Source organism: Centroberyx affinis, unplaced genomic scaffold (assembly GCF_046629955.1).
Source record: "Centroberyx affinis isolate AG114_WGS23_722 - 3 ecotype Tasmania unplaced genomic scaffold, CSIRO-AGI_Caff_v1 ptg001641l_1, whole genome shotgun sequence".
Lineage (NCBI taxonomy): Eukaryota > Metazoa > Chordata > Actinopteri > Beryciformes > Berycidae > Centroberyx > Centroberyx affinis.
The window spans coordinates 92,370-236,548 of NW_027280075.1; the positions used below are offsets into that span (position 1 = coordinate 92,370).

At 42.6% G+C, this 144,179-nt stretch overlaps 6 protein-coding genes across 9 annotated transcripts; 4 read left to right on the forward strand and 2 right to left on the reverse strand.

Annotated features, from left to right (window-relative positions):
* Positions 1–32,166: 32,166 nt before the first annotated feature.
* On the forward strand, positions 32,167–57,784 carry mxd4 (MAX dimerization protein 4). The gene is made up of 6 exons (XM_071528247.1): positions 32,167–32,376; positions 33,021–33,120; positions 37,058–37,087; positions 49,338–49,452; positions 51,128–51,290; positions 52,870–57,784. The coding sequence occupies exons 1-6, from the start codon at positions 32,313–32,315 to the stop codon at positions 53,019–53,021; spliced, it is 624 nt and encodes a 207-aa protein (XP_071384348.1). The 5' UTR covers positions 32,167–32,312; the 3' UTR covers positions 53,022–57,784.
* Positions 57,785–58,121: 337 nt separating this feature from the next.
* On the reverse strand, positions 58,122–70,516 carry LOC139651353 (PRELI domain-containing protein 1, mitochondrial-like). Its single transcript, XM_071528241.1, has 6 exons — positions 70,430–70,516; positions 69,465–69,671; positions 68,069–68,294; positions 65,776–65,889; positions 65,001–65,079; positions 58,122–59,584 (listed from the first exon to the last, which is right to left on the reverse strand). Exons 2-6 carry the CDS (start codon positions 69,554–69,556, stop codon positions 59,442–59,444), a joined length of 654 nt encoding a protein of 217 aa, XP_071384342.1. The 5' UTR covers positions 69,557–69,671; positions 70,430–70,516; the 3' UTR covers positions 58,122–59,441.
* A 2,757-nt stretch (positions 70,517–73,273) lies between these two features.
* Positions 73,274–75,746, forward strand: ndufb6 (NADH:ubiquinone oxidoreductase subunit B). Of its 3 annotated transcripts, XM_071528248.1 has the most exons (4): positions 73,274–73,525; positions 74,342–74,434; positions 75,044–75,088; positions 75,602–75,746. In XM_071528248.1, exons 1-4 carry the CDS (start codon positions 73,346–73,348, stop codon positions 75,665–75,667), a joined length of 384 nt encoding a protein of 127 aa, XP_071384349.1. In that variant the 5' UTR covers positions 73,274–73,345; the 3' UTR covers positions 75,668–75,746. The 3 variants fall into 3 exon arrangements, with proteins under 3 accessions (XP_071384349.1, XP_071384351.1, XP_071384352.1); XM_071528250.1 differs by lacking the exon at positions 75,044–75,088; XM_071528251.1 differs by lacking the exon at positions 74,342–74,434.
* Positions 75,747–77,096: 1,350 nt separating this feature from the next.
* toporsa (topoisomerase I binding, arginine/serine-rich a) lies at positions 77,097–81,780 on the forward strand. 2 transcript variants are annotated; one of them, XM_071528244.1, is made up of 2 exons: positions 77,097–77,245; positions 78,697–81,780. In XM_071528244.1, exon 2 carries the CDS (start codon positions 78,700–78,702, stop codon positions 81,337–81,339), a length of 2,640 nt encoding a protein of 879 aa, XP_071384345.1. In that variant the 5' UTR covers positions 77,097–77,245; positions 78,697–78,699; the 3' UTR covers positions 81,340–81,780. The 2 variants fall into 2 exon arrangements, with proteins under 2 accessions (XP_071384345.1, XP_071384346.1); XM_071528245.1 differs by lacking the exon at positions 77,097–77,245 and adding an exon at positions 77,520–77,620.
* A 2,449-nt stretch (positions 81,781–84,229) lies between these two features.
* mtap (methylthioadenosine phosphorylase) lies at positions 84,230–101,540 on the forward strand. Its single transcript, XM_071528242.1, has 8 exons — positions 84,230–84,344; positions 85,850–85,936; positions 86,108–86,166; positions 86,422–86,589; positions 93,183–93,285; positions 94,595–94,834; positions 99,015–99,137; positions 100,239–101,540. The coding sequence occupies exons 1-8, from the start codon at positions 84,321–84,323 to the stop codon at positions 100,275–100,277; spliced, it is 843 nt and encodes a 280-aa protein (XP_071384343.1). The 5' UTR covers positions 84,230–84,320; the 3' UTR covers positions 100,278–101,540.
* An 803-nt stretch (positions 101,541–102,343) lies between these two features.
* On the reverse strand, positions 102,344–105,856 carry cdkn2a/b (cyclin-dependent kinase inhibitor 2A/B (p15, inhibits CDK4)). Its single transcript, XM_071528246.1, has 2 exons — positions 105,539–105,856; positions 102,344–104,379 (listed from the first exon to the last, which is right to left on the reverse strand). The coding sequence occupies exons 1-2, from the start codon at positions 105,665–105,667 to the stop codon at positions 104,128–104,130; spliced, it is 381 nt and encodes a 126-aa protein (XP_071384347.1). The 5' UTR covers positions 105,668–105,856; the 3' UTR covers positions 102,344–104,127.
* Positions 105,857–144,179: the final 38,323 nt, after the last annotated feature.

Consider the following 144,179-nt stretch of genomic DNA (forward strand, 5'->3'; position numbering starts at 1 on the left):
CCAACTCTCTCTCATACTCTCTTATTATTAGTAATAATAGCAGCATTATTATATTTTATTTCATGTTTTACTTTTATAGAGACAATGCACATTAATCAGCATTCCTGTAGGCCTAACTGTGCCAGTGTTAGCTAACTGGTTAGTTTTCGCTTTCCCTGAGCATAATGTTAAATAGCCATTAAAAACAATAAAAACAGACTATCATATTAGTATGGAAATTATTAATATCTGTTCTACCCTAAAGAAAAATCACTCTAATATTCCTGTAACATGTCTTTAGGGACAAGTTTTATCGCAATATTTGTTTAGTAGGCTGTATCCTTTGAAAATTTATCATGGGATTTCTGCTGGGTTTTGTGTGTGTGTGTGTGTGTGTGTGTGTGTGTCCATGCAGGGGTGTTTTGTTGTGAGTGACTGTGCCTCAGAACATGGAGACAGCTTGGGTTTCGTCAGGGTCAGGGGTCAAAACAGTGACCCATACAGTCCTATAACCTCCTTAGACCTTGAGGATTAGCAGCACAGACCCTGGTCCAGTCTGGACGTGTGTTGTTGTTGTGACCCAGGCTACCACTTACTCTGATAGAAATGTTACTCCAGCTCACTCGTATGTCTTCGATATTATGTAGAATTTATCCCAAATATGTATTTGAAGACACAAGGCATCTGTTAAGTTTTCCATAAGTGTTTATTGTTTCTGGATTATGAGGTCCAGTCCTATATGATGTCTGCCAGATTGGCCCTAAAATTATGGTAATTTCCAGCACTGATGCTGTTTATGAGGATTTGCTGCATAGCAATAATGCAAGTGGCCACTGGATGGATGGAAAACTGTTGCTGGTTTTACAGATGTTTGGGTTTCCACCTGAATCCATCATGGAGCAGCATCTCATCAGCCTTCTCCAGTTTAAAAAAATGTGTGTTGGTGTCAGATGAAGATATGGCCATACCCCACTATAGACCCATGTGAAATTTGATTATTTCAAAATGTTCTTGGTGAGTATGTCCTGTGGACGTAGCAAAGAGGTAGACAAAAAACACATTTAAATTTGTCTTTCACCGAGAAAATATACTACACATTTCGGTCGTCCAGATTCACACCACCAGATGGTGTTGAAAGCCTGTACCACTGTGTTTGGTAATGGGTGATCAGTGATCAATTGCCCTTGGTATTACCAATATCAGCCAACTATCCCTTCATTCCATTATAATGGCTACAGATTTAGAAACTTCACTTGAATGTTGGGGGTTTTCCATTCTTTTCCTCTGGGGTTTTCTCTACTGCATGAAAGTTGGACCACAGTAACATACCAGCCTTGTGCTAACTATTTCTCTTGGAACAGTAAAATGTTCCTGGTGAGTTGAATCATGAGATTCATGTCAAGGTCAGATAATGTCTGGGTATGACAGTTCTCGATACACGCATGTATGACTGTAGCCTACGTACCAGAGCCAGTGTGGAAGACTGCTGATAGAATGACTCAGATGTTCTCAAATATTGTGATTGTCATTGCGAATACAAAGTGCAGTCAGTTGGATGTTGACACTGATTTCAACTCATTTTTTTAATATGGTTTACTCTGAAAAAAATAACATGAAGCTTTCAGAGTGACCCCAGCCTAATGATTCATTCTGAGTCTCGGTAACACAAACTCATGAGTAGGTGTGTTGATCTCATTCGCTGCCTAAAAATTTGAGTTTCAAAGCAGAATATTGCTTGAGTCTCAGGCAACTAGGTATGTATAATGCCAATAGTTTGTAATTGTAAAATAAATACACATTTTTCTATACAAAAACATAGACATTTAACTGTGTAGCACTTGGTAACATTTATTTTGACACAAAATCCACAGTTTTTGTTGAATAAAGTGAGGCAGATGTCCATGTACAACATGGTAGAAAACCAACGAACAACAATGAAAGATTGTGAAAAGAAATAAAAAAATGGCAAAATTGAACCGAATACAACTAAGCATTCTGAAAAAGCACCAAGTTATGCAACCAAACAAGTACTTAAAAGATGTGAGAGCATCTCATTGTGAGGATTTACATCAGAATATGCATCAGAAATTACTATGCCATACACAAGGATACAAAATGAATGTGATATTCATTATGAGATAATCTTAAAAATGTTTGGATATTAATATTGACAAATATCATCATGTTAACAAATACCAACAACAATCAACTTTGGCCTCATAATAAGCTTCAATGATTTAACAGCACAACAATACGGTTGACGATAACTCTCTCACACATGCGTACTACACAGATAAGAGCTGCAATTAGAATTGTACAATAAGATACCCTCAAAGAACACCATATGTTGTAATAATATTCATCTGAACTACTCCACTTACAATCACATATAGATACTGCTATAGATTCTGCTGTCTTTCAACGGCCGGTGCAGGAGTAAAAGGAGAACATTTTGTTTCCTGGGAGACAAACAGTCTTGAGCTATCCTGAATCAACAGTGTTTGATATTCTTTTTTTTTTTCCTCGCAAAGTAGTTCAACCAAACCGATGTGGGCTCTATCTCTGTTTTTGAATTCTTCAATTCATCTCTTGGCATTACAAAATAAAGTCAGTACAAATATAGAGTAAATACTATCTTGATAAGGAGAAGTAAACAGTCCTTTGCAGTCATAACTCAGCGAGGTAACAGTCTTATATCGGGCCTTGGCCTATAATGGAAATGAAGGCGGAGATTGGGCGTATACACACTAGTTGCTGACAAGGCAAGGGAGATTAAATTAGTTCCACGCACTGAACTAAGACCAGTTTGGCTTCTGATCCTCACAAGGTGAAATCAGAGTTGGGGTAAGACCAGATAATCTGAGTTTGCACTTAGGAGCAACCTTGAGCCTGAAAGGCATTTAAAATGCTGTGTTGTGTACAATCAAGGGCCTCTGCCCAGCACAGGTTATGGATCAGTATTAAGAGGTAAAAGTCATTTTCACAACGTGTCATTTCCTATCAACCAGCGTTAACTAGAATAAGGAAAAAGTGTGAATACTATGCTATTGCTAAATACTATTTTTGCAAGTCTCACATGTACTACGTACTGTGTATATTTTATAAAGAGACTGCTTAAGTACTGCTAGAAAATGTTTTCCCATTTGGTATACAACTATACACAACTGACAGAAAACACACACATAGCAGCAGTAAACGATAGAATGCCTAACAGAAAATATATTTTCATCTAGGCACAATATACTTCAATAGAGAACTAATGAGATAGAGAACTAATATCTCAATAGAGAACTAATGAGAAAATGATGAGTCTGTCTATTCTTTAGCCAAAAAGTGTACAGTAGCCTACAGGCTTTTTGCTGATATGTTCAGAGTATACAGTTTCCTTCCAGTCGTACTCTACTGAACTCTACTGAGAAGTCTCAGTCAGAATACTCTGTCACCTTTAAAAGACGTCACTGCACAAGACCTCTGAATGTAAAATCTGGTCAGAGGATGTCAAAGTGACATTCATAACCAAACCAAACTGCAACACACACCTGCTTGCACACCCTAGACACACCCACACACACACACACACACACCCACACACAATCTGTCTTTGACAAATAAAGATATCATAAAGATGAACCGAGGCAACACTTTCTGTCCACCTAATTATAAATGAGCTGAAGGCTCGGGCTTTAGGCATTAGGCAATTTGTCAATACCTTTGAAAGCTTGCACAGGCTTTGCACTGAGCCAAGGAAACAAGGAAGTCCTCGTAGCAACAGTCTCTATCAAGTGGCCTCTGCTCAGTGAATAACGGAGACGCTACCTTTGTCTTACAATAATTACAAGAGAAAAAGCGAGACAAACATTTAAAATTAGATTTGAGACATTCTCTCTTTCTTAACCTTGTTCTATGCCTCAGTACATTTTGTACTGAGGAGGTAAAAGTTTGTTTGAGCCAATTTGCTGCATGAGAATTAATGAGCAGATACTACAGTATGTGTGTTCTATGCCCAGCAAGTACTGAGACCAGAAGTGAGGCAGAGAACACTCTGCAGTGATGGATACTGTACAATTGGGCGTAGATTGGTAGATTATTTCACATACAAAAACAGAATGAACCATAATACACAATATCTTAGAGAAAACAGTCCATCTCTAAGTGACCACATGTGGAGCCACAATAATAATCACATAGGACTGAAGAAAACATTGTCATGGCTCTCATTTTAAACCTTCACTTCATACACTTGCACATTTAATATCAGACGATAGCAGAACTGGACCCAGACAGACATTACAATGGGCACTTCATTTCAAATGATATCTTCTTTGTATGCTTTTTTCGGTCAAAGCCCACACCTGACGGATTGCGCTGCCTTCCTGCGGTTTCTGAAGCTTTTCCAGAGGTTTCTGTTAAGCGTCATGCTATACTCGTAAGTTCTTCGTAAACAATTTGGGTTTTGTTGCGATGCATAACCTTTACATTCAATATCAGTGATGAGGATTAGGCTTGAAGTTCCTGCCTCATAAAAACTCAACAGTCCATCATAGAAGGAATCAGATTTAGACCGTGCTGCAAAAGGGCAACAAAGAACCCTAGCACATGTTAAAATACTTCAAATCCAAAGTCAGTCTTTAATGATACAATAAATTCATTTAACAGCCTGGAACAACAATGGATAATCATAAATACCATCATAAAGCTTTGTCACCCACACACAAATTTCATCAGTTTGCATTCCCTCTCATTGAGGGAGAAACAGAAGACACAACGTATAAAAAACACACCCTTTGAATCATATAGTCATATAGTTGTTTTTTTCTCATTGATGCTTTCATTATTGCCTCTGACAGACAGAGGGGACTAAGCTGGTGAAAGCAAAAATACACCCAACAGCAGAATTCACACGTTATTACCGTGATCTTGGACCGTCCGCTCAATATTTGTGACCGCAAACTCTTTCCAAAAGTTAGAATCAATCCAGAGAACAAGACTCTAATAACGTGATGTGATCAAGAGACACTTTCTGGAGCTGCTCCTTTGACAATGAATTGATCACTAACTTTACTTTACTTTAATATACTCATAGAATTTTTTTTTTCCTTTAAGATTTTACAGTAAAGGGAGCAGTGACAACGATTCTAACAATATTAACTGTTACAGTCCACAAAATACAGTCTCTTCAGTGGAGCAACTCAAGAAAATGTGACTTGATAACACACTCTCTTGTTCATGTTTATAGACATTGATTAAACTGTCTGAGATGATAGGAGTAATATGAGGTCTCATTCCAAAATGCTATATAGCCATTATAAAAAAAAGTGTTACCTCATAAAGAGAGATGAAGAGCAAAATAAAAGCGGGATGTTGGGATGTTGACACTGTGCCAAAGACACAGCTGGGTTAGGTAAGCGCGTGTGTGTGTGTGCGTGTGTGTGTGTGTGTCTGTGTATATGAGTGTGTGCACTTGCAAGCTGACTTCACTTGAAGCTGTTGCTTCTTACAGTGACTTCAGCAAGAGAAGGAGAGGAGGGAGACAGAGAGAGCCAGAGCGATCCATGAGCATTTTCATCACTCTGGTCTTTAGAGAAATAAATCTGCCTTCTCCCAAACCAGGAACAGAACGAACTAACAACCACAAAATCAAAGACTTTGAGTTGTGTTCTCTTGGAGTTCCTAATTTGAATTAGAATTATGCAGAAAACAACAAGAGGATCTACATATTTCCCCCCTTGCTAGAAACTATACATACAACCAGCCAGGCTTCTGTTAGGTGTTATGGGTGTTCACCTGCTAGTCTTGATCCACAGAGGATGCGATTAAGCAACCGTAAACACCTCCATTCTGACTTATACTCAGCTGAGATTTTGGTCGCTTCCCGACGACATCTCATTGGTTCACGAGGATTCCACAGTGATGATGGCCTCGCCTGCCTTCGGGACGGCGGCGGCGGACGAGGAGACGTGACCACGTGGCGCGGCGCGGTCCTCCGGGAGCTGGGACTGGACGGCGGCCTGCGCTCGGAGGGAGCAGTCCACGCTGTCGTGCAGCAAGTCCACCCCCTCCCCGTCCCCGACCGCCCCTTTTCCCCCATTACCCGAGTGCCCCTTCTGCAGTTCCTCTCCCTCCTGTTCCTCTCTCTTCACGTGGCAGCGACACACCTCGATGCCCGAGTCGCCCGTCAGCCGGCGATGGCGGAAATGGTCCTCCTCGTCTTCTTCTTCCTCCTCTTCTTCTTCTTCTTCCCCCTCGTCCTCCCTTTTCTCCTCGTTGCGGTTGCGGTGCTCAAATACGTCCACGTTGGAGGAGAAGAGAGCCTGTTTAGGGGGAGACGGAGTGGGCCTGGGAGACGGCCTTCGATCGCAGGGGGAGGCCCCTTCCTCTTTCTGGACAGCCATGGCGCCGAGCGGGTCGGACAGAATGCGAGGACGGACTTGAGCGGAAGGGAGGGAAGGGGAGAGGATCAGGGGAGAGAGCGTCAGGCGAGGAGGGTGCAGAGGACGGGAGGGATTAAGAGAGTGTAAAGGAAGAGAGAGGGACGGAGCGGAAGGCGAGACTCCTTCGCTGCCATTAGAAGAGCGTCTCGGTACGGGGATGACATCTGGAGCGGCAGCTGGAATGAGATCAGGTGGAACTTGGACCGCAGGAGGCGGCGGGGAGGGAGTGGGTGTGAAGGCGGCCCCGTCTAAAGAAGTCCCAACCCGTGGTAGGACAGCCCGGTCGCCCCCCGCCTCACTCGGGGTGGAGAGACGGCTGCTGTCGTACGTCTCGTCCGTCACCTGGACGGAGAAGGAGGTGCTGGAGGGGGAGGTGAGGGAGCAGGACTCGCAGGAGCAGCTGGTGTAGTTGTCGGAGCTCTGGGAGGAGGTGAGGCCACTGGGACCCGGGCCGGGGCCCAGATAGGGGGGGCAGGGGTGGTGGTGGTGGTGATGGGGGTAGGAGGAGCTAGGACCCCCCATGGCACCTCCCTGCAGGGCGAAGACAGAGCTGTAAGGCGGAGGAGGGGTGCTGGGCTGGGCCGCCACCTCCTCGTAGGATGGCAGCTTGAAGGAAGCCAGGAAACCTACGGCGCAAGAAATCAGCTCAGAGGTGGAGTCTGTTTGAATTCAGATGCTGGATTCCACTGAATCCATTGTACTCAAGATGCACTATAGTGACAGTCAAATTATGCTATTTGGCTAGCATTATGTCTTGCACTCAACTGTGTTTTTACCGGACAGCTTGATACAAACATCCAGGGTGTCTCTAAGTTTCAAATTAAATTTTTAATGCCAGTTGCAATTGAAATAAACCTAGTGCTAGTAAACAGTGCACCAAGTAAACCAGAACATGTTTGTAAGATCTCTAAAATGAATTGAATTTGAGACAAGAAATGTTGTACTTAAATGTATTAAATTCCTTATAAGGCCTTGAGTTGAGATAATATGATTAGAGAGTATTATTTATTAACTTAGACAGTTGTAAAGTAGAGAGAGACTTTTTCAGGGCCTGCAGACATCCTGAAGTGAGAACTAGGAACTAGGACTTTTTTTTCAGAAATTGAAAAACATTTGAAATACAAAACACTCTTTCAATATGTTCAAACATAAATGAAGGACTATCTGGAGTGATGTAAACATACTGAGGTCCAGCATTGAGGCAGGGTAGTTGCAGGCCCCGTTGTAGGCGATCAGGTTGATCTCCCTCTGTCTCTGCTGCTGCTGGATCCGCAGCTTGGCCCGGCGGTGGCGGTAGGCACAGAAACAGCTGAAGAGGATCAGCACCGTCCACAGCAGCCAGAACCCTGCAGAAAACACAGGAAACACAACAGGAACCCAACTTTCAACATTATAAAGGAAACAACATGCTTGTTTTGGTCATGCATTGCTTTCTACTTCCTTCTGAATTAGATATCTGAATAGGATAGGGTAGGATAGGATAGGAACTTGCAAATTGTGCCAATGAATACAAGCACTTACTAAACATCTTCTGTGTGGATGTCCAGTACTGTGGCCCGAACTTTTATCTGATCATGTGAAATAACCAAAAGAATCTCTGGCTGCAGTTACACTTGTCATTTCAAAGTGATTTTTGAGATCTAATTCTAAAGATCAGATATTGTTAGATCACATGGCATGCATGAAATGAAATTGTGTGGCTGTATTAATTTATTTGTGTAAATATAAATAAATAAATATGTATCTGTGTCTGTGTTTTTCCTGCTCTGATTCTCCATCTCTTTACATAGCTTGTATGCGTATTGTGGCTGGATTGCGTCCAGACAAAGTAGAATTCTGATCACAATGCGAGCCACGCTATTTCCATTGCTGGTTTTGTGCATCTGATAGCAATGCAAGCAAAATAGTATTTTTGTGTATCCAGGCCTGCTACTTAATGCATCCTGGAGTGACTGGATGAAAGGATGAAAGTCACAGTGAAATGACAAGTATAGCCATAGCCTCTGGACCCTGTCTACAGTGACACAGTGGAGAGAAACCCGATCAGTTGACTCACACCAGAGTTCATAATAGTAGGTACAGCAGCCGGTCTCGCCGCAGCAGTGGCCTGTTTCACACAGGTAACCTGGGTTGTTGTTTACTCCAGGACAGTACTTGGGGCTGACTATAGGCTGGCTGCCAGAGCCCCCATGGTACTTCACCACCTAGTGGACAAAACACCACATTACAATATAATCACACTACAACGTTAGGAGTGATTTATTGAAGAAAGTTGCTGTTTCCCTTTGACAGTTGAGAGCATGTTTTATGGCAGCTATACCTTAAAGTGAAATGAAACAAATCTCACACCTTATTAACTGTGCCCATGTCAGCGTCCTTCTGAGAAACTGTCACCTAAAATGAGAAATGAAAAGACCTCTATGAATTTTACAGTTACATCTTAGTCATTAGGGAGTCATTGCAAGCAAGTGAAGACAGTGAAAATTGAAACCCACTTATTACATTTATTTGACGGATAATAAAAAAACAGAAAGCATCTACGCCTGGGGAGAAGGGACTAGATGAGCTCAGGCACTTAATGCAAAACCATAAACCATAATAATGTGAGGAGAGGTTGCTAGGTCTATTATGTGCATTACTAACGCACCGCACAGGAGAATGATCTGTGCTCACAAATTATGATGTTTTACCAAAGCAGCCGATGTGGTTTCCAGTCAACGAGTTAAAACTTTACATTATCCGGTGGTGTGAAATGTTTGGCTGTGTGTAAAGATTGAGCTCCCTACCGTAGAAGCCTCGGTCCCGTCCAGCCCCTGCAGGGACATGGTCATCTGGCAGACAAGAGACAAGCAAGAGTTAATACATCTGACATTTGGGAGGGGGGGTGGGGGGGTAAAGGTCATGGTCAATACCAGAGAGAGAGCGAGCAACAGACAGAGAGGGAGATGGAGCGGTAAAGTGGAGAGAGAAGTGAGACTATAGAAATGGAAATAAACAAAATGCCATCACCACCAATTTTAACTGTCAAGGACGTATGCTTGAAGAATGCTTGAGCAACAAATTCTACTTCCTCCTTTTTGAATTACACTGAAACTATTTTCCATCAGGATATTTACTGCCAGACACTTATTTCAAAAACATGTTTTTGTCGTCTCCTATTCAGATTTGCATGCTGTCGACTCGTACTCCTAATCAGGCGTGTCAAAAGGTCATCACAGGCCCATTCTCCAGTCTGTAGACAGTGTTCCTCTACTCCTGGCTCTTCAAGGAGACTGAGAGGTCAACGACTTTTTAACAAAACCTATTTCTCCTCTGTGGGTTTTTAGAGAGACGCAGACAGACAGCACAAAAACCCAGACACTCCACCGCCAAAAGCTTGTGCTCTCTCTCTCTGCCTCTCTCTTTCACACACACACACACAAAATATACATTGCTCAAATTTCCTTCCGCATGCTAATTTTAGGCTAATTTTGACAAGTGCCAACCAACAACCATCACACAGGCCTACCTATAAAGATCAATGCCAGCACTCACACATTAGTGACTGACCATAACGACTAGAAGAGAGCCACTGCTGTCCAAATATCTGCAGTGGCAATCAGTACTGTATGCATGTTAACGCCCCCCAAATACCATTCCCCCGTTGTACCGATTTCACCTCAAACTTCAGTGTCAGTCACGCCTGTGTAAATGTCACACTGGCCCGCTGCGAGTAAAAAGAAAATGCCTATCTCTGTGCTGCCGGGGCAGGGGCCGCAGTCAGAGACAATACCGGCATGGAGACTGTGGGGCTTACTGCCTTATTTTACACTGGGCCTGCAGCCATGCAAATCACCGCTCTTTTGTTAAACTCTGGCTGGTGGCTATGTAGTCGGCATGGGGAGCTACGCCGCCACGAGACTGCAGCGTGTACACACATGCACACACACACATACAGGTTCATAATCACAACAGCTACTGCCTCTTTACAAACTAACAAATAAAGCCATTACTATTATACTAAAATGAGCATAGCTTTGAGTCATTCTACACACCGCTCAATGTGATCGTAGTAGCAGTAATAACAGCGTTTGTTAGTTAACCTACAGACCCTTATATTTAGCATATTCCTGACATAGCAGTGCATAGAATACACCTCTTCAGAGCACCCAGTGTATCCACATGTTTATTAGTATTGCATAACATAACATTACATGATATTATAGCTGAAAAGCAATCTCCAGCCCAGGAGACAAGGGCTCCAGATGCAGCAGGGCACTGCAGCATGCAGGGCATGGGACAGGCACCTTACTCTCCTGCCAAAAATTGATCTGGTGGCAGGCAGCAATGTGTGGCCAGGAACACATGAGCTATACAGGCAGGGAGTCCTGCGTCATCAAAACCAGGCATACTAACAATCAACTGATTGCTTCAACAATCAAGATGATTTAATGTTTGTTTTGTTGACTTTTTAATGTGATTACTACTGATTCTAGCTAAATGAAGGGATTGTGTTTGCTGTGCATTTGTTTCTAAGGGGAGTCGAGTTCTGTGAATATTGTGCAACAACAAAATTTAACAGGTGTATGATAATTATGCTGTATATCAAACTGTCACATACAACTTCCAGTCAGTCATTTGCATGAATACAATTCTACATAGTTATGAAAGTCATACAGTAATATGGAGGGGAAATCTCCCACATCATTGATGTAGTTGAGCTTCCTGTGGTAAGCCCATCACACAGCTTTGTACATGTATTCGGGTGTGAAGGGATCATTCAGGCTCTCCCAGAGACCACCGACAAACCACAGACCATTTCTACTTGTGGGGCCCAACCAAAAGCCTCCAAAGCAACATACTTCTTCACTTCCTGCATCTGAAATGTGTGGAAGCTTGCTTCTCTATACGTGCCATTTTGTGTGTGCAGCATGTGTCTGTGGGAGGTCAGTGTCAGTAGAGGAAAGGTGAGAGGAGTGATCTTTTTCACATCTTGTGTAATCCAAGCCTGCAGCCAAACTGACCAGGGCAGGGAGGGCCTTAAAAGGGTCAGCCTCAGTTTGAGTCTTTCTCCACCTACTACGCGATTTGGGAAAATGCATGGGGATGGGGTGGGTGATTGGGAAAGGTTGCAGCATGTATGATGACATTCAAAATTCTATAAACCACTAAAGCGACACTATTCAGGCCAAAGTTGGTGACAGTAAGCAAGAAAACTGCAAAAGTCATTATGTGATGTATGGCTAAGATTATGACTAGGATGGATCATAAAGTTGCCAAGCGCATTAACTTACAGCTGCAAAAAGTGAGTTTAAGGTTTCACATTATGTTACTCCTGTAATACTGAAGCAAACTGTTGTCCTTATGGGGGGGGAGACTGTAGGGTCGCTGTCAGATTGAATTAGAGGAAAGAAACCGCTTTTCTCTCCGCACAACATATCACCTATTAGTGTCAGATGATGTGTGCTGAATGCAGTTTTACATGTCATGCTGACTGCCTGCACACAGAGGTCTCCTTGATTATCCATCACTCGCAGTGTAGAAGTGGAATCCAACTAAGCGTGAAACACATTTCTAGACATATAGTTTTCATTGTGCAGCAAATACAACTGTATAAGGTCAAATGACGGTTATCCCACTTTCAGCAGACTTGTTACAGTACCGTATGTTATACTGTACCATCATCCTGAGTGTTTGGCCAGCAGGGACGACCTACAGATTTCTGAATCAGCAGTATAGTAGCCTATACTCTTCTGCTGGACAAGCAACTGTAAATTACTTTTATTACCAGTCTCTGGCAGTAAAAGCTCTTTTAATTATGGCTGCGTAAATTAGGGTTAATTCCTTGGTGCATTACAGCAATTTTTCTACAAGGAGCAGAGGGAAGAGGGAATCAACTTAACATGGAAGTGCAGTTTCTGCAACACACTGTCAACAAGTAGGCTAGCCCTAACGAAAAATCACTGTAATATTCCTATAGGGACTGATAGAGAGTCTGTGGTACTCAATAGTGAGTTTATAGTGACCTATCGTAATTAATATGGTATTTATCTTTCTATAATCTTCCTATGATAGTCCTATAGGGACTTAAAGTTTTTCTCTTATAGCCTATTTTTATAGTCTAAATTGTATTATCGAATGACTATAGGCCTACATGTTTTCCGTATGGGACAGAAAACCGCATACTCTATTGACCACAACAAATTCAACAGAAACCATAGCTGCCTGACTTTCATACTGGATTGAAAACATTTGCTGCAGTGTATTCGAAATGCACGCTGCTGTCGCGATAAATGTGTCCAACATACAACGACTCAAAGCGAAAATGCAAAAATCCTTCATTTTAAAATAGATGACAACAGTACGAATTTAACAGCAAGGGGAGTAAGACCTCGCAATTAGGCTGCTGTTTGTCAACAACACAGGCCACGGAAAGCATGTTGCCCCTGCAGAATAGCTGAAGCCCAGCTGTTGACAGCAGCAGTGTGTACAGTATCACAGAAAAGGTATGCGTTCATATTGCCGTACCTCCTCAGCCTTCAGCCCGAGGCAGAATGTCAACGTTTTCTCTGGATCCATGGCGCGAGCCGGACGCGGACACAAAACACAAAATAAAAACAAACAAAAAAACAAAAATGTAGGAGTGGGATGTTAGTCTGCTAAGCCCCCATCTCTCTCCCACTCCACAGACACGGCCTCCCCATCCGCCATTCCCCGGACGCCCCTCCCAGACTCCGCTACACACTAGGGTACCAGGACCTGCCCCAACGTATGGCACAGCTTATATGGATGGGACCGGGAACTATGCGCGTGTAAACGAGTCGGTCGTCGACTGGGGTTTGCCGTAGCAGTGATATAAGATGTTTCACTCTTTGTTTTCCCAGATAGGGTCGGAGCTGTGCATGATGTCATGCTTTTCCAGCCCCCAAACTACTTGGAGAGGAGCGCTGCGCCTTTGATTGGACGGAGCTCCCAGCAACAGCCGCAGAGAGGCTGCGAGAGCGGATCACTCTCTCTCTCGTCGGGCTTATAGTCCGTTGTGTCGCGCATGACAGCTAGTACCTGTTAGCTGTTCTCTGTAAATTACGACGTTGTAATATAAATGTTTAACCAATGAAAATTATTAAATGTTATTTTCCGCCTAGCAATATAGTTCTTCAAAGTAGCTAAAACAACCTGTTTGCTGTAGGCTAGTGATTTTCGGTTAGCGCACTAATATTTGAATTAACCTGTCAGGTATTTCTCCACGGCTTCGTGCTCAGCCAATCAGAAACGAGGACCCGAACTACCCGCTTTACAACTGAATTTATTGTGTTTTGGATCAGCAAACTGTCCTTCAAGTGGTAGGCTATTTTATTATGAAGGGGCCAAGTGTAGATGTCCATTTCACATATACTTCAGAATAATATGTTAAGAGATATGTTTCAGATTATACAAAAATGTCTAAAATATTTGTACGCTACATGTAGGCTAGATGACATTAATTCAAAATATATTTTGAGCAGGCAAAGTATAGGCAATTTTGGAAATTGGCCTACTTCAGATAGGCTACAGTAGCCTATATCTGAAGTAGACCTAGAGGAAATTGTATTTAAAGTATCCAAAATATATTTTAAATGCCAAATTTGGTATGTTTAGAAATATATTCTGAAGTGTATGTGAAATGTATTTTTTTTTCAGTATGGGGAGAGAATGGTGTGAGAGAATTATCTCTTCTCATGCGACAATATTGACTGTCCTGCGTCTTGATCCATATCAGCCAATAATCCTTCATTAGACTTTCACTGGAACAAAATGTAAATTGATTTCCAACTGAGACTAATCCACCAGGGTAGACAGAAGACCTGGGTCAGCACAACTCCTGCAGAGCACATCAAGTATCATTAACACTCTAGCCTACCTTTATGTCTGTTCTTCACAAGAGGGCAGTAGACTACAAACTATGGCTTATTTTGGGTCATTTTTCCCAAGGCTATGAAGTTGACTTTAATCAGTGACCCGGGGCAGTTGAAAAATAAAGCCCCGGCTCAGACTTGGGTGAGGAAGTTATACAGTCAAACGAATGCTAATGAAAACACACTTCATAAAAGACTCATTCATCACTTTAATAGAAGTCTGCTTGTCCATCATAAAACACACCCCATCTCTCTCTCCCTCTCTGTATGTATGAGTGTGTGTGTGGTGTGTATGTGTGTATGTATGCGTGTGTGTGTGTTTGAGCCGCTGACACAATGTTACATAGGGAACAAGGAAAACACTGCCCCGCCTATTTTTTCTCCCGTGTTTCATGCCTGTGGTTGAAAAGTGGGTTCAAGTTCAAAAGAAGCTTTATAGGTAGCTCCTGCTTACTATTTTTGGTTGTGAATATGAGCGTAAACCCATTATGCCATCAAGATGAAAGGCACCAATAATGAAGAGGGTAACGCCCATGGGTGTTAACAGAAACTAAACAGTCTAAATGGAGCCCATTGAAATTTTTCTCTAATAGCTCTGTTCGTGCCATGTCAATGAGCCACATGCAGGCAGGTATTTACAATAAGCGTCTTTAATATGTCTACTCGCTGTTCGTAGTAACTGGCCCAAAACTGTTGGCATGTTCTGCCCTCATGGCTCAAAGTTAAAGGCCCGATCCTTAATCCAAATGTGAGCAAGAGAGGCCCGACTGCAGGAAGCCAAATCTGTTGAAACAAAGTCTGAAAGTAGTTCTATATCATGCTTCCAAATCTAGTCTGGTCTAAAAGTGTAATTTCTATTTTTATTATTTATTAACACTGGAATAATATCGATCAGTGTTCTCATGATGGAGAGGGATGAATGAGATATGAAAACCTTTGATCCTTTGATTATCCGTATGTAAACTTAAGGAAACAAGAAGATGTTTTTGTCAACTCAAACTTGTTTGCACACCCACATGGTGACACAGTGTGACAAAATGCACTTCCTGTGACCTATCTCAACACACACACTTGCACGTGCACTCGCTCACACACACACAAAGAAACCTCTAATAACTATCCATTGGCGAGTGAAGCTATGTCTGTATTTTCTGACTGATAATTCATTTAGAATTCATATACAGAAACAGACTGCCGTGATAAACAGATTACTAAAAAACAATTATTCATTAATTTTAAAGAAACGTTGATATTTGATATAAACCTAAACTTAGAATGGTCTTATTCAGAACCATATGTCACGCAAAACTTGTCCAGCAGCCAAAGATCTCTCTGTGCAAAATGAAGGTCTTGTACCGTACTATCACCTGTAGCAATGGGAAGATTCAGCTGTACACAAGAAGATGACAGAACTGTCTGCCATGTGATTTTGAAGAAATTCAAAATGAAACTCATTTTATGTTTTATTGTCCTTCATGTGATGTGTTTATTAGTGTTTATTATGATGCGTTTATTATGATGCATTTATTAGGCTATTACGTGGCCTTGCAGAGCACACTTCTCTCTCTCTCTCTCTCTCTCCCTCTCTCTCCCTCTCTCTCTCTGACTCAGGGTGAATGGCAGCAGTGGCAACGGGTTCAGCAGAAAGCTGGCTGGCTAGCTCACATGTCAGAGCCATCACCCCTCTCTTTCCACAGCAGGGGAGTGGCTCCAGAACAGCTACACATCCACATCTATCCACAAACACACGAAACAAAAGGGATGACAGACATATTTCTCCAAACTGCTCAGACACAAGTGTGTGGGTTTAAAGTGACGGTTTAGGGGAGACTCAGATCAAAGGTCTATTGGCACTAAATCCTGAGTCCAGCAGGGGCATGCGAGGTTACAACCACTGAACCATTTCTTGGCACAGGATGATTTGTTACTATTCTCTAGAAAGCAGTCAGTGTTAAGAATTAGTTTTGGGAATCTCACATATGTGGAATCATAAATTACTGCATCCTGTAAAATCCTGATGTAATTTTACGTTTTTAGTCATGAAATTCAAACTTTTCAGCCAACATATAACAATGTTCTTTATGAATTTATAGATATATAACCCTTTTGAAATACAATTATTACAAGTATTATTGTACTGCCAGTGATGTGGAAGTGAATTTTGATTGCTCCAAACCATGGTGCAAGTTGCATGGGTCCTGCCTTTATTAAAGATATGCTGTGGTGCACTAAAGAGGCCTATTGCTTGTGAGGATGTGTGTTTGTGTGTGTGAGAGAGAGAGAGAGAGAGAGAGAGGGAGAAAGATAGACTGACAGAGAGGCTTACAGTATATGGATTTATGACTTATGACGTACTGTAATGAGAGCTTTGACAGCCCTCTGACTATCAGGACAATGTTCACCCAGAATGACCTTTCCCAGGACGACCAGGCTGTTCTGGTCTCTGTACAGCAATACCTCCCCCTTTGTCCTCACCTGCTGGTAAAACTTCACTTGCACAACCACGTATCATAAATGCATACACACAAATCCACTTTCCATATGAATGTGCTGACATTCGCTTTACGCACTACGACAGCACACTCAGTGGACGTCCCATGACAGCATGGAGAATGACAAAACACAGGTTGTTTTGTGAGAGATTAGATGCAGACAGGGCCAAGACTCAAGAGCTGAAGTTCATACTGTAGACTTTGACACTGTCCTCAGAAATAAAGCCCTTATATGACAGTAAGGAATGTTTCCTGTGGCTATGCGGTCGCTATGTTATTTTGAAACCTGTCCGTCAAATGATAGTCACAAGTCTTGCCAATGATGTCACTCTGGAGAGTAGATAAGGAAAAAGCACAAGGCGTGCAACTACAAACTTCCTTTTTCTTTCTAAATGACCAACAAGAAGACCATGAAGCAACAACCAAGGCTTAATGGGCTAATGCTGTGAAATGCAAAGAGGTCTGGTGCAGCAAAACAACATGCATCTGCCTGCACTCACCACATTCACAAGTCACATCCTGTGCCTCATGTATATGACATTTAAAAATGCCACTCTATATGACAGCAGAGTGCAGGATAGGTCCCTGAGCCCCAGTGAAGGAAGGAGCTAAGCTCCAGAGTGATGCATCCTCTCTGGGGCCACATCGACAGAGGCCCCTAGAAAGGGATATGGTGCCTTCAGGGTCGTCCGCAACAAGCTGAGACAGGGCCTCTGCAGCAGGACACAGGACACATGTTTCTCAGAGAGGCCCAGACAGAGATCACCTGATAGAACTCAATCAATACTGGAGTTTCCCTTACAAATAAGTCATATGAAAAAACCGATATGTGAACTCAAAGCACATGTGCTTTTTCGATACATGCTGGTTTTCAGACTGTAAATGAAATGTGAAATTTCCCATTTCCCATGTGAAAATGATGAATATATAATAATACATAATAATTTTTACCTGTGAATTATCTCCTTGCATGTGAAATTAAGCTTCCACATGTCGTCAGATGTAATGGCAAGTGAAAATGTGAAAAAAAAATCACATGTAGAAAAAAAACTCTAAAATACTCACCTATGAATTGAAATCTTAACATCTGAAGTAAAAACTGTCACATATGATGACAGAATACATGGGAAAAAAAACGTTCGCATATGAAAACCAACATGTGCATTTTGAATTTACATGTGGGTTTTTCACATGTGACATTTTTGTGAGTTATCATTCCTAAACAAGCAAAATCTAACTCAGCGTCTTTCATTCTTATTTTTCTATTTTGGCCGTTGAGTAGAAAGCCTGTTAGCTGTCCCCACAATGAGCATTTATGCATCATCACCCCGTCCCATTGATCACGCACCTGTGACACTAATACAGACAGACCTAGAGTAGGGAAAGTCCCCTAGAAGATCATACAGTAGCCAACAGTCATTGGTTGAGACAGAGCTAGTCAGCGGGGCAGCAGCAGCGTCTCGAGGTCTCCAGGCCTGTTTGTTTGAAGTGTGACTACAGCGCGTTATCAGCAGCATTGTAAATCAGCTGTACTTGTGCCAATATAACGCAGCTGTCAAACAGCACAGTAAAGGGACAGACACACAAAACTATGCCTCCAATGTTTGTCGAAAGATCACAGGCCTAATCTGGGCACAAATATTTGTGTACAGTGTTCCAACCACCATAAACCGATGACTCGCAAAACCATGCGCTGAAAAACACATTACATAGCAATACAACGCTGCATCACATTACACAGATGTGGAGCAAGTAACGCAGCCATTGCTAATATACTGTGGCACACTTCAGCACTTCATGATGCATCCTGGGTAGGTCATGTGAGACATCATGCGATTTGTAGTGGGATACTTCTGCTGATGCATGTCCAGTGGTATTTGGCTGCCGCAGTTTCATTAATGTGAGTCATTATGTGTGGGGAGGAGAGCACACCCAGAACCTGCTAAACACTGAGCTGGTGGAGGATCTGCTGTTGTGGCATAAACCTCAACGCACAACTCGCACAGACTCACAAACAGCTGCCTTTTCTAATGTTCCCTTTTTTTCCACCCTGCTTTTTTTTTATTAATGAAAGTATTGTTTCCACATGATTCCTCCCTAGCTTCAAGAGGAGACGAACACTGGTTACATACAGGGAGAGAAGACATGTGACCAACTGTTTTGCACCGCTGCTCTCCTGTCTCTCTCTTTGACACTGGATTAAAATAACAGACCCCCCGTCACCCCACCCCAACCCACCTCCCACACACCCACACACACACACGCACACACACACACGCGCACACACACGCACACACACACACACAGTCTGGAACCACAGGCCAAACAGAGGTTTCATGACAAGTCCTGACAAGTTAACTTAATGAGGGTAGTAGAGACCTAGACACACACACACACACACACACACACACACACACACACACACACACACACAAGCATTTACTGTCAAACATGAGTGAAACAACCATTGAGAAGTCTTGCATCAGCTTACCTCACTCTGCCTCCTGAAATCCGTAGCTTACCTTCGGAGTATCACAGCCCAAACTAACAAAATAATGTATAAACCAAATTCCCTTTTTTTTTTTTTGATATTTCCATTCACTTCAGGTAATTAAGGGTTAGAGCTTGGACACATATGAGACCAAGTTCTTGTGAGTTCTCATTTGTAATGGAACATGAAGAACAATCAGAGATAATGCATTAAAAACATTTTCAAAAATGTCAAAAAGCTCACCTTAGTTGAAAACAATAAAAGAAACCAGCGACAGTGGTGAATAACGACTTTCTGGGTTGCAAACTTCAACAGGTTGGTTTGGAAACAACACTTTCAGAGATTCATAACAATTAAACCTCATTAAAGGCCATTTTTCTCTGAAATCAAATCACATTTTGCTATAGGTTGCAGCAAAGATCTTCTCTATACCCTATATATCCTTGTCTACTGAGTGATGTCTGATGTAAAGGTATTTTCTTCCTGGTGGTGCATATAGAGGTGCATATAGAGCGATAAGGTTGGTGAGTTGACTCCACTATTGTAATAAATCAGAGTTATAATGGGATTTATATTGCCTTCTGCAGCCACTCCTTCAGTTTTAATCTATTTTTGATACACTTGCGCACATGCACACAGAGCAGTAACACAAACAAACAGCAACTGTCAGTGGTCCACCCTATTCACTGGGGAACACACTGCATATGAAGTGAACTCTGGAAAAACAGCATCTGATAGAGAGGGAGGAGTTGCAACCCACCACTGGAGCACATTCAATTCTTCTACCCGTCCCGAATGAATTATCCAAGGGAGGGTCAGGCATGGGCCCATGGTTAATTGAGACAAGATTCTGGCTAGGCCGGCAGAGATCTTGGACGCCATTGATTTATAACGGAATAAAGAATGGGGGCAGGGAGCCGAGGGAACCAAATATGCAAAGAGAGGGAGAGAGTGAAGGTAGGGAGGCAGAAAAACAGAGAACAGCAGAGAATGATAACAAAGTTGTAGAACAAGAGGGAATAGAAAAAAAAAAAAGTTTGAAAAAGAGAGAGGCTATTGAGGCCCTCCATATCAGCACATCCCTCCGCCCTCCCTCCCTCCCTCTCTCCCTCCCTCCCCAGGACCATGATGGCTTTCTTTCAGTGTTTGGTGCTGCTGACACAAGGCCTTTGTCTCAGTCCAGCACAAAACAAGAGGAACCCAGAGGAGCTTCAGGAACAAGCAAAGCCCGCCGCTCAGCACTCGCAGGAGAGTTTCAGCGAGTTTCACCACCCCGCACACGGATCAGCAGAGCGGTGCAAGACTGTGTGTCACAAGAAGAAAAGCTGGTTCCCATTGCATAACTGAAATGTGTCTGTTTCCCCGTCTGCTTCCCGTGCTTGGGTGATGCGACACTGGTTCAAAGAGCGGACTAAAAACAGCTACAGAATGAGGCCCGACTACTACAGCGGCTCTTTGATAGATAACACACCACTGCAGCACATGACAGACCCAGAGCAGCTTGAGACAGCAGTCATGAAAAAATAAACATGAAGGTTTCCTTGCTCTGACAGAACAGACAGAACTTGCTTGCTTTACATGCTTTACAAATACATGCAAGTGTTTGATTTTTGGTTTGCAAAAGAGTATCATGCAGTCATAGTTCAAATCATCTCTGTCACAGTCAGGGTTTCCAAACACAAACTGATAGATTTATGGCAAGAAGCTGTCAATATTGTGTCTGCAAAGAAAAGGACTGACTGATGTTGAAACACACCCTCTTGTCCTATACTGCAAACAGCTTTTGAGGTTTGCACAGTTTTCTGTGTCACACCTGCCTTGGGTGAAACAAGATGAAAGCTCGCCCATGAGGAGACAACCTTTGCAATCATGGTTAATTTGTTATTCACTCTCTCTCTGACTCATAATAAAACATCTCTGAAGTGATCTGGTCTCTCGGCTCACCAGTCCTGCCCCCCCCCCCCCCCCCCCTCCCTGTAGATTTGTGGCTGCACAACATTTCAATCCAGATGAATTCTTGAGTTGTGAGTGAAAAGCTGGCCTGAGTCTGCCAACGCCTCTCGCACTTTTCCCTTCTCCCTCGCTCTCTGTTTTGTTTCTTTTTTCCTTTTTTTCTGGAGTCCTGAGACACAGTGACCCACTTCCAGTTCCTTCCTCTGCCTCTCTCTGCAGCAGAGTGTGTGTGTAAATGTTAAAGCTAACGGTTTTTGTTTTTGCTCCAGAAGCCCCCCTCTTCTCTCTCTCTCTCTCTCTCTTTCTCTCTCTCTCCTCCAGTTCTCCCATACAACACAGCCCACCCCCACTCTGTCTGCACGGCCCAGCGAAGTGTCCCGTTTGGGAGTATCGGACTGGATAGGGATCTTTGCCATTGAGTCATTACCAGTGGGACCCCTGGCACTCTGCTGTACCCCTCCTCTGCATGCAAGGAATGCTAGAAGCACTTTGCTGCTTTAATGAAAGTGGACATTCGTTCAGATGCAGACAGCAGAACATTATGAAAGTTTGATAGACAGCAGGGTGTTGACAAAGAAAAGCAATATTTGAAAAATGAGGATTTTCCAAGCGTAACACAAAGACCATCCAGAGGACTAGAAAATTGATGGTCAGGAGCTTTTATGAGTTTCTTTCCCCCCTCTTTCTTTTTTAGGTGTGCACAGCTGCACTGCTGGGCTATGGAAACATTTGCAGGCACGCAAAGAGCTGGCTGTCTGACACACTCTGTCATTTAACATGCATGCACACCTTGCCGCCTGTGTTCCTAGGTCCTACACATTCCATGCTTACATAAAACTTTCTTTCCTTCTTCATGTTTTTTTTCCTCTGTTTCTTTTACCCCTCTTAACTCCAGCCTCTCCTCTGTCTTGTTTTTCTCCCTAGTTCCCTCTACCTTCCCCCATGGCTGAGTCTGGCAGGGCCACGGGTTCAAAGACGTGCAAGCAGCAGAATGTAGGTCAGCCATCGGTGCTGAGTTACCGATTAGAAACAGCTGTGCGTTTGTGGGCCATTCTCTCTGTCTGCCCAGGCCGGCAGCCATCCCTAAGCAGCGCTGAGATAACTTTACTGCTGGTGTTCAAACGCCCCCTGCTCCAAAACTCCCGCACTCCACTTTCCTCCCCTGAAAATGATGAATCAGGGAGATAGCATGCGAGCTGTGGTCAGCTGTTATGAACCCTGCATTGTGTGTACACAGCTTTGAATGCTAACAAAAATATCCTGTGAATCATTCTCATCAGAGGTGCTGTCCCACTGCTCTCCCTGTACGCCGAATATATCGAATAGCGCTCTCTTGTCTTTTCCTCTCCCGATGCACAGCGTTTCCTCTCTTGTTGCTCTTTCAGTTCCTTCATAAAAACACCCCTGGAGGTTCATTGCCCTCCTTTTTTTTCCAAGCCCTTAAAAACAGCCAGGCATATCTGTGGTTGTGCCTATTGTTTCAAATGAAAACATTGCTCAACTGCAGAATGTGTTTCCCCTCCTGCCACTCTGGACAATGGCTGATGTTTAGCATAAATTAACCAGTGAATGCCCGGGCCGAGTCGGAGCTGCGGTGGGCCTGAAGGTGACACCGCTACTAGCATGTCTGGATTAGGCCTTCCTGCCCCTCATCGCCCAATGCTGGCTCTCTTACCTTACACACGCATCCACACACGCACACACACACACACACACACACACCACCTGGGGGTAATTACCTGTCAAGGCCCAAGGGGACGGCACCTGTCAAGGGCCTCTGGTGCGTGGAGAGAAGAAAGATGACTCACTTTGCGGGGAGAGAGGAGCTCCTTGTCTATAAATCTTCACATTCAATACTCTCTTGGCTCCAGCACTCACATATGGATGCAAACACATACACACGGCAACCCCCAACCCCCCCCCTCCTCTCCCCAAAACCCAGAGACAAACCCGCACAAGTGAGAAACACACATGTCCTCTGCTTTCTCTTCAGTCGCACAAGGAGAGGGAGCGTTCCTGTCAGCGAAGCAGTGGGAAGGGAGCCGGGATGACTCTTCACAGTCCAGACCCTCAGCACCGCACCCTGCACTGCCAGCTCAGCACCGGATGTGAGCCAAACCCTGTACCTTGCAGCTGTGGGCCTAAAATGCCAGATGGGCAAAATAATGCACCGGCACACACACACACACACACACACACTGTACACTCACAAGCATGCACGCGCACACAAAGTCCACAAACAAAGGCTCACATGCAAACACCCAGCCTGGCAAAACACACACGTCATGTGTCTGACCCCATGAGATGCTAATAATTACAAGGGTGTGTTGTCACTGGCATTTGTCGCTGCCACGCCCCTTGATCACTTATGAGCTGCTAGGTGATGAAAAGCTTGAGTGAGGCGTTTCAGCGACACAGGTCAAATGGTGTAAACATTCAGCGCACACACACACACATACACGTATATTCACACACGCCAGATGCCCAAAACAAAGGCAGATGGCGGTGCACAGGCGCAAGTTCTTTCCAGTGCTTGGGAGTATATGTTAAACCGCTAAAATAGAGGGAAGTGAGCCCCTGTTGCTCAGTTTCCTCGCTGACAGTCTATGAAATGAATGCATGGAAACGCACAGTGAACAAGTTGCAAAGGTCAGAAGCAATGGCACACCAGGGATTTGTAAATCTAGGCATCCTGACAAGGGTTCTCAGTGGGATCAAACTGTTGTAAAAGGGGCGGGGGGGGGGTTATTACTGATTCTCGTCCGACCAACAGAGCGCTTTTAATTTGTAATATTCACCCATTATCAGGAGAGAGTCCGTTCCATTGGTGGGTGGTCTGTCACCTTCCTTCTCAGTCCCCGACACCCACCCGCAAGTGGAGATAGGCCTGGTTTGCATATTTATAGGGAGGATGTTTGTTGTTGGAGACCTGCTGTTTGGGTGTATGAATTAGCTTAAGTTCGCCAGTTGCTATGGTCACGGATATGGTTGTTTTATTTGAGCCCGTTCAGCCTCTCTCTCACACACACGCACACACACACACACACACACACTCTAACTAAAAAAGCCATACAGCTTTAGAAACTCAAGGAAGCCTAAGGGGGGCAGGGATGTGTGAGTGTGTGTGTGTGTGTGTGTGTGTGTGCGTGTGTGTTTCAAGTGTGTTCAGCTTGTGTAGTGTGATTTTTTTCTTGGGTTCCTGTCCTAGCTTAACCAGCGCCACCATAAAGCTTGAAAAACTGAGCAGAAAACAGAATATTGTTTACAGGCTGAAGCAGAACCACAGGTGACGTCACAGTCCGGGGACACATGGCAGGATGGGAAGACAGGAAAACAAACAAAAACATATTATCGCTGTCATGGGAAAGCTTTGTATCTCCAAAATGTCAACTTTTCAAGAACTAAGAAAAACAGCCTTGTTTTTAGCTCGATGACAAGGCATTTTTGAGTTTGTCTAATGTGGTTTTGAAAGGGTTTCTTCAGCCCAAGAGGTCGAAGAGTTTTCAATTGATGTGAAGACATGAAAATCACCAAAACTGGAGTTATGAGGGTTTCACACCAGAGAGATGCATTAGATAAGCTCTAAATAGCAGTTAGCAATTCGCAGCTGGTTTATGGTGTTTCCAGAATAACCCTATTGCTGAGTCAATCCACCAGCAGCTCTGGTGTGTCTTTTGTATCATGTGGGTGTCAGTGGTTTTCTTACAGTAAATTTCCTCTGTTTCCCATGTCCTCAACTACAGTTGCATTCGGCTACAGCCGAATGCAACAGCCCTGTGCGCTCATGCCTTAACGCTGCTTGAGGTCCTGGAGGTCCCATGGAGGACATATGCCGCAGCAACATGGTGCGGTCATGTGGGCCCGAGCAGAGGAGGGGCGGTCGCTCCAACGCAGCACCCAGGCCGGGACAGCAGAGGAACGGAGGGACCCGGGGGTCTGGAGGGAGTCCAGGCGAACAGACTCCCTCCATCTGAAACAGCTCTCGCTCTTCCTCACTCCATTAGGGGCCATTTACATCAACAGACAGAGCGCGGTACAGGTGCTGCCGGTAGTGGCGTGCGAATAGAGGTGGGGCGGCGAGGCTGAAACGGTGTTACGGCGCTGGATCCCCGTCTGGTTCGCCTTTTACCCTCTGCTGCGGGAACAGCCGTTGGCTCTGTGGGCAGAGCGGCATCAAGGGAGAAAGCAAGACAGAGGAGGGGGGACACAGATGGGAGAGAGCGTGGGAGGGAGCAGGGGGAGGAAAGAGTCTTCTGGATGGTCCACACACACACACACACACACACACACACGCACCCAAGTTTCACTGATAAAACATGTCTAGAGAGATGGGGTTTTTTTGATAGCCAGTATGTGCAAAACAAAGCTTCAGTGTTCCATACAGTTATAGATATCTTTCCTTGAAAACAACCAAACTTACATCGAATCAAAGCCTGAATGTAATAATATCTCCAACACGTACTCATTACAATGAAACACCCATGTGTTGTTGGCTATATTAAAAACCTCTCAAATAGATGTGACAGCCAGAATGTGAAGGCTGATAGGACGAATGTTATCTTTAAAATCCCTAAAAAGCAGATGGTCTTCTATAGTCTATATCAGACACTGACACGGTTCAATTGTCGTTGCAAACATAAGCATGAAGACGAAGAAGTGTGATAATTCTGGAAGGAAGATGTCTGCACTGGATGTATGTGTGTGTGTGTTTGTGTCTGTGTGTGTGTGTGTGTATCTGTGTGTGTGGGAGGGCTGCCCTGTTTTTTTCATCTGTGTGATATTCTGGCTGAAAGAAAGAAATGTAAGCCCACGGACTGAGGTTTGAAGCCGAGCTGCATCAAAGGCTGCAAGTCAGGTTTCAGATCTGGTCCCAGGCTCAGAGAAGTTTCATTATGTGCCACACACTGCCAACTGTGCGATGAGAGCGCTCAGGCCTTGAAATCAAAATAATATGATGCAAACATTCCCTCTGTTCTCTATCACAGAAGAATATCAAAACACACAAATCTACAAATATTTTCACATGGTTTGCTTGGTGCAACAGCAACCTGAGAGTTGTTTTTATTTGAACAGCGTAATAAGGCAGAAATGTGCCAAACACAGATTCACGCAATTGGTTGTGTGAGTTACATTAGCGCTACGTCACGTACCGCTTTCCACCTCTGTGTGCATGTGCGTAGGTGTGTGTGTGTGTGTGTGTGTGTGTGTGTGTGTCAGCCTCTATCCTGCACACGCCCCACCTCACCCATTTCCAGACAGTTAACTCTTTGGTTTTTCAGTCAGCGATGACACACAGGATGCTCCTGAAAACGCAGCGGGGGAGGGATGGATGATGACATGTGACCTGTACTGTAATTTTAGTGACTAAGCCATTCGTGTTAGTGTCTACTATATGCAACCCGTGTGGAGTATTGCATCAAGCTGATGCGGAGACACTGAATGGAAAATTGTTAACAGCAGGTGTGAAGTCAAGGGAGCTGTTTAAGGCGCACATGCAGAAACACCCTCTTGTCATGGGACACAATTAGCTTACTGAGCATGAGATCTTGGCTGAGCCCAATCAAGCTTTCACTCTGGCTCAATAAAGGGAATGACATTGTTATATAGGAGTGTAGTCATGCTAATACGCTGTGACCTTTGTCCAGTACAGGCTTGAACGTGGGATTTCTGATCTTAGCCCTTTAATGGGCTTTTATGCTATCAGATGAGGGTTTTAGCATCTATTTAAACCCCCACAAAGCCTGTGTGGCTTGATATGTGTTAAAAAAAGAAACCTTTACTTCCTTAACAATAATCTAGTCCAGGGCCTGTTGATGGAAAATGCAGAATGTGTCTGTGGACTTTTGCCCTCTCTGCACACACTGTAGTGGAGCAGGATTAACAGGCCTAATCCTGATTACATGTGGAACCAAAGTGGTGCTAGGCGGGCTACAGTAACCAAGAGACCTTTGGCCTAAAGGATGGAGTGGAGGGTCGGGGGTGGGGGTGGGGGTGTGTGTGTGTGTGTGTGGGGGGGCTTGGTCACTCGCACATAGGAAGAAACAATCACCGTCAATAAGATAAACAATTCCCAACCCTCTCTCTCCTCGTCTCTTGTTAGCTTTTTTGATTGATGATCACGCTGAGCCACACTTGCAGGAAATGCTCCATCATGTTCAACACCGCTGTAACTGAGCTGCTGTTTTCATTGTCAGAGTTTTCCTCAAGCCTAAACCCTAACAGTGTCAGGGTTCACCAGGACGGGGAATACTATATAACCATGAGGCTGAGCATGGAAGTTCAGCAAGCGGACCTTACTGGGTAAAATCCTCCAGTAAGGTCTGTCACACTTTGCATATTAGATAACAGAGAATAATATTACAGTTAACAAGGTTCTCCCAGACTTGCACCCTGGCAACCCTCCAGGTCAGAGACTGTGCTGGCTCCAGTGCCACAGCCCATTTAACACTGAAAACAAGTTTTATGAGCCACAAACATGACTGTAAATGCAATGAGAGTGAGGAGTCCCATCTGACAAGAACCAGGTCCCAGCCACATATTGAAAGCATTTTGGTTATATCCCGAAAACATCACTTTGATTGGGGGATTATCACTTTGAGGCTCCCTCCCTCAGTTGAGGAATCGCAAAACACATGTTGCTGATACTTTGTTCCTCAAGTGTCAAGTTTAAAAATGAAAATAGGTTGATGCAGGGGAACTGGTTTAGTCAATCAAATCTAATGTTTTCATTTCAGGAAATGTGATACAATTCCTTTTATTTCACTTGACCATGCTATATGGTTGAATTGAACAAGGAAGAGTATACTTTTCACCTTCCTAGTTTGACCGTTAAAAACAAAGTGTGTCTTGGTGTTCTCAGTGATTGCTCTTGGAAGTCTTCCTTGGATTTGCTGCCCAGGCATTGGTGTGCCATGTATTACATCTGATCCCAAGACAAACAGTCCACCCACTGATAGATACACAAGTAAACAAGAGGAAAAGGAAATGAGAAGATTATGAGATGGATATTGTAGCGGCTTAATCGACCACACTATGGAGGCCAATAGTTTCATTTGACTGTGAATGTGTGAAACGTCCTTGAAAATGAAGGTTTCTCAAAGCAAATTATATTTTATGCTCACAATTTTGCAAACATTCAAGTACAATTGAAAGGCTGCACCCAGCAAAATGCAGTGCGGGGTAGTAATTACCCTACTATGACTCATTATAGCCAAGTCTTGTTACTTAAAATTAGAAAGTAGTTAATACAAACTGAAATCAGTAATCCTAACAATGCACTAATAAATATATTATGGAACGTCCAAACTATAGCTTTTCCTTATACAAGGACCTACATTTCTAGAGGAGTCATAATGTTCTTATTTACTGTGCAAATTTGGTCCTTCATGGCCTGTAGCACAACGCATGGCGTCAGTCTGAGCATGGCTGGTTGCTTGTTGGGTCAGGAGGATCGAGATGTTTAGGTAAGATGGAGCGATAGAGGGAGGAAAACAAAGAGAGAAGAGAGAGAAGCAGCCAGTTGGCTGACAGGCCCGAGGCCATGAGCAATAAAAGGCCTGAGCCACTATGATCAGAGAGCATGCAGATGATAACTCTATAAATAGCAACATGCAGCAGGAGGGACAAAGGCTATTTCCTTCAAAATGGTGCAAAAGGGTGGTTGATTTTCTGCGTTGTCGTTAGCACTTTACAACATACCACTTTTGGACTAATGATCACTGCATTTCTTTTCCCATTTTGATCTAAAGACATAAAACACAAGGTATGATTGCTAAACATACATTGCCAGGAGGGTTTGTGCACAATAACATAAAGAATTTAGTACTTCAATATTTTGCCAGAGATGGGAAATTTAACAATGACAAAGCAACAATAAATCAATTATTGTAACCAAACATTTGTCTTTGATCTTTTTTGGTGCACAGACAAAACTCCCCAGATGTATATTTTACAATGATGCCTTTTTGATTTGAAAATAAATTGTATGCATGATTAGTGTTCCAAAGAGTGCTATCAGCTAAACACGCATTTTACAAAATTAGATGTTGTTTTGCACGTCATCCAGTCTATTACATTCTGTTCGAACTGCAGGCCTGTTTGGTTCCTTAGTGTCTGCTTGATCAGCATTCTTTAACCATACCAACCCCTCTTAGCGGTGTTCTTGGCTAAATTTGCCACTGTAACTGAGATGTTTGTCAAACCGAATAATTGCAGCTAATGGCAAACACCAAAAAGCCACAACATCTTTTTATCCAAGTTCAATTTATCTTCTGACGAGAGCGAAGGAGAAAGCAGGACTTCTAAAACTGTGCAGGTAACGGGGCGATAAACTTATACTGTTCATGTGCGTGCACTGCTGCATGTTCCCTTTCCGTAAGGCACCAAGAGTCCTTGCAAGTTTGAGGCCAACTTTCTTGCAGGTATTTGCTTTATTGCATTCATCTCCACTGAGGTCAAGATTATGCTCACACAACAAAACTTAAAGAGACAAATCCCCAGTGTCAGACAACATAAAACACTATAAAATGAGCTGCAGATGAACAGAGTTCAGTGGCTCGGTGCAGTGATATCACTTCATAGTGTGACGGCCTACAGTGATAAGAAGTGTACAAATTGCATAACTTTTCTGTTATTACCCCAGAAATAGTCCTGAAGTGTGGCCCAAATAGAGATCAGACCTGACCAGAGAAAAAGCAGCCGCTTAGCTGTTGTGAAACAGATGAACTGTATGTGTGACTGTTCTATATTCTCACTATGACTGTACAGAGGCTGCAAAGAAGAGCGCAGCGAGGCTAATTTGGTCTCCGTTCACTGCACTATCGCCCCATATCACCATAAAGCGGGTACAAATGAACGAGGATAGCAAATGATATTCTGTTTTGAAAAGCCATCAAACCTCATAAATAAACCATCATATTCCATTCAGCTTAAGGAGTGACACAAGAAAAAGAAAATATCCGCCCTCTTCTATTTTGTATATTGTGGATTAAAATTGCATGGGAAGAGAGATCATTAATAGTTTCATTGGCAAGCTGCCTCGCCTCATACATGGATATTAACAAACAGGACACAAAAGGCAGCTAATACAACACAGCAGCCGTCCACATCACCCTGGCCTTTGCACCTGTCTGCATGATGGGAATATTGAGTGTTTTTATCATAGCAGGTAATATTAACCTGGACGGGAGTTAACTCTGTTCAGATAGCAATTTAAAATAAAGTCATGCATGCAAAACGCAGATAGTCAAAACCCAGGAAATAAAAACTCTTTCATAAAGTCATAGAGTTTCATTTGCAACTGAATGTGGTTTCTGCATTGGCTTCTGATCGGTCTGGTTAACAAATAGTGATCACAGTTTTCCTAACTGTCAAATCATCCTCATTCATCTGTACCATGAATTTTCAGTGTTGTATTGAGAGCTTGGTTTATTTACTTGACATGCATAAATAACTTTGATGCACAAACAACGGGGAGTATTTCTGATTCAGACTCCTCACAACAGGCCGTAAGCCTTTACAAATACATCTGGTGATCAGTATCATCAGCCTGAACCATCAGAGTTTCATCATGATGTGTATATATTTCATTTTGTTATCTTTGGTGTATTTCCCATTGTGTTGGTTTGGCTGCTAGCGGCCGGGTTATGCCAGTTTCACACCTTTTTTTCTGAATAGTTTCCCTGCAAACTTCTTCACATTTACAACAGCAGCCTGATAAGAATAGGTTTAACTAAAAAAATGTCTAAAACTTTGTGAAACCTTGCAATATTTGAGAAAACAGGCGGCAGCACAGGCCCCACTCTGTGGGGATACTGTGTGACACTCATTACCAGCTCTACAACAAAAACAAAATGTGTGGTTGTGGTTCTCATGATCTTTTATTTCACCATTCATACTAAGTCACTTCCTTCACATAACACCTTTGTGATTTCTTCAGAGTCTGATGGCACAGATATATCTAATATCTCTGCTAGTAATATAAACTGCCTGTTTTCTATGACCAGTGAAACCTACTGTGCATTCATACCCTGCACTCTTGCTGACAGATTCATGGCTCTTACATTTCTCTATCAATGTTGACACCTTGCTCATTCCTACAATTTAACAGCTGTGAGAATTAAGCAAGGCCTTGGTTCTGATGGGTTTTCCCCTCTAACGTTGCCCTACAGTGAATCAAGAGCCAAAGCTACTGCCTCTGCCACCTGTTTGCCTTACAAATGCTATTCAAATTGAAGCTGATTATTTAAACTTTTCCAAGAAAGTGTGTGTTCTGCAACTTGACCTTTTTACTATATGTTCCTCAACATCATATAACACTGTAGCTCATTTTAGACTGTCTGGTCTCATAAACCAATTAATAATTGGTAATAATAATTGACATTTCAAACAGGAATATTACTCTGGAAATCTAGGCTTATGAGAAAACATTTCCTGGATGTTCATAAGTCTTACAGGATGACTCGGGCAGGAAATGAGCACAAAATGCAACCCCGGGTATTTCTGCCTCGCCTCGTCTGTTCTGCAACGGGCTCAACACTTCTCGGGAATAAGTGATGACTGTCGAGTCCACGAGCGCGAGCGCTGAACGTGATTTACCTCACGATCCGAATACTTTGCGGGAGTTATCAAATCTGGCAACCCAAACAACAGCCAAGTTCAACGTAAGAGGCACGCCCGTCAACACGTCTCTGTGCCAATCAGCAGCTGCTTTTCTGGGTGTCAAACCAATGAGCTACGAAGAGGGCGGGGCTTGCATGCTGTTGCTAGGGTAGGGCCGTGATGGCTTCTGCGCTGCACAGCCAATCAAGACGCACCTCGCCGCTACACCGCCTGATTGTTGGCTGAGACAGGCGCTGACGGACCGCCCACAGGCTTTTCTCATTGGACAAAACAGCGATCACTCAATTCCTGAGTTTTAGTTATGTGCTGTTGATATTACTGTAGTTTGGAGTCACCAAGACTCAGAACTGAATATAGACGCACATATCGGTCTAAACCAGTTTTAATTTTCATTCCATTACAGCGTTATTTTATGACTTGTACATTTGTGTAAATAGATTTTTTTTTCTATTTTTTATAACAAGACAACAAGATGGAACTTAATTCTCTTTTAATTCTGCTGGAGGCTGCAGAGTACTTGGAAAGAAGAGACAGAGGTATTTCACGCCAGATTGCCAAGTTGACAGGCTTTCTGATCATATTTTTTCATAATTAGAGAATCGAAACTGTAAATGTTGTACCCGGTGTAAAGTTTTAACGGGCTCTGCCATAGTGCAGATATGATGTCACTTTATAGACAATGGGACACTAGGCGATGGATGCAAACTGGACTCACCAGCCATAAAATGTCACAGAAAAAAACTTAAGTTGTCAGCTATTATTTGAAGTATCGTATCTGTAGCTGTATCATTTCTAAGGAAGGCATAAACAGAATGAAGTGTTTTTCTACTTGCCCTATGGAAACGAGTAAAGCCATCTGCTGTTTACTAGAGTGACATTGAAAATATTACCCATCATCATAATGACAGATACTCATAAATGATCATGTAACATTAACAATTGATCTAGCTAGGGTATCTGGCTTTACTCAAGCCTAGTCTATATTGGGAGCGATTACACTGATGATTGACCGATCACGTATTTTTCTCCCGTAATGACACACATGACATTTGACAGTTATCGTGTTTTACCATTCGCCAAATGCCTGATTCACAGCTGTAGCCTATATATTTCCCTGCAAACACTACAAGAAATTAACACTCATTTCTTTTTCTTTTTTTTTTGTTTGCTTTGTCAATAGAGGCAGAACACGGCTATGCGTCTGTTTTACCGTACAATAGCGACTTTTCCAGAAAGAAAACGAAAGCCTCGCCAATTTCCAGAAAAACTCAGAACAATAGGTAAATATAATTCTTCTTCTTATCGCCATTGCCCGGCATAGACATGGCTACAGCTGAACAGAGCCTGTTTTTTTCCCCCACCGCCACCCCATTCATGCACCCTGCCATCTTTCTGCTGGGCTTGGCTCTGTTTTGGTCTCTTATAAACACTGCCACGCGTACACTGTCAACTCTGCTGCTCCCACTCTCTCTTTCAGACACCTAACCCTCCCCGCCGTGAAAAACAGCCTGCATGCTGCTCTCTTTACATGCCGCCATTCTCACGCACTTATTCCCACCATTGGAAAAAAGAACTTTGAAATGTCTTTGTGTGTGTGCGTGTGTGTGTGCGTGTGTGTGTGTGTCTGCAGCGCCAGCGTCTTGCCTGACTTTAAAAGTATACCGTGACAGTTTAAAGTCGGGAGCCCCCCTGATAGACCCAGTTTAGACCACAGACCCCTATTTCATGCAGGTTTTCACCTAGCGACCCCCCATCTGAGAGTCTTGTTGTTTGTCTGTCTCGTGCAGGTGAGGAGACAGTACAGAGAGTGAAACCTCTAATCATATAGTCCTTGGTTTTCACTCTCTGTCAGCGAAACCGTATAACGAATGAAATTAAACTGTCCCTCGCGTTGTTTTGGACCCCCTGGAACTCCCTTACTGATCCCTTGAGGTCCCCAGGACCTTAGCTTGGGAACCACCGTCCTTTACAGTGTTTGTCACATCCAGACAAGGAGGCTACAACGCAAATTGTTAGACTTGTAAGTGGGACAGGCCAGTGTTTTGCACAGAAATGCTTGAGGGGAAAGAAGGTGTAGCTGCAGTAGCCTATCACATATCTACTAGTTAAGGTTGTTTTTTTTTCATGCTGTTGTTTTTGCCAGAAACATTTACATGATATATCATGCTCAGTCACTCCTTGTGCCCAGCTCCATTTCCAAGCATGTCAACAACAAAAATTAAATATATTCCTATAGTATATGTTTAGGGACACACAGTGTGTAATTCCTGCAGAGGCTTATAGTTTTGCTGTGACATTTGTATAGTGTCCTTCTAAAATGTACTAAATTGTTACTGTAGTTTGGTTTCACAGATGAGAATGCAGCCCCTTCCACATTCCTTTGATACTATCATTGATAGGCTGACAGAACTGTTTGTGTGTGTGTGTGTGTGTGTGTGTGTGTGTGTGTGTATGTGTGTGTGTGTAGGGAGGGGTGTATGGGGATGTGGCAGGTGGGTGTGGTGGCTGACAGAGACCTTAACATTCATTGCCCTACAGACCAAACCCCTGGGCTTTATGGAAGGTCTGTGGGCCTTAACCTGGCTGATCTGGATTTCCCTCCTTTTTCTTTTCTTTTTTCTTTTTTTCACTAACGTCCCATTACAGTGCAGTAGCCTACAGATTCCCCCTATTCGCTCTATACTCTCCTATACTCGCAGGCGCAGAACATCAGCAGGAAAACGTAAGGATACTGTAGAGTACGCTGAAATAAAAACTGATGTTCTTTAACTGGAACAGCAATGCTATTTTCAGTTAAACAGAATTTAGCTGTTACTTATAAACTTATAAACATATATACAGTGCTTTGCTTTGTAGAGTCCAAAACTGACTTAACATTTGATATGATGATCCAATCTGCAAATTAAATTGGAAAATATGTTTTGATTATGTTGCAATATGTAGGGCATGTGAAAGAGAGCGGTTGGCAGCCTGTTTCTGCAGACAGAGAGAAGAAACCCTGGTGGAGTTTCCTTGTTTACTGGTCGGCTGTTGTTAAAGCAGAACTCCTCTGAAAGACTTCGCTCTGTTAAAAAGCGCAGCCAGTGTCAGCCAGTGAGACCTGGAATTGTATTAACAACGGTTATTACACGCTCACCTCTCTGGCACAGCAAATATGACATTAGAAAAACAAATAACTTATACAACACTTTTTTGTGTCCCCTGAAATCCTTTGTGCTTTGCAGAGAGTGTGTGACGAAGACGTCATGCATGGGGAAACGTAGATGTCATGAGGAAGAAGCTCTGCCAGTTTTCATCCATTACACCCCATATAAAAGTTGATGTAAGGGTAATTTCCAGCCCACTGCTGTCCTGACTTTGCACAGTTTTACAGCCTCTGATCATCAATACTCAGTTTATGACTTGAGGCCACTGAGTCATTTGCATGACACACCGACCCTTTACATAACATGTAAAGATGTGTGCATTAATCTGCTGTTATTACAGGTCTGTGCGCAGGTCCTTCCTGCACGAGCTGTCGTACAATTTCCTGGTCGAGCCCTATGCTTTGCCTGTGACGTTTCCCCAATTTGGGCATGTTTGACTGGGACAACTTCCTTCCTGATGCAGCTAGATAAAGCGCTTCTCGTCTGCTTTGTCGGCCTTTTAAAAAGGGGAGTTGCCAGGTTGCGTCGGGCCACTGGTCCACGCAAAGTCCCACGGTCCTTCTGGGTCGATTTGGTGCAGATGCGGCGTGATCTAGATGCACTGATGATGCCGACTCGGGGTAGCGGTCTTCGCCTCCTCCGCCGTTAACTGTGACCCTTTTCGTGCAGCTTTTTCGAGCTGCGGTCCAGAAGCCTCAGCCTCCTCGGCACAGCTGTGGGAACCGCTGCTTCGCGAGCACAAGGGCTCTCAAAGACGGGGAAAATCTGAAAAGGGTTGTTGTCAGTCTGGCCCTTTGTTGTTTCTGTTTTGGTTTTTATTGCCTTGGTATCCATGACGGTCTCAGTGTCTGACATGAACAGAGGGTTTGTTCAGATGGACTGCGGTGCCCTCGCTGCTCCCAGTCGCAGATCATAATAGGCCTCTCCTCGGAAAAGCCCACGTGCTGCGGAATTCTGCAGCGTCGAGGCCTCCAGACGTCTGAGTGTGTTTTTACTCATGTCAGTGCTGCTGTTCACTCAGCATGCAGCAACAACAGCAGTGCGCGCGTGCTGTTTGTGTGTGTGTGTGTGTGTAAGGGAGGGGGGGGGTTTAGTGTCACGTATCCTGCTCTCTCTGTGGGCCATTTTTGCCCTCTGTTGACAGCACTCTGGCAGATGTCACACAGACACGTCCACGGAAAGGGATTTTGTTTTGCACCCTTATTCAGAGTTTTGAGTAAAAATACATGAGATGAGCAGCACTGTCAGGTTACAATAGAACGCGAATGGTCCCTCTGTTTTGTATTTATTTCGGGAAACGTATCAACCTCTGTGATATATTTTAGTCCATGCGACGAGGTCGGCAGAGTGATGCAGGCCCGTGTCGTCAGTATTTTTCTTAAGCGCTGCCAAGCATGTGTTTCCTGGCAAAAAATAATCACTCTCCATTTTTGCACAGTTGTCATGTAAACCTCTTGGACAGAGAGTCTGTGTCTCTGTTGCTCTCTCTCCACTAGGACGAGATCAACCTTCTGCATGCAAATCAACACTGCAGTCTTTGACATTTTGGGATGCACTAGAATCCTATCAAGTGCGTATTTGTGTTGTTTTCACCGTGAAGCTGCGTTTCAGCAATTAACCAGTGAATATGCAGTAATAACCGAGATTGAGGCGGTCGTGGAGTGTTTTAATAAGGCAGGGCTTTACAGGCGAGACTGTACTGTTAAAGTATTCAAAGCCCCAGAGCCACCTATAGCTGAAGGAAAGGGAATACGGGGAAAAGAATTGGGCCCTCCTTTGATCTCTCAACACACTTTTTCCCCCTCCAATACAAATGTCATTCAGCTCTACTGCTTCCTGGCATATCCTTCCATACTTTTCGCTTTCATCTGTCCTGCATTTAAACCAAAACACTCACTAACCAAGCCATTCACCTTGGGGATTTTTCGGTGCATCTCACCCTCACTTTCACTTTGTATTCCTCTCCAGTTCCTCTTGCCATGTGCTAGGAAGGCCGTGTCGTCGTTTGACAGTATCTCAGCACTTGTTGCCCTGGCACTCATCCATGTCTTTTGTTTATTTGCCCTTTCAGGTCGTCGCACAACGAGCTGGAGAAACACAGGTAAGGAGACAGCCGAGGTGCTTTGACCCAGTTTATTTGTTTCCCTGCCCATCTCTTGTATCTTGTCTTGTTGGTGTGCGTGTCTCGCCCCGCACAGTGACTGGGACTCTGACTCCCTAATGTACTAGGTGAAGGGGTGACGGCTGCAGGTAAACGATATATTCCTCTAAATCAAAAGCGCCAGAACCGCAGTCCGCACCGAGTTTGCCGTCAAAGTGTTTCCTCAATCTCATTTTAGAGCCAGAGATTTGATCAATGAATTCCTCGTGTTTGAAAACAGATGAAAAGCTGATTTCAAAGAGTGCCTTCATGTTGATTAGATCTGTCTCCATTTCATGGATGAAACTCGTTACCTTGTATGGCGAGGGAATCCTGTCAGTAATGTGATAATCCTGCACAGACTGACGGCGGGGATGGAGGGGGGTGGGGAGGGGTGGGGGGTTTGGCGAATCTGGCCTCGCGTGTCACTTCTCCTCACTGAGAAGCCCACAGTACCCACGCCCAGTGCTTCCACGCTGCTCCCAGCATGCACCTTGCTCACACTCGCCAGAGCTCGCAAACACAGTTTTTTCCCTCCCTCCGGGGTACAGCAGCGCTCAGCCAGCGGTGATGTGATACCCTCGCTCATTAAAGGCGCAGACGTCTGTTTTGACTCCGCCAAACAGGCAAGTGACATCACAGATCCAAAGGGGTCTCCAGTCAGGAAGCAGGGCCCCGCTTTGAATCCGCCGCCTTTGTACAACAAAGCCTTGTTTCTTAAGAGAAGAGGGTTTGGTGGAAGTAGAAAAAAACGGTTTGTGAATTATTTTTGGTACTTCTTCGCTTCATGGTCGGCCCCCCTCTCTCACTCCAACTGCTCTCACTGATTCTTAAAAAAAAATGTCCGCCGGAGAGGATTTAGGAAACGGCTGATGTGGCTGTCAGCGCGTTAGTCGGGCCTGGAATGGGTGTGTGTATGTGTGCGTGACACACTGTCACTCACGTTGAGAGCTTTGGGTTTGCCAGTCACATGCCTGGGAGTGAGTAATCGACATCTGTAGTGCAGTGAAGAACAAGTAAAGACATATCCCTCCCTGACCTGACGGAGGAGCTGACGCTGATTATGCCGCGGCTGTTGAGACACAAGTGTTACCTCATGTCCGCTGGGTGTGGTTACCAACGTAATGACGTCCAGTCACACTGAGAAATGCAAGTGCCGGTAAAGTGTTCCATAATCACCTTGCTCACTTCCCGTGTAATCACCATGACCACAAAGAGGTTATTTTTTGACATAGCGTAACTTACAGTATTGTGATGTTAGAAAAAAAGCTGCTACTTCTCCTTCTGGCCCACTGATTTATGGCTGCAGCTGTAAGAGCATAAATAAATAAATTCAGATTCAAAAACAGAGCGCTGCTGTTCCATGGTGGGTCAAATGCAGGGTAGTTTGAATATTCTGCAACATCACGCATTTCCCATGCCACAGTGCACCATAGGGGACAAACCCTGGCTGACAAAATGAATCATTATTTCAGTTTTAAGAGATAATTTAGACCTGTCATATTCTTCCTTGTTTCTTTCCATGACTGTTTTGTTGCCCATCTAGGGGAGAGTAGGCCGTACCTGTCTGTAATGACAGGCCCTGCAGTATCTTTGCGATCCATTGCAACATAATGCCTGCTGATTTAATCCCTGTCTGGACCTGTGTCCTCAAATTACACGGTTATTATTGTAGCATACAGGTGTTAAAGGTTGAGATGGTGAGGTTTCCAGGTTTTAGCACGAATACCAATTCATGTCCTGGTCGCCTTTGCAGCGTGGGTAGTTAATTGTTGTACTGTGTGTGTGTGTGTGTGTGTGTGTGTGTGTGTGCAGTGTATTATGCCTTGTTCCTGTTACTGATATGCTACTCATGAGAAAGCCAGCAGTTTATTTTTGAATCCGTCTTTAGCTAAGGAACGTTGCAGATGCTTGATTAATCCAACGTTTTCAATTCCCCGGGGTTGAACTCAGTCTGCTGCTGATCCCCGCCTGCATGCGATGCAAGAAAACCAAGAGTCCTCAGCTGTCCCGGTTCAACCAGTTTAATGAGTGTATGCCCAGTTCAGAGCATAGCATCCACTCAGAGCTTCAGCCCTCGTTAATCTGCAGCAGGCCCAGTATCAGTTCCAAAAGCTCAACCTCCCTCACGCCCTCAGACGCCACTCTGGGGAGGCGCTGCTTTTTTTAGCCCTGAGTCACCCTCTTTGTTTGGTCATGTGTTGTTTTGGTTGGTTCACGCTGGTACAGCACAGACTGCCCACAGCCATCCTTGTAAGTTCACGAGGTAGCCAAGGTGCCGCTTGATTTTCTTCCCTGGTTTAGACCCGGGGGCAATGCAGCATTTATTGTGAATACTTGAAACAGCGTAGGGAGTGGTTCATCTATTTGATGTTGCACAATCCTCTCCACTTTCAAGGGAGTGCAAGTGTCAGGGAGGATAAAGCAAGCAATCTCAAGTACTCAAAATATTTGTGACTGCATCTGTCAAGTTTTCCCTGTTTCTCCATTCCCAGGCTGCATGGCTACTGGTCATGCTGGGTGTCTCTCAGTAGCTCGTGCGACCGACTGCTGTCTTGGCTGCTATACAGGATTGGCCATGTTGGTGTCCTGTTATCAGAATGAGGCATCTGGATGGGTGACAGCAGCGTGACCACGGGGTCGTCTGTCCCGACGCAACCTGGTTATCTGCTGGAGACTGTGTGCAGCCATGACAGCGCTGTGCAGACCGTCTCTAGAGTGACTCTGCTGTTTTTTTGGGTTTTTTTCCCTTCTCATTACATTCACCAGAGTGTCACAGGCCTCCGCTGCTGAGAATCAGCATGACATTTCTCTGAAACCACATGCTACGTGGTTGGTCTTCAATGGCATCGCTTCCTTCCCATTTCTGACTTCAACCGCTCTTGATCACGCTTATGACGACTTGTCCATGCCACCAGTTTCCTTTTCTGGCAACACCGTATACGAAACTACAGTTGTGTTTTTTTTTCCCCATTATCACACCTGTTTACTGGAAATCTGAACCCAGCCTCATAGGGTTGAGTATCTGGTATGTTTGCTTTCCTCAATTGAGAAAGGATTTACAAACCTATTTTTATCTCTCTAGCCACAGACGCCACCCATGCCAGCCCGGTGTTCTTGGTTTCATTTCTGAGATCACAGATAATTACGGTCATCGGAGTGTTTTGAAAGGACGGCTTCCAAAAAAATTGCATCCAAGAAATGTCTTCATCAATCTCTCATAAGCTAGTTTGTTGTGATAGTGAACATATAAAGCTATGGAGCATAGTTGTGCCTTGTGTGTTAGATTGCCCAGTCAGAACATTCTGGCAGCCAGAAATGAAAGTATTTTTTTGACAGAATTGAAAAGAACAAAAAATCCCTGCAAATATCACACAGAGATTTAATAACAAAACATGCAAGTGTACATTCAAACTTACAAAAGGTGTTTGAGATTAAAATGAAAACTATGGTTTATATCTCCAACAGATCCCAGTGCAGATAATGTACAGCAACTGTGCAACACCTATTTAAATTCACATGCACTTCATGGACATGGGAGCAGGCCCTTGGGTTTGTCACGGTCTAATCTTCTCTCTAATTAAATGTATTATCCCGGGGTCCTGTACTCCCTACTGTGATGAATGACTTATTTGGCTTTGAGAAACTCTTCCCCCCCTGCCCCGAGTGAAGCTCTCCTCTCTGTGTGCGGAGGCCGGGCCGGGCAGCGGCAGCACCTCGCTGAGCTCTATGAGTTATGGCAGTGGGACGGGGGGTGGGGTGGTGGGGGGGGTGACCTGTTACTTCACCTCCCTGCCTCCTCGTCTTTGTCTCCCTCTTTCTCCAGAGACCACATCTGTTTTTTTTCTGTTATCTTTTTTTCTCTCCTGATTTTGGCTCTCCCTCTTGCCCCCTGAAAGTATCTGAGTCAGCAGAAACCTGAGGAAATGAGGAGGAGGAGAGCAGAGCACTCCCCCCCCCTTCTCACAGAAGGGCCTTTTTCACTCCTTGCTGGTTGTTCTGCCAAAACTCGTTTTTGCCCCCTTTCTCCTCTGTTGAGGTATGGGGCTTCTTTTGTGACTGCAAATTCCTGGCTTGCCCCAAAACGTTCTGTTTGCTTCAGACGGAGACGGACAATGTTATATGAAAGATAACATAATGGGCCGGTTTATCTTCTGGCTTTTCTTATGTAAGCGTAAGCTGCACAACCATTATGGATGCAGCTCAGGTTAAGGTCATATGTCTTTATCCTACTTTTAAAAACCACAAAGTTCATTCACGGCAGTATATAAGTGGAATGAACAATTTGAAGAGTTTTATGACATTTACGCCTCTTACTGCCAGCTGTATAGGCCAGGTGTGACAAGTTTCTTTATCTTCTTTCCAAATCTAGTGATCTAGTGTATTGTGGCGTTCACATGCTGCCGTGCCTGCACATGGCTTTTGCACTTACCTTGTTCACAAGACACTCCACATGTCTGCGGTGACTTATGAGTCATGGATTGTTTCATATGGGCGGCTTACATTTCAGACTAATGATCTATTGTATGTGGTCCCATGTAGGCCGTGTAAGTAATTTGTTTTAAATGTATGAATGCACACATGAAACAGGTGAATGTGCACTTACAGTTAGAAGTGATACAGTAATACAAACAGTTACTGAAGTTGGCAGATATTGGCTACGGACAATCTGAAGTGAAACTGCAGTGCTGAAAAGCAGAAGCTGTAAGGGGACAAAGAGTATGAAATAGGCTACAGCTGGACTGTAGAAAGGGTCACAGAGAGAGGTCACTTGTGGAATTTCTCTGCTCCGAGGTCAGTGGGTGTTGAGAGCTGTTTGGCTCAGACAGGTCAAGCCCGGCCGTGGTCCCAGACCGGCCGCTCATATGGTATCTATTGAAGACTGTGTGTTTGCATAATCGTCATGGCTGCACATGGTGTGTGTACTGAATAAATGTTGTGTCTTTGGGTGTGTGTGTATGCTCATGTATGTGGAGATGTTTGAGTGTGTGACTCTGCACAGTGCAGGCCTACATCTCAGTGAGAACATTCCCTCCTCCGTCTCAGGTGCCGCTGCTGCAGGGCACTGCGCACCACTTTTCTGTGTCAGTAAATCATGTTCGCTGCCGCAAAGCAGCTGATGCCATAAAAATACCTAAAAACATAGGACACATTCTAACACAAACTGCACAGATACCTTTGGAAGTGTGCAAGGGCCAAGAAAAATAATAGATTGAACAGAAAAGGAGGAGAGCCGGGAGGGAACGGGTGAAGAAAGACAGGACGAGGCAATGACCGTGCCATGGTTGTGGCCTCAGCGCCGTGCGCCTGTGGAGGAGGTGGAGAAATTCTTCAGCATTGCTGGAGGGAGGGACGGGGCGGCTGTGTAGGACGTGGCTGCTCTGTGTGCCGAGCAAGCAGCCTGAAAATCAGGTCAGCGGAGCACGCACACATACGCTGGAATGTTGAGTTAAGTAAGAGAGGCGGTTTAGGGGGAGAGCGTGTGGGTGGATGGGGGTCACAAAAGCAGCATGCCGTTTATTACTAGAATGCTCTGCAGCCACATCGCCATTCGCTGCTGCTTGCATTTTTGGCAAGCATGCAGTCACAAGTGAATATTTGATGGCTGTTATTGTGCATTGATACTGTATATCAAACTCAGTAAGAGTTGTTGGTCGGTTCTGCTTTCCTTTCTCCTTTATTCAATCTAGTTTATTTATTGTATACTGTAAAATCTCCTTTAGGAATAAATACCTTTAGTGCCAGCATGGAAGCTTCTCCCATGCCATACCTCGTGTTAATCATTGACAAGGATTCAGTATGAAACCAGAGCTGCCCTATTTTACCAGGTCCCCATGTCAGGGGAATGTGTTTATTGAGCTTGCTGAACTTGTCTCTGCTAGTCTGTCCAACATTTGCAGATGTAGATTTCAATTTACTCCTTATTTACCAAAGACATACATGCAGTGGAGGGCAGTTAATGGTCAGGACTGTCATTTTCACATTGTGTTGAAACAACACAACTACACCAGGGAAACCTTTCCTTATTCCCTCTCATTCTCCTCTTTAAATTGCATTCAACATCTGTTTTTCAGTTAACGCAGATGTAGGCTGACTACGTCGAGGGAAGAATTTTGTAATGATCCGTGCCTATTTTTTGCTCAGGGGATTGTTTCAGTTTTGGAAAAAATCAAATGAATCTAATTCCAAGGCATTCCCCTAACACGCCCAATGGAAATTCCAGTTTGCTATGTGGAAATACTACCAAGGAGTGAACAACAAACCACTTCATTTGGTTGTTTCCTGTTGTTTAATCACCGCTGAAGTATGCAGCTTTTTGTTTTGCTTTAGCAGCCTAATCCTACAAGTAGCGAGGAGACTACGCCCCTCCCTCCCTCCGTCTACAATGTTGTTGTGGTATACTGATCCAAGTTTCTGTTTGCAGCTTGCGTGTGAGAGCAGAGTCATGTGAGACCGAGCTCCTTGTTCCTGCCGTCAGGAGAATGTGTTTATGGGGGACTTGTATCCGTCTGTCTCGCCTCACAGTTGTCACTGCACACAAATGCTGCCAGTGGGTGTGGCATCCTCGATGACAGAAAACAAATACAGTTTGTCCCAGACGAGTGACATTTCGTATCAGCATGATAACAGTCTCTCACGTCCCTCCATCTCTCTCTGTTCTCTCGCTCGTCTCGGTGGCGTGGGCAGCGTGTCATACCACTCTTCCAGTTTCACATGAGCTGGTTCAGCGCCTTCTTATTTTTCTGCCCTCGTGTTTTTACAAGACGGCACATCAGATATCCCCTCTCTTCTTAAATGTAAACATGTGCAGGGCAGGGCTAGAGGGTGACAGGGAGACTGATGAGGGACTGCTGAAAGGCCTTGTGTGTGTGTGTGTGTGTGTGTTGTGTTTGTCTGCTGGCCCCGGGCAGGGTCTCCGTCCCCCCCCCCTCCCTCCGTTCCTCTTGCCCCACTTCAAGCTTCCCTCCATCTGCCTTGTATTCTCCAGGAACCTGCCAGCCAGATGTGGAGCCACTCCACTGGCAACCCCAAATTCCACCACCTCACCATGGTGATACACACACGCAACACAGCCCCCACTTTCACTTCACGTAACAGAGTGGGGCTGTAAACAGACGACCCGGGCCAAATGTAGATATTTTTTTCTTAGGCTTCAGTGTACAATCGGTTTCCCACAAGTTTGGACCAACATTGAAGGACTGATGCTTTAAGAAGAGTTTTGTTTCAAAATGAATGAAAAGGTGATATTACATTTATTGATTGATAGCACAACATAAACAAACAATATGGTACTTTTTAAGGGATAGTAGGGAACTTAAGTCCATGTTTGACAAAATGATAACACTTGTTGAGAACACTAACAGACTGGATCCCCTTTATTTTAGAGACATTGAATGATGACCATCCAAATGCATCAATAGCATTTTGGAATTAAATCCTTCAAATATTCTTTGGATGACCTGCCGGGTTCATCATTTGAGTTGGCAAAGAGGGCTGGATGTGCTGACATTATCTTGAAGTGCCAGAATCCCTGCCTAAAGCTGTTTGTATAGACTAGGCAATGCTTTTCTCTGTTTTCCATGCCTATGTCTTATGGGCTGGAGTCAAAACAAGACCAGGGGCATGGCATGTTTTTTTCCTCTATCCAAAGGTGACTAACCACATTAGCTCCGGGAGTGAGAAGAAACATTGCAGTGGTGTTTCTGATGACCTCTGACCCTAGTTTAGCGGGCTTGGCTCTGCGCCAGACGAGCCACTCTGTCCTGTGCATATGGGCCAAGGAATGCACTCGGTTGCAGCAAGCTCATTAAACAGCGCAGTGAGTGAAGGGTGAAGGCCCTGTGTTTGCACTGGTTCTCCTTCTCAGGCCCTGCCGCTCTTTGTGTGCTCATGTAGTCCTGGTCCCAGTGTGCTGGGAGGCACTGGGTCCTGGGTGACGCTGTCAAGGCCTGTCACTAGGCCAGTGTGTGAACCAGTCCGTTGAAGACCCTGTAAAACTGGCTGTGGTCTTTCACCCCTTTCCTCCTCTGGTGCAGCATACATTAATATGCTCCATTATGCATCAATCACACACAAGAGGTGCAGCTGGCCTTTGCCTTTAGGAAATCCCTCATTTCTCTTGCAGCAAAACAAGATAATTCATGGTTGTTCTCCTTCCAATGCCCAAAGTGTGAGCAGATCTGTGGGAACAGTCTAGTCTATACCCAGTAACCTTGGAGCACAAGTCAGCAGTTTGAATATCTTGTTCCAGTTTCAGCGAGATGCAGTTTTTCTGAGGAAAAAGTTGCCTTTCCTCAGTCATTACTTTGTTTTGGCACTGGGCCCCTAACAGAGAGGGGAGAAGGGGGGAAGGGAGGGGCAGAGATCAGACACAAACCATCCCGTGGTATTTTGCACGTGAGAATGGTCAGGTGGTCATTTCCTTCTGGACATGACTCCACTACAAATAGAGCACTACAAAGAGCAATTTTACTGCCTTTATTCTGTTATTTAATCCTCAAATGTAGAGCAGTTATAGCCCAATTAAATTTTATTTTATAGAGTTGAGTCACAAAAGCTTACAATTCTACAATTGAATGATGATGTTCTAAAATTGATTTGGGCATATGTAAGTGCTCTTGTTTGCTTGCTAAAATGAGAGAAACAACATTGAATTGTAACAGTTTCAGAATGGGATCATTGGGTTTTTTCAAATATTGTATCCCACCATTATTGCCTGCATTTTACAATGAAATCTTGACTTTTACAGTATGTGTCTGAAATTGGTTTGACACCCACGACTGAGTACAACAACAGGAATCTCTTTTAGCCTTGTTCTTGAATACAAACGCCTATGTGGCACCACACCAATATTGCCACACTATGACACTATTCATGACAAGAATATTAAAGACTGCTCTATTTTCAACCCAGACAAATTGGAAAATTTGTGATTGATTCAGAACCATGTGGATCAGGAACAGTGTGGACCGTCTCCCTTCTTTCAAGTACACAGTATTCCTGTCCCGTCCGGTGCCGCGCTTTGCATAGCTGTTTCAGGCGATCTGATAAACATTGCGTGACCAGGGCTTTGGCTCAGGAATAACAAACGTGAGCGAGGGAGGGTCTGCCCTGCTCCAGGTCCGCTGCGCTCTTGAGGAAAAATAGCGAGTGTGTCTCGCGGCGGGAGAGCACGTGCTGCTGGGAGGGAGCTGTCAGGGACACACTGCCAGGTTTCTAGAGCGAGGCGTTTAACCAGGCAGGAGAACAACAGGTCCAGTCTTATTGATATGCATCAGGCGGATGAAGCGTTTGTTAGACAGTCACAATTACAGTTGAAGAAAGGATAGGTTAAGAAAGCCTATCTTAATGCCATCGCATTAAGTACATGGGTCGTGAGGTGCGAGGCTCTGCCAAGACCTGCTGAAACTTTAGTGACAAGAAATGGACTGGAGTGAATTGTTGCCAACACTAAGAGGGTGAGCTAGTTTGATTTGAAGCTAAAAGGTGGAGGAGTTAGGATGTAGAGACAGGAATGCACCAATTTAGAAGCAGTATTACTGTTACTTTACCTAGAAATGCCAAATAATGCAGACATTCATTTTATTTTTAAACTCTCAATGCTGTGGTGAATGTAGGCCTACATCTATGCCCATTTCTATCCTATGTGTGCTGGCTAAATGTGCGTTTAACATACAGGTGGGGACTCTGATGAATAAATAAGTAAAAAATCCAGAGTTATAGGGGGAGGTGGGTAGCCAGGCAGGGTATTTTGGGGAACGCCTTGTTTTTGTTTTTCATCACAAGAGAGGGAGAGAGAGAGAGAGAGAGAGGGGTGCAAGATGGTCGCCCATTGGCTCAAGTTACCCTTGGATGATGTGTATGGAGCGCTGCCTGGTGCAGCTGAGCACACTGTGCTCAAAGAGCCCTTTTTTCAACCAAGGGGAAAGTCATCCACTCGATCGGACCCCACTCCCTTCCAAAAAACACCCCCCCCCCCCCCGTCCCCACAGACCCCTAGCTCCTTCCTGCCCGCTTCCCCCTGGCCCGTGTCCAACTGCTTCATGTGGCTGGGACTGGGGCAGGTTGGAGGTGGGCCCCCACCCCTGTCCTCAGAAGACACTTGTTCTCCAGCGGGGTGAGGGTGTGTTGGTGTTGGCAGGGTGGAGTAGAGGGTTGGAGGGGGGTTCAGAGGAGGAGGGGGGGTGGATCGCCCCCTGGGAGAAGTGGGAATAAAGGACTGGAGCACTTTCACACGCCCCTCTTTGGGAATGCCTGCCCGCACCTGTAGAGAGGTGGAAAGGGCTTGAAGTTTGTTTTCTTTTTTAGGTAAAATCCTGTGCATTTTTTCCATAGCTTCAATTAAATCCCCCAAAATGAAAGATGTGATTATAATTGAGGGCAGTGGATAATTATTTTTGGTCCCTGAGAGAAGATGTCTTCTCCTGTCTGGCTGCCCACAGGCCATCTCCGGGCTTGGCTGACCTCTAAAGGAAACAGACGGGGCTGGTGAGAGGGTCTCACTTTCCCTGAAAACACAGGCGACGCCCTTCCGTAAAAAACGAAACAGGGAAAAGGCTTGTATGTGTGTACTATAGTCTCATGTGTGCTCGCGCTGCAGCCAGCCCCGGAGAGCTTCATTTCTGTGATTAGGTTGTTTTGTGATTGCAGCGATGGCCAGTGGAGGCCTTGTATTGTTGAAGTTTGTTTACCGTTCAGCTGGAGTTAGCCAAGGGAACGGGAGGAAAGGGGGAAGGCTAGCTTGGAACAAAGAAATGCTTCATGCACTAGCTTGACTAATGGAGGATTGAAAGGCCTTTATGAACAAATTTGAATGGACCAAGGAGAGAAAGGGAGGTAATCTACTGATATAAATTTTGCGAATAAAAGTAGTCCATTGAAATCATATACAATATCCGCAAGAAGTCATTGTATGTCCACACAGAGATGAACTTGAGCTTTGTCATTGCTATCAGTGAATTGAACGCCCAAGTGCTGGATGTAGCTAGCTGTTTACTTGTGGATCCGGGGTTGTTGGCCTTTTGGGCTTTGGCATGGATGCAGGGTTTTCTGGGCCCGTGGTTTCTGTCTTGACTCCAGTCAACAGAGCGACAACAGCAGATGATGAACTGCCATGGCCGTCATTTTGGTCTGCGATGACTTTGGCCCGCGATGACTGCGGGTTAAGGATTCTCCCTTACATTAGTGGTCGCCGTTTCTCACTGAAATCATACACAAGGCCTGTGGGAAGTCAACCGAACAGCAGAGATGGAGGGTGGATGGCGGTGCTGCATTAATATCGAGGTCAGTGTGTCATACTATGGCACCCTGCATATGGATTTAGCTGCAGGCGGGTGCGTTGGATGCATGCGTGTGTATTGGAAAAGATCAAACAACCAAAACCTGATTCCGCAGCCAGCGAAACAAAAAACTGTCAGGCCTAGATAAATATCATTATCCCTCAAATCTGTTTGCTATACTATATATGTTGGTCTGTACAGATCTATTCTAAAGGGAGTGTCTGCTGTGTGTGTGCATACGACAGCATACCTTCTCACATTACCAGAGCTTTATCTTCATCCATGACTGGTCCTAAATGGCCGGCCTGTACTCTGCCGGTGCAGCTTGTCACTGGGAGGACGTTTGATGTTTGACTAGCCTTTCCAGTCGCCCTTTCAAATTCGTCCTCGGCTGTCCTGTTAGCGCCATGAAACCAGTCTCTTTCTGTACAATTATATAATATGACAGAAAGCGCACTACCAGAGCTGCCTCTGCTCTCTGCGAGTGTGCGTGTGTGACCTTTGAGCGCGAGCGAATATGTGTGTTACACGTGGGTGTTCAATGAGGATAGGATAGCCCATGTTGATGAGGCAAGATGTAAATGTTGGGGCGCTTACATAACATGCTGTACTCTGCCTTTTGTCATGCATGAGTGGGTTTTGCATTGCAGATGGACAAGGATGTGATCCCACATAGGGATTTGAAAGTGGTTTGCCGGGGGGCCTCCGCGAGCCTCGAGCATGTTTAGCGAGACCCTGCTCCCCACTCGACCCTTTGAACAGACTTCTCATGGTCAAGCCCACAACCAGAACTGAAACCAAACCCGCAGCATCTGCAGCATCAACCCAATCACATCCAGCATATATCAGTAGTCAGTCTGCTAGTGTAGGTGCCTTCCCACTCTTCTGCTGGTGGATGTTTGCTGACTCACCCTGTGCTTGTGTGTTTGCAGACGTGCCAAACTGAGGCTGTACTTGGAGCAGCTGAAGAAGCTGGTGCCTTTGGGTCCAGACAGCACTAGACACACCACACTGAGCCTGCTGAAAAGGGCCAAGATGCACATCAAGGTACTGCAAAACACAGGACTTCCTCAGCGTTGTTAAAAATGCCACTGAACCATGCCACATTCACACATTGTTTATTTGGTTTCTGTTACAACCTAATTGTTCGTATCAGTTTGGATAAGTTGGCTTTTCCAGAACCGTGACCCCTAAACCATCCACTAATATGTAGCCTAGGGTAATACTACTGACCAAGTGCTTGTAGATTCCTCCAAGCCTAGCTGAGCTCCTCAGGAAGTATGTGGAACTGGTCTTCCCTCCGCTGCCAAGCACAAGCTCCATCTCTCTTGTTTCTTTTTGATCTCTGTTCCTCTCCCTCGCTCTCTTCCAGTGGCATAATGTTCTCTAATCTTTCAATCGGAGCTGTTAGAGGCTGGCGTGCGAGAGGAACCATTTCCAAGACTGAGAGAAAAAACGCTCATGCTCAAACAAATGATAAGTCAACAAAGTGAAATATGGAACAGAGGGGGGGCAGCACATTTGGCTGATCTTCAGATATGTGGTAGGAGATAATTGGATTTGGGGTTTGCTTTAGGCCACCTCCTCCTCTATGGTTCATTAACTGTTGCAGCTCATGTCGACCAAGTGACACGTGAGATACTGTCGAGAAAAAGTATGCAGCAGGGCCGTTAAAAAAAAAGAAAAGAAGATCTTACTTCAAACCTTGAAGGAAGGGCTTATGAGCTTAGAACAAGGATGTCAGCGCGATATCATTTAGCTTTCTGATGCTTTCACACATAATGAATGTTAACTTTGTCTTGCAAAAGATGAAATGTAAATGCGGTAGAGTTTAGGACATTCTGTACTGCTGTTGCTGCATACAGGCAGCTGAGACAGTGTGGTCGGTGGAAAATCCAGACGTAGCGCGTTTTAACCCTTCATTTCCTGTTTATCATACATATCCTCCACTCAGACAGTCGACACTAATTCTTGTTATTGTGGTGTTTCTTCTTTTATCACATCCCCGGGGGCCTTGGGTATTAGACTTTGCATTGATTCGCCACTAAAAACCTTTGTATGCAAAAAAAAAAAAGGTTGCAAACCCATTCTCATGTTGAGTATGCTTTTCATAAATGTCACTTTGTGGGGAAAGGGGTGTGTGCACATCCTCTTTATGCATATGCATCAGTTATATTATAGGAAGATTATTTTCTTTACTCTATACTAAAATGACCGAATGACCCCTGATCTCTCTCACAGTCTTTTTGGCCACTTTGGCCACCCATCCCATGTTGAAAGTCTTTGTTGTAATTTACGCTCTTTCACAACTTTAGTTGAGGTGTGACTGGTAGCTGATGGTGAACAGTGCTGCTTTTCCCAAGCTGTCATTTCCATGTGACCCAGTAACAGCATCTGTATGACTTGAATCCAAATTCAAGCAAATGTAACAAAGTATCCTTTAATACTAGGCCTACTACTACTACTACTACTACTACTACTTCTACTACTACTGCTACTACTATTGCTACTACTACTACTACTACTACTAAGAAGAAGAAGAACGCTGCATTTATAAATCAAAATTGTATCGTATTTCACACAGGTTTGATTCAAATTATGTGTGTATGTGAGAGAGAGGGAGAGAAAAAAGAAAGAGGTTGATCTTTGGGTCAAACAAACATTATTATTGACTCCAGGCGTTTGTGTGTGTGTGTGTGTGTGTGTGTGTGTGTGCGTGCAGAAGCTGGAGGAGCAAGACAGGAAGGCTTTAAACGTGAAGGAGCAGCTGCAGAGAGAGCACCGCTACCTCAAACGCCGCCTGGAGCAGCTCTCCGTGTCGGGAGCCGTGGAGCGCATCCGCACTGACAGCATGGGCTCCACCATCTCCACCGACTCCGAGCAAGGTACTGTAGAGCAGCAGCGCCGTAGACTGAGGCTTCAACTGACACTAATACGGGGATTATCACACAGTAGAACCTCATTTATCCCAATTCCAGACATTTTAACTACAGTATATTCTATTATGTGTGTGCAGTTATTTGAATTTCCTCATTGGTGGCCACAGGACCATCCATGCAGGACTTTCTGTAAACCATTTGTATGTGAATGTCATACTATTTTAGGATAGAGTATCAGAACATTTCACTAATTTGAACTACCTCAGTTGCAGTGCAAGACTACTGTGCCGTGTGTGTGCAGTTCTGTCCACTAGTAAGGGCATTGACCTTGGCTTTAAAGCTAAGGCACTGACTTACATGAAATGTAGATCAATATTGTATATTGTTCACAGCTTCAGAGAGAATCTGAGTCAGTGTGGGCCCTTGAACTCTGCTGCTTTATCACTGACCCATACCATGGCTACTGAGAGAACACACTCACATTTAATGTAGATCAATATTGGCCAAGGCATGGCTCCGACTAGCCTTGACCCCCTACAGTGTCAGGCCTGATGTTGTTTCTGAGAAAATCCATGCACATTTGTCATGCATTCATCAGCCCAAGTGCCTTACTAGGCCGACCTCCTAAATGTGTTTCGCTTCCCCTGCCTGCAAATCAGTGTTCAACACTGTTAGTGCTTTCATCTACATGTAAATCCGGCCCGAGCTGTGCTGCTGTTTGCGTTGCTCTTGCTGTCCACTCATAAACTCGGGGCCACACTGTGACCCAAGTGTGAAATCACACAATGCTTAGACCAAGCCTTGTTTGCAGGTGATGCCCCAGCCCAAAGGTCAAGTGTTGAGAGATTCCAGCTAAAGCTCAGCTCATCTACTGACCGTGGGCGATTTTGTGTCAGTATGGCCCACTGTATTTATTTTGTGCAGCCCATCTTGTGAAGATGCCACCACAACTCTGATAAAGGCCAAATGTAGCAAATTTACAGTATTTAGCATCTTACTGTAATGCTCATAATCTCATTGGCTCAGCAGGCAAAAGCTCTAACTTTTGTTGCCATTGTAGGTTTGCATCCAGCTCATTACCTTTGTCACATGTCACCCTCCTCCGTCACTCTCCCCTAATACCCAATGCCACAGAAATGCCATAAAATAAAATGCTAAAACACTACCGCTGGTTTTATTTGAATGACATTATCCTGACACTCCAGCCAATCTTATGAGGCCTGAGGTGTGTCTGTGGCTCGCCAGTGTGTCATGGGCCCCCTGAAATCCTTAGTTAGGACAGTTATGTTTACTAATCCTGGATGTGGTAAACACACACATGCAGTTGTTTATCAATGGAGGGGGATTAGCAGAGGGAGCACAAAGATCCGCCTGTTTGCTCAGAGTTAATGGCTGTCTAAATCCTGGTTTAATCCACAGGCACAGCGAGCTCCCCAGCGTACATGCCCAGAGTTTGGCACAAATAAACTTTTAACATTGTTTCCCCCCACTCTCTCTCTCTCTCTCTCTCTCTCTCTCTCTCTCTTGTCTGTCTGTCTCTGAATAGCGGGAATAATCTTGTGTGTTTGGTTGTGTTTGTGTGCAGAGGTGGACATCGAGGGCATGGAGTTCACCCCCGGCGAGGTGGACAGCGTGAGCGACGGTGAAGAGGAGGACCACTACAGCCTCCAGAGCAGCTCCAGCGACGCCAGCTACACAGCCACACATTCCCACAGACTGCAGCCGCACCACTGCTAGTTGCTACGGCCATGTCCCTCCCCGATCCAGCTCTGATCCTTCCCCGTGCTTCCCCCCCTGCCTCCCCACCCCCGAAACATTCGCATTCACCAACGCCGCCCACTACCTATATCAGGTCAGCCCAAAATGGCGGTACCCCCCCCCCCCCGGCCCCGGCTTTCCAGGAAGCAGATGGGGTTAAATTCCGCTCGAGCCTTCCTGACCCCTCCCTCCTAGACCACTGACCCTACCTCACCCTACTGTATCCTGCCTAAACCTGCCCCTCCTGACGCACCCTGCCCTCCCACTGTCCACACAACCCCTACCTAGTGTTGCCGCAGGCTCAGAGAGAGCAGAGGAGAGTATGTGGTTTTATTGGGGACTTCTGTGGTGTGGTGGACAGCTTTGACTTGTTAATGTGTGAGAAAGAAACAACAAGAGAGGCCAGTATCAAAATATAAGTTATCTCCATATGGCAATACACGGCATTGAGACGAAACACATACAATGCTTTGCACCATCAGCTTCTGATGGAAAGGGTAAAGCACTTTGTTTTGGGATATATGCAACATTGGGACCTCGACAGTTTTATCTACATCATATATTCCCTGTATACACAAATACCATCTACAGGGGCAGCTTTTGTAGATGTCCCCCATGCAGTTAACCTGCATCTACCCTGCATTAGTACTGCAGATAATTAATTATTCAGTAGAATCAAATTAGTGCAACACAAAACTCTAGTGTCTAGTCACCTTTGTCATTTCTGACCACTGAAAAAGCGGCAAAACATAACTCTTCCAAACAGTTCTTTTTGAGGATTCTGCCACAGTGCAGCAGTACTTTTGCAAGCATGCAATAAGAAGTTTCACGTTTACAATGGCTATGTGGTATGTGGCCCTTTGTTACCAAATGTGCCGCAGTTGTGGCGAGAGACAAAATGAATCACTGACAAAGTTCCAGAGCTGAAATGGAGAAGAAAGAATGTATATATATGTACAGTTACTGTCCACAGCCTCATGTCTCCCTCCGGTTGGGTTGCCTAACCACTACTCCACACTACTGACCACTACACTATACCACCCTATGGTGTGGATGGACTACTATCACACATGAAAAGGAGTTGCCTCAGAACTAAAACTCTATCTTCCAGAAAAAAAAGTTCAAATGGAGCCCCAGGATTGAAATCTTGTTTTACTTTTCAGTAGCGAATTGATGTAGCAATAAACATAGGAAGCTACTGCTTTCTCCAAGTGTTTAACTGATTCTGGCGGGTTGGTCGAGGACCGTGAGGTAATATGGGAGACTTTTTCCTTCACTTTTTTTTTTTTTTACCATGCTGTAGAAGGCAGGTGGGTGTGTACAGAGAGTGGACCCGCAGAAAAGGGCTATGCCTTTTTCTTTTTCACTACTGGGTCCTTCTCTTTGCTCACAGTGCCATCTACCCCAGATTCGCATTTCTCCAAAGCTCTGTTACTTTTTCAAGGCGCATTCATGTGTGTCTGCATTTGAATTTTCTGTCCTCATTAACAAGTCAAAGCTGTAGAAGTGGAAAAAAAAAATTAAAACGAAAGAAAAAAAGGCCAGCTCTAATGATTTGCTCTCTGTAGAGGCGTTTGTTTTAGCTATCAAAACTAATCACATACAGTAGTACTTTCATTTCTATAACTCAAGGCTAATGACCTTATTTTCTCTCTGCTATCTGTTACTTATTTCTGGAGCTTCTGGGCATTGCTAAAGACCGATGTAATAGAGTCCTATGGGTCAACTATAAACTAACCTGTCTGTAACGCAATGCACAATAGTCACTATTGACGGAAGAGGCATTTCTGTTGCTCTCTGACCATTTAATAATCATTAGGCCTCGAGTCTTTGGCGGTCTTTAGAGCTTGGCATCCCAACACTTCAAAAAGGGCCAGTCCACAATGGCAGGTCTGACCAAAAAAAAAAAAAAGACAAAAGACTTAAAAGAAAAAAAACCTGCATACAAAAAAAAAACAGCTACTTGTCACTGAAAGTGATATTAGCCAGTGTAGTCTATATTTCTTCTATTAAATTTTGTATTATATTTTCCTAAATGTTCTCTTGTAATGAAAAGACAAAAAAGAAGAGTATATCTATATATGAGAGACAGACAGACAGGAGGCCAGGCTTGTTGAAGGGAGAGTGGGGGCAGGGGAGCTAATACACTGGCCCCTCTCCCATGGGTGACTCTCCTGCTGTCATTCTGTGCCTTGGTGAGCCTTGGTGACTGTTGTCATGCTCCCCCCCAACCTCCCCGCTCCCCGCTCCCCCCCCTCCCCCGCATCCCTACTCAGGTCGTCGCCCCGCCACACACTCCCACCCCCCCTCCTCCCCATCCCCCCCAAACACACTCTTATCCTCCCTGCACTTCTCTGGAGGAGCTGAATGCTTTGATTTCAAACCCTCTCCCATGCCAAAACGGTGACGTTAGCTCTTCCGCGAGCAAAAAAGGGGGCGCATGTGAAGAACTCATAAAAGCCTCCCTCGGCCTCTACTGAGAAGCCCGTCGTGTCACCCTGTCCAGGCACTCCCCACCCTCTTTTTTGACGCCCGCCTGTCCACCCGCCCGCCTGCCATCGCAGCCTCTTGTCACGAAAACCACACACACTGGTAAAAAAACTCCCATGGCAGCTTCCAGTCGCCCCGAAACGGTCACCATCGGGGTTCAGACTTTTCTGGACTTGAAGCTTGTTTTATCTTGTTTTCGTCATGACTAGTTCTCTGTTATTGTATGTTGACAATGTGTTTGTTTTGAGACGTAAAGCAGGGAGCCGCCGGGAGAGGAGCGATAAAAGAATAATCCAATCGATGGCAGCTTAAGGTGTTCTCCTCCTTCCTCCCGGTGGCCCTTCCCAAATAAAGTGTTAAAAAAACTAATCTTCCCCCATCGATCAGGGGATCTCTTGAGACACAGCAATATTACCATCTTGTGCTTTCTGAGAGAGGGTGGGCGGGCAGGGTTGTTGTTTGTTTTTGTTTTTTTTAAAGATAAGCAGGTGGTTTTTGCTTTTGACTCTGTGGTGCATTTTGGTGACCAACTCTTTTTGACTTTTGTTTTGATGAATTTTACCTCCTATCTGCACTCTCTCCATACACTGCAGGAGGGCAAAAAACAACCAGAGATAAAGTTCTTGATAAAGCTGTTTTTTTTTGTTTTCCATCAAGAGTTTACATTCATGTCAAGAGATTTGTACATGACTGTTGGTAGCAAAAATGTCCTTTTTCAGTTTGTTGGTCAAATGAACAACTGAGTAAACATGTTAATGGAAAATAAGAAATTCTCTTGCACAGAACCTCCCAGCAGAAAAGTGAGAGATGAGGACAAAATGAATGGGACGAGTTGAGGGCCAGATATGAGATTATAATTTTTCAATGACATCATTTAAAAACGTACATAGCACACGTTCAGAATGAGTGGTTTCTGAGATTGTGGGTGGCGGCATACAGTATATTTGACTGCTGGATAGTGCTTATGGAATTTCTTTTAATGATGTGCCTTGGAAAAAATTACTTTCTTAAAAGCCAGAGATTGTACCGATTGATGAAGATTGTGAAGTCAGTCACAGTTTGGAGATGCTGTTGAACCCTCAGATTTGCACTAATTGTAAACACCTGGAGAGGGGACAGAAGACATTACCGGTCCCATTCCTCTCTCTCGTTGCAAAGAAAAAGGTTCACATTTGTCTCGAGAGGCTGATGGGGCTCCTCAACAAACTCCTCCTATTAACATCAAAGCATAATTTAAACCTTAAGAGTCATCTGAGAGACGAGGGCTCGGCACAGTTGTTGACTTGAGAGAAAGTGCAGATGAGGTTCGATACTTGCTTTCTTGTTACTGTTGCGCAGAGATTTACTTAAGTGTGTGGGTTTTCTAAGAGCACAACAGCACAGTGTGATGCTAAGGGAAGTCAGCAGCCAGGCAGGGCCTAAGAGAGATGGGGGCTGTGTGGGGTGAAATAAGGTTGAGGCGCAGACCAAGGAAAAGCCTGTACAGAGTGCAGGGGAGAGGAGGAAAAGTCTGCGCACACACACAAGAACACTCAGAAACCCAGAGCGAGCCAGTCCTGTCCCGGGTCCTCCCAAGTATTGGTGCTTATACACACACTGACTTCCATGAAATATTATTCCTGCCAAATAAATAGTCACTTTGATCTTCTATACCCTCCATGCAGAATGATTAAGGAAGGGTTCCTATGTAATTCCAGATGAATAGCTTTAACAACGAACGAATTGTAGATTTTAGGCGAGCATCCCCCTTTCCAGACCCCAGCCCCTTTGTCTTTTCTCCTTTATTTTCTGTCTTTTCTGTCTGTGCAGCGTCACGATTGATGCTCTGGAGTTTGAGTTGTCTTGTTTTCCAGAGTTTTCAGGCTTTTCAGGTGGAGCGTCCCACTTGCGTATGGTTTAGCATGCAGACCCGGGGGTGGGGGTGGGGGCGGGGGCGGGGGCGGGCGGGCAGGTGTGCTTGGCATAGTAGTTGGGCTAACATACTGTGTGTAGTAGGGAGAGTTCTGTGCCAGAGACCTGTGAATATGTCCCTTTTAGCGGATGTGTAATATGCATTCAGAAGATGTGTTATATAAGTTCTTTTTTTTTGTTTTGTGTGTGTGAGTGCGCGTACACGAGTACCTGGTGCTGGCTACATTTTAGCAAACACTTGAAGGTATTGTGTATTCTCTCATTGTAATATAATTAAAATGTTTTATACATAAGGTTGTTGTGGCCTCATTATTGCCTGTAAAGTGTCTGTAAAAAACAAAAAGTGGTTTAGGAGACATATGGATATTACATACAATATACTGTTATATTACATGCTGAATATGAAGGCAAGTGTGTTACTCTGTGACAAGCCATAACTGAACAAAGCAACAAGCTTGAGCAGATTGCCTGGGACTTCCTGTTGTTTGGTTTTGCAACTGTAAAACAATGACATCTGCAGTCTGGAATATTAACCAGTTTTCAGGTTTCCTCTCAATTGCGAGACTTAATCTTCTGCCTCCGTTATACCAGAAAAAAGTAAACCACCAAAAATCACCAAAGAGGCGTAATCAAATCATAAATATCACATTTTATTAAAGTATAATTTAACAAGTGCTTAACACTATACTTCATAGTATATCACATTAATTATCTTTTCACTACAACTTCAACCAGATAGTCCAGTCAATTCCATCTAAAAGGGAATGCAATCATTAATTATGTTTACAAATAAATATCTACATACAATTGTTTTTTTTGTAATGGTAAGCTTCATATCAATTTCATGGCACCTTGAAATGATCTATTCTCACTCACACCAAAATGACACATATGCCATGCAAATCACATTACATTATGAATTCAAGCATGGAGATTTGACTATTGTTCATTCTGATTTTCCTGATTTGTATAAATCACTTCTTTGGCATCTCTTGATCATCATCGCTTTAGGAGCAGCCTTGCTGGCAGTGACTAAGAAGTAGCATTTTACAGTACAATTTACATTTACCCATCGCATTATTATACATTTAGATGTGTGCTAACATTAGTAACCTAGATACCGTATGGTGATATGTTTGAAATGTTTGAAATTGCAGGTATGGAGCCAGGAAATGTAAAATAAATAAATAAATAACAGGCTCATAAATCCATCATCATGGGGCGAGGGATCATGTTACAAAAACAGTGTAGTAGTTGGATAAATATCTCTTGCATGCAAATTTGTCCATCAAATTATAATCTTCTCTTACTTGTAGAAGTGACATTAAAACCACTGATAAAAGTCATAGTAATTTGACTGGTCGGTCTTGCAGTCTGTGGATGGCAGCTTTAGGCTACACCAGTGTTCATCAGGTTGGACAGAAGGATGATTGCCACAACAGCCCATTCACATTATTGATTAATTTGAGAAGCTAGTGGAATTCCACAAAGACAAAAGGTTTTTGATAGATTTTTTCCATGGAGCAGGAAATAACCATGTCTCTTGATTATTAATCTATAATTCACTTGGCTTTAAATTTTACGTGACCAAGACACCATGGACAAAGCATTTGCATTTGCACTTGACATTCATTTCTATACCGTAAAAAAAGAGTGTTGCTGGTTAATGTCCGAAAGCTTACATGAAGGCAGTAGGTTGCACACAATGGCTCAGTACCTGAGATTTGACAAAAGGTGAGAGAGAGAGGAAAAAGAGAAAGATGGATAGAGAGCTGAGAAAGAGAGAGAAGTAAAATTGAGCCCAACCCTAGAGGAGCCTAGCCGACCCGACAGCAATTGGTTGGTGGGATAGAGAAATACTGATGAGTCAAGAAAAGAAAAACAGTGACAGGCATGATTCCGGCTTAGCTTCAGTCCAGTCAAGATCGTCAAGAGGCACTATGTTGATTGTGCGTCATCTCTGTCTGTGTTCCGTATAGTCCCGTGCGACCGGCCCTGTCAGACATACTGCTGTGGTTTCTGTGGGACGGCAGCGGCTGAAGCCAGGGTTTTGGCCTTCTCTGTGGCGGCAAACGCTGCCTCCTTGGCCTTCTCCGATGCGTCCTTCACTGTGTCCCTGAGCAGCCGCTGGGGTGCCTCTCCTGTGAGCCCAGTGTGTCCAGACAGAGAGACAGACAGAACAGAATGAGTACCACATTGTCTTGTATTGAAGAATAATACAACACATGATTTCTTAGTGTAAAAATTAGTCATTAACACATAATGGTGTGTGTGTTGGAAAGGTGACAAATCTTAGGTGACCCGAGGACCTTGTCAAAAAGTCATGCTGATGAAAAATAAGAAAAGCAAAAGAAAAGTGTTTCAAGGTCAGTATGTGAGCACGCACAACCACATCTGTATGCCGTTATAAACTGCGTGTGTGTATGTGTGTGTGTGTGTGTGGGTGAGGGGGTATTCCACCATAATGGAGATGTGAGAGAGACAGGGCCAACCAGAGATTACCCAATTCTTCTGCTTTCCGACAGAGCAGTGGATATTTGCAGAGGGCAGCTGAGAAAGCTGGTTGTAGGCAGGCAACAGTTGTGGGAAGTGGAACTTGGGCATTCATGGGAGCCAAGTTGCCATCGCAACATAAACAAAACTGTACAGCGTACACAGTTGACTGCTAAACCTATTTCTTTACTGCAATAAAAAATCCGAACGCAAATTAAAGATTTTACAGTCGTAGATTAGGTAGCGTACAAAGATGTCCTTGTATGCAGGGAGAGACACGTCAGCTCTGGTAATGCACTGATTGTCATTATCAATCTTTCAGTCTCCATGTTGAACGTTTTAGTGAAAAGTGACGTCAGCCCCTACTAAAATTTGACAGGCTGTGAGATGAGGCGCCTGCAGATTCTGCTTGGAAACGTTGAACCGAATGTTGAACTTTTTCGCCTTCCCCACAGCTTAGTGGATTTCTCATGTGTATGCTTCACTGGCTGCGCTGCCTGGTCCGGTGGTTTTGTCCCACAAACATCCACCTTGCTCTTGTTGACAGTGAGCGGCAATTAGCGAATCCACTGCTCGTCTGAAAGCAACTTTTAAAAAGAAAAAATCCACCCTTGTATACTCTCACACTGTTAGATATCTTTATCTATTCCTTTTTTGGTGTTCTCACTCCCTCAACCTGCCTTGTCTACTTCTATACTTCTACTTTAGTTAGTGATTTCCTACATTTCCCAGAATTACTTTCAACAACCCCTAGAGAAGGAGGATCTCTGTGCTCTATGAAGCACATGTAGGTGGAGAGAGCAATAGGGATAGTATACCAAGTTTCTCACGTTGAGTGTAAGTGAGGGTGTGAACAGAACAATGTCATGGTGTGCCATGCCCAGTTGTTCAAATTACACAAAAATGCTGTCAAAGAGCCGTGGCTGCATTGCAATATGGTCTACTGAAGCTATTGTCAGTGGAAAAATTGTGGTATCTCTTACACTTCTACAATGGATTTCTCCCTGTATGATTGCTGAATGTCAGTCAAATGTTGAGTCTAGAAAGAAGCCCTTGCTCTTTCAACTGCCACAAAAACCTGGCGTTTACGGCTGATGTTTTAGATCATTTATATTTTTTCTGCTATTAAACTTCATTGCAGCTGCGCTGGACACATCTACATGTGACATCACAGTGTCTACATTTGATTAAGAAAAAAAAATACCACCAAACAACAAAACTAGTCAGTCAAATGAGAAATGCAAGGTACATTGCCAATAGCTTCTATAACAGTGTTAAAGTGTTTTAGGGTGGATTTTTCCTTTAAAAAGAATACCTGACACGAAAAGAGAAAAAGACATTGAAGAAAATGATCTAAGACACTGCAGTCTTTCAGGGGCAGCAGGTCATGTCCGCCTGTCCATCTATTGTGATATCTCAGACACCACCGGTCTGATTTTGATAAAACTTGGAGGGATGATGCACTGTTTTCCAAAATTTACAGAAATTACACCGACTGGTCCAATAGGGGCGCTATAATCAATGGTCAAAAAACAGCAGCAAGATGCATCATTCCAACAAGTTAAGTCAAAATTCAATTAGTGGTGTCTGAGATATAACACGTGACAGCAAATGAATCCGCAAACACCATACTCTATGCTATAAAAGTAACATAATTTTAAATTACTACAATGACTGCATCATGTGTGGAGGACGACATGTTTACTGTTGCCTTGTTTTGGAGGGTTCTCAAACCTTGTGCTGTGCTGCAAACAGGCAAAAAAGGCAGTGGTGCAACAAATTCTACTTTTCATCATTCTTTCATACTCTCTTCCTCATCTAGCTTCAGGTCTAAATTACTTATCAAGCTAGCCGTTTTCTTCTTGATTGGCATTCTATGTGCGTCGGGTTCCTCTCTGCTCTATTCTCTCTTCTTCTCAATTTCACTCTCTGCATCTCTCTCATACAAAACATACACAGATCAAATCATATGCTCATATACAAATAGACCTTTCCTATTCACTTCCCCATGACAAGAAACATTGATTATGAGGAAGCACTGATTAATAGATGAACTGGGTGCTGAGATGAACGATATTGAGATAGTTGTCTACTAAGATAGACAGTGGTCAGGGAGGAGGCCAGTCAGTGATAATTACTACACACTACAGTAGATACTGACTGGCCCTAACCACAATGCAAAGGTTGGTTTTACTATGAATGGAGCACCATCAGTTCGAATTAAGACATCGTGGGTGAGTATGGTGATATTGGTCAGTTGCTAAAACTCAGAGTAGACAACTATTGTTACCAGGAGATTGAATCCTCCTTGTTAGACCAAACACCTTACAATCAGCTGCAACTGAAGTCTAGAAAGCTGGGACACTTATGACAATCTAGCTTCTCTGAATACTTCAGCGAGCTTATTTCATAGTTTTGCATCAGCCTTTAATCAGTGCCTTTCAAAAAGTTGATGACAAACTTTATTAAGAAGCAGCTGTGCCAATGAACTGACAAGTTGTGCACAGCAGGAGATCTGAGGAAGGGCGGTGAGCTAAAAGTTGGAATCAACGGACCTATGAGGTCATGAGTATTGTGGCCGGCTCCACAGTCGAATTATCAAGAGGGTAACGGAGAAAATGAAAAGCACAAGCTACAGTTCAACATCTAGATCAGCTGACAATTGGGGCACACAGATCAGCAGACCCAGGTGCATACCATGCACTCACAACACCGTTGGCTTAAATCCATCCCACACATTATGTTGCTCTCTCCCACTTTCCCAGTCAATCTTCACCACACTGTCCAACAAAAGTAGAGATGTTTTAAAGGAACATTCCAAAATAAATAAAACAGCCCAACAACCAAATTAATAATTATCTGCTGACATATTTTCTGCTGACCACTGTGTTCATCATCACTTATCATTGACTACAGTGCCATGCGATGGCAAAATGCAGTAACTGACACCTTTGTCAAAAGTGAGAATGATTTGCTTCTATAGCATAGTACTAGTCTTAAGTATAAATATTTAGACACCAATATCAAAGTGCCACAATAGATGTGCAGTTATTGCATTGTGCCTTTTGATTCTAATGTCTGCCCTGTTTTTCCATGACATTACTCTGTTTAGGTGCCACACTGATAACTGCACTATCTAAAAGTGAAAGTATTAATATTAGTGTATACTTAATGATCAACGTAATGTCAAATGAGCAACATTTCCACTGGAAATTGTTTGAGAAACAATTTAGCTATATTGTGGCTACTGAGATGAAAATGTAGGGATTGTGATATAAAAAACAAACACCTTGAATGTATGGCTTTATTGCCAATAACAACTGGTAACAAACTAAAAAAAATTAAAATGAGAACAGCAATTTTCCTTACTATCTGGGCTAGCAGTGAAGCTAGATATCCTGTTTGTTAGGTAGTTATTAGTCATGTATGACATTTTAGTCAAGTATGGCATGAAAACATTCACTGTAATGTCTGGAAAAAGAAAATGCTGTCTGTAAACTGCAATAACTATATTTTATTTCTTTTGAAGGTCAAAAAAGTATATGATTACAAAACAAAAATTCTACCATTAACTGCAACTAAACTATACACTACCCACTTCTAAACCAACACAGGATACTTAAGTCACTTTTCTCTGTTTCACTACTCACGTAGCTACTGCTCTCTGATTTTTCAAGGCAAATACAGCATGTATCTGCACACAGAATAAACAAAGAGGACAGTTCTAGAGAGTCACTACCTTTACTACACAGGCTAGTGTGTGAGGCTTGCATGCCATCATGTGACAACCCTGGGCAAGGCCCGGGATGGCAGATGGATGCCCCACTGCTAACATACTTACCACCACGCTTAGCCTGATGCCAAGTCCTGCAATTACATCAACAGAGGGGGAGTGGGACAGAATCACAACAATGGGAGAACGTCCTTTTAGACAACAGCATGCTGCATCAGCATGACACACAGCTTGTGCCACCACACAGACCTCACTGGTCCATGCCCACCGTCACACAAGGATAGAGCACAAAAGTGTGGTGGTACCTTTTCCCTAAAATGGTTCACCCAGATCCAAACTCCACCTATCCATGGGTAAAATATTGGGGGTTTTATGTGTTGAATTATGAATTTGTTATGTAGTTGAACCAAAAGCTGGTACTAATAATCCCCTGTGATTTCTCTGAGCTTGATAGTGGAAAGGCACAGGACGTGTGCACAACATGGGTACAATTATAATTAATTAGTTGGAAGATTAATGGTGTTTCTGTATTCGGTAATTAGGCTACTGGTGTTTTTGTGCCATTGCAGGGAATAGACCTTTTTTATGCATTTCATGTGACTTGCTCTATCATTTTTTCGGTTATAAAACTGGTTAGGCAACATTTATTGGTCCAAGCCTCAATTTAGACATCCAAGCTGCATGTCACTGCGGTTGTCATGGCTCCCTATTCCTCTGCAGTCACATGGTACTTCTAAGCCACAACAAGGACCTTTATGCTGCTTCAGATACTAGATAGTGTGGCTCTGTTTGAACTAAGTGGAACATGTGGGTGTCAATTTCTAGGCAAGGCTATCTCTGCCAGACCAAACTGATACACTCAAGCATGCTTGAATCATTATTGCCGCAGACTACACTGTGAAAGTCTTCAAGTGATGCGACAGACAGCAGTGCAATCATAAGCTGATTAGACATGGATGAGAGGGGAAACATTTTTGCCATACATGGCTCATGGAAGTGTAAACGTCGTGTGCTGATTGGCCGGGGGATGCCATTTCATAGTTCTTACTTTGATTTCACTCAACTCATCACAATCCATCATGAGGAGGGATCAAGAGGATCTCTGGCCATGTAGTGAAAGTTTGGCAAACTCTTGATTCTAAATTTAAAACACTAAAAAAATAAATGGTGGAAAATGTGACGCATAAAAATGTCCTGGGGAAAAAACGAAAGCCTACTTCCTGTAGTTTTGTCCTTTCCAGGCCCAGCAACAGTTAAAAATAAACTGTTTTGTTTCCCTTTTCTCTTGCCCTTGCACATTTCTCCCTTTACGGTTGGTGCAGTGTACATACCGTGTAAGTTCGACAGAGCGTACTCCAGCCCTTTCATGGCCTTCACCTGGTTACTCTTGAAGCGGGCCAATCCAAACTCCTGGGAAAAGACAGAGCAGGAAATGGCTTTACATGGGGAGACATCTGAAGAACAGCACTTTGCTTACAGTCTTCTCTCTCTCCCTCTCTCTAGGGCATTCAAGCAAGCCTGGCATGTTCCACGACTAATAATAATACTAGACTGACATATTTTTGGCCCCCATTTCCTTTCTTCCCTCAAATCTCCCATTTCTTTACTTTGGCATTTGCTTGCAGGCTCCCACATCTTTGCTGCCCATGCTATTGCTTGACCTACAAATCATACTAGGCTTGAAAATACTTTCAGTATGACAGCCTCTATGATAAAAACTAATGTGTCTAGGTAAATTAGGGAGGAAGAAAATATATACTTTTAAACTCTGGCAGAGATTTAAGTAGGTGTTTTTAAATCACTCTGGATTACACACACATTTGCTAGCAGATGTTTTGTTCACCCACAACTGGATTGTCTAAACTTATTTTATAGGCAAAAAAAGTGTGCTTTGCAAGCTGCCAACTACTTAAAACCTGCACTGATTAAATCATATCTGACTTAAGCAAAGAACATAAAGGCTGACCGGCTGAATTCAGATACACTTTTGAAACAAGATAGGAAGAGGGAATTGATCATAATCTCACAGCATATTACACTCAGATTAGTTTTACATGCCGATCCAAGCACAGACCATCTCATAGTGTACACAGAGGTCGAAAGTACCTGAATAGGTCTGGAGAAGCCATATACACCTGAGGATATCCATGCCTCTCGCCTCAGCTGGGTGGAGGCTGGCTGCTCCCCTGACTCTTGGAAAACACAACGCTCCTCGACAGACTGATATGGGAGGGAGACAGTGACAGGGGTGTTAATGGTTAAGTACTATGTTGTAGAATTGTTTTGTCATGATCACACACAAGTTCAGGATCTCAAGTAAAAGAATCGAATGGGCGATTCCCCTCCAGCTCCAACATAGCTAACAGCTGACTTATAGTGAATATCCATCCTGAAACCAAATACACTTTGTGTTCCTACATGATCTCGTACAAAGTAAATCAGTCTAGATTTGTGAACATGAACAGGTTTCTCCCAAAGCTCAGAACAACAGACCCACAACTCTCTTGGTGATGCCGTCATGACAAATCAAGGAATTGCTGCACTGAACAAAAAAAGAAAAAACAAAAGTGAGAAATGGAATTTGTGGGTGATTTTGAAGGGATGGACTCATTTTTGGGTTCATAACTGTGAGCATGAAATTAGTGGCCAGGGCTGTAATTGTCAAAGTTTTATACTGAAGCACTTTGAGAGAGAATTGGCTTAAATTTGCATTTGTGGTGATAATTTGAAATTCCCTTCTTTTGTCAAATGTTCACATTGCATGTAAATCATAGTTTCTTGTTATTATTATAGCATTGACATTGGCAACTATATCTCACTGTTACCACATAGTCATTCCCTAGATAAGTTGCATTAAGAAAAATGGATCTGGACCTTTGCATTCCTAAACCCAGGGTTTCCGTTATCCGGTAATTTTTTTACCGGTAAAATCTGTTGAAGTCCGACATATTTAAATCTCTCCGGTCATAATGTCCAGTGAAAATAATTCCCTCTAAGCACAATTATTGGAACATTGTGCTCCTTGTTTTACTGAGACTGAGTTACAGCAACAGGTTGAGTTCTACTTCCAGTCTATCTCCCGACCTGCTCCCAATGAACAGCTTTGAGTCTCTTTCAGTAAAGTAATAAAATATTGCACTACGTGAGTTGATTTAAGTGACATGAGACACAACTGGGTAGGATTTACTAAATTGTTTTGAATGTAGCGTAATGTATTAACCAATCAAGGGCGATGTGTGTGTGCGTCGAGTGTGCCTATGTTGTGCGTCGGGTGAAGGTAAGATGCCTTTGCAGTTTATTTTCATAACTTTTTGCTGGGCTGTGCTTTTTATATACTTACTGTGTTGTTTTTCTTGGTTGTCAGTTGCATATTTAGCAATTGGCAATGTGTGATGATGGTTAACGGGACATGCACGTTCTGCATTTGGCATTGCATAATGGTGAGAGGGACACGTAGTTTCTGGCATTTGGCATTGCGTAATGGTGAAAGCATATGGCTATTTGGCAACAAAGTACATGTCAGGAGCGAAGTAAAGTGCAGATTTTCATTGTAGATGATCCTATTTTTCTATTTTGCATGGTAACGTTGTGTGTTTGAGAGAGATAGCGTTATGCATGTGAGTCTATTGACGGGACTTATTTTATTTGGAATATAATGTATAAGCAAAGTAGCCTACTTTTCAATAAAAAATATTATAAATCACAGAAAAAACACAGATAATATTTGAACAGAATTTCTCCCATTTGTCCGGGTCATTGAAATCTTCCAGGACACGTGGACCGGCACCAATTTTTTCTAACGGAAACCCTGCCTAAACCTGTATGTACTTAGCACGAACTGCAATGTAAACCATTATCCAGCAGCTCCACCAATTCAAGAGGCCTTTCAGAATTCATCTTTTTATCACTTAAGAAAATAGGGCCTTAGAAATCTAGGCTGGACCATAATATACTCTGTATATGGTGCTTTCACGTCTGTCTCTTTCAGCTGTGACAGACCCATTAACTGGGACACCAGTGATATGATTACAGAAAACCTGCAGTCCAGTCTCTCTTCACCCTTGAAATCAGTGTTCAATATATAGTGTTCGCTGTTGAATATACAAAGCTAAACATGCGGTTTGTGAATTTCTTTTGACTAAGGATTCTTTGTGGACTCTACATTGATGCCGTCACCAGTCAAGTGAGAATAGATGGACAGTTGAGCTCTACAGCCATTCTGACTGGAAAATGAAAAACACTTTCAAAACACTGTTGATGGGAAATTGGCCGCAAAAAGGTTAATCAGAAAGTCAGGGAAATGTCACACTGAAAGCAGTAAACCACACAAATGAAAAACAATTCAGACCATATCAGTGTACATGAGTGTTTGCTTCAGCACAATCAGAGGACAGCTCACCATGAGCGTTGTGTGGTTGAGGTTCCAGGTGTAGGTGGTCAGGCTCCTGGTGACGGGGTCCACGATGGAGTCCTCGACGATGTAGACCGACCGAGACATGCCGGAGGGGAAGAACTTTTCTGCCCAGCGAGGCAGCCGATTGGTCTTGGTGAGGAGGCGTCTGGAGAGGAGCCGGTGGTCCGCAGTCACCTCCCGGTACACAACGTCCTCTGTGAGAACATGGGTGCTGATGGACAACACAAACACTCAGCCATGTCAGCATGTCTAACGTTTGGGTTTCAGTTCTGTTTGTGAATAATTATGCTTCCATTTAAAACAGCTGTCCACTTTTAAACCATCAACTAAAAGAAAATTTATATGATTGCTTTGTGCGTTCAGACACACATTTCTTGTGAACAAGCAAAACGCAACTGTGATATTTTTGAAATATTTTAGAACAATCTTCTGGCTTAGTTTTGCAGTGATTTGAATAACCTTGTTAAGTCAGCTTCCTGCTGGTGTGCTGACTAATTAGTTTTCACACTTAACAAATTTAAATGATTCAGACTGGTGACATTTTTCTTCAAGAGTTGCTAATGTGCCATTATAGGCCATCGTACCAGTTTTTGTTCTTACTAGTGTATCCTAGTTACTAGTGTATCCAGTTTGTGATGATGTTGCGGTTAAAAAAAACAGAAAAAAAAAACAAAGAGCAACTTCTAATATACTAAATGTAGTACTACTTCTCTACATTGCATTTTCTCAGTTCTCTATGTCAATAACATGGGGTAGTACCAGGTAGGACCTCCTTCTGGCAGAGATTCAACAAAGTGCTGGAAATGTTCCACTGAAAAATCTGTCTATACTAACTCAATAGTGTCACAAGATTTCTGCAGATTTTTCAGCAGCACATTCAAGCTATAAAGACCCCATTCTACATCATCCCAAAAGTTGCTCTATTGAGTTGAGATCTGGGAACTGCACAGGCCAGTGGATTAAATTTAAGTCTCTGTCAAGTTCCAGGAACCCTGAACCTGTGAATCTTGAGACTGTGGCATTTCAACAATACTCAGTCGGTACTAAGGGGCCTAAAGTGTGCCATGAAAACCTTCCTCACACCATTACACCACCAGAGTAAAGTAGGCCTAGCAGTGGTTGTCAGTCAGTGGCGGATGGACAATTACTGTCCATACAGCTGTGGTGACCTGAAAATGGGCATTTCCAAGCTAGTTTATTGGGAAACTGGTGGGAAAATGTTACAGACGTCAGGGAAATTAGTATTTGCAAATAAAAATGATAAAGTGTGATTTAACAGGTTTTAATTTCAGGCCTCAAGCAAATAAAAACTAGAAAACTTACAAGGGTAGACTAAATGAGCATCTATGATAAAATTTTGAGCATGAAAATATGACAATACCTGAATGGGTTGGGGTACCTCTGCCAGAAAGCAGAGACAACATGGTCCCACGTACTCCTGATGTCTATGTTATTAGAGAAATATTTGACCATTCTTCTCTCATGGATGTGCAGGATGCTCTGAATCCTGGGCCGTGAAGTCCCTTTCTGTGACTACACAAGACAGTGAAACCTCGGGTGCTGACTCCATCCAAAGCTTGGCACAGCCCTGCAAAGATGAGAGAGAGGTTTATCAAACTCATCTACCATCACTAAGAAGCACACTGTGTATGCACAAATAGTATTTGAGGTTATGAAGAAGGAAGCATATTTGGAACCATAGTTATTGCTCTCAGGGTGTAATATGGGTTTGCCTAACAAAAGGAAATTATTATTTGAGCTATGTGCAGAACTGTTCATGTCCCTGTTATTCTTCATAACAAACCATAGCATAATGCAGCCATGAAAATGTCCTCTCTTCCAAGAACTAGATAATCAGATATGAAATTAACTGAACGCAACAACATGAATGGTAATTATTACTGCTGATAACGTAATCTATGACACATGTCACCTTGACGTGAGTACTCTCGTGCTGGCTAACGTGCCTGCTAACGTAGTTAGCTAGATAACTAGCTCCTAGCACTAACTGTCTAGCTAACTGTACTCTCAGCGACTCTTCAACTGTTCATTTCCCTCAGCATTTATTCATTTATTTCAATGACAGCTAGCGGCAAGGTTGAGTAGCTAATTTAGCTATTGGTACAACTTACCATAACGTTACTCATCACTGTGTAGAGAAAGTTTTGACAGATAACGTTACCTAACGTTAAGGTTAGCTTGACGTTAATTCCTCGATAGCTAACTTACTGGTCTTCTGATACCAGTTTACGCTAAGGTGGACGGCTGGCATAACTTCAATCTTTAAAAGCTGAAGTGTTCAAATGATGCTGGTATAATGTTATAAAGGAAATGCAAATATCTTACCTTAAGTGCTACTGAAACATTTAAATAACCGCTGAGCGACTGTTGCGCATCCACAGTTGCCTAGGTTAGCTAATTATGCCCGTTATGTTACATGTGACAGCCGGTGTCAGAGCAGCAGCGTCTCAACCGGGCAGAGTAAAGTATAATACTTCCGGACAAAAAATTTCAAAATAAAAGCCTTTGACGAACGTGTGCTGCAACGTTTTTCAGTAATAGTAGGCTATAATACCAAGTGCTGAATTGAAAATAAAGAATGCATGGACTAAATTTAAGCAGGAATCTGTACTAAATAAAAAAACAGTTGTTTTTAAATATATATATATATATATATATATATATATATATATATATATTTATAGGGCTGCGAAATTTACTCAAAGTCAAAATTACAAAACAGACAACTTGGAGGAATGCCTACTGAATTGAAAAAAATTAACTTAAAGCCCATAGCAGTGGCACAATTATTCCTAAAGACTACAGACCTATAGCATGGGTCAAGTCAGAATATTAATGTACAACTGAATAATACAGCTGAATCATGCACTGGAAAACTGCACTCTTATTCAATTGGCTTTCATTTATGAAACCCGAGCTCAAGAAAAACGTTTAAAATATGTCGTTTCATTTTGTAAGCAAACGTAATTTTCTTAAATATTAGTTATTAAAATGTAAAGTCGTTTGAAATAACAGATCAAATCCAGGTTCCATTCTCTGGGAACCCTCTAGTTTATTTTGCCATCTAGTGGATCAAGCTTGGCATAAACTGTAAAGCTCTAATCTGTGCTAGTCAACACAAGCACCAAAAAAACACATTACATTGTGCTTAAAATTCAATGTATGCAACTTGTTATTATGTTGTTATTATCAGTGGTACATTGTGATTAACAAGCTGCTATAAAGCAACACTGCTTCTGTCTAAACTGAACTGACAGTTTCCAGATCCAGTAAATTATTGAACAGAATGAATTAAACTGTATGACATAATTAGTCTGCGGTCTATGTGTATGAAAATGAGGTCTCTTGGAGTGATGTGGCATTAATATGGGCCATGATACAGGGGAAAACTGTCCTGTTAATGACCCTGAATCTGAACTGTGTGAGCCCCATTGTCCCCTTGTCTCCCATAAACAGAGTAGTTGGGAGAGAATGAAGGCAGCTTCTCCTGGCAGACAGTGGGTCCAGTGCCGATGAGGGGAATCCCACCAGCAGTCTTGTTGTTCATGCCCAATACAGTGAACATAACAGGCCAGGGCTGCAGATGGCAGTAACTATCCTTGCGTGTGTTCAAATCATCCACTTCCGTGGTTTAACATGCAGCTTTTCCTATACTTTGCAAACTGTGAGACAGTGCTGTCCACAGTTAAGTATTTAATATTAATTGCATTTCCCCAGTGTCTGCAATTTGATCATTTACAATACAACTTGGCTGGCAAAACATTTTAAAAGGTGGAACAAAAAGAAAGAAAAGAAAACAAGATCCTGTGTTGTTTCTCGTTTGATGAAATGACTGTAATTAAGTGGCTGCCTAATGCCATAGAGAGGTTAACAGTCATCATTTGAGCATTAAATGAGACAGTTTCTTCTTTCATTGTGGCTGACCACACTGGCGTCACCATATACTGTTACAAAGGACTGCTCTCTCTCTCTCTCTGGAAGCCATCCACTTGAAAGGATACACTGAGCACATCCAAGCCCTCTCTGGAAAATGGGTTTGGGTATCAAATTAACACAGTTTGGATAACGAGTCATGGTATGTGCATGAGAGTTTTTTTCTTCACTACTAAACATTCATTATGGCCATTATGGGCATACAGTGAGCATTTCAGAAGTCAAAGAGCTTCACTTTGTAGACCATGCCAAAAGCCGCTTCACACCACATTTAGACCACCACATTCTATTTGATAGAAAAATGAATTACTGATCCATCACAGTGCATTTGGTAGCTGGTATGTGTTGGAGTCTTCACAGATCTAAAGTTAGGATGTGAGATCTGACTTTCAAAGAATGGAATAAAAATTATTCAGCAAACTTCTGTCTGTAGCCCGGCCAAGAGACACCATAAGCCTGCACAAATCCTCTGACAAATAAAAGGGAGTGTCTCTCTGGTCTCGTCTCAGCTCACAGATGCTACCAATGAACCTAAATCAATCCTTTGAAGTATGGGTGGTGCCAGCGCTGTCTAAGGAAGAAGCTGCACTATGTTATGGGAGCGCTGTCTCACAGAAATCCTTGAGTGACCCAAGGTGTGGAGGTAGCCAGGAGCTTAGAGAAGGATGCTTGTGAGTGGAGGGTCACTAGTTTGAATTCATGGCAACTCAATTAATAAAAATCTCCCATGTGTAATTTGTTTTAGTCTACAAGTGTGGACAAGATCAACAAGCAATTGTAAAAAAAAAAAAAAAAAAAAAGACAGAAGATTTTAACTTTCCATGTACTTTTTTTTCCAATGCTGTATAGAGAAGCAGCTTTTACCTCCTTAGGCTACTTAATTTTCCCTGTATAGACTGAAATTCCATAAATTGTTTTTTTTAACTTTTTTTTAACTTAACTGCTATCTGGGCCTAGTGTTATGTAGAAACTGAAATTGTAATGCCTGGATTTGTGTGTATGTGTGTGTGTGTGTGTGAGAGAGAGAGAGAGAGAGAGAGAGGGAGAGAGAGAGACAGACAGACAGAGAGAGAGAGAGAGAGAGAGAGAGAGAGAGAGAGAGAGAGAGAGAGAGAGAGAGAGAGAGAGAGAGAGAGAGATTTATTGGTCATGTAGTGTAGAGCCGCTCCAGTCCAGTAGATGTCGCCCTAAGATTCTCACTGTAGTCAATCTGTCTCGCGTTTCCTGTGAAATCTTCTTCGTGGGTGAGGAAAGTGCCCTCCATGGTGTCATTGTAGTGTGTTGAGGTTGAATATCCAGAAAGAAATAATGTCTGGGTACACGCCAGACGAGAAGCTCCGTGTGGAGCAGATCACGAAGCTCCGGAGGCAGTGGCTGAAGGACCAGGAGCTCAGCCCGAGGGAGCCGGTGGGCCAGGCCAAAGCTCCCGGCCCCGTCGGCAGGTTCTGGGCTAGCTTTCTGGAGCCCAAGAGTCTCTGGAGGCTTTATGTGAGTCGACTATACTGGCCATCTAGGTGGCAAAATAACTTCGATGACAGGGCGCCTGCAGGTCATTAGACACCTGCGAAATATCACTGAAGTAGAAACAAAGCGACCGGTTTTGATCTTCGCTGACAGCTTCGTCGAAACTAGTGACTTTAGTTTTCCGAGTTGTTCGCTCGCTTGCAACGCTGTGTGTTGTGATACAGCTGCTGTTTTTATGCTTATTTTGCGGGTGAATTTGGTCTCAAATGTGATTTAAATTGGCATTTAAGGGTCATAAAAAGTAAGATTCATAAAAAGTCTTAAATGTAAGTAACGCAGAAACCCGTAAACAACCGAAACTACACAAATTGCTCAATTTACCGCGGTTAGTTCCGTGTGTAATTCACAACTGTACATATCTTTCTGCTCCTGTCGCCTGTGTTGATGTTGAGGTTCTGCACAGTGTGATAATAAATTTACACTTTTATGAGCCTAATGTATTCAGCATTTGACTCTACATTTGATTCCACATTTTAACTGCCATAATGAGAATTATAACTTACACGTTGTGGTTTTACAAGGTATGCCGAACGGCCTTTTATTCATGTATCACTTCAACTAACTGGAGATCTTCTTGACATCTTGAATCTCTCGAATATTGCGTATCGAATCGTATCGTGGGATAAGCATATTATCGTCCAAGACTTGTTTGGGTCTATTCCTCATTCCAGCATGCATTCAGTCTATATATTACCTGTGTACAGCAGCTGGGATATTGTTAATCTTGATGCACTTCTCTTTATTAATATTTATCTGCCTATAATGTTTATCTCCTTACAGACCTACAAAGCATACACAGGTGGAGTGTTCACGTTAACACGGCTGCTGATACCTGCCTGGGTCATTCACTACTACGTGAAATACCATGTCTCTGTAAGTTAACAGAAATGTTTTACACTATATGATGAATAATGATCATTATGAAATTGTAACTGTGTAATAGTTACTAGAATTTGATATCTGCAATATTGTACTATGAAATGGGTCAATATTGTAAGCAAGTAGAGAGTAAGATAACTAGTAAGCAAAATAGACCCCAGTATCACTTGGATCTGGGTATGTTACATAACTGGTAAATAAACACCATTTTTACCACAAGATGTAGATTGTATGCTTTGATGAGCACGGCACAGTGGTTATGCACATGGGTTTGTTAGACCTCCAGTTTTCAGCATCTGAATGGCCTCTGATTGGCTGATTTTCTCTTATTATTGCTGTTTTAAGTTGTCCATGCTCTGTGCGTGTAGTCACTTGTACTTGTTTACTAAGTTATTGAATAATTATTTGAATTGAATAAAAGAACGGTGAAACAGATTTCAACATTCAACAGTGTTTAGGTATTCAGAGTGTTGCATTCACCATCCATTTCTCATTCATCCATTTCTCACTTTCAGTTCATGAACAGAACGTTTAGTGATGTCACCATGAAAAGAAAGATAGGCCTAAGTACTAACAATATTGTTGTTGTCCCCCCCCCCACAGCAAAGGCCATATGGCATTGTGGAATTGAAACCCAAGCTGTTCCCGGTAAGGATACCTCATTTATTCATTTTTGCATTGTTCTTTTGATTTCCTTATATGCTATGTACAACTGCAAATACACAACTAACACATTGCTTTACTAGCCTACCCCTTAAACTGTACTTCCTGGCTAGTCCACTGACATTGCCTGCCAAACATGGATGGCAAATGAAGTCAGTAGGCTGTAGTACACAGACACGGCTGCTTATAGAGGAGGGCAGAGTAATCAGAGGAAACAAGTATCTGTTATGGATGTTGCTGTTTCACGAGTACTGCTCTCATTCGATCAACAAGATAAATCTTTTCTGAGAACTATGGCGGATAGAGCAGCCTGTTGCAGTCATGTTTTTGCACAAATGTTGATCAGTTAAATTTCCTGTAAGAAGTCTTGACTGACTGTTTGTGCCACCACAACCGGCTACTGTTTTACTGTATAACACCCCTGAGATGCTCTCAAAATGATGTCTTGGTGGAGGAAAAGAGTTTAACTATTGATTTACTCCTTGTTTTTGTGCTCAGGGTGACACTATTCTGGAGACAGGCGAAGTTGTTCCAGATCTCCCCGAGAGCCATGGTCACCACTGAAGACAAAGTTGAAAGATTTCTACAATTCCCTTAAATCCCTGTTGTAAAAACTATGTGTATATGTCATTAAAATATTACAAATAGGTGTATGTGAGCGGAGTCCTATTTTACATATATATATATATATATATATATAAATGAAAATTAAGACGCATTCAACAGAGATGATAAAGTAATGAATGACAGATTGTGTTATCCCTGTGAAAAACATTTCCTTTAGATTTTCATTTCACTGCTAGACTCATCAGTTTAAAGAGAAACTCAATCCAAAATCTACCTGAGATTTATACTTTTTGTAAACTGAACCACACATTCTGATGAAGAGTCCACTGTACAAATCCCATTGAGATGTGCTGAGCAAACATTGTTTACGATAAATGCTCATTAATTCTGGGGGAAAAAAACCCTATTGAAAACCCTTTATTACCACTTTATTAGGTGCTTGCAAACACGTCAATAAGAGCTGGCCTCTACGCTCTGTGCGGTGCTTAGGGGAGTTGAGCCAGTACATTCACTTATCATCTTTTCATAGTAAAAGAAAATAAGTCAAAGGGGGTTATTTTTCATTCCATTGAACTGTGAAACTCAACATGTTGATATTTTACACACAGGTACCCATACAAACCAGGGTGAGTGTTGTACATGGAAGTATTATATATAGTATATTATATAGTAGGCCTACTTAATGCATGTACGATAATTTAATTATATAGCTTTAATGATGTTTGGGTTTGGGACGCACTGCTTCCTGATAAAGCGGAGGAAAAACATTTACAGGCTACAGATGCTGCTACACCTGCACCCAGTTTACTCAAGTACTGTACTTAAGTACAATTTAGAGGTTCTTGTACTTTACTTGAGTATTTCCATTTAATGCTACTTTATACTTCTACTCCACTACATTTCAGAGGGAAATATTGTACTTTTTACTCCACTACATTTATTTGACAGCTTTAGTTACTTTGCAGATTTAGATTATTAATACAAATTATAAATCAACTAATAAATTATGATATATTTTTATAGGTTAAGCTACCCAGCAGTATATAAAGTAATTAAAATTAGCTCCACCTTTACCAGCTGCCACATTAAAGTGATGAACACATTAATGCATCAATAATTATAGTCCAATAACATGATATATATGATTCTGAAATGGGCCATTCTGCATAATGACTACTTTTACTTTTGCTACTTTAAGTATATTTTGATGCTAATACTTTTGTACTTTGACTTAAGTAAGCTTTTGAATGCAGGACTTTTACTTGTAACAAGGTATTTTTACACTGTGGTATTGCTACTTTTACTTAAGTCAAAGATTTGAATACTTCTTCCACCACTGCCTGCACCAAGAATGGTCACTCGAGGACTCTTATTTTGAAAAATATTAACCGGAAGTGTTTTTGATTTTACACGGGTTAAATAATAACAATACATCTCGATAGGGTATGACACAAGTGCGGCGAATCTCAAAAACTGTCGCTCAAAGGACGACAATCATGTAGAAATGAATAAGATGATACGAGACAGAAAGGATTCATCAGTTGCCAACCGCAGAAGAGTTTGAGGATCTAAGAGGTAATACAACTTTTCTTCTAACCCCCCCTAACCCACTGCACTCCAGTTCATCTGGTGGTAAACTAGAGGCCGTCGCTTGACTGTCTTTTTGGATAATAATGTATCTACTTCAGATAAAATAGCTTATGTTTGTGGGCGCTCAAGACTGTGAAAGTGGAGTGTCAACACACGATGTTTTTGTATTGGCTATTCTCTGGTCAGTTCGTTGGGAGAACACAACGAACACAGACGACCTGCACTAGCTAACGTAGCTAGCTAAGCTAACCGAAAACACCAACGTGATCGAGGACGGAAAGGGACACATTTAATAGTTCAAAGCGGTAGTTAACTCTGATGATGTGCCGTTTTCGACGCTGACAAGTGTATCTAGTTTAGGTGAGTGAATTTCCGGGGTAAATGGCCAGTGTTAACGTTGTATTCCCTGACCAACTAGCTAGCCCACTATTGGGTAATTTGGCTAACGTTAACATTCAGTATGAGGTTGACCAAGCCATCTACAAAACCTTGAACGTACCCCAGTTTAGAAATGACATGGTTTCATTCAGTGACTTAACTTTCCTTAACTATGAAACTATGGCCCATTAGGTTTATCAATCATTTTCTGGAAAACATACATAGCTTTAACATGAATGAACAAATTGCACTACACATATTGCAGAGTCAGTTATAACGTCGCTACGTCAGTAGTATTTAATTATTAGTTTTGCGTCACATAACGTTACATCTTTAGGGGACGATGAATGATTAACCACCAAAATTGGCAAAATTGGGACCTGTACTACACTTACCTACTTACAGTATATGTTGAAAGCCTCACCTTAAATCTTACTACCGAAGCAATAGTAGACAAGTGTGGAATTATTTAATTCTGTATCTTGTTTCATTATATGCCCCGGTTCTGAATTTTCAAGTAGTAATTTTTAATTAGTAATTACATGTCAGTTATAAATACTAAGAATGAAGATGGTGACCAACATGAAATATCACATGACATTTTGCCATCCAGTTTGTGTTCCATCCTTCCAGCTATTGTGTCAGGCTATTGTAAAAATGACAAGTGTGGGACAGTTTTCTAATGAGATTAGCAGAGAGAGAATGCATCTGTCAACAGCATCAGGTTCTAATCTTCAGATGTATTATGATCTATGGTTGAATTTGGTGCATAACAATCATTTGAAATTGTCTCTTTTCAAATGAACAGTAAGTAGACACTATCATTATTATTATTAATATTTTCTTTTACAAGAATTTTAGGATTCATTTAAGATTAGGATATTTTCAAAACTACATGCATATATTACTCTGGTACTAAGTTAAACTTCAGTAGCCTACATCAGTAGAGCTTTACAGATTATTCCATAATTGACTCACCATTCTTATTTGATCAGTAAATTGATGAATTAAGCAGAGTTTTCAAAATTAATGTTATACCCTTTTTTTTTCTATTTAAGATCATGTCAGCAACTAAGATTGCACTGCGGCAGAGTCAGAAGAGTGCCAGAAGGAAAACCTCTGAAGCAATGTCTGCAGAGGTGTCTCCAGACTCCAAGTGCCCCATCTGTTTGGATGTATTCAACAACATGTCTTACTTGGACCTCTGCCTGCACAAGTTCTGTTTCCGTTGCATCCACGAGTGGTCCAAGAACAAAGCAGAGTGTCCTCTATGCAAGCAGCCATTTAACTCAATCTACCACAGTATAAAATCAGAGCAAGACTTTAAGAAGTATGACCTGCGGCCGTTAGAAAATGGCTCCTTTGGGAGTTTTGGGGGAGCTCGGTTCCGGTACCGCACCACTCTTACCGGGGTGCGCAGGCAGACTCAGCGAAGGACGTCTCCACCTCCAGACAATGGAGTACTGTTTGAAGGCTCAGCGAACCCTCCCGAACAGCGGCAGGACTGTGCCCTCAGGCGCATGATGATGAGGTTGGCAGCCAGGAGGAGAGCTGCTAGTGAAGGCAGGGTGGTGCACAATGTCAGAGAGCAAGAAATGGTAAAGTTCAGGAGGGAACTGTACCGGCGAGGGGTGAGGGTTCGGAGTGTGCGGGATGGGGGCCGCTCCAGAGACACCACAGCTGAGTTCTACCAAAGGAATCCTGCCTGCCTACACAGACTGGTGCCCTGGCTAAAAAGAGAGCTCATGGTGCTATACGGGGCCCATGGCTCTTTGGTCAACATCGTACAGCACATCATCATGTCACGCATCACCCGTTACGACATGGAGGACGGAGCAATTCAGGAAGAGCTCAGGCCTTTCCTCCAGGGGCGCACAGAGCACTTCCTGCATGAGTTCATCAACTTTGCAAAGTCCCCTTTCAACATGGAGGCCTATGACCAGCATGCTGTCTATGACTGCCCTGCCCCTTCCTCCAATGAAGACAGCAGCTCCAACTCATCTGTAATAGCTATCTCTGAGGATGAGCATTCTGTGGAGTTGGACCCCCCAGGAGACTCCATGTCTACTCTGAGCCAGTCTGTGTGGGACGATGAGACGCCTGGGCCATCGTATTCTGTAACAGCAGAGCAGAGCATGGCTCAACGGCTATTGGTACCAGACTCAGACTCAGACAGCAGTGTGGAGGAGGAAACGCAGGAGTATGGGGCTTCTTCACAGCACAGGAGTCCTCACAACCAAACAGACCCACCTCAGGGTAAAGTTAAAAAGGATGAGTGTTTGTCTTCTGACAATGAAGACTGTGTGATTGTAGGCTTTGTCAAGCCAACATCAGAGAGGACTCCAGAGCTGGTTCAGCTCTCCTCCAACTCTGACGAGTCTGGTCATGAAGAGACTAAAGAAGTGCCTCACCTCCCTCAACACATCCGCTTCACCAGTCTCAGTCCTCCAGCTTCCCAGAGTAGGGGTCCTGGCGGTTCTGGACGGTCAGCGAGTATAGAAAGAGAGGATTATGAGTTGGGTTCAAAAGAAAGATGTACTCCATCAATCGCTACCAAACACGAGCCATCCAGTAAACCAGAGAGAAAAAACAGAGACCACCGTGACAGGGATAGTAGAAGATTTCATAGTGACGATAGATCTAGGGAGAGGCAGAGGTCAAAGAACAGAGACAGAAGGAGGAGGAGGTCAAGAAGTGGAGACCGCAGGCACTCCAGTAGGAGCCCAGTGATCTCTCTCAACAGTGGCAGCACTCTCTCCAGAGGTACGAGGCATTCTTGCTCCAGTAACAAAGACCGCTCCTTCTCAAAATGGGGCAGTAACGATAAAAAGAGGGACAGTGATTTCAGCCATAACGCACTGTCACACAGCTATCACTCGCAATCATATAGTCGTTACAGCCAAGAGAGAGATAACAGTGGGATGCATTACACAGAGAGGCGTTCGTACTATTTCAGTTGTCGCAGGAACTCGGATCGGCGCTCCTATTCTCGTTCCAGGAGCCGCAGTAGAGAATCTCACCGACGAAACAGGAGGCATTCCCGATCAAGGACTTACTCCAGCAGTTGCTCTCCTTTGACAAGAAGGAGGTCTCACCATGACAAGCCTGGTGGGAAGAGAAAATACAAAACAAGACACTTGGAGGAACCTGCCAAAAACCCACTTTCCAAATCATACCCTGAACCTGATTCCTCCACGTCACTAACGAAAGACAAGAAAAAGAGAAAAGAGAAACATCATAAAAAATCCAAGGAGAAGTTGAGAAAGAGGAGCAGAAGCCTCAGTGTGGAGATTATCTATGAGGGAAGCTCTTCTGAACGAAGCAAGCGACACCATAAGAAAAAGAAGAAACACAAGAAGAAAAGCAAAAGACACAAGAGTAAGGAACGCACAGAGAAGCACTCACCGACTGTCATTACCATTGATAGTGACAGTGATTATGTAGCTAATGACAGTGCCATACAGGCCAGCAGCACTAACAAAGACAACCCTATCAACAATACCACAAATGACCCAGCAGACTCCGCCCTTCTGAAGTCTCTGATACAACAGTTGGGAAAGCAGATTCCCACTGTGGGTGTGGGCACGGGCACAGATGAGTCAAAGCTGGGCTCACCACCGGCTGCTAATGCCTCAGGCAATATTGTAGAACAAAATAATGTTCCAGATGTTGAAGATAACCAGCACCCTGACTCTTGTTAACTTTCATGCATGGTGCTGTTTTGCTAGCAAAGTGCCACTCCGTTGAACAAGGCAGGGTGAGATAATGTGGAGAGTCACTCCTCTGTTTTTTAAGCATCAACAGTAGTTCTGGAGAAATGTATTCTCTCAAAAGGATTTATTTTATTTCTAAGTCGCTCTCTCAGGGATAACATTGAGTACAATGATTTTTGCTGTCATAAGCATCAGCTGTATTCTTGAGACCAAACAGTTTCTACCTGCTGCTCATGGAATCTGTTGATCAATAATTGTTCTTATTATCAGCTGATGGTGTTTGGAATTTGGAAAGGGCCTTTTTGTAATGAGTTTTATTTAACTAATAAATTGTTAACAGCATCTGTGTGTAGTCTGCTGTTTAATTGCTTTTCTGTTGATGTCATACAAGACAGAACTAGGTAAGTCTTAGTATTATGTTCATATTAATGGTAGTTAACCTATATGTACATTTGACAACCATTTTAATGAGTTCAACTAGAGTGAGACTAAATTTTGCTACATTATATACTGTATCTATATATTTATATATATATATATATATATTGTAAAACATTAAAATTGTGTAATCTAACTCATTCTGCACATTTTATGCAGGCAGTTTTGCTTAGCTATTTATATAATCTTCCTTGGTACAATGTCATTATAATGATATATGATGGTGTTTCTACTACTACATAAAGATACTGTGTGACAAACTGACATTTTGACACTAAAGCTTAGGTAGATGCATCACAGATTGGTGATCCTGTACCAGAGTTGGAATAAGAAATCAGTACAAACATCATTGGACTCAGTATTGGAATGGGATGATTGATTTAGCACAGTCCAATTTTAGCCTTGTAAAAAGGGGCGAAGAGAACGACTGATTCATTGAGAAATGAGCTGGTGACATGACTTACTCTTACACTAACCCTGAGAAGGGAGGCTAATTATATACAGTGCCTTGAGAAAGTACTCAACCCCCTTGACTTTTTCTGCAACTTGTAATAATAACCATACTGAAAATATCTGCCACTGCCATGCTACACAGTAGGGATGCTGTGATGAGTTGTGCCTTGTTTCTACCAGACAGCACTTTACATTTCTAATGAAGATAGTGGGTTTATGTTTCAACCCTGGAATATTTGGCAGAGTGGTCAGTGAGATCAGCGAGGGGAACGACAGAATGCCAACAAGGTGTTTTTCCGTAGTGTCACTTTGCCACTTTTTATTGTTTCCAATGCAAGAGTGTGCTTTGGTGCTCGGTATATTTGGGGCTCAACAGGGACAAAGACAACTCAGAATGTTCTGAAACTATACCAGATGTTAATGTGAAGCATAACAGTGGAAATGAATGTAAGCACATCTTACAAGTGACTAAGCCTTTAGATAAGTGGCACTCAATCAAATTGAATGACCTTGTCTCTTATGTATTTAAAATGAAAAAATAATAAAGTTTAAAACACACAGCCTTAGTAAGAAGAAAGGAAAGGAGGAAGTATATCTATAAGAGATGGAGAAACAATATAGGAAAACATTCACGCAAAAGTACTTTTTGCTTAGATATGCAGGAGTATAGTATGAGTCATAAAATTACATAGAAATCCGTTAAATGGCAAAAACCCAAACCCCCTGTCTGACAAGCTGGGGAGTTTTGAATGACCACTGTGCTGTCAAGCCAGGAGAAGCATGACTGTCTAATTGTGGTCTGATGTTTGTTTTTTTCATAAAGACAAGATGCTCTTATGTCGGATCCTTAACTCTTATGCATTGGTTTAGCAAGTAACTTGATGGAAAATCTGCATAGTTGTAGGATAAAAAAGCCTTGACAATGCGTGAGCTATTGTTGAAGGCTTGTCAGATACCCTTTTGTTTATTCACTGGACCCACACAAGTAAAGCCATGAGGAAATTTAAATGAAGGGAGTCCAAAGAAAAGTGTCCTCTTTAAAAAAACAAATATATATATATATATATATATATATATATATAGGTTTTATCTCTTAATTTTTTGGCTATTTGACACAACTTTACTTTTGCTGCCACAACATAGGCAACTGTAAGCATTTTATTTTTTGGGCCAGCAGTTAACCACCAATTTAGTTACAGATCCATTTGCAGATCAGATCTGTTGGCTCTGGTTTAAACTTGCCTCTCTCTAGACCAACAAGCACTTAGTACAAAACAAAATCAGTTTTATAATTAAGACTCGTCGTCAATCTGTGCAAGCAATTTACAGGGGCAGAAATCCATTTAAATATCCATTAGTGTCATGAGTAGTGTCGGGTATAAGGAGTAGACTTGCTCACAGCAGATCTGATGAAGTGGCAATAATGCTTGGATGAGATTCCAATTTTGCATCCTTCTGCTGCCAAATGCCAGGTTTACCTTGATCATGATCAAGGGTGCTGCTAGAGTGGGGAACATGAGTATTTTCATAGGGCCCCAGGTTTGAGCGGAGGGGCCCTTCAGAGAGGAGAGGTGACATAGTATCAGGTTACATGCAGAGAGGTAGGGGGCCCAGTGTGATATTTTATCAGGGGGCTCAGAATTTCTAGCAGTGCCCCTTGTCTTGATCAGTTAGGACACTGACAGCTTCTTTTTGCAAATACAGAGTACTAGCACTATTTCCTGTGGCGCTAGATCAACATCTTGCTTTAACCCCTTCTGTATTGTCAAAACTTCTTTAAGGCCCTGTTTAGTCAAGAAATGCCCTTCACCAAAACACTACAATCTAATTTGTGTACATTCTACTGCTCCTGTTTTCACTGCAGGTTCAACTAAATGTAATATGTTAATGTGATTTGCATAATATGATACGATTACGTTCAGTTCCGCGCGGTTATTTTGAAGGCGAAATCGCCAAACGGGAAGAGAAATTGCTGCACACTGACTATCGTTAACGCCAGCAGCAGTAGCAGCTAGCCATAGCGTTCTTCCTCACAACTTGACCAAACCTTCATTTTTGTAGCCAAGGATATAGTCATCATGGCTTCCACCATGCACATTAAGGTAATAACTAACGTTATATAGCAAGCTTTAGCGATTTACCACTTACTGTGTTTCAGTAAGCTGACTGTGGGAAAAGAATGAGAAAACATAACTTAGCCGAGTAGATAAATTCATGTCAGATGTGCACTTGTCCCAAACCTATCTAAGTGCTGGTCAGTCAAAGCTTGTAGCTAGTGTTAACATTAGCTCCACGTTAGCAAGACAATAGTTAGTCTGCTGTATTCAAAGTAAGCGGTTATGGCTGTACAAACATACTCACAACAACATACGACTAGCTGCATGTTGCCGATAATGTGTTTAGACATCTATCTTGCCTTAAAAAAAAATCTTGAATACACCTATTCATGTGAGCTAGCCAAAGTAGCTATGGCTAGTCCAAGGAGGTTAGTAGTCTCTTTTATAGTCTCTCTATTAGCACCACGTGTATATGACCAGTGCACACCTTAATTTACTTTGACACAGGAAAGTGAAAGCTACAGATTGAAAGTAACATCAGGCAAAAACACAATCTTTAAAATCTTAAAAATTCAAAACTTTTAAGTTACTACAGCAGCTAGACTTTCATGGCTTGATTGACATCATTCTCAGTAAGTGGAGTTTAAGTGGAATTTAAGCTTATCTTCAGTAGAGTTATTTTCAGTCACTCTATAATAATGCAGCAACGTTAAGCCACTATTAGAGGCCACACTTTACTGTGATTTTAGAGGGGCTAAGGACATACATGTTAGTGAGGTAAATGGTCAAGAGACCTTTTATTTTAATCAATAATTAAATACAATATTTTTTATCTTCCACCTGACCTAGCAAGATGGTGCTTATCAGTAACTAAACAACACATGTTTGCTAAGTGATAGAGATATTATTTGATAATCCTTACAATTATCATAGTAACAAATTCTGAATCATAATTCTGTGGAATTGTGGAAAGCATCAGATCAGCCAGGCTATTTTTATTCATTGGCCTTTCACAATATGTTCTCCTCTGCTCTGCTGCAGTGTTTCCCAACCCAGTCCTCAAAGTGCCTGGCCTGCAAGTTTTTGTTCCAGCTATTCTTGCACACCTGATGACCCAATTGAGGGCTGCACACTTTCATGTTAGCCCTGTGCAGGTAGATCTGTTTTCTACTGCTTGGCCAATCAACATTAAGGCCGTAATTGGATCGGATGTGCAAGAAGAAAAAAAACTTGCAGGAGAGGGGGCACTTGAGGAGTGGATTGGGAAACTTGCTTTGTTGCTATTATTTCATGATTTTAACCATGCTCTTACTTCAATTACTCTTAATTTTGGTGTTGGTGGTGTTACACGCTCTGCCTTTTTTGTAACCCCTCTTTTTGTAAAGCACTTTGATACACACTGGTACATTGATACACACTCGTTTTGTGCTTTTAAAGGGCTACATAGCCTATATTTAGGTCTCTGTTTCAGATGTTAATTCTGATATATGTGATAGGCTGTTAGACACTCATTCTTACCTCCTGTATCGCGCATATTTTGTTGTCTTTAGATTGGAATAATTGGAGGTTCAGGCCTTGATGATCCAGACATCTTGGAGGGAAGGACTGAGCGTTACGTTGACACACCATATGGAAAGGTTTGTTTATGTTGTAAATTTGTGATAACCAAGATGTTTGTGTAAAACACCTTGTCACAGAGTAATGGAAACGATAAACTCTACTGGTGTCCAGACCAATTATGCCATTAAAGTTACCTTTACAGTACTGTTCTGCTATATATAATGGCTTATTCTGCTCTTCTCATACAGCCATCAGATGCTCTGATCGTGGGGAAGATAAAAAATGTTGAATGTGTGCTCCTTGCAAGGTAAGAAAGCATGTTATGTGCTGCAGGTAAGATGGAAATGTGTAATTTGTTTGCACCATCTAGTGGCAAAACTTTGTACCTGTCAAAAATCCATCATCTGCATTAGAAAATACACATCTTTTCCTCTAAATACGTCACTACATCTAGCAATGAGATAGCTGTTAAATCCAAATGGACATTTTGACGCTTCTTATACTGACCTCTAAAACATAGAAAACTAGTGTCATGAGCATACTGCCTCTTGCCCGTCCTTAGGCATGGGAGACAGCACACCATAATGCCATCCAGCGTGAACTACCAGGCCAACATCTGGGCTCTGAGGGAAGAGGGCTGTACACACCTGCTGGTCACCACGGCCTGTGGATCCCTGCGGGAGGAGATTCAGCCAGGAGACATTGTCATCATCGATCAGTTCATTGACAGGTGGGTGGAGTGTGTCCTGTTTACCATGAGGACAGCTGGTGGGCCTGAGCTAATGGTTCAGAATAACATTGTTTTTCATAGATTCCCAGAGACAAGATATTATCACGGGATAGAGATTGTGCCCAGTAAGAAAGGAAAGTGTCTAAACTATTCTTATTAATAATGCTTTTTACAAATTGATTTTCCTTTTTTTTTTTTTATGCCAGTATTTAATACAAAATCAACACAATTGCACAACATATAGCTGGTTTCATACTTTGTGGAATTTTGCCTTTTTTGTATAAAAATATATACATATTTAACAACAAACACTCACCATTAACTCTATTGGGGCCTGGAGATTTAACAATTTTGACTGATGGTATCACTTCCTGGACTTTCTTCTTAGAAATCTCTTTTCCAAATTGTACTCTCTCTTCATCAGATATTTGTAGAGCTTTAGCTTTCACAAAAGTGTGCTTGTTATGCAATTTGCTGCTAGCTTCTGAACTATAAAGTGAAAAGTAACGGTCCCAGAAAATACAGCTGCCACGGTGCCAAATTTGAGTACTTTTTAAAGGATAGTAGTTGGCTTTAGTGTTGAATCTTTTGACAGCATCCCCCTTTTTATTGATCTTAAATGATTCATTCCATGTAATGATTTTTTCCCTAAATGGATGCGTAATCTCAGACACAAACTCTTTACTTTTTCTATTAGTACATTTACAGCCAATTTAACATGGCTTTTTTTTTGTTGCCGACTGTGATTAGGCAGAACATGAAGAGAAAGGTTCAGCTTTCCCTGTGGGCTTGCCATTCATAGGCTTATTACCTTTTGGCAGGGCATCATAAAGCATAGTCTGATACACAAAGTCAATGTTTTTTTTTTCTTTGTGGAGGATCAAAAGCAACACATTCTGTCTAAATTATGGTGCTCCCATACTCCTGGAAAACCTGGAAAAGTCATGGAAATTTAAAATAGGATTTTCCAGGACTGGAGAAGTTAGGAAAAAGTATAAAAGAGAGAAAAGTTTTGGAAAAGTCATGAAATCTTGTATGTGAAGTTAATGATTTTGTTTTCTTGAATACTGTCAAGTATCAGAAAAAGCTGTGGCTCTGAAACAGTCTAATAGTGTTGGTTGCTGACTGTTTTTTGTTGACAAAGTTAAAATTATATTATAATCCTTGATTTTAAAATGAAAAACAAACTAAGGCTTTAATTCAGTCTTTAAAATTTGGTCATGGTCAATTTGAAAAGGGCTCATGGAGAAGTCATGAAACAGTTTTGAAATTTTATCAGTGAAAAGGAATCTGTTCCTCTCTTGTTAGTAATATCAGTTTTAGGCAAAGTAGGAAGCTAACTGACATGTTATACTCTATGCTATAAACATTGCTATTAACACAGCTTATAAAATCCAATATCTATATGTAATCCATGGCATAGCACACATTTTGGTGTGTTACTGCTTAATTAAATAGATTGAGCTCTTTGACATTAAACCTGGAAAGCAAGGGGTCGCTATTGTATAAAGTTTATGTGAATAAAATGGCGACATTATGGCCCTATAAACCAGGGCTGATACTGCCACGGGTGTTACTGTGTTCCCATGGTTCAGACTTTATACTGTGAAAGCCACAATGATTGTTGGCCTGTGAAAGCCACAATGAGTGTAAAGGACAGCAGGTGAACAGTAATTCAGGCATCTTCCCACACATCTCACTGACAGGATTCATGTTACCACATGTCAAGAGAGTCCAGATTGCTGGAAGTGAAAACAGGAAAAAACACAGCTCGCCATTTTGACACTAACCGTCCTGTTTAACATCTTAGATATTTATTTGATGTACCTTTGCAAGCTTTGTTCTGTGTAAAGAAAAGTTAAAAAAAAGTAGCATCTGCATGATAATTTGTTGAGTTAAGTGTTCTAGTTTGGTTAGGGCTTCACTTAGAGCTACAAGTATTGTCATTGACATTCTACCTAGGGCAGTAGCTAACACCACTAAAATGACAGATAGTCTGGCACAGGAATTCTACTACTGAGATATTTTGTACACACTCAGGGCTCCTTCCTGCCTTTCTTGCTTTTCAGTTAGTGTATCACTTTCTCTGACTTGTGAGAATTTGTGAGAACTTTCAGCCCTCACTCGAACTTTCCATCTGTTATCGGCTGTCATGTTGAGCATTTGTTCACATAAGGTGTCAATACTAATTCAATATAAGGTTGAATGCAAATTAACTGCACAAAGTTTTTTTTCCCCTCTGTGATAAATACCCATATTTAATTGCACATTTTTGTCCATATCTTCTACCATGACAAAACCTGTAAAAATAACCCTGTATTTTCACAAGTTGTGATTACTAGGAATCCACGTGCATTTGCAGATTCCTAGTAATCACCACACATAAAGACACCAGTTATTCCGTCTCAGTGGTTCATTGCATTATTTGGAAGGCGGGGACTGACTTCTTCCTCTTGAGTTAAACACAGGGCTGGAAAATTGAGACCGTGTTTATGTTGCATTTGTGTGGAAAAACCTCCACAGTATACCTTTCTCACCAACCTCACTCTGACCTGTATATATACATACAGTATATACAACATGCAAGGAGTTTGAACCTACGAGCATGTTGTGCACTCTGTTGGCTGATTGCACAAATTCCACTGAATAACACAGAATGCACAAAGAGAGGTGCTGTTTATGATTAAAATAGGATGACTTATTTGTGTACAATGAGTTGGCATACAGCTGGTTGAATTGAGATAAGTAGGAAAATGGCTTCCCACAGTCTTGTCAGTGTGCTCCGCTGTATACACATGTGGGACTACAGCAAGCTGACTATCCTCTTGCTAGGCTATGCTGCTGAAGCCGATGAATAGCCCAACTACCACTATCAAGCACAGACAAGATCTATTTATCAGAAATGAGGAAGTTGTTTGTTGGGACTTGTTCGGACTTGTCCCGCAGCATGTGACAGCATATTTCCGAAGGCTTTAGTATATTGGTGCCACAATAGTTATGTCATCACCTCTGTCTTACTTGTTTTCCCCGGCTCCTCCAAACCAAACACTTGGCTGCTTTAGTGCATGCTCAGTTTTGAGCATTACTGACTCACACAGGCCTCGAAAGCTTTGTGCAGCAGTTCCAAATCCTCCTCCTTTCACATCTGATGAATTATGTGCTAAATTTCTTCATGCTTTTTCTTGCTTTAAGAGAAATGTGTCTTGTTCGAGTGCTCTTGTGATGTTAATTGACATGAAGATGAAAGTTATAGTCTGCTAATTTAAAACTTCTAATAACTCTGATTTGAGATGGGCCTTTATTTTGTCTGCATATCACAGAAATGCCACAGCTAAATTCTATATACATGATACAAACGTATGTTTGAATACTCTACTTATATTTGTACACTGTCCTTTAAAAACATTCAAGTCTACAATGCCTTTACCAACATATTACAGTGATAATGTCATAGCTGCATGATGTATCTTTTGATATAAACAGTGGCTGTATTTATATCATTGGTAATATAACCAGAATTGCGCCTTGATTTGCCAAAGCATGTAGATCTCCCAAGAGAGACAGGCTGAGACCAGGCGGTTATTGGAAGTTTTGCAGCCTGCAACTCATAGTTGCCCATAGCATGTCTCTCCATCTTGGCATAACAGGAATAATTTAAATACTTGATAGTTAATGGTTGTGAAAGCCATTCTCAGTAACAATGACTCTGAAATGACACCACTAATTAAATGCCAGGCCTAGGTAACTCGATTTCTATAGCAGCAACAAGCGTTGCAGTCAGCTCGTAGTTTGTCACATGCACTACTGTGATTGCTTTTCAATGGAGTAGAGTTGCAGCTAGCTGAAACCATCTATATAAGCAGAGGCCTACACATTCCAACTTTGGTATTATGAACAAGAAATATCTTGTTAGCTAGTTAGGCATTGTCTTTAAATCGTGATGCTGATGAGGACATTCATATGAATGATGACTGTCAAATGACTTTAGCGAATTTAGCTGTCTGAAATAGCTGTGTTTTGAATAGGTATTCAGTGAGGCAGTAGAAGGAAATGCAAGTAAACGCCATAATCGCCGTTACGAAGAAATCTTTCTTGTTTATTGATTGACTCCATTACATAATGACTAAAGTAGTTGGAACAGAAAACTCTCTAATAACTGATTGCAGTAGAATTCGATATTTTAAAATGAGCTGAGTAGTTCCAAGAAAACACAGAATCCTTGATCCTTCCAGTACAATTGTCCGAAGTAAGGCAATCTCTCGTGTGCTTCTGCCCATCTCCATAAAGAGGCAAGGCAAGGCAGCTTTATTTGTATAGCTCATTTCATACACTGGGGCAATTCAAAGTGCTTTACAGAGTAATAAAAATACAGTAAAGGTAAAAGATTTACAATTAAAAAGTGTAAAAGTACAAACAACAAATACAAAAGATATAAGACTTAAAAAGTAAACTAGTGCAGTTTAAATCAAGTGAAATAGAAAGATAAAAGAACACAACAAATACTCCCACTTTTAGATGCACATTGTGAGTGAACCCATGTGTTTTCCTTGAATTTTCTTATCCCGTCCTTCCTGATTCTACTCTTGATCTGATAATTACGTCAGATCTCACTGCCTAAAGGCGCATTCACACAGGCCGCGGAACGGCCGCGGAACGGCCCCGAAGCGGAGGCTGCTTCCTTTCGGTGCCCTTGTCAGGTTGTTCACACTGACCGCTGCGCGGCGCGGAGCTCCGCTTGCGGCTCGCGACTCGTGATCTGGAGCACTAGTTTCGGCATCTGGTCTATTTTCTGCTGCGCATTTCACAGGAAAACACCATAGAAAACTGCAGAAAATTGCTTCTGTTATTGAATTACCACAAAATGAAACAAGGATACATGTTAAGGTTAGTTTATTTATAGGCTAGTTATTTAAGCAGAGAGAGATATATATATCTAGGTCCCCTAGGCTTTCCTAATTATTGCCTGATCACAAGTCACGACTCTTGCTAAGAAAACAAATAAACGTGACAGCTTTGATATGAGGGAGCTTGTGAAGAAAGGGAGAAAGTGAAGAAGATGGAAGATATAAAGTTCATCCCTGATGTGGAAAAGTACAGTGAGCTGTCAGCATTGTTTCTACAAGGACAGCAGTGAACAGATGAAGCTTTGGTGGCTATTGGAACACAATGTCAGCAGCCTACAGCCTGTTTCCATGGGGTTTTCTCCTCCTGTAGACCAGGAGAGCTGCTGGCCGGTGCAGAGAAATGTGCTTCCTGCGTGAACAACCAAACTGCGACACGAGTGCGAACAAGGCGTAAGGCAGACAAGAATCATAGATTCAGGGAGACAGGGAGACAGGGAGACAGGGAGTCAAGGTGAGAGCCGACATTCTGTCTTTCTTTCTGTGCTCCAAAGACAATTATCTCGGTCTTATCTCTGTTTAGTTGGAGATTCAACAGGTCCATAGTCACCTGGTGTAAATGACATGTAGATTTGCGTGTCATCTGCATAATTATGGTAGGCTACCTAAAGGAAGCATATAGAGATTGAACAGGAGAGGTCCCAGAATGGACCCCTGTGGAACCCCGCAGGTCACAGCCATCTGCTCGGACACAGTTTCCAATGGAGACAGGGTACTTTCTGTCATGAAGATATGACTTGAACCACTTAAGGACAGTTCCAGAGAGTTCCACCCAGTTTTCTAATCTTTGTAATAGAATTGTGTGGTCCACAGTGTCAAAGGCAGCACTAAGATCCAACAGTACTAAAACAGAGACTTAGCCTGAGTCATTGTTCAGGCGAATGTCATTTAGTACCTTTATGAGTGCAGTCTCAGTGCTGTGATGGGGCCGAAATCCTGATTGAAAGTTATCGAAGCAATTGTTCAGCAATAAAAAGTTACTAAGTTGTTGGTGAACAACTTTTTCAATAACTTTACCTAAAAACGGTAAGTTTGATATAGGTCGATAGTTATCCAGTACAGTAGCAAAGAGATGGGACAGCAGAGGGGAAGGGAGGGGAGCTGACACCGTGCCTGGTGGAACCCTGCTGACTCGGGAAAATTGGAAGACAGTTTTTGGGATGGAGCTGGAGACCAGGATGATGTTCTTCTCTTTTCTTGCATGTGTAGCTCTGGATAGCTATAAATGATAATAACAATGGATTTTATTTATAACAGGGTTTTCTAATACCCAAAGCGCTACAAATCATCAATGCACAGACAACAGGACAAGTACATGCACAGCCATACAACAGTTTGAGGGACATACAAAGACATACAAGGACTGTTGAGCGTTTCCATAGATTAATAAGAAAGATTCACCACTCTGGCTCAACAGAGTTTATTGCTCAAGCTATGGCTGCTTAGTCTTGGCTTTCAGAAGATTTTAAGAGACAAATTGTTATTTAGATGATGATTCTTGCTTGCGACTTATACAACTGTACATTTGTACATAACATAAGCTTCTTGAGATTGGTAAAAGGAATCAAACTTCTTTCTTCAATGCATATTGATTGGGATAACAATTCCCAGGAGCTGAACCCAGCACTGGTGTCCCTGATTTTCCGGGAAGCCTTAACCACAACTTTCAGTGCTTCTTGTTTGCTCTACCAGGACTACCAAGAGAGCTCAGACCCTGTATGACGGGCAGGCCACCAGTCCTCCAGGCGTGTGTCACATCCCCATGGCAGAGCCTTTCTGCAACAGAACCAGAGAGGTGAATCCACGACTATCTGTACATCCCATCCCATACATTTCACTCTCTGTAATCAAAATATACATATTCCTAACGGTAAGTACTATCCATGCAGCCTGTAGTGTGGCATGCAGTATGTGAAAATGTCATCATGCTACATTACATTTTCAATACACATTTAAATAATACTGAGGCCCACATGCCAATGGCTGTCTAGCATCACATTGTTGCTGCTTTTTCATTATTGGTTTATTTTAATATATATGGTCATGGTGTGCTATGGCTAGCTTGTTACCCAAATACTTTTATTATAGAATTTTTCTTTTCTTTTACATCTGCTCGGTCAAACCAGGAACACTGTCTATCCCAGTGTTTTCAGTATACTGACATAAGGAGGACTAAAACCCACTGGTCGATTTGTTGATTGTTTGGTCAGCATGTTGTCGGTTTACCTAAATTGCTGTCAAAGCAATTGGTTAAGCAGTCACAGTTTTTGCTCTACAACTAAAAAATTCCCACCAGTTGTGCCTGTCTAGCAGATAAATCCATCAACCTAAATGCCTAGGTCTACTTTAGTTAAGATGAAGAAAGGAGGATTAAGGAGGATTTTTTGATCGAGTTGTGCTCACACTTGGCGGAGTTTGGACTACTTTAGTTAAGACCAGTAACAAGGCCAACAAGTGACATACTCATTGTCTTTTCCCCTTGATTTGAAAGTCAGTTAGGTCTGGGAACTGTAAGTGGTCTCTAATTTTACACAACCTTTGGTTGGATGCAACATCACCATATGGTTATGATAGCCTGGCAAGGTCTGGCTCTGCGAGAAAATGAAACCAATTTTGCTGTGTCTTGGCTCTTTGGTATGACTAGTCAAAGAGTTACATTTTTTTTAATTTATTATACTGTTGAATGTCCCGATGTCCGCATTCAAGTGCATCATTAAGGACTTGCAGTTGCAATTAAAAATGTAGCCTGTGTATCATAGTCAGTTATCCAGTGTACAACTCATATGCAGCATGTGCAATAAAGAATGATGTGTTTTTTGTCTATTTTATTCGAGTTGGTTATTTTGAAATTAAACAATGCTGATTAGTCAGAAAATAAATCATAATTGGTTGGCCAAAAAATGCTTTGTTGATGACAGCCTTGGATGTTGGATGAATATCTGCTTATTTGCAACTGACTGACGCAGCCTATGGATCAGCAGGTCCTACATAGCATAGCAGGCAGTGTCTTACTCCTCAAAAACTACAACTTAGATGATGAGATGAACAGATTGCTGAGCCATTCGCTACATGGAGACCCTTCATCCCTCTCTACCCTGGTGCAGGTTCTGGTGGAGGTGGCACGGAGCCTGGGGATCAAGTGCCATGTGCGAGGCACCATGCTGACTATCGAGGGGCCCCGCTTCTCCTCGCGGGCAGAGAGCCTGATGTTCCGCCAGTGGGGCGCTGATGTCATCAACATGACCACTGTGCCAGAGGTGGTCCTGGCCAAAGAGGCCGGCCTGTGCTACGCCAGCATTGCCATGGCCACAGACTACGACTGCTGGAAGGAGCATGAGGAGGCGGTGAGTGATTGTTGGACTGCTGGTCCTAGTAGCCATTTTTATTACTTTGATCTCTTTGCTGCTCTCCTCTACCTGTCTCTCCCTGTCTCTCAAAGCACCAAGGGTCTTTACTTTACTCTAAAATCCACCCAAAGAATGAAAGAGGTTCTGGCAATGAAAGGCAGACTGCTGAAATGACAAGTTGTATTTTATCTTCCATATGTCAGGCTCATTTCTAAGAGGGTTAGAGGGATTTTTGTTAATTTCAGGTGTCAAGTCAGGTCATCGCTCAATCTCAAAATTTCAACTCCCAAGATTCACTTTGCTTTTCATGTAGAGGAGATGGCAGTATTCTAACTGGAGGCAGGGTGAAGGAAAAAAAAAATACAGTAGCAGTTGTGTTTTTTGACATTTAAGATTCAGCCTTTAGGTGAATTGCTTCATTGCCCTTACATAGACTGAATCCATACGAGGTGATAAAATTACTTAAAGGATAATTCTTGTTCTTTTTTCAACCTGAGCCTTATTTTCCTGGTTTTTGCCATCATGACGATTGATTGTGTTCAACATATTTCTGTCTTTTCAACACAGTAAAACTCACACTGCAGTTACATGTCTTTAAATAGCTGTGATTAAACAATTATCATGCAATTTCAGTTATAATAGTCCTATTGATACTTTTTAGCGTTGCTCACACACTTCCTTGTTTACTTTGCTGGCTGCTGGTTTTCTGCTGCCTTCAGGTCATATCGGAAGAAGTGGAAGACCGGGCTTTTGTTGCTTCAGTGTGAAAGCATTCTTCACGTGTTTTACTGATTGGAACGCCCACATCCAAAATCATTTGCGTTTATGAATTTAAAACCATAAACCAAATATTACAATACCTCAAATATTTTTCATTTTTTCATAATTATGGTTGATTGTATTAGTATGAATACAACTGATCATTTTTATTTTTAATACCTTGGACGGTCAACATCAGTGGATACGCTGCCATGTTTACTGCTTGTTTTGGCACACTTCTGCAAATTGTGATGCCAGGTGAAATCGGAGCCTGCAAAAATTCCCACATATCGTACATTGGGAGGTTGACGTGAATGGGTTTTCCCAGTCAGCAGTTCGTATTTACAGAACATCTGATATGACTTGAACGCAGCATCAGAGTACTTGTGTGGTCTACCTGCCAACCAGCTCACACTAGTAAAAATAACATATCTAATACTGCAATATCTGCAAGTTTCATGCAATGGATAATCAGAAAATCGGATATAGGAAGGTCCCATTGCAGTGTGAGTGGTGTTTTGTCTTGAAAAGACGTGTTGTGTGTTGTAATCGCTTTTTGGGTTCAACTGTTGGGCATTTCTTTGGCAGTGCTCTTCAATACAATTAATTTGATTATTTTTGTGTAAATTGCTTCATAGTACACTAAACACAAAACTGTTGTTCATGCCCTATTATGCATTCGAACTACATTTTTGCAGTCAAAGCATTATCTAAACCACAATTTAAAAATTTTTGTTATTGCTCACTACATTCTATTGGCACATTATTCATTTTGTTGTCAGATTACTATCAGTTTATGAACAAATATGGTCCAACTACATTCTAAAAAATATTTAAATTTTTAATTGATTGATTTGTGTGTCCATTGTCATTTGGTTGAATTTATGAAACTTTATCAAGCAAAGCCAGCAGTGGTGAGCCAACATTTTTTTTTCTAATATTTGTTTCATGGCCTTCCTCCTTTATTTGATCGTATATAGCAGAGAGAGAGGGTAAATATGTGAGAGTGCCAGGGAGACATATCACAAAGGATTAAACTGATTCAAAAAGCCTTGAGCACATGCCACGCTCTCGTCCTCGCTCTGCCACAGCAGCACAGCAGCCCGCTCTTCCACAGCTCTCTATCTGTAACATTGTATGGGTACATAGCTCTATGTCAAATAAAAATCAAATGTGAATATGTTTTTAGTTCTGGGTATTTACAAATGTTTCACAGATTAGCAGAAATCACACTTTCAGTTTCCTTTTTGGAAATCCCCTGTCTCTAAATGTCTTGTGTGTCAGCATATTTAACAAAAAAAAAAGAACCTGAATAGTAAAAATGCTTTATGTGCTCCATGGTGCAATATCACTAGCATAAAGTAGGTGTTTTATTTGCGTACAAAGTCTGGTGATATCTCTGTTTCACTTTTCCTTCTTCCCACTGGAGCTATTTTGCAGGTTGCAGTTGTAGGTGGGAACAAAAGACTAACACTCCACTTGTGTATAATGATTACTTTTTATTTACTTTTAATATCTTTTTGAAATTGGTACACCTGCCTTAAATTCACAATGGCATTAATCTCTGATCCAACAAAGAAAAGACCAGGAATGTGTGTCACGGTGGTTGTGGGTTTTATTTTATTTACTTTTTTTTTGGTTCACTTTACCAGGCCAGGGGGTCTGTTTACTGTTATTAATCTGATCGTTTTCCCCCAGAGGTTTTTGCCATCTGTGCTCTGTACGCAGGCTAACCACAGAGTAGCTGCTTCCGAGTGACCTATCTGTCAGACACCCTGGATCATGCCAGTTGATATACTGTGTCTGGGGGAGTTTTGGCTTCTTTGTCGGCGCTCCAGCCCAACTCACAGCTCCACTTCCGAGTTCCTGCAGCTGACCTCTTCCCCCTCCTGTTGCAGAACGCTCGCCACATCCTTCCGCCCACCCCCGCCTCCCTCCTTCCCCAGCTTCATACTACCTCCTGCCCTCCCTCTGTCTCCTCTGGCCCCCCCTCAGTCAGCTCGCCTGCCAGCCTCCGGTGGAAGCCCTGCCAGAGGAGGTTGAGTCAGACTGAGTCATCAGCTTCACTGTCTTCCACCCTGGCCCGGCCAACACCACAATAACACAAAGCTAGACACTGAGTCTAAGATGAAAACAAAACACTCAAGGGTTAAACAAGGTTAAAAGGGGGTAAACACGAGCACAACAGGGAAATGGCGCAATACTGTGCTGGCCGGCCCTGCACTGTACTTTACACTGTACTGTACTACTGGCTTGCGAATTTTCTTCAGTTTAAGATAGTGTATATGATGTTATCACATAATTTCCTGCAGATAGTATTTTGATACTTTGATACTGTGTGACTATGGCAGTAGATAAGTAAGTATGTTTATTGCTCTGTTTTGTTTATTATTATAATTATCCTCCTTTTACAGTGGTGTTAGTTTCATTTTAATGCAGTTACCACCGTTCAAGACATGGGAGGTGGAATAGTCAAAGACTTAATACCTCATTAAGTCCACATATTGAGACATGGGTAATGTGGTACGTGGCACACAGTTGGTGGCTCTCTAAAACAGTGTGCTGCTGATCAACCTGTGACACCGATGTGGAATTGTCTTTATTGACCACTATTTCTGTGGGTGACTTGCAGGTGCTGTTGTGACAGATAGTGATCAGACTGAAGTTAGAATGAAACTATGAGTCTGTTGCCCAACTCGCCGTCCAGGCTCACACTCCTGTCCTGATTAGCTCGGCAGATTCCTGAGGACCTTTAATACTGACGATGACACAAATCAGATTGTTATGCAATACAAAAGCCCAGATTTGCTAAAACCTTTAGTGGGTGCAAAAACAGTTCCAGTGTTCAAAGTCAGCGCTACGACTTGTGATAGGTGTAAGACAATTTGCTTGACCAGTCAAGGGTTATGTTACTGGTTTTGCACATGCTAAAAGTTTTTGCACCCATGAAAGGCTTTAGTAAATGAGAGCCAAAGTGTTTGTGTTTTTGTGCTCTTTTTTTTTTTTTTTATTGTACTTTAAAGTGACTGTGATATTACAGCAATGCCATTGAGATATTCACATAATGACACCAAGTCTGCTTCAGCACTGAAACAATAACCCCCCATGTGATCTGATTTTACAGGATAGTACCTTCTTTTGCACCTTGCATCTTAGCCACAGAAAGCTCCATATTAATTACATTAAGATGAATGTTAATCCATTGAGGTTTTGTGAGTGTATGAGTTGGAAACCTGCACAGTTCAAACCTTTCATTTAGGCTAGATTGCAAAATAAACTTTTTGGGGAAACCAAAAGTGTTTGTTTTTTTTTGTTTGAGTTTTTATAACAGAATGTTTATCCTCAAGAAGAAGTGAAATTTGCATGGTTGTAAGTGATTCATAACACACCCCCTCATGTTTTCCTTCCCTTGCTCTAGGTCTGTGTTGACAACGTACTGAAGACAATGAAGGAGAATGCCAACAAAGCCAGCAGTATCCTGCTAACTGCAATACCCCAGATCTGTCAGATGGACTGGGCTCAGACGATGAAGGCCTTGAAAGTAAGTTGTCAGGAGAGTGATGACTCATTTCCACTCGATAAGTTTTAATGCGCTTGTGAAAGACGGCCTGTATACATTTAGCTGGCTATCATGAACTGAGATCTCAATGACGGTGTCTCACATCTCGCTGCACTGCTGCTCGCACCACCTCTGACGCTCCGTCTTAAAAAAATAATGAAACGATCAGGAGCATGACCTGTGGAAAACAACGTGCTCCTTCATGAAGATATGAAGGCAATTATCATGAGGTCAGGGGTTGTATACAAAGAAAAGCCACCTGCCCTGCCCAGTGCCAGCAGTGAACAATGGCAGTTCAACCTCAAACTGCACAAAGCGAGGGTGACTCAGCGATAGTCTGCATGCTACGCTGCGCACTCATAAAATCTAAACACAGCTGGCCTAAGTTTAAATGGAAATCTGCATTAGAATCTTAAGAATGCATTGTGTATTACCACACCTACAATGGTGTGTTTTCATGCTTAATTCAGTATCTGTGGTAATACCCATATATCTTATTGTACAAAGCTAATTGCACTTTCCCAAGTTTTTAACAATGCTCGAAGATATGATACTTCGTGATTACTAGTGTGTTTACACACGGGATGCACATCTTCCAAATTATTCCTTTTTTTTAATTTTTGTTTCGTCAAAAAGGATTCACAACAATAATTTAGCATTCCATTGAAGCACTTCTAGGTTGCAGTAAGGTAAGTAGGTTAACATTGTATTTAAAATGTGCCTTTGCTTCAGAAAGAGTAAGTGTTAGAGGTTCCTAAAATTGAATTGCTTTTATTTGGATTTTAGTAATGATGAAAGGGACACCGGTCTTGGTAGAATTCATTCCTTTGACAACTATGCAGCTCAAGACGTGAGGTGTAGACTACTAGACTGAAGTGGGACATAATACTGTAAAACTAGGCCTATAAGTTGTTAAAGATGTACCTTTCTTTTCTGTACTATCTGAGTAAATGTACTTCCTCTCATTTCTGGCCCAAGAGTAACCTGAAACAAATAGGCAGACATAATGTAGCTATTGTTGCTGCATGTCATTATCAGTGAGACTTGTTTTAAAAAATCCATGTTCCGCTCTTTGTGTTGCAGTCAACAGCTCAGTCTTCGGTAATGCTACCAAAACACTGAGCACAGAAGACTCTCAGTACAGTAGAACAGGATTCGGCTCCCAATCCCGGTCACCATCACCACCGACATGGACAATAGATTCACCCGTCTCTGCCTGTGGATTTGTCATCAGTGAATCACAAGAAAGTGCCTGACACATATAATGCATGTCTTCTCAGCTGGAGTTTCACAGTGTTTCCTCTTGCCTTGGAATACAGATAGAAATAATCTAAAAGTGTGCGGATACACCGGACTCTTTTTTCCCTACAGTAAACTGTCATCATCACTCAAGCATGATTCTCTGGCAGCTCTTAGTTGAGACACATTTTTTAGGTACCAAACATTTTGACAGATCCAGAAAGGATTTTAAGTCTTTTCAAGATTATACTATAGATATTATTTTTCATGAATTTATATTTTTTTGTGGTCTGTAAAACATTGGTCTCTTTATGGCTGTTTGCGCGGGATATAATAAAACAATGCTGAATAAGTTCAACACAGTGAGACTTTGCTGCTCTTTTTACTACAGTTACAGCTAACATTGTTCTAAAGTGGCATCTAATGTCTTACACATATTTGCATGATTTACTCGTCAATAAAACATTTTAAATGCCTATTTATGCACTTCAATAAACATGGTCCAGGATATTAGCCAGAGGTTTATTAATAATGGGGGCATTCCTATCTTTGCTGGTCATCAGCTGACATTTGATTTTTTTTTAATTTGTATTCATGGAATACTTCCATTTTGTTTTTGCACTTCATGTCAATGTTTGTTTTGCAGTTGGGTATTTAATGAATCCAAACATAGGTGGCACTTCAATTATAAACAGGTGCTCTGCAGTGCACATGCTAAATCTAGTTCCAGATATGGCTGAATCAACCAATTGATGGTATTTTTGGTGTTTTTATTTGTATTTTTTGAGAAACAAGCATAGTGCACTTATTGAATGGCCCATGAAAGAGGTGAGAGAGCCACTGTTTTGCATTCTGTGACTGTACAATGTTTTACATACTGTAATCTTCATTCATAATCAACTGTTGAAATCGATATTTTGAAAACCCATTAGGCTGTACCCAGCTACCGCTGACACCAGATCAGAGTTGGTCTTCTCTCTTTAGATCTTTTCTGATCTGCCCCTTTCATGCACCTGGAAGCTCATCACGCTGCACAATGTCTGACATTTGGTCTCCTTGTACTCCCTTTCTCTTGGCTTGTCTGAACAATTTGAACAGATTGTGGCATAAAGTAAATAAAGACTGCCATTTATTTAAATCTTTCTAATGTCTAATCCTTTGATAGTTTATGCTTAGTACAGAGCATTGGACTTGTCTCGTAGTTGATTACCAACACCACTAAGTGGTGCTGGGGAGGTGTTTCCTATAAATAAGGCAAAGCTATAGAAAATACATTTGTAAAGTTGAAAACCTTAAAGCACTTTTGACTTATTTAAATATAGGCTATTCGTCTGTAAATAATTTAGCAATCGAGCAACGTGCCGTCGAATAGTGACATACATTTTTGAATCTCAACTATTAATACAGAAAATGCAATACCTCTCCATGTTTAGGGGAACTAGCCTATATTTTGCCATTGATTTTATGATAGCCTACAATTGTCGTCTACAAAATGCTGTTGGATAGACACGTTGGATGAATTTTATTTATCTACTGTTGTTGAGATAAAGCGGTGGCCTAGGGCAGTGCGCTGGACCCAGGTCTATTAATATCAAAGTCCATTTCTCAACAAACAAAACTTGATAATTTAGTAAGTGTGGATTTATGTTGAATGCACTAAGTGCTTTTAGGGCATTTTGTGGGAATTGTCAAATGTTCCGAGTGTCGGTGGCTTCGCGCACAGAACTATTCTGCTTAAAGCCAGTCGTGTTCTGCCACCTTTTAGAAACATGTTAAAATCAACACGCCATGCATGACTAATTAATGACTCTTTTTAATGAGTTCATGGCCAGTAAAAAAAAAAATAAAAGTCGTAAAAAAGAGAGAGAGAGCGAGAGAGAAAACAAAATGGAGAGAAAAAAAAGTTCCAACTCACTTGCTCCGTGCCAAATAGACAATTTCATCCCCACAAAATCCATTAGGCCTCCATTTTATCAGAGTAGGTGTAAGAGTTTAATTTACTGTACTGACAGCATAAATTTTACCCTCTCGACCCTGTTTGTCTTTCTTTTCCACTCCAAGGCAGTGATGCATTACACATAGTAACGACTGCCTGATTGTAAACCATTGTAGGTACAAATACAATTTACATTTCCTTTTAATAAGCGATGATAAAATTATCCTTTCATATATACACAAAAATACTTAAGCTAAAATATTGAAATGATGATTTATGGCTGTGACAATGCTTTCAAAGTCAACGCACTTGTGTGAAATGAAGTCTAGTCCTTATTGATGGTGCACGTAACATTTTGCATCAGTGAGTTATTTATAGCGGTTGGCAGGTGTTAGTTGCTAAGGAAGACTGGCCTTCAAGGCCCCTATGTGTCTTTTTTGCCGGCTTGTTTATGCTTTCCTGAATTAAAAAAAAATATTGTGAGAGCGTGTTTTAGTACCAATAGATCGAATAACAGCCTCGGGCTTTTCACTGAAAAAAGAGGCCTAAGTTATGTGCCCTGTGCCCGGAATAAAAAAAAAAATCAGCTTTGATCTTGTATTATTTATGATGTGTGCTTAAACTCTGAAACTATCTCAGATCAGGACTGAAGCTTAGAGAGTTAACCTTGTGACATGATCATGTGGCTAATATTTACCCAATTTACAAAAAAAAAACAAAAAACCAACAACATTTGAAACAGGAAATGATATAGGCTACGTGTCTCTCAGGCCTAAAAAAAAAAACTATTTAGCAAAAACAAAGGTATGGAAACATAGCCTCATTTAACAGTTAGGTTTATTCACAAACTAGCCTATTGCTCGTTCGGAATTACAACCTTTCTTTCCAAAAAAATATCCTCCAACTGAATTCCTTAATTGATAATTGAAATAATCATTTGTTCAGTGTTTTTTTATTCTCTGGCACCTAACAGTAGTTAATCCATTCTTCTATTAAATACCTGTGGGTTACCTTCGCTCTGGTTTGTAGCCTACCTGTCATTACGTTAAAAAAAAGCACTTTTATCAATTAATATCAAGTGACATTTTATTAAAGTGCATAAGTATATCCAAGTTTAAATTCGTAGGCTATTTGTACACAGGAAAAGTGAATCACTGAATAGTCTCTGCCAAGTAATGCTTACTGAATCGTCCATTAAATATAGGGACACTGATATTCAAACTTGCACCACAGAATATTTTGTGTGCTTTGTATTATTTGGTTGCTATTGTTAACTAGCTATATAAAATCACTTCGATAATGAAATAAAGAAATAAATAGGCATGACTAATTGGGCTACCCAAACGAAAAATAACAAATCCTATAAAAAAAAAATTAGGATACTATACAAATACCACAGCAAAGCTATAGGCCTGAGTTTCTGTAGAAATATTATAGTGATACCATGGAAAATAAAACTACCATAAAGTACGATAACGTCGCTATAAACTCAATATTGAATACCACAAAGTTATAAAAGTGATTTTTCGATTTTTCGTTTAGGTAGCCTAATAGTCATAGCTGCGATTAAAACTCTTTCCTGCCAATTGACAACCGTAATTTCGTTAAAAATTAAGTCCTTGGTTCATATGCAGCCGTTTAGCAAAACAAAAATAAACAAATAAATAAAAGTAGCCTAGATTCAGCAGCAAAAACAGTCGATGCATTTAGGCTGCAGGCCTCTAGTCGGGCCCACAGCTCCCACACCCATAGGTCCCCTCTCTCAACAGCAGAAACATCCCACCGTCGCGCAGTATTTTACAGAGACTCCAGAAACTCCACCACATCTCTATGGCCGTGCTGTCGGGCCAGGTCGACCGGCCGACAGTCTCTGTGGTCCCGGGCCTGCGGGTCGGCCAGGTGCTGCACCAGCAGCCGCACCGTGTCCAGAAAGCCCGTCCTGGCCGCGTCGTGCAGCGGGGTGGTGCCGGTGCGTCTGTCCGCCACGTTGGGTTGCGCTCCCCGCTTCAGTAACAACTGAGCCACCGGCGTGCTGCCCATCATCATCACCTTCATGGGGACACAGCCACGAGTTAGGAGTGAGAGGTGGAACATTTAGAGTTCAACGAATATCCTATAGGGGATGGCATATAGGGGTCCCTCCATTCTTGATCTCTTATCTTATCTTTATAATGGAGAGCTTAGATCAAGCAAAAAAACAAAAAAACAAAACGTTATGAATTAATTTGGAAGCCATGTAAAATGCAGGGGAAAAACAGGGGAGCATTCAGGACCAGTATTTGCACTAAGTTGTACAAGATTGTTTGAGCTATTATTTTATCACATTCACCAAATAATATCTTAATATATTTTGTCCATAAATAGCCTACAGGTTGGAAAATTTTGGTGGCAAATACAAGCTATTAAATGCAAGGACTTTGTCATAGTTCAGGGCTGAATTGACGCCCCTGAAAATGTGCACATATGAAGCACTGGACAAATAAGAGATTCTGTATCTTGAGGTAATATTAAAGTCAAACATAGAGCGCCATTTATGATCTAATATTTTTATTGGAGCCTTAGGATAACTTATTGGGCAGTAAGCACCTGGGAGTTGTAGATAGTCTAGGTATCTTTAGCGCACGGCAGAGGCAGCCAGGCAGAACACATTATTAGATGGATTACACCTATATATCCTACTATTTAATATTGTTACCTGATTAATAAATAGTGGTAGTGGTAGGCCTATAGTAGTAAATTGAAATCCAGGGTCGCAACGTTCAATAGGTCTGTTATGAGTTGCATAGTATTTTAAAGGGTGAGTAAAATGGACGGTTTCGTTGTTTCACATAGCTTGATGAGAATATTATATTGACATGAAAAGAAAGGAGGGTCAAATCCTAAAATCCTAATGTTTTTCGACAACAGAAATAGTTTAGAGCATAGAGTTTGAGCATTGCAATCCATGGTACAAGGCGCACAGGATTGGGCCTTGTGAGTCATTTTGCCAGGAGATGCGCACAATAACAAGTCTAGCTTTTTCGAAAAGTGGAAGAACTTTTTCTGCTTCAACAATACCATAGGCAATTTCTTGATTATGCGTTATTAATATATATTAGCTGTTTCTTAAATTAGGTCACGATCGATGTTTGCTCTGCGTTCATAACAGAAAATGCAAAACAACTTGTCATTTGATCCCTGGGACGGTGGATCGCACAGTGACACTGACCTGCAGCGGCGTCCGTCCAAAGCAATTCTCTCCGTTGACATCGGCCCCACTTTGGAGGAGAAACTCGACATCCTCGGCGTTTCCCGTCGCTGCTGCTGATGCTAGATCATCTTCGAGAGTCATTGTCATGACTAAAAATATCCAATGCAGTCAGTCTCAGTGACAGATTGCTCTGACAGGTATATTTGAGGAAATATAATCGGCGGATAAACGTGCCAAACTGCATGTAAAATAATGTAAGTTGCTTTCTGTGCGTGGTTGTTGCTCAGCGGTCCACGGTCAATCAGTCCGGACCTCCAATCGCCTGGCTCGGATAAGTAAACCGTACATCGTCTGACCAGCGGACGGTGTGTGTCTGGGCTTGCCTGTGTTTTGAATGGGTGACGTCATTCTCTGTTGCTGCAGTGCTGCCGACATGCGCATGCGCTGCTTCAAGGAACTGGTTTTGACAGCAGCAGCAAATGCTGCCTTCCAGTGCTGCTCCAACGCTCATACTTCCCACTTCTAATGTCTTAAAAACGTGCTTGTCGCGCATTCGGGAGCTTCTGGTTGTAAAACGTAACAATATGGGCCGTGTAACAAACAGTTTATTTCGGTTTCTGTTTTTTAGAAGTCCAGCTGCACAGAGATAATTTGTTATTATTATTTGATGCTGTACTTCATTTATTAGCTAAAGGTTGTTGCATATAAGAACAATAGAAACATGCAACAATACTAACTATTTACAGTATGACAATAAAATACATCACTTTTACCATCAGTTGTTGATACAGCCTTTGTGCTCTAAAATACAATATTTCTGATGGCACTTGAAAGAAATAGATAGATAGATAGATAGATAGATAGATACTTTATTCATCCCCTTGGGGAAATTCAGGTGTCCAGTAGCTTACACATTCTGTATTAACATATACCTATATATTAGAGACAATACACAATAAAAGAAGGTAATGCAGAAAGCAGCAAAACAGGGACAGATCTGGGGGTAGTCGAACAAAGAGAATTGAGAAATTGCACAACTCTGAAAGTCAGTTGCAGAATTGTGATCCACTGTATTTGGTATCCAATCACCGTCGAGCATCTACAATGCTGCCACCTTCCAGCAGCTACATCGTTGACAGTTCTCTAGTTCTCTACTAAAATCATATAACAACAAAACTCTTAGACGGGTGTCCCTCAGACAAAATCTCATCAAATGGGGATCCATGGCCTAATGTGCATCTATTTGTTGGCCTTGACATGAATGTATTTGGGAAGCCTTCCTCTATACCGCAGGTATAAATAACAGAAACAAATGAGGAAGCACAAGCAACGGCCTCTGTGACAAAAAGGCAGGGTGTACAAAACATGTCAATAAAAAGAGGTAATGAGATAGGCTGACTGAAGGGTGACAGTAGCTGTGTCTGCTCAGACCGAGGAGGTTTTAGTCCTAAAATGTGACACAGGCTACATGTTACTCTTAAATTACTGTGGGTGTAAAATGTGGTTAAGGACTCAATTGAGATGAATATGTAGACCCACTAGTTTAGACACACTTGCATTGGCTAGTCTGTTTTATACTCAGTCTTTGTTCCAATATCGAGAGCTCAGTCTATTTTCCTGAAAACATAGTTTTTGTCATTTCAAAGTATAGTAACAGAAAAAGCTGACAGGTTATTCAGCCTATTGAGAGGGAAAGGAATAGGCCTAATGTTAAAAATGATGCAACCAACAGGTCTTATTTGACTTCACAGATATAATGTTTTAAGGCTGAAAATAAATATAATAACATCAAGGGTTATAATTATTATTCAGGTCGGCAGGCTTGTTTTGTAGGCGGCTGAACGGTTCCTGATTTGATTCCTGGTATGAACAGCGCCCAGCGCTGCTGCAGCCTGGCTGAGTAAATAACACCAATAACCACACACACTCTGACTGAACATTTGTAAGTTGACTAGTAAGTTTGTCTACTTGTCTATTCGTCATTTAAGAAGCAGGTAATCATCCATCGCTCAAAGCTTCTATTCTCAAAATATTTTGCAGGTAAAAAAGAGAAAGTGATTAGTGAATTTTGGAATCCATCCATTGACAACATATCTTAAACTTTTAAAGGCAACTTTTTTATTTTGTTTCTTACAGGTAAAAGTTTGAATGTGTGTGTGTGTGTGTGAGTGTGAGAGAGATAGTGGGAGACATACTAATAGTAAAAAGATGCAAATGATAATTAATGAGTATTACATGAGTACCCAGTCCATCATTGTAATAATAGCGTATTGACTTGATATGAAAATAACTGTCAGATGTGGTTGCAGCTCTCAGAATGATTAGTCATGGACTCGCCGGTGATAGGATGTGTGTCAATAATTCTTGCTTCTTGATTTATCTGCGTAAATGAATGTGAGTAGAGCTGTGTGGAATGTGTGCTCGTCTCGGGGTTCACAGCCTGTAGCGATGGAGGCCGAGAGTGGGTGGAGGTGTGTTGGTTTGGAAGTCCCCTGAGTGCGTGTGTGTGTGTGTGCGCGTGTGTGCGTGTGTGTGCATAACTGGTGTGAGAAAAAGGGCACTGTCGTTGATTACAGATGTTATGGCTTATGCCTTTCATGTTCTGTTTAAAGTATGGAAGAGTAAACAGTTCACAATTTTACACAGTGAAGAAAAAAAAAGAAGACTGTGAGGACGATTAAAGCTTGCTTTTAATAACAACCAAGGCCATCATCAAACATGTCTTACTCGGCGGTTTTTCTTTGTAGGGCTTGACTTCATGACATCAGTGCGTTCCTTTGGTTAGAAAAAAATGCTTTAGGAAGAAAGTCATCCTTTATAATGCTAGATTTAGCCACCTAGTTTGGAGAGGAGCGGTCAATAATGATGTGACCATCATTGTAATCTCTCAGAGCTATTATATGTCTCAGAGAACCTCCACTAAGTTACATTCCTCAACTGCTTTCTCACTGTTTAGCAGCTGGGTGCTCAGTATTTTGATGTTATGTTGGCTCTGAGAGTGAATGGATTTGGTAGTTCAGTGTTTATTTCTTCAGCATCACTCTACTCTGAGCTACAGTAAATTCTCTGTGCGTTGCATAGTTAGATTGCAGCACCATTCAAACCACAGTTCTAGACAGCCGAGAAGGGGAATACCTACTTTCTGATTCCCGGTAAATGAAATCACCTCCTGAAAATTGTTCCATTGAAATCCCCTTTTAATGGTAGTTTTACAGAAAATACTTTAATCTTTGGTCTTTTTCATTGTCAGTTACAAAGCAAACAGTTACAATTACAGTACAAACAGTTACAATTAATTAGCACCTCTTGTGCTAATTAATGTGACATTTGGGACCTAACACATCCTTTTATCCTCCTGTTTAAAATGCCAAAATTGTAAATCTAAAACATATCAGCTATATTCAATACTCGTTCTGCTCATTCTGCTCTATGCAACACAAAGTTTTTTTTCCCCTCCATTTGTTCTCTATCATTTCCACATCAAACACATCAAAGCAGTGGGGTTGTGGACACAGAAAAAGGCCACACTGTAAAGCACACTCACTAGTTTAGGTTGAACAATGTCAAAATTATGTGAAGTATGTACATAACTCTCATACATCTCCTTGGTTTTGCCTCCACCCAGTGGCATCTACAGACACTATGGGGCTACTTTTCTATATGGCATGTAGAAACATATATCTATTCATAGCTTCTCATTGCTGGTGAAACAATTCTACAGTATATGTGGTATTTCACCATGCTGTGATAAGAGGAGACGCTGCCCTACTTCCACTTTGGCCTTCCACATTGTTCCTTTTTGTTTGCATGCCTAGTATTATTTGCATTGATGTTATCCTACTTTGACACTTCCCAATGGCTTAAAATATGCAAATAATAATTATTATTATAATGAAAATTGTTTTCAGAGCCCCTTGCATTGCACAACATCTCAATGAAGTTAGCAGTGTGATTACAGGACAGACGCAGTTTGGCTCTTGTGTCCCGAGAAGACTATTGAACTACGCAGACACTGACTCAAACATCCAACCAACCAACCCATTCTGTGCTATTTATAGCCCACACATTACATCAAAGGCCCAACACAAACCATAACTTAGGTTAAACACACACCATGCAATATATTGCTGATAAAGGCTTTGTTATGCTGGCGTTGTAGCTTTGAAGTTCTCCTGTCAGAACAGGTTCCATGAACAGAAGGATAACCGCCAGAGTAAAGCTTGAGTTTTATACCAATAGTTTGGGTTACTTTTTAATACCACTCAAACTTGACTGATTTATTGAACACATGCAGTTACTCAGGAATGTGTTGTCTCTAAGTAAGTGGCTATTCAGCTACTCCTCTGCAGATGTACAATAAAGTTGATCACGCTACTTTGCAAAGGAACAAAAATGTTGATTGACATTTGAAAATATGTGATCTGTTTGAAATTCAGTATTTTGAAATCCTCCCAAACTATTTAGATTTACAGTGTCGCAATTCTCAGTGGGCTAACTGTTCCAGTATGATGGAAACAATTATTTTGAGAGGAAGTGGCCTCATAGATCAGTGAATGATTTGTCTGTCTCACTTCTGTGAGACCAGTTTGACCTTGACAGAGCAACTTGAAATAAAACCAGTGTCCGTTTGATTGTTTAATGTTTGGCAAAAGTGAGACATTACTGCCGGATACTGTATCAGAGAGGGCTGGAAATAAACAAACCTTTAAAAAGGAATTAAATACAAGCGGGATCAATCTCCTTAATATATAATAGTCACAACATAACGTGTATTAGATTGAACAGCTTCCTGGCAAATCAATTACTGAACAGACTGGTCACATTCAGTGAAAACTATCTCTAAATATAAATCTGGTTATCCAGCCGCAGCGTGCTATTTCCTACTCATGATGCAGAACATTTTAATTTAGGCTGTTCAAATCTAAATGGGAGATTCACCCCATGCTTTTCATTTAGAGCGATGCAACACTTTATTGACGATTAACTCTAAAATTGTGTGTGTGTGCTGAATGTAACCTACACACTCACGGCCCACTGGAGGTTAGGTTACTGTACGTTACATCTGAAAATACCTGTTGCTCATTGTGGCGTTTATTTTCGTACCAAATGTCAGGCACTACAGGAAGGTTATCTGAGCCTCTCTGTAAATGGTGAATCATACTCTCATGGCAACTGGAACGATTTGTGTTTCTGTAAACATCTGAGATTCAACAAGTTCTCACTTATTTGGTGGAAGATGTTGACATGACATGTTAGTTCTGCTACCGGTTTGGACAGATCGGTGGAAATGGGTTTTTTTTAACTTTGTTTAACAAAATTGGCCTTTTACTATTGCGTTTCTAGCATTCCTCTTTCAAAAGGGTTCTGGTGCATGCCAGCTTTTATCTGAAATGGCAACAGAGGTCTTCTTTTTTAGTGATATAAAAATGCATTGACAAGTTTATTCATTCACAAATTCATAAATCTATCAGCCATTTGTGTGCTATTTGTTAGTCATAGTAAATACCAGTGTTTTAGATTTTGTCTGGTGAGCAGGATAGTAGCCTGGATAGTAGTTCGGCTAATGAATGTAGTGTGTGCCACCCTTGGTCTCATTTCATCACACACACATGATATCACTGGGTACAATAGGCTGTTTGTGAGTGTGTCAGAGGCAGAGCAGGCCACAGATGTTCTAGGGCTTGGCTGCAGAGGAAGAGCGGAGCGTGGAGGGAGGGAGCTAAGAGCAGCCAGCCTTTCTCCTGCTCCTGTTCTCGCTGTGCCAGTCACATGCGGAGCGGCCACCGCCCACATATGACTGCCTCCAGCCACTGGGCCACATAGACAGATGCACAGGCACAGACAGACGCATGAACAACATGAGAGGGCAAAAGGGGGAAAGAATTAACTACTGACAAAAGTCGCTATCATACTAAATCAGTGGCTAACATACAGTTTGTACAAGGAGACTTCTGTACACTGACAAAGAGGCGAATTCAAGTGTCAGAATCAGGGCGTAGATCTCAGCATTGAGGGGGTTTTAGATCTGATTTTCAGCCTGAGAGATATACACACTTACAGTAGATTCACGACTGTTTATTTTTCCAGTTTTCGACAGGGCAAAAGCACACTCCTACTTCCTGGGTTGTAAAGGCTGCATTTGAGTACTTCACTTTTCCATTGGTTGGATAATGATTAACATGGGGGTGACATCATCTCTCTTTTTATTGATGAGTGATTACTGGCAGCACCTTAAGATATGCTTACACAAACAAAACCAGTGGCTTAATAATCTGTTTGGAAGATAGCAGGAATACCTCATTAGAGTGGGATAGTAGCCTGGATAGTAGTTCGGCAGATATCGGCATGAGGGCATCCACCAATTTGTATTTTTTTCAAAGGGACAAACTATACTTCTTTTGTATTTTATTGGGGACAATACAGTGAGACTGAGGAGTGGCTGTGCTTCACATTGTGGCTATTTACATCAGAGTCGGCAGGTTACGGCCTGTCTTAGGGTCAGTGTTATATATACAGGCTGTATAAACCCTCACTGCAATCAAATTGTTAACCAGGAAAGTACCGAGCAATAAGGTAGTAAAGAAAGAAGTGGCGTGTGACTGGAGACGTTAACATCAATCTTTCATTATCTTTCCAATCTTATGAGACTCAAGTGGTGTACTTTATGACCGCCTCATAAAAGATAATTGTTCATCAGTACGGTTCATTTTGTGTGTTATGATTTTGTATTGACCATTTGTTTTTAAACTAGTGGTCTATATAGTAAAGTTGGAAACACTGCTTTTCATAGTGTGGCAATAGTTCTCAGCATGTAATTCCTTGTGAGAAATGTTAATAGCTGGAATCAGCATTTCCACCGCAGTCTCGCACATGTAATGCTATTTTGAGGTTTTTCTGTATGCTGTTACATCAGATCAGCTCTTCCTCTTGATGAGTTCCGGCCAAAACTAGTCATGTCCGCTCTCAGAGGTGTGTGGGTGGCCAGAGTGCCTTCCGCCTCAACTGAGAAGCGACATGATTGAAAAGACAGCTATTATATCACAGGAAGATTAGCAAGGAAATGTACACAGAGGCATTTCATGAAATCAGGGTTGGGAAGGAGCCAAGATTGTTGATGTTTCAAATGAATAATACAATTCAATATCACAGAATATGCTTGAGATTTTTTTCCCCCACATTGTTTGGACAACCAACATTAATTTTCCCACCTGTCAATACGGTGACATAATCTGCAGTTCTGGTAAAAGGTGAGCTTCAGTAAAACGGCTTGCTCCATGCTGAGGGTGTGGTCGCTGTTAGTCTTTCTGTCTTTTCCCTTACAGTCTGTATCAGGACCGTCTCCTTACACTGATGGAGTACAAGTCAGGTAAACTTTGAAGTTTCCCTTTTTCTCCCTCTGTGACTTTGACCCAGATTGAGTCAGTCTGCCGCTGAGAGATTCTGTTCCACACGCAGCGCTGTATGCACAAACACACACACACACACACACACACACACACACACACACAGTGCTTCCTGTGTATTTGTCACTGGTTAAGGGGGAGTGTACTTATGGATCTGAGACGGTGACTCAGTGGACATACAATGTGGTCTGATCCTGACAACACTACCATCCTGCCAGCGCAAGTGGTTCAGCAAAATGGTGGCTGTGAGGTTAGCAGACACGAGGGAAGTGAGGACAGGAGATTTCTAAAGATGAGGAGAAGCGTGATTAAATATTTCACACTCACATAAAAAATAGTTTGAACATTTATGTGAATGGAGGACTTTTTTTTTTTTTTTGCAATATTGTTATTCAACGCAACCTGCATGAAATATATTTTGCAAACTCAGTCTTCTTTGAAGACACAACTGGAAATTCTGAAAATGTTCTTCATGCTGTAGTATGAAGAGATGCTGATTCATCTCTTCATGCTAATTTATTTGCTGTGAATCCCCCAAGATAAATAATAACAACAACAGCTGTTGTGACTCATCAGTATCAGTTTAAGTAACAACTCATATACGTAATGACAATCTGTGACCTTTGTTATGGTGACATGCTGGACATGTTGATAAGAACACAGAAGTTTATGTTTTCATTGGTGTAATCTCTCCTAACAACAGTCATTAAATTATAAATGGAAATTATCTTTACGATAATTATTTTACCATCAGCATACTTTAGCATACTGTGTCATAAAATGGACTGATATACTCGACAACATGTTGGTGGTGGCAGGGATAGCAGGTTATTCTGTGTATCATGTCACCACCAGGTGGCAGAATTGATGCTAAATTAAACTGAAGCCATTTGATTGATGTGAACTGGAATTTAGTTTCCCTTTTTTCACCTGCATGGATATGCTCACAGTTTACTAAATGGACAAAACTATCTTGATTTTCCATTAATTAGCATGTGTTAAAGAGAAGGGGGAGGAATGTTTATTATTGATTAGCCAGTTGAATACATTCCTGGGCCAAGTAACATTTGCAAATAGTGCAGCATTAGTTTTAATCTGCTAGCAGATCCAAATGTGTAGAGTTTTGCCACATAGGACAATACACAAAAAGTTTAGACTCTTGAAAGTCAGTTCACTATACTGTGTATGTGACTGACAACTTATCTGACTGTAGGCTACTAAAATACTATATATACTAAAATTTGCATCTCTCTGCGTGAACCTTCATTCATGTTTGATGCCTTCTCTACCTATCAAATGAACAACAGCAAATACCCAGCGAACAAAAGTAATCTTCCATTCATAGGACCAAATGTTAGATGTTGAAGTCAGCAGAGAGGAGATAGAGGCTGTGGCTGCGTGGTTTGAGCTGCTCCCAGACAGATAATGTGTGTAGTCACCCGCCCCCTTCCCCCTCTACCTCCCACATCAACACCATCCCTCTGGGCAATATGAGACGTCTGGGAGAGCAGAGGGGTGAAACTGGAGAGATGGCGCAGCCACTGGCCCATGTAATAGAACGATAGAGGAGTGTGCCGGCGTGGACATACGCACATGCACACACATGCGCATGTACACGCACACACACACACACACACACATACATACACATTTGTAAGTTGTATGTGAATATGCTGAGCAGTTTGACTTGGCAGTGTTTGGACAGCAGAGTAACCAACACTCCAGCCGTAATTTTGGCTGTAATTTTATATTTAATTTTAGTCTTTAATTTCGTTTTTTGAGTATTACTTTTTGTCAAATGTTAGTCATTTAATCTATTTTTGTTTGGAGGCATGGGAGGTGATGAGAGTTGGAAAGCGTACACATACAGTGTCTCCAAAGGCACAAACATGACCAAATAAATAACGCTACAAGACAGGTTCCCCAAATTTGGTCTCTTAATAAAGTTAGCCTTGTCACATTTTTGTTGACAAAACTGCACAATAATTTTAGTCTAGTTTTTGTCATTTGAAATGCATGGTTTGTAGTTTTCATCAACTCGCAGTTATGTAATATACATTTGTTGACAATATTTATTTTTGTCATGCTTTTCACCTTCACAGCATGCATTAAAAAGAAGTTAATTTATGCCTATATGGTACACCATGGTCTTTAATGAAATAATAACCAGTATGTTCACATATCTGTAGTTACGTACATAGAGCGCTTGAAGCTGCACAAACATGTATTACGCGAGGCCTGTAAATGCAGGCAGTGAATATTTCCCGTGCCTCCAGGATGGTAATTCCTCTCTGTTTACTACTGGCCTAGCAGCTTTAGTGGCTTCCTGTCATGTGATCAGACTGTCTCCAAGAGGTCTGGACCAAACACCTGTCGTCAGGAAGCAGGAGGGAGGCCTGGATCTCTCATTGGGGACCGGAGCATTACCATACTAAACATGTAAACACAAGCATGAACACAGCAGACACACACACTTACTGACTTACTGTCTCTCTGTCTCTCATACACACGCACACACACACACACACACACACACACACACACACACACACACACACACAAACTAAAACAACTATGGTGGAGGAACGGCTCACAGTTTGCCACTTTCTGAACTCTTCACTCCTCTCAGCTTATCCAAACAATTCATCAAGAATTCATTTGTCAGAACTAAATATCATCAGAATTGCTATCTGAAATCATTAAAATAAGATTGTCAACACTGCAACATCCAGATTACATAGGTGTACGAATGCCATATAGATTGGCAATGCATGTGACAACTACACTGAACATGGCCGAATGAATGGCTAAATCCAAACACATGAGAAATGTCACTTGCAGACAATGTACAATATGTCATAAATCATTGTTAAGTCCTAATTTGATCTCCATTGTCCATCTGCAACTGTGTACCTAAGGGACAAGGCGTGCTATGCAACCCTTCACCACTAGATGGCACTGTGCTGACAGCGATTTCCCCCCCCAGAGCACACTGACCTTATTCCCTATCTATCTAATTACACATTAGACCTGTAATATGCCATTCCACAGCCATGGGTCTCAGATGAATGGTTTCCCCCTCCCTCCCTCTTCTCATCTCTCTCTCCTCCTATCCTTCCCTTTTTTCCTCCCCCATCTTCACACTGTTCCGGCCAGCTTCCCTCAATTACTGTCACGGGCAGGCCACAACATTGGGGCGGCTCTGCTTATGGAATGGAGGGTGGGGTGTGGGAGAGGAGGGAGGGAGGGAGGGAGGGGAGGGGAGGGGAGGGGAGGAGATGTATATGGATGCGATGAGAGGAGGAGACAGTGGCTGACACACCGGCGCAGGGTATATGTTTACAGGTGTGTTTGTATGTGCTCGTGCGTGCCTGCCTGCCTCCCTGCTCGTGCGCTGGTGCGTTTGTGTGATATGCCCATGGGGCGAATTGCTTGCCTCACACCTTGGCTGTTGTAACATCGGCACTGTGACAACAACAGTTTGACATTTGTGAAGGATAAATATATTTCACTTAGAGTAAAGCTATTACCGTCTACTAGTTGTAGAGGAAAAAAAACACAAAACTGAAAAATATAATGACACCAGCTGCAATGATCGTGGCCGTTACAATATACATTTAGCCATGTTCAGTTTGTTGCATTCAGTGTCCAAATCAGCTGGTCTTGTATATTTTAAGGTATTTTTGCTCATATTTGATAGTATGCAGTATACTGTAAGATAGATAGATAGATAGATAGATAGATAGATAGATAGATAGATAGATGTAATAAAGGACTGGTAAACGGACTGGTAAAAAGGATAAAGCAAGTTCAGTTCAACACTGGTTCCAAAATAATGCATAATAAATAATACCTTGACACCTAGCATATTTCATTATGTGGGATGTTTTTTTATTTTTTGTACTTGCATTTGTATTCTTAAACACAATTAGACAACCTCCAACGCTCAGTTTGACAATGCTCAATAAAATCACCAGTGTAGTAAAAAATCTTGAGATCCCATTGTAAGATTCCAACATTTTGAAGCTTTTCAGTTTTTGATACATTAATCAATATTGAGACTGACTAACTGACTATATAATAGAAGGTACAGCACTGATAGGGATTGTTTCTCAATACCCAGCCTAAGTGTCAAATAAGCATCAACACATGAGCTACACGATAAAGCTTTTTAAAGTTTCTACAACACCAATAAACACTAATTTTCTATCTAAGCTGCTATTCTAATGTTATAATTGATACACAACAGACAAGAAAATACACTATTGTAAAGAGCACATCCTGGATTACAATACATTGGAATACTGTGCCATCTTTTTCAACCATTAATACTAATTCTGTATTTTAATATCATAGTGACTGTGGGTAATGACTTTTACTTGTGTGTGTATGTGTGTGTGCGGACCTACGAGCGAGCCTGTGTGTGTGTGTGTGTGTGTGTGTATGCGTGTGTGCATGCAAGCAAGTGTGCTTGTCTCTGTCTATGTGTGTGTATACATTGTGTCTGTGAGGGAATCTGTGTATGTTTATAAATGTGTTCCTAAGGTCTGCAGGTCAGGTTGCTGTGTTTCTCCCCTGACTCAGATATCTTCATTAGGAACTCAGGCTGGCTGGCTTCATTAAAACGCCTGTTCACGCCTCCCGCCCTTGCAAAATACTTCATACATAAAATCCCTAATTTCCTGTCTGGGTGAGCGTGAGTAATTGAATCATTTGACACAGAAGAACGATACGTATCACTCACTTGGAGATCTCCTCACAGATTCTGGGAGCTTGGCCAGAGATTTTGGCATACAGCTGTGGTTTGTGATCTTGGCTACGGTTTAGCTAGGCCTACCGTTATGTTTAGAGAGTCATCTGATGTGTCGTTTAGTGCTGTATCAGTACAAATACTGTAGTGCATCTTTGAAACTTTATATTTGGGAAGAAATGAAATCTTCCAAACGTCCAAGGCCGAGTGTGAAATTGCTTCATTGAAATATACAGAAGGATAGGGTGAGGTGATGTAAACAGTTTGATAAACCCCTGGATTCTAATGCTTTTCCTTCGTGAAATTCAAAAGTGCTACCTACAATCAAAACTTGTCTGTAGTGTGAGTGACACTTTGTATGGGCTTGGATCCTTGCCCTGAAGTAGCCTTTAGGAAAACTTTGATTACAATTTTTGTAAACTTTATTTATCCGGGTAAAGTAAGAGCTGAGTACACCCACAGTCTGTTGGCCACTGAGCAGCTCCATTGGAGCAGTTGGGGGTTAAGTGCCTCGCTCGAAGGCAAATTGATGGCAGTGTAGTTTTCACTTGCCCTGCCTAGATTTTCCCAACCAGTCTGGAGACTTGAACTGGTGACATTATGGTCTCAAGCCCACTTTTCTAACTTTTGGGCTAACACAACCCCAGCTGCCCTTATGCAAATACATCTGCATAGATCAAACCACTTCATTAAGTCATAATTGTACAGTGTGAGAAACGTGAAAGTCATTTCCCCTTGCAGTTCAGGTATCTAAAAAAGCATATTTGATGATGACTTAAAGGACAAGTTTGGCGATTTTGGACCTATATATAATTTGTCTCTTACGTATCTGTAGTACTTGGACCCACTGACAATATTGGCTCCTGAGTCAGCTGTCAGTTTAAAATTGTGAGCTCTGTTGCTAGGCCTCTTGCTGAGTCCAAATGGGGTTTGTCAAAATATCTCTAAAAAATCTAGTCAGTGTAAATGATATGGCAACCAACCAATGTATTTATATTCACAGCCTGGAAAGCAGCAGCACCGCACCATTTTTACTCAGTGGATAGTCTTCTACCAAACTCTACCCGGCTCCATGAGCAATTGTTATACAATCTGACCTGACTGTCCACAAAACTAGATCATGCTGCCAGTAACACACTTTCACCCCACAGCAGGCTGTGCTGCGGCAGGAAAAAGTAGTTCTGTGATTTCCTGATTAGTGAAAGTGTGCATAATGATGAAACTGTGTCATGAAATCAGCGCTAATTTTAATTCATATACTTTGCAACTTTTCTGTTGACTCACAAGCCAATATTGTCTGCAGGTCCAAGTACTACAGATATGTAAGAGGCAAATTAAAAGTCCAAAATTGCCAAACGTATCCTTTAATCTTAACTCTGTGATTACATTAATCTTTTTTTTTGGGCCATTTTATTATAATCCGCATCCTGTGAGGCCAGGTTTCAGTCTTTCTTTGACACATTTAAAAAAAAAATGTATTTGCTCAAATTTGCCTCTGAACTCTAAACACTGACATCCTTGTACCTCAGTGCTCCTAAACTGCTGCTGCAGAGAGGGGTTGGAAGGGCCTTTTTAGGGCTAGAGGGAGGGGGCGATAGGGTGAAGAGTGGGGTGAGGCTGCGGTGCATTGTGGCTGTCCATTAATTGAATGGGCTTGGGTCCTGAATCCCTAATTAGGAACAATGGCTGTGACATGGGCAGCGCAGAGGCAGAGAGCTCTTTTGAGAGGTAAGTGGGGTGTTGAAGGACAGCCAGGGGAAAGCACCTCACGCTCCTCTCATATGGCATCCTCCAAAAGCCTTAAGAGACTATTGTATGAGTGTGAGAGCACACACACATACAAATGAAAGAGAGGTGGGTTGGAGCGGCGGGGTGGGGTGGGGTGGGGGGGGGGGTAGCAGGGAGATGGCGCTCCAGCAGCCTCTTCCATTCTATTCCCTTCCTTCTTCCAGCTCGTTGACTGATGTCACCGGGAGTGAGAGAGAGGGGAAGCTGCACCATTGGGGGAGAAGCGGAGTGACGCGAGAGTGCAACCCACGTCAAGGGAAGAAAATAAACACCTTGCTAAGCCCATCAGGCTGTAGCTGTGTGTTTATGTGTGTAACGTTTGCATGCGTTATGTACGCGGTATGATACGAGTTCTGTGTCTGTGCGCGCGTCGCATTCTGGCGTTGTCAAATAGGCATCTTTGGGCCATATTGCAGCTTAACGAGTTCACTTCTGAAACGTGCCTTTATGTGCGACTATCAAAACACTGTGCCGAGAGCGTGTTGAAAGACACTCAAATGCTGTTTCAATTACACTAATTATGATTTCAATTACCCAGTCCCTTTTTTTTTTTTAACTCTACTGGACATTTTCAGTCAGCTTTATGACAAATGAGCAGCGTGTGAGATTCAGCGCAAGGTGCGAAGCGCTTATAGACAATGACTTCCACAGTGCTTTTCAATGAACCAATAACACCTGACAGGATCAACAGACCACTGGGGACAAGAGAGCACTGGCCAAAACCAATTCACCATCCCCAATGTCCAGTTTATGCAGGTTTAGCGTGGTCAATCAATACTGTACAGTACTGTCTGCTGTCCTTCAGGTGTACAACTACAGGATATAAAATAGTAGAAATGGTGTGTGTGTGTGTGTGTGTGAGAGAGAGAGAGAGAGAGAGAGCGAGAGCATGTTTGTGTCCTACAGAGAGACACAGCTGGGTCCTCCAGGCCAAGGGTGTCAGCCAGCAAGCCACCCCCACCCCCCACCCCCCTTCCACCTCCACCCCCACCCCCACCCCCTGCTCCCGCCTCCCTCCCTCTCTCCCTCCCTCCCTCCTATGGGCCTCATTATGAGAAGGAGAAAGCTCACGACTCCCCCTCTCCTCCCCCAACTCCCGCTGCACCACGGCCGCGGAGAGAGAGAGAGAGAGAGAGAGAGAGAGAGAGAGAAAAAAAAAGCGAGTCAGGTGCTAAATGTGAACGTGGATTAGTTTCTATGCCAACGGCGGGAGGACGCACTCACGCAGTCAGCCAGCCAGGGTCCCTGCAAGACACTTGTTTTTGTCCCTCTTGTTTTCTCCCCTCCCCTGCCTTCCCCTCCTCTCTCCTTCGTGCTCTCTCTATCAGTAGGGGAGATAAGGCTGGGCCCTGTGCCCGGTATTAAACCTTATCTCTCCAGCTGGGGCTAAGGCCTGGCGGATTTGGCTAACAGGCGCTCCAGTTCAACTCAAACATGCCTTGTTTTAATGGCCACCCATTAGCATCACTGTCACCAGGAGGTTTGACGCGGTTTTAAATGGCTCTGTTGACTTTTTGGTTTCCGTTCTGCACATGCTATGGCTGGTTATCAAATCATAACGTTATCTCATGGCTCTCTGGATGTGCATATTCATGCTTATTTAGATAGATAGAGTCTGATGATTTATATATCAGTTCCCCCCCTCTCTACATGCAAATGCTCTGAGTCACATAGCTCTTCCATTGGAGCTACAACCAGCATTTCCTTTGTGTGGTATTTCCTCCTGCTGCTGCTGTCCCTCTCTCTGTAGAGGCTGAGAGAGAAGGAGAGAGACAGAGACAGAAAGAGAGAGAGGGGGGGGGGGGGGTTGATGGGAGAGCGACAGACAGACAGAGAAAAGATAGACAGAAGAGAGAGAAAGAGGAGCAGAGAGAGCCAGCAAGGGGAAAGCGAGAGAGGGAGACAGAGGAGAGGAGAGGGGAGGAAGGCACACACTCTCCCAGGCAGGAAGGAAGGGGTTAAGGTGAAAACAATAACAAGGGGAGTGGGGAGCGTGCGTCTGTGCGGCTCCCTGGAAGTGTCAGGCTCTCTGTTCATTGACAGTGTCGTGCACCCGCCGCCCCGAGAGCGCCGGCAGCCTCACAAAGACAGACAGCTCGAATTAATCCCACGGGGGGAGTGCGTGACAGTTTGGCAGAGCAGAGAATTGAAAGGGAGGAGGATGCTGAAAATGGGGAAGGCACGAGCATTTGTCAAATCATAATTAAATGATGAATCACTATTCCGTTATTAACGATGCCCACCCGAACCTCCCTTGTTACACAAAAAAAAAAGAGATGGAAATGGAAAAAAAATAGAACGACCACCGGCGCTGAGGCCACTGAAAAATGGAGGATTTGATGCCCTGCTTCCCTTATTTTTTACACGGTTATGGTTGCACAAGAAGTACTAGTTTATTGTTGAGGGTTTGTGCACCATATGTACAGAAGAATCAAGACAAGTGGATTGAATACAGGCTATTGGAACACCTATCTCAAAAAAGGCTTTGAAAACATAGGCCTGTTCATGAGAAATAAATACTGTGGTTAGAGTTTGCTAAATTAATACAGTTATTAATATTATTTTACAATTTGACAATAATGTTGATGCCTAAAAATCCCTTGTTTGAATGGAATTATCAGCAACCTAGTTTGTGTGAACCTATTTATCTCCTATGAACAGCATCCATTTCCCTTTAGTGCATCATTAAACCAATTACGCATCTTTCTAATGCATTTGCTGCTGTGCAACCTGTAGCACAGCTTTCCATGAATAAGATGTTTCACCTATTTGACCACCGTCGCTCGCCACTGACACCCACTCCCAATTTATTCATAATCAGGGACTGTCCTTTGTTAGTGAAAACTAATGCTATCTGCCGGCATTTCACGCTGATCCACATTACATTTGGAGACACACCAATCAGACAGTGTGAAGGAAGGATATGCACAGCTGTGTGATCTCAGCCAGACACTTTGTGCCAGTAAGACACTGTAGTGCAGATGAGAGATCCCACAGCGCAACTGCTTTCATACCCAAACAGGGTCACTTTGTGGTAAACTTTGATAATACTTTTCTATATAATGTGTGACTAAAGGTCTGAATAAGGAAACATCTATTTATGAAACAAAACAAACAACATTTACTGATACGGTCAGATTGTGATCAAAGGAACATCGTTGTTTGCAAAGACCAAATATAACAAAAATGTTTAGTGTCAGCTGTTACATTTAAATCACTGTTGCATTAAACCATCTTAAGGGTGGAGGGTGTGATTATTTGACACTTTTTGCTATACTTAGATAATAGGACGCATACACATTCCCTGTTTGGGCAATTGTAATGTCTATCAGCTCTATTCTATTCTATTCTATTTATAACACTTTTTTGGCTTTGCTGAAGGAAGGACATTGGAGATGCGCTTCTAGTTTTTAGTAATAAAACAACTAAAGAAAACTCAAAAGTGAGCATCACAGGAGTCAGTAAATTGTCAATAAACATCTTTTTCCGGCCTCTTGATATTTATGTGTCGCTGTATGTGCCTGTGTTTCTGTTTAAAGGCTATTTCACATCTGATTTCACCCACTTTGTGATGAAAAAGGATATGATGTCATAAGTGAATGGATGGGCATTTCAAAATCTGAGGAGGACACCGCTGTTATCTACTTAGCGGCTATCTTGGAGCCGAGTTAGCTTAGCGTCTTGCTTTCTGCCAAGAAAAGGACAACTCTGGTATTGTATCTGGTTAGAAGGAGAAAAATGAAGAAAAATGGCACACAAGATGTTGGTTCAGGGGCCCAAAGCAGCATTTCTATTGGCCGTGCAAATTTCCAGGTCAGAGTTCACCATGCGTGAACTTTGTGCGAACCTGAAGGTGCGAAATTGCTTCTCAACTGGAAACGATGGCTTTAATTCACCCCTCAATGGAAGTGAATGACAGGCGGAGCAAATTTTCTTGTTTTTCTTACTTGCTGTCTCAAAGGTCTATTCCATTCTATTCTATTCTATTCTAGACTCATAAGAGGTAACACACCTAATTGCATTTAAACGTGACCTCACTTGAATCTCACATCAGTGGCGACAAATTCAAATGGACTGCTGAGAATAATCTCAAATGGCTTTTACCATTTTACAGTTTTCTCGTTCATCAATGATGCAGTTTTGGCTAAATGCCATCTAAAATAGTAGAGACCCCGAAGTCAAAGTCCCCGAAGCCAATTGAGAAATGGCAGCAGCCTATCTTAGAGTTATTTTCCCATTAGTGAGATGTGAGGAGGAGACTCTCTCATGCCCAGAGCTATGTCTGACTGATGCCTTGCTTCCTACTGTCGCTAATGGACAGCTGTACAGCCTGTCTGGACCTCTATGCCTTATCCCTAGCACATACATACATATATACACACACACAGGTGCACATACAGATACAATTTTCAATTATGTACACAAGCATGCACTCTTCTTTCATTTTCATATGCACATTCATGCGCATAGGGCACATTTTCAGTTGGTTCGTAAGTTGAATGGAAAAGCAGGATAGGAAGGGAAAGCTGTGCAGCACTCCCGCTCAGAGAAAATGAATGACATGACTAAATTATCTGGAGTGATATGCCAGAAACAGCTGGAGATGGCAAATGAAACATGCCATTGATCTGACTTGGAATATGAAACTGTATGTATGAATTAGGTTTGTACAGATTAGGATATTGCCTGATCACTCCCTGGTTGCTTGTGTCCACCTTGTGACTGAAAGGTAGAGGCTTCAGTTCGCAGCAGAGTGCTATACACCTCTTACCACAAGCCTCTAAAGATGGCACCCAATCTCTTTTCTGCCTCGTATCAAAACAGAGGGCTGAATCATGCTGCCACATACTGCAAAATCTGTAGATTGGCACCTGGCATGAAGCATATTTCAGCGTATTGCTTGATGTTTCTTTTTTGGTTGAATATTGGCGACTCCTGTTTTGTGTCTGTCATGGTTGCTATGCCTCTCAGTCTGGATGGCGGATGCTGGGCTGTGTTGGCTTACAGTACACTGTTAATAATTGTTTGTAATATTTGATTCTGTTGTTGGATTCACTTGTATTGAGTTAGCAGTTTCAAGTCTGTGGAGTCTGTGCCCTGGTGATAGATGACCAGCATGCCCTGCCACGCTCCTGTCTGCTCTCTGCTTTACGACAGCTATGGACCTCCAGATAAGATAAACCTTGTGGGGGGAAAACACAACAAATGGCCTGCTGCATATTTCCCTCTAAGCACGGGCATAGATACAGGATTCATACTGGCTAGAGCCTGGGTTTTCACATAAACAGCTCTATGTGTGTGTGTGTGTGTGTGCATGTCCTCATGTGCGTTTCGTATTTTTGCGCTCTTGTTATAGTGAAAATATGTGAGGATGTTTGAGGGTGCCAAACAAATTTGTGAACCTAGAATATATCTATATGAATATATTCCCCTCCTCCAAACATATGATTATTATCTATATATGTGTGACTCAAGTCTTTTATTGTTTGACCCCCAAATTATCTTCACAGCACATAAAATAGATACCAATCTCTTCACCAGGATGACCACAAGCACCTTGAAGAACACGGACACCAGTGCAAACTCTTGGCCACTTAACTACGGGACAGTACTTTGTCTTTACGTGGTGACATTAATGCCTCAGCATAAGTACATATCCAGCTGAAAAGAGCACCGTGGAAACCATTTTGCCCCTTGTCATGTAAACTGCCTACTTCCTGTGCTGTGAGGAACAAGAGCAGAAATCCTGGAAGCTCGGAGAGGAAGTCGGAGCAATTAAAGAGCCATTAGCAGCACCTCTCTGAAAAAGCCATTAATCAAGAAGCAGCACTGCAGCTCACAATGGCAAGCACAATGTACACCAAGGAAAATGAACGACAGATGATTAAATGAAAGATCTCTCTATTTGTAAAGTGTCTCTCTGGGCTATGCACACTGTAGCACTAAGAAGACAGGTACTTTTTATACATAGAGAAATTCTAAAGATTAGTATTCAACGCACAAGGAATGAGAGAATGAGGATGTATAGTTTATTGTTCTATTGTTATAACTTGTGGCACTGGGTCCGCCTCAGGTTTGGATGAATGCATCTAAACCCAGTTTCCCAAAGCATTTACAGTGATATAGGGATTGTAAGGACACAAGAGGGAGGATAATAATACTGTAGATTCATATTGAAAATGGTCCACTTAATTTAGAGTCAAAAAACTTTTGCGAATAGTCAGGAAAAAAAGGTTCTAGTGCAACTTTTGAGTTCTCAAAACTAGGAATCTACTGATATTTCAGCCACTTATCAGGCCCGTGTAAATTAGCCACAACTGCTGAAGTCCTAAAGTGCATGCACATTTTAAAGGGAGAGGAATATAGAAAATAAATACAGATATTATCGATTGCATTACTCAGCCATATTGTATAAATACTGTCAAAAAAATGGCAGCTGCACATTAATTAGGAATATTGATAAAACATCAGGCACTCTGCTGGTTCAGCAGGCCACACATTATTAGGGAAAGGTTAAGTGCCCGGCCGACATTTAATTTCCTCCCTCCATCCCTCTCTCTCTCTGTGTCTCTCTTCCCCTCTCTTTGTCTTTCTCTCCCACCTCACTTCACTTCCGTCCCCTTCTCTATTTTTCCTCCCTCTTTCTGTTTCTGCGTTTCTTCCTTCATTCCTTCCTTCCTAAACACGCGCATCATAATTCCTTATATGAGATTTTATAGAGGGCTAAGCTGAGCTGCCCAGAAAAGTTGGTTTCCCATTGGTTCCCCAGACTCATCTCATGCATGTGTGTACACACACACACACACACACACACACAAAAACACACACACACACACACACACACACACACACACACACACACACACACACACACAATACCCCTCACTGTCATTTAGCAGCATCCTCTTCAGCACGCGTTTGCAAGATGGATGCCCTCTCACACGCATTCATCCGCCAGCGCCCCGGTGCTTTATTATCTAATTTTGACAGCCCAGTCCCGCCCATCGTGCCGCTGTAGCGCTGCCGACGTTTCCCCCAGGGACAGTCTGGGCGAGGCCTCTGCTGAACCCAATCGCAAAGTGCTAAACGCACAGCGCAGCTCGAATGCTAATTTACTGTAACCACAACGCTCGCCAGCGCTGAAAGACCTCCTGTCATTGCAACTATCCCTTCCGCCCCATCTTGGCCGTCACCATTACTACCGCCACAAACACATGCATGCACACACACACATGCACATGCACATGAACATGAACATGCGCGCACACACACACACACACACACACTCACACACAAACAAACAGACTGCATGCTCACTCAACTAGACTGTTTTTATTTTCCTCTAGTCCATAAAAATCTACATCTTCAATGCCGTCCAGGGTCCAAGGTTTACTGGGGCTGATAAAAATGATGATTTTGAGGGAGGGTGTCTCTGCCTGGGGGGGGGGGGACAACACAAGATTGAAATGTGTGTAGAGCTCTCCCAGTCGGCTGTGATGAGGGATGGCTGTCCGCTCCCTCTGAGGTCTGAGTGGATGAAACATTAAGCCACCTTAGGATAAGTGATGGTGGGTTGATGAATGGTCGTAGTTAGCATCATCGCCATTCATCACGCCGCGGAGAATGATCGTGATTCATCAAGTTCACCGGTTTGCATTAGGATTAGCTTATGCTTGTTTTTCAAGTCATTCTAACTGTGAGGCTTGTCATATAGGTGTGATGGCTGCCCTCATGAGGCTGTCATACTTTGCCTTGACAGGTAATGACAAGTGACAAAAATGTATCAAGGTCTTGAGCAGTGCTTTTAGACGACTACAGCGGCCAAAAAAAAAAAAAAAAACGCAAAATCTAACGTGTATTATTGCAAATATGCTTCATTCTAGCCCCTTCAAAAATACATTAAAGCTGAGCCCAGAGTTACAAAAACATCTTTGATTGTGAGTCTTCTTTTCCTAATGGTCAGCAGAAAAGAGTGTACTGAGATGGTGTAGCACACATTATGAGATTCAAGCATTTTCATTTTTCCTATCACTTTTTATACCACACCAAACTGAGATAGAAAACTCTGAAATGGACTGTCAGCCCAAAGCCTACCATTCAGCCCATGATGGAGTGGGACATCAGGTATTTTCCTTAGAGGAGGCAGTGCTCTCTGAATACCTTCGCTAGTGTTTCAAATGGCGTAGGGGAGGAGTTCTCCTCCAGGCATTTATGACCCATGGTACTGTATATAACATCTCTTTACATGGAATTGGATCCAATATCTTTGAACACTGTAAAATCTGCATTAATCTCCGAATTTAAATTCATTTTTCCCTTCTTACCTTGAACTATAATTTCCACCCTTTTTGTGGTGTGGAATGTTAACTCTTCAGTGACACAGAGAGTGGAGACAGATAGCAGATGAAATCAACTATCTCTTTGGTCTGTATTTCTTTCTCAAATGAGCAAATGTCATCAGCCAGAAAGGCAGATTTTTTTCTCCTCCTACTCAGTAACTGAACAATTCAACAATCATACGCTCTCTGTGACTGGAAGATGAATACAATTCTTAAAAAATATGATTCTCGTAGATATGCTTATTTTCTTCACCAAAACAATGAGTGCTTTTGGCAAAAATTGCACATTTCGGTACCAACAATTGTCAGAGCAAACTTGGGGGCGTTAGCTCTCGTGGACTTGAGATTCTTTGTGGCACATCTCGCCCCCTCCCAAAATCGGATAATCCTCATTTTCTGTCCACCGTTTGCCACAGTAGTGCGGTGCTTCAACCATTGAATTGGTAATTTCATTCCAGTCCCCCCAAGGCTCCCCCTGCAGCCCTAACCACCCCCTCCTCCCCTTCCCAATCCTTACATGCAGGCCCCGCATTTGGTCAAATTGCCTAAACCCTGAGCGATTGTAATTTCTGAAGAGGCTGCCGAGTGGCGCTTTGAAGAAGGGGAGGGAAGAGGAGGGGAGAGCAAGGCTGAAAAAAAAGCAGTGATGGCGATGGCATTGGGCATGCGGGGAGAGAGAGAGAGGCTAGGTGCGAGTGGGGAGGGGTGCGGCGGGCGGACGGGGAGGCGGTGTTAAGTCCTCTCACCGAGGAGTCGAGCCCTCCCTCTCGCCGGTCGCAGCCTCGCTCCCGGCGGTCTGATCCCCTTTGAAGCAATTACCCTTTCACCTGGACAAGCTCATCACAGAATCACCACCACCTCCACCACCACCACCAGTCCAACAATGCAGGACTCCAACCAAGACTGCAAAATGCTGTGAGGGGAGAAGGAGAGGCGGTAGTAGACAAAATTAGGCACATGTGCCCTTGACTAACCCAACTGTGCTGCATGGGTTTCAGCCCGACAGAGACAGTAGTAAACAGCCTCCATTGGGAGCCTTTATTGTTAGTGTGAAGCAGGAGAAGAAGAGATATTCTAAATATTGGCTGAATCAATTAATAGTGGCTTCTTTCTCACAAATAGACAAAAGGTTGCATAGTCTGAAAAAATGCATTATTCCAGTTGTTTAGGTCTGACACTAAGCATGTGTTTTCCTTGTTGATATTTTTTCATCCAGTGATGGGTAACAATTTTGAAGTGCACAGTGGCCCTTACCCCATTTCACCATGATGGAATGTGTGAATGTACAATCCTGGATGCGTATGCATGTTCTTTACTTAGTTGGAGGAGGTGTATGTGTGTACTGTGTATATATGTATATATACAGTATATGTGTTTGTGTGTATGTGAAGATGTATATTTGTGTGTGTGTGTGTGTGTGTGTGCATGCGTGCGTGCGTGTGTCTAGAATTTAGGCTCACCAGTCGTCCTGTCAGGGGTCTGTGCAGCTAATCTTTATGCACTCTGTGACCTCCTCACTGCAAACCCTGCTAAATATATTATTCCCCTGGGCCTTTCATTGCTGCTTGGTGTCAGAAATCAATATGTATGAGGCGCGTAGATGGGAATTTCTAATAGATCTCCGCGGCCCTGCGCTGCTCTTCAATATCTGCCTTGGACTATTAGTGCCGGCTCAGTGGCGGTGAAATAACCGAGATAATCTTTTAAGGTACCTTTCTTAAGGTGGAACGGCAACTCCCGCTCTGCATCCTCCTGCTTTCACCTGAATGCCGAAGATGGATTTATTGTTTAGGGATGTTTATCAGACTGATATGCATGTTCACTGCGATTTGAACTGAATGCTGTGCATTGCACAGTGTGTTTACAGTTGTAGTTATTTATGTTTTGAGTACTGAGGTAAAATATCAACGTATGCAATACCTAGCCTTCTGAAAATACCATGACTTACACTCTGTAGGTTCATGTTATTACCCTTCTCCCTCCTTATACATGTATTCAAATTATATGGCGTAAACCCTCCACAAACAAATGTACAACTTACAAGTATATCAGCTAAAGACAGCATAACAAACAGAATTTTTTTCTGCACACATGTAGGCACGCACGCACTCGCATATATAGATGCATATGGATGCGTTTCACGTCTAAATGCTTATGTGAAAATTCATGTTTTTTTGTCAGTATATGTGTGCATGCGCATGTGTGTGCGGGCGTAAAGGCGCAAGTGTGTCTGGAGGGATGTGCCACAGTGCTAATTGCCCATATTCCTAATGCGGGGATGATTTGCTGCAGCACTTAGCTGTAGCAGCACAGGAACCTGACTCGAGTTTCTGTCTCTCTCCCCCCAGCCCCCGATCCCCCCGCCTCTCTCCCACTACGTTGAGAAGAAGAAGAGACATCCGGCAGCGGCAGGCAGTTAGGGGATTGGCGGGAGAGGTGGAGGGAGGGGGGAGGGAGGGGGGAGGAGGCGAATTGGGAGGGAGGGAGGGAGGGAGGGGAGGCGGGGGGGTGGTTGGCTCAGACAGCGTGCGGTCCCGAGGGAGGGAGAGAGGCTGAAATTATTCTACGGTCACAGGCTTTTTTCCCCCTCTCCATCTCCCGGCGAGGACCTCGGTGTATAATCCTTGGCGCTCGCCTGGCTCGTATATCTGCCGTCCCTGAGACAAAGGTTATATCTCTCTCCTTCAGGACCAGCGGCCGCTGACCGTAGACCACAAACCTAGACTATTATCACCACATCTGCAACCCCACAGTAAAGAAATAATTACGCCAATGAACATAATTTGTTAATGATGCATATTAATATAATCGTGAGAGAAATCCCAATAACACAATGACAGATGCGGATAATAGGCAGCGGTGCATACCTCAACTCTGCTGATGTATTGCTCGTCAAGGTTATTTTTGGTACGCTGCGTTTCTCAGGTATCTCAGTGTGTGCTTCCATTGTTGACTTGTTGGCCCGGCAGTGCGTGTGATTCCACTCACTCACAAATGGTTCTCATCTTTCTTTCCTCCTCGCTCTTGAAGCATCACAAACCTACAGCCCTGACTGTGAGCACCCATAAGATGAGAGTAATTACTAGTCTCTTATTCCCTCTCTTCCTGGCTCTCTCCCTTTTCGCTCTCTTCTTGGCCATATAGGTCTCAGGCATTGCTTTGCATCGGCGAAGGCACTTGATGCCAATCTTAAGGATGGAATTATTAAGAGATATTTAGATGTAATGCGTCTATGTTCCCCTGATTCAAGGGGGAGCGGTGGGGTGGATGGGATTCATTAAACTCGGGTCAGCGAGGTTGGATGGAGGTGGTCCGGAAGTAGGGTGTTAAAACCTCACATCGCCCTATGGATTGAGGTGTGAAGACACGGCTCAGCAAGTGGCTCAATGCGGGAGAAAAATTAAATTCGAGGATTGAATGACCTGGAAAGAGTGAAAAAGAGCAGGCTGAAAGGGAAAAAGAGGGAATAACAGCGGGAGGGACAAAAGAAATAAGGGGGATGGAATGACGCTGGAGAGACTGACAGAGAGAAACAGGCAGAAATGAAGAAACGGCGAGGGAAAGATAAACATAAATCTCCCCCTGCTTAGTGCGGGGAGCCCCCAATGGCCCTCCGTCTAAGATTGGGTACGCAGACACACTGCGTGGCCATGATACCTCCCCTCTACCCCTCCACACACACACACACACACACACACACACACACACACACACACACACTCTCAAACATACTAAACCCTCCTCCCTCATGCTGCTCATCTCGATAATTACCTCCCCCAGGTACCGGTACACAGGGATACACCAAGCTCTTGCAGCCACGCACTGCCACTGGGGGCACTGCGCCAGGGAGAGCAGACGGCAGCCATTCAGGGGGCAGTGTGTGTGTGTGTGTGTGTGTGTGGGGAGGGGGTGTGTGACTATAGGAAAACAGCAGGGGGGGGAAGGGGCTTCTGAGAGACAGGTGTCATGGCAGGAGTATGGCCGTCTAATTACACAAGGTCTCCCACCGCCATTAGGAGCTGTCAGTAACACGAGCGGACGCAGCCGCCCACCACAGAACAGGAGCCCGCCATCCGCCACACAGCGTCTCTGTCCTGTGAAGAAGCTGCACAAACCCTCACATGTGGTTTTGGCTTTGACCTGAAGGGATTCCGTCTCCGTTTAATTCTGCGTTCAGAAATATAGGGGAGCTACGAGAGATAAAAAAATATTGGCCATGTGCGGAGATGTTGGATAGCGACATTATCATTATTTAACAAAAAAGGGATTCATGGCTAATCCTATGGACTAAAACTCTGTGGATTACCATGAAGCTTGGATTAATAGCAGACAAAGGAGATTGAAATATCATTTTGGTGACCAGTATCAAATTCCCCAACATTCCTTTTTTTTTTTTTTCTGAAAAATATTCTGAATGTTTCATGCACAATCTATCATGAAATGCACAAACGCGCACTCACACATACATGCATAAGCACTGCGAGAGACATAGGCAGGAAATAGATAGAGTCTAATCATATCCAGCTTTTCTATTTCCACTTGACTTCACAGCGACCTCACTTACAATCAGTCAAAATTAGATTATATGTCATTCATTGGTGGCTGTAACCGTGTGTTCACATTGCGAGCGAATTCGTTGATGGGTCGCTCTGTTCTGAACAGCAAGCTAAAATATCTAGCTGGCAAGTGCTAACTAGGTAGAATTAATCCAAAATAAACAGAAAAACTCAGTAAAATCACTTACCATTGACTCCAATGATGGATGCAACCGTTCTGCAAGCATCATTTTTGAGTCGTTTATTCCTGTAGTCTCTCAAATAAAAGTTGTGGAGAACTGGGACGCAAGAATGTCTGAAATTAACTACAGTCCATTTTTCACTTGCCAGGCAGAACTATTGTTCATGGAACAAAATCACATTGGTAGGGAAACAAGGAAGTACAGAAATCTGATTGGCTGCCAATGACCGCAAAAAGTTCAGCCATGGCTGCCATTTCCCTGGTTGCTCAGCTGTATAGGAAATGAATGGACTTATATGACTTGTTGATCATGTTGCTTGCAGTATGAATGCATGGTAAGAGTGATGAAATTGTATTTTCTCATGAAAAATAATGATCACTGACACTGAAGTCAGGCATAAAACAAATAAAAAATTTTTAGCATAGCAACTTGCCCCAAAACTACAATTCTATCTGCATCCATATATGAGTAGCTGGACTATTTCAATTATACCCCTGATTCAGGGATTGTTTTTGCTTTTTTTGGTATTGAGGTCAGTGTCTGTATCATGTCTGTCCCCAAGTGCCTGGCTGGGGTCGCCCTGTCTGTTGTTCATGATGACTGGTTGAGGGTGTGGGCTGCCCTGCTCTGCCCCCTCCACTGCTCTGTCACAGCTGGGCTGGGGTGGGGTGCGCCGACCTGGCAACATGCCAGGCGAGTCTCAACTCAACTGGGTCCGCTCCTACTGGGCCATATGCACCTTTGCACCTGTTCACAGAATCCACAAACCCCATCCCCTTTTCTATACCCCCATAACTGCGTAACAGGAACTGGCACCCATGGCACCAACCAAGCTCTGTGCTGTGTATGTTAAAGGAAAAATGCACCATAAAACACTTTAACACTGTGAAAAACAGCTATCGGTGATGTACCTTGCACTTATGGGCCCATGTTGTTGTTTGGTGGTGTATTTTTCTTATTACTGTGAAAAATAACTGGCCAAACACAGACGATGTGACCTTATGTTGAGATATTTCCAGCGCAGCTACAATGGAGTTTAATAGCAGAAATTTTTTCAGGTAAAACATCATTGGTGAATGTCAAATGAGCGACAGCTGCTTCCTAGACTCACCGTTTAGCTCCGATGCTCAACAATCACACAGGGAGAAATCCTTTGCTGACAGCAGCCTCAGTAGACCATAATGCAATGCAGCCAAGACATGTTGTGTTTTGAGTAAGGCGCGCAACTCTCACTTTTTCTTGCTGGAAAATCTCACTTTATTACTATCACTACCGCTATCATTATTGCTCTCTCCGCCTATACACGCATTTACCCACAGCTGAATGACATAAGTTCAGGCACTTTCTCTGGGGGCTGTCGAAAGGCATTCTGGGAAATGTAGGAAATCACTAACTGAAATAGAGGTAGACGAGGCAGGTTGAGGGAAAGTGGGTACAGCAAAAAGGTAAATTACACATCACAAAATAACTCCTGGAATGCATTGAACATCACAGACTGATGATATATAACAGGGAAAGAGTATCTGAGGGTGCAATTTTCCTTTAATGAGAGGGAGATGGGGGATGAGGGGGAAGACACAGGTAGGTGTGTGTGTGTGTGTGTGTGTGTGTGTGTGAGGGGTGGGGGGTGTTTGTGTGTGCCAGTACATGTGCATTCACTATAGGTTTTTTTCCCCGTCCCCGTTCCTCTTTTTGTTTCATAAAAAAAAGACTTACCAAGCTAAACGCCAACAGCTCTCTGAGGAGCTCCAGCACGGTCTGGCAGCAGGTATCAGACATCAGCCCAACGGCACACTGTGTCGTCTACCAGCCCATTGCAGCTGCTGTGGCGCTAGCCCGCTGCAACCCCCTCTCTCTCTCTCTCTCTCTCTCTCTCTGCCTGTCCCTCGTGCCTTTCCCTTTAAAGAGACACACGGGTGGCTGCGCTCCACTTGACATGTGGGCCCGTATTCTCACCTTAGAGACGGAGGATGGGCATGCTTGCGCGCTTTGATGGCTTAATTATCGCTGTGGAAACAGGAGTGGTGAGAGACAGAGACAGGGGGAAGGAGAGAGAGGGAGAGGGGAGAGAGAGAAACAGATAAAGGGTTATGTGCAAGTGTTAGCGGCACTGATAAGCTTGTGAGGATCGTTAGCGTGAGGCTAAAATGGCACTGTGGTCCCATAAGGCATCTTAAATGTATGTGCTTTGGGCGAGGGGAATTCTGGGGCTTATTCAGGTCTGGGCTGATAGAATATTAACGTATTTTGTATGGTTTGTGGTCACATTTTAACTGTGCCATGCCTAGATATTTTTTTGTGACTATATTGGTTTGTTACAAGTTGGTGCCTCCTGTAATTTAGAGTTTGAAAATGACAGTAGTAATTCCATTATTGATCTTTGTTCCCCAACAGCAAAAAGCAGGGTCCATATAGACTCTGTACCTGTGCTGTAGATGTAACTTGCTGTTTAGGAGCCATGAATGGCTTATAGATTCAAAAGATTTGCACATTAGCCAAATGATGAGGTCATTTACATGTGAAATCAGTGCTGGAACAAAGATCCCCGCATGAATATACCACACATAAATTGAGGCACAGACCTAGTAAAACTGCGCCCCAAATGTTTTCTCATCCAGTGGTAGTTCTCATCTGGGCTTTTAAATCACTTCATGCATTTATTAGACCTTTTTAATGAGCATCACATGATTTGTTTTGGATGAAGGTCAAGTCCCAAGACAATTTCCACGTTATGACTTTTGAATGATACTGCCCCCACTCAGTATAAAGTATGCTTAAGTTGTACGTGGAACGGTTATGTCCCCACTCCACATCATATTTTATGTGAATTTTCACCAAAAACATTGAGCACTGTTTAAGTTTTTGTCATATGTCTGACTTTGATTTAGATAATATAAGAACACCGTGTGACTTGCTATTGTAATTGACATATCTAAAATATTTCTTCATTTTAAATCACATTATATGTGATGTATCCAAATGATAGAAACTGAAAAATATCCTGTAAAGCTTCACTACAAAGCCATTGACTTCTTTTATTCTTTTATTCACAATCAAAAATGTTATGAAAATAATATACCAGTAGGCCTATTTAAAAATCAACACAGAATTTGTCCTTTTCATTTCAGCGGCTCATCAGCTGGAAAACATAAACAAAGCAAATGTATACACAGATTACTATCGTTGCCGGTCATATATACAGCAAACATGGACAAAAAAAATGGCCATTTGGCAATACTGAATTCCAGTGGTAAAAAATGCAAACTGCACACACACTCGCCATAAAGCATGGCAGCGCCCGGGCTGCGTGGCAGGGGAGTGGACCATTTATCTTCGGGAAGAGGGGCTGTGTGTTCCAAGGCCCATCTGTCTCCGGATGGGGGTAGGGGGTTGTGGGGTCGAGCTTGGTTTAATTGAAGATTATCTGCTTAATTACTCAAGCACAGCCAGCGCTAAACAGCCATGGATTAAGAAAGCATCAGCGAGGCAGACCTTGGGGTCCGGTGCTGCGCTCAATTAGCAAGAGGGCCCTGATATGGCTCTCCCCTCCTCACCCACCACCACACTGGAACTGAAACTGCATGCTAAGAGACGGGCTGTAAACACACACACACACACACACACACAAATGAACAACAATAAAAATGCACAAACACACACCCTAAACTCAATTTCATACATTGTTTTGGTAATATTGCTAATAATGTCTAACCAATTACAGGCGCACACTATATGAATACATAGTTTTTCCTTTTGTTTTCCTCATTTTCTCCTTGACCACGCTGCGGTGTGGTATGGATGGAGGTAGATGTCAAGAACTGACCGCCCCCCTCTGTGCTAGCCAGATATCCCTCTTGGTAGATGGGTTATTTATACTTGGCACCTTGATGTTTGAAGGTTTAGCTTGACCTAAAAAATCCATTCCCTCATCTGTACCCTCTGCCACTCATGTTTATCTGGCTACTATATAGGTTGTGTGTGTGTGTGTGTGTGTGCGCATATACGTTCTTTTACGTGCATGCTGACAGGTCCTTTGTCTGGCTGACTCCCCTGCAGTGAGTTGAAGTAGGGGTCATGTGACACCCATGCCCTGCCCAATCTCCCCCCCTCCCCCCTCATTCTTCATCTCTTCGACCTCTCCCTCATCCCTCTCCATCCTTCTTCATCCCTCTTCTTCTTCTTCGCTTTGCCCCCCCCCCCCCGTTTCAGCGCAGCGATGGTAAAGAGACGTCAAGGGCTGCGGAGCACGCATGCCAGAGTTACACACAGATGCCGGGGATCCAAGGCTAGCCGAACAAAGCGTCATGCTGCCTCCCGAAATGACCCTGACCTTCGCTGCTAAATGAATGCAGCCACGTTACATGACGGCCTGGATTGGACAACCTGCTTCATTGAGGTTGCCAAGTCATTTTGTTTGCTTATTTTAATTATTTCTTTAAATTAAGTATTAGCACACTTGACAATGTAACAGTATATTTCTTACAACACACTGTGCCATATAGCTCTTTCGTGCATGCTGTTATAATATTTTAAAAGGAGCTGTTATTTGATTGTATGAATGAATGCATATGGCAGGGGTGGCCAACTCGAGGCTCTTCAATTCACATCAAATTGTGTGTGTGTGTGTGTGTGTATGTATGTGTTTTTAACACACAGGCCATGCTTATGTATACCACTGCTTCAGTATGAGAGCCAACCACTTCAAACCAATCATATACCTTGGAAATGAAAAAAAAAACATGTCAGTGAACCAATCACCTTGGAAATGGAAAAAAACCCAAAACTTTGCGGTGATTTTGCTGTTGAGCGTTCCGACATTTTCTATTAAGGCAAGTTCACTCTAAAAATGGCAGGGAAATAAGTAAGCGCAAATATGAAGACGAACACAGGGCGTTTTTAGAAGAGTGGGAGAGTTTATATTTTTTTGTTGAACGAAATGGCAAGCCATTCTGCCTGATATGCCAGACGTCATTAGCACATTTCAAGGCTTCAAATCTACAGCGCCATTTCAGCTCACTCCATGCTAACATCGACCAGGAATTCCCGAAAGGTACTGAACTTCGCAAACACCTTGGAAAGTCAGGCAGAAAAACAGACTCAGTTGTTCCGAAAATTTGCCAAGGATTCGGAGACAGTAACGCTTGCATCATATCAAGTGGTGTGGAACATTGCCCGTGCTAAAAAGCCATACAATGAAGGCGAGTTTGTAAAAAAATGCCTCAGTGATGTTGTTGAAATATTGTCTCCAGAAAATGACGAACTGAAACGAATGGTATCAGATGTCCAACTGTCACGCCACACTGTTGAACACGGAATATCGGACATAAACAATGCCATTGAATCACAATTACATTCTGATCTTCAAAAATGTGAGTATTTCAGTGTCGCATTGGATGAGTCTTGTGATATACAAGACAAGCCTCAGTTGGCAAGAACCTGAACCTGTGGCATCGATGTGAAAGAAACAATGACAGATGTGTTTGTGAAAGCAAATCTGCCATTACCGAAACTAACAGCAATAGCCACAGATGGAGCGCCATCTATGGTCGGATCTGTGAACGGGCTTGTGGGGCTCTGTAAAGCTGACAAGCTGGCCGGGTTTTGGACTTTCCACTGCATCATTCATCAGGAGCAATTGGTGTCTAAAAAGCTGAATTTAGACCACGTCATGAAGCCTGTGATGAAAATCGTCAATTATATTCGCACACATGCCTTCTTAAAGGAATAGTTCACCCAAAAATGAAAATTCTGTCATCATCTACTCACCCTCATGCCAAATGAAACACAGGTGAAATTTGTTGGTCCATATAACACACAGGGAGGTTGCCAGCACAACTTGGTAGCAGCCTTCTCCAAAACAACTGAAGTCAATGGGGACCAGTTCTTTAGAGTTCCAAAACAAAAACAGCCAAACAATCACACTGTGAATAGAAAGACCTATACACCATTATTTGTTGCAAATCAATCAGCTGTAGTTAAGATTTGCACTAAATGATGGTGTAAATATACTGTAGGTCTTTTTGGAACTCTGAAGAACTGGTCCCCGCTGACTTCAGTTGTTTTGGAGAAGGCTGCTATGGAGTTGTGCTGGCAACCTCCCTGTGTGTTATATGGACAAACTTCACCTGTGTTTCAACTGGCATGAGGGTGAGTAGATGATGACAGAATTTTCATTTTTGGGTGAAGTATTCCTTTAACCACAGACAATTCAAGAATCTTATTGCTGAACTCGACCAAGGGCTTCCCAGAGACCTGCCGCTCCGCTGTACTGTGAGGTGGCTTTCTAAAGGTAAAGTGCTTTTTCACTTCTTTGATCTTTTGGACACTGTGAAACTTTTCATGGAAGAGAAGCACAAGGAATATCCTGAGCTCTCAGACCCCCAGTGGATTTTGGATTTGGCCTTTTTGGTAGACATGCTGTGTCATCTGGACAGACTGAACCTGGATCTACAGGGGAAGTTAAACATGTTGCCTGACCTGGTGCAAAGTGTATTTGCGTTTGTCAACAAACTCAAGCTGTTTAAGACACATCTTCAAAAAGGAGAATTAACGCATTTTCCCTCTCTGCTAAAAGCAAGCGGACAAGCAACCGCCCTGAAAATGGAAACAGTCTGATATGCAACACTGCTTGAAAACCTTCAGGAAAGTTTTGCGGCCCAATTCCATGATCTACAGCTGAAAAGGCCACAGATTACTTTACTCATTGACCCTTTCACTGCGGAGACGGACTGTTTAAAAGCCCCGCTAGTCACAGACGAAGCAATGTCTCAGATGGAGATAATTGAACTTTTTGAGGATGACAAACTGAAATCTGGGACCCTTGAGTTCTGGAAAACTGTGCCAGTGGAAAAAAATCCCAATGTCAAATGGGCTGCGCTCAAGCTACTCTAAATGTTTGGGTCAACATACGTTTGTGAGTCTGTGTTTTCTACCCAGAAACAGTGAACTCAAAGCATCGATCTGTTCTTACTGACACACGTGAAAGAATTGCTTTGAGTGGCCACAACTGAATACAAGCCAGATTTAAAGAGGATTGATGAAGGCAAGGAATGCCAGAAGTCCCACTGAGTCAAAAGCAGCAACATGAATGGTAAGATAAAAACTTTTGTCACATGAAAATATTCTGTTGTTGGAAGGTATTGTAAATTGTTATATTTTCATTGCGTGTGTGTGTGTGTGTTTGTGACGGTAGGTGTGCTTGTGTGTGTGTGTGGGTGGGTAAGATAAAAGATGTTCTGTCTTTGCAAGGTATTGTAAATTGTTAGATTTTCATTCTGTGTGTGTGTGAGAGACGGAGTGCGCTTGTGTGCCTGTGTGTATATACATGATGTGGCTCTTTGCAGTACCACAGCAATTTTTTTGGCTCTTAGTCTCTGACTGGTTGGCCAGCCCTGGCATATGGAATCTGAAAATCAGCACATCAACATTGACATTTAACAGACAAATGAATAAATAGGTATGATTTCCTTATTTCTATCTTTATAGATAGATAGCTATATAGACAGATTTAATGAGAAACCCATTACCTACTTTTCATACTCTAATGTGAAAATAAACTCTAATATGTGCCTGATGATTTGCTAACACTTCTGTACAAATACAAGTGACATTTTCCCTCTAGTTTACCTACTGATTTTTACCTACTGATTTATGAAAGTATATTGGAGTTGATAAGTAAATGATTTTTTTTTAGCTTTACACTTGCAACATTTGTAGTGGTGGTAAAATTCTACCTTGCGTGTTTCTTGGCAAGACAAAACAAAAGTACAGTTGTTCGTACACCATCCTCAAATGATAAAAGGGAATGTAATTGGCTAGTTCTCTCAGACAACAGTTAGTCTCAATTAGACATGAAAAACCACATTCACAATTGGAGAAGCTCCTTTCCCCACCCTTGCTCTTTTTGCTACCTCTGCAAGGTAATCTTTTGTACAATCTGCCATCCTCTTTTGTTTCATTGTGTGGTTGTATAATTGAATAATTTCATCACTGCAATGCCACTGAATTGCCTAAATGAAAAAACACACAGTTGGAAAGTACACAATGGCATCTCCGCTTTAATTGTCCATAGGCATGGGTATGGATGAATTGCTAGTGCACAAGGGCAGTTATGGTTACTTTTATCACTGCAGATATGGCAAACTATAAAAATCTGTCTGTGCAAAACATTTAGAAGGTAAATATATGAGAGGAAAGTAAAAAGAAAGAAAAATGGTAGCGCTTCATGGGACTTTGTAGGGGATTGGATTTAATAAATCTCAGTAAATCCATATTTGCCGCATAAGGAGCAGGAATGGGGTGTGGTACTTTAATCTGACCCTGGGCTAAGGTGCTGCCACATCAAAACTGGGTGGGGAAGAATTTAATGAATGGACTAACTTTCCATGTACCTGCACACCCATTTCTCCAGCCTCTAGAATCAAACATAAAGCCATTACACAGAGCATTCACAGAGAAACACAGTGGGGATTTACTGTGCTTGATAATCTTGACAAAATCATGAAAAGATTATAAAGGAAAAAGGGAAATATGATCAAATATAATAATCTTGTGTCACGATATAGTACAGACCAAAACCAGACATATGGCCTTCTGGCACACTATTCACAAAGGCTATCCGGTGCTTAAAATCTTATACATGATACATTTCAATAGGTCTTTCTACCCATTCTCTTGCAATATCAATCGGCGACATTCCATTTACTTTCACAGTTTTCAAACACCTGACCTCAACGCTGTTTGTCCATGAGTTACAAGGACAAAGTGAAGAGAAGTGGGAGATATTTCCTTAGCATAAAGATTCTTTGCCCTAATGTGTGTGTTGGCATTTCTGTGAGCTCTTATTATGGTTGTGTGAGACTAGACATGTTAGGTGTCTCACCAGCTGCTGGGAGACAGCATAAGAATATTTTGTCTTGTCCTCTACAATGAACTTCTGCACATTTCACTAGCCCTACATTTGTTAAAGAATAACTAGGTTTACCAATCGGAGAATGCCATTAGTTGTCTAAAAATATAACGCTGTATCCGTGTGTTGATGCATGAAACTTCATTAAAAACAGTATTGACAATGCTGCATGTTTATGTGCGTTTGTGCACACTGTACTGGGCATCGTTTACCTGCTCCGTTTTTCGGACAACTCATTTTCTCTGGAGTTATTGTCTCCAGCAGTGATGCTTTAGAGGCCTCACACACACACACACACACACACACACACATTCAGGCTCCCAGTATAGGATGGGAGGATTATTCTGTTATCCAGTAGTGCTGGTGGGAAAGAGAGAGAAAGAGAGAGAGAGAGAGAGAGAGAAACAGAGAGAGAAGGGAGATGAAGCGAGGGGGGTGGAGGGAGAGGTGGAGGTGGAGGGGGTGAGGAGGTGAAGATTTTGTTCAGCCTGAGTGCTCCGCTCATGCGGCGGAAATGCTGAGGAGGTCAGTCACCAGCCGCCCCCCCCACCCCCCCTCCACCCCCCACATCCCTCCCCCTCGTTCTCCATCCCTCTCCTCTCGGCGCCTTATCTGTGCCAGTATTTCCTTCCCTCTCATGCCACGCGCCATTTTGACAAACAGATTTATTGGTTACGTCATATTTCTTCCCTGTTTTAATCAAATGCCGGGGCGGCGGGGCTGACTGGCGCTCAGATTAATATCGCCATTGATCAGATTGGATGGCGGTGTCCTCGCGCCCGCTCCTTACACACACCCCCCCACCCCACCCCACCCCTTACATTGCAGGGAAGAGGGGGGTTGCACTCTGAGAATTCCAGTAATATGCCTTGCCCTTATGTGGCTGTGATTTGAGTCACATGCACGCATCAGATTTGTATGTGTGTGTGTGTGTGTGTGTGTGTGTGTATGTGGTGTTTGCCAAATATGTGTTGCTTGTATTTGGTCATATGTATAAATGAATGAATTAACAAATGAATGAATTAATGAATTAATGAATTTATTTCCATGTCCAGTCATGCAAGCATGACCCATCTCGCAAAGGTTTATTTGGACACATTATGGAAAGAAGATAAGAAACATGCGAAAACAAACCAGCATGTGTAAGAGTGTTTGCATGCCTGCATGTGTGTTTCAGACCTTTTGCTGTGTTTAAGCATGCAATTTTTCTATTTTCTTTGGGGGGGGAATGTACTACTGTAAAATGTACTGAATGTGCACCTGTGTTGGTGTTGGTGTTGGTACACTCACTCAGCATCTGGACTTGGCATTCGTGGTCATTTGTGAAGCTGTGTGTTTGTGCAAGGTGAACGGGAGCACAATGGTTGATAGTGAGAGAAAGGGAGTGAAAGAGAAAGAGAGAGAGAGAGAGAGAGAGAGAGAGAGAGAGAGAGAGAATGAAGCGGTGGAGGCTGTGGGGAGGAGGAGAGCAGGTGCAGCGGCGAGCCAGTGACAATGCAGCGCGAGGAAGTCATTTTAACAAATACACCGTGGCGGCCAGGGCCAGTGGCAGCCATCAGCACCCCCCCACCCCCCCCACCCCCTTCCACCCCTCCACCCTCCCTCCACCACCACCACCATCACTCCCACAGTACTCTCACCCCCCTCCTCGTCTCTCTGGCCTGCCAGTCGTGCTGCCGCAGCCCGCCGCTCTCCCCCACGTCGATCATGCGTGACATGGGGGTCAGCGGCGAGCAGCGGCAAGCCAACAGCCTCAGTCCCCCCCTCCCCCCGTGCCCCCACCCCCCCAGGGTCTGACCGGGCCGGCGGTCTGCCGCACGCGGAGGGAAATTACCACACATCTTTTGTTGCTAAGTGCATGGGTGAGTGATGAACAGAAGCGGCCTTTGGTAGATGCTAACTGCAGGGGTGTAGAAGGAGGTGGGGGGTGGGAGGAGAGAGGAAAAACATAGAAAGAGAGAGAAAGAGAGAGAGATAGAGAGAGAGCGAGAGAGAGCTGGGAGGGAAGCGGTGGCTGGTGGTGAAAGGATAGAAGGAGGGGGATGGGGCGGATGGGGTGATGAGGGGATGGAGGGGGGAGGGGGGGGGGGGGGGGGGAGGAGAGCCGGGGAGCCGCAGCCTCCTGATTAAGGGCGAAAGACTGCTGGCTGAGGTGGTGGGGGTGGAGGAGGAGGGGGGGGGATGCTGAGAAGGAGAGAACAGAGTGAGTGAGAGAGTGAGAAAGGGAGAGAGACAGGGAGAGGAGATAGAGGGAAAGAGAGAAAGGAGACGGAGAGAGAGAGAGAGAGAGAGCGCGCAAGAGAGAGGGGTGGGGGAGGGGCAGGAGGGACAATTTAACCAAGCTCAAAGCCACTGCCGTCTCTGAAAAGCAAGAAAGGAGACAGACACGGAGGAGATCGGGCTGGTCTCAGGCTGGTGTTAACAGCCTGTTAGTTCTGCCCTTGCTTTTCTTCCTCTCCTGCTTTTTTGTTTGTGATTTGATGTTTTGGAAAAATGGGAGCTGGGATTAGTTGAAGATTTGAAAGAAAACTTTGAACATCTATTTTCAGAAATACAGTGGGCTGCTGGGTTTACATAAAACCATCTTGGTTGTAGAACTTGTTGATTATCCACTTTATTTTTATTCATTCATTTATTTATTTATTTTTTGCTCACATTCTGCCATCTCAAATATTTCCTTCTCCAGAAAAAACTATGACAAAAAGTAGAAAAAAGCACCAAACAAAACATACA

Excerpts from the sequence above, each read along its gene's own strand:
- mxd4 (XM_071528247.1), top strand. The coding sequence starts at position 32,313 with ATGGAACTTAATTCTCTTTTAATTCTGCTGGAGGCTGCAGAGTACTTG. Across the intron at positions 32,377-33,020 it reads CTTGGAAAGAAGAGACAGAG|AGGCAGAACACGGCTATGCG; the intron begins GTATTTCACGCC and ends CTTTGTCAATAG. Across the intron at positions 49,453-51,127 it reads GGGCCAAGATGCACATCAAG|AAGCTGGAGGAGCAAGACAG; the intron begins GTACTGCAAAAC and ends GTGTGCGTGCAG.
- LOC139651353 (XM_071528241.1), bottom strand. The coding sequence starts at position 69,556 with ATGGTCAAATATTTCTCTAATAACATAGACATCAGGAGTACGTGGGAC. Across the intron at positions 65,080-65,775 it reads GCTTCTCCAGACCTATTCAG|GAGTTTGGATTGGCCCGCTT; the intron begins GTACTTTCGACC and ends GTCTTTTCCCAG. Across the intron at positions 59,585-65,000 it reads CGCTCTGTCGAACTTACACG|GAGAGGCACCCCAGCGGCTG; the intron begins GTATGTACACTG and ends CTGGGCTCACAG.
- ndufb6 (XM_071528248.1), top strand. The coding sequence starts at position 73,346 with ATGTCTGGGTACACGCCAGACGAGAAGCTCCGTGTGGAGCAGATCACG. Across the intron at positions 73,526-74,341 it reads AGAGTCTCTGGAGGCTTTAT|ACCTACAAAGCATACACAGG; the intron begins GTGAGTCGACTA and ends ATCTCCTTACAG. Across the intron at positions 74,435-75,043 it reads ACGTGAAATACCATGTCTCT|CAAAGGCCATATGGCATTGT; the intron begins GTAAGTTAACAG and ends CCCCCCCCACAG.
- toporsa (XM_071528244.1), top strand. The coding sequence starts at position 78,700 with ATGTCAGCAACTAAGATTGCACTGCGGCAGAGTCAGAAGAGTGCCAGA.
- mtap (XM_071528242.1), top strand. The coding sequence starts at position 84,321 with ATGGCTTCCACCATGCACATTAAG. Across the intron at positions 86,167-86,421 it reads GAATGTGTGCTCCTTGCAAG|GCATGGGAGACAGCACACCA; the intron begins GTAAGAAAGCAT and ends GCCCGTCCTTAG. Across the intron at positions 93,286-94,594 it reads TCTGCAACAGAACCAGAGAG|GTTCTGGTGGAGGTGGCACG; the intron begins GTGAATCCACGA and ends ACCCTGGTGCAG.
- cdkn2a/b (XM_071528246.1), bottom strand. The coding sequence starts at position 105,667 with ATGACAATGACTCTCGAAGATGATCTAGCATCAGCAGCAGCGACGGGA. Across the intron at positions 104,380-105,538 it reads TTGGACGGACGCCGCTGCAG|GTGATGATGATGGGCAGCAC; the intron begins GTCAGTGTCACT and ends GTCCCCATGAAG.